Source organism: Pan paniscus, chromosome 5, assembly GCF_029289425.2.
Source record: "Pan paniscus chromosome 5, NHGRI_mPanPan1-v2.0_pri, whole genome shotgun sequence".
NCBI lineage: Eukaryota > Metazoa > Chordata > Mammalia > Primates > Hominidae > Pan > Pan paniscus.
In genome coordinates this window covers 115,467,146-115,589,041 of record NC_073254.2, presented here as the reverse complement: position 1 = coordinate 115,589,041, position 121,896 = coordinate 115,467,146, and the positions used below count along the sequence as shown (strand labels likewise).

The window sequence follows — 121,896 nt, the reverse complement described above, 5'->3', positions numbered from 1 at the left end:
CTGAAATTTTACAACTTACAAAAAAACCTTATGAACTTTGGGGAGGTTTTATTCAGTATTTATTTTACCATTTGCAAATTTTAAAACATTTACTGATCACACAGGTTAGCAATATATTCATATGTATGTGACAAAATTAATTAGTATGTATCAATTTCTTAATGTGAACAAAGGTCCTGCAAATATTAGATTAAATATTTAAAAAATACCTTGACAGTGCATTGCTCTATAAAAGAAAATGTCTTGGCTATGTCCCAGTGAAGCACTTGACTCTTACAGATATGGGCAAGAAATGAGATCATATTAAACTTCTCTTCCAGTGTTATAAGTATTCTACTGAGATATAATAGCTTCTCTGTTTCCAAAGGGATACTGGGTTTTCTCAATGATTTATTTCCAATTTAGCAGCTAATTCAATTGCCATTATACAGTTTCTTCTGCCCAAGACTCTTGAGAGTGTTTGCCTCCTGAAGCTACTGATTCTTACAACATCACAGAATATGAATTACTAACAATTCATCACATATTTAATAACAATAGTACTTTCATCTTGTGTAACTTAAAAAGATTTTTTTTTCAGTAGTGCAAAAAGCACCCTTGTGAAATAAAGATGTTTTCCAGTATTGTGTCTATTTCAGAAATGAATGAGCACTGGCCCAGAGGTTCTATTAAGGTCACAGAAGCCACTGGTGCACTAAGGCATGGAATTCCCAAACTGGCAACTTCAAGAACCTTGTTCTAAACATTCAGTCATATGAGTTATATTATATGTGTTTGAAGGGAAAAAAGATGGTAGAGAATACAGATATTTTCCTCCTATCAGAAGATTGTTATTTTTTTAAACTTTAAGCTTTATTCCAACAATCTTATGGGCATTAGGAGGAGGGAAATGGTATTTGACAGCTGTCTTATTTGTGCTAGTCAGTATATTAGATGTTTTACAATAATATGTTGTTAGATTTAGCCAAAGATTGTGTAAGATGGCTATCATTGTTTTCATTTTACAAGACAGAAGAAGGTTACCATCTACTGAAGGTCACACAGTTATTATGCGGCAGATTTGGGTCAGGGTGATTTCTGAAGCCCATACTCTCCCTAACTAAAAATATTTCCTTCTGCATGTTGCTGTATATAAGAATTGAGGAGGGTGTAAAATTATGTGATATACCTACTTTTAAGAAAATGACATACTAAAACCTAAAACTACAATCATTAATCCTAAAATTTTTTAAAAAATAAATTTAACTAAAATGCTTAATGTGACCCACCTTGCAGTTGACCTAAACTGGCTTAATGTTCCTCTCAGCTTGACTAAACTTTAGACAGGTTTCATACTGACTATAGGCCTCCATCTTCTCTTTTGTTAGAGCATTGACAAGAAAATTTGCAAGTATGTATTTTTTCTCTGCCAATTTTAAATGTATGTAAATCGCTCTCAGCCTCTTGCAATTTTACAACCTAGGAGTGCTTTTCCAGAGGGCCTGGTAACCAGCCCTTTGAAATGTAATCATTAAGGAAGAGAGTGCTTCTATCTCTCAGTATCTGTGGGAGGGAAGAAGTGGACACCAATTAGCAAACACAGATAGCCTAAGCCCAGAGAAAACCATTTGTAAACTCAAGAATAACTCAATGTACTCAACACATTTCATTGATCAACTACCCCATTAATGTCTTCCAGAACTTTTTTGCTAGGTCACTCCAGTGCTTAAAAACCCTTTAGCCCTTTATCTTGGTATGGAGCTGGATCTGGGTATCCAGAATTGCTCTGTGCTCTCTCACTTATTGCTGTCAATAATATCGGAATAAAATCAACTTTGGTCTGCTGATCTTGTCCACTGCAACTTTTTTGCTTTAACACAGTAATGCCATTTCCAGGAAGTTATTCGAGAAATGTGCCTGTTGATGAAAACTCATATTAAATAACACTGAATTATATTTTGCATTTCTTTGTGCCTAGTAAACATGCTTGTAAACAAGTGTATTTATTTCTATTTTCTTGAAAATGGTATTTGATAGGTTTAAATAAAATACTGTTTAAGTATTATTGTACACATTTTTTCTACTACCATTTTAAGAACCTTACATTTAGTCACAGCAGCATTTTCTTTTTGGCTATTCTTATGCGTTGCTGATTTGAATGAATTGATACCAGATTGAAATCCATATGTAAATCCATCCATTGTGTATTTATGACCATTCCTTTATACTGATGTAAATTATTTGAAGTTACTAGAGTTCTAATGTGCTGAATTCAATATAAACAAAACTAAAATATTCTAACATAGACCCCAATTTTTGTATTTTAGTGAAGAGACTTTTTAGGTTCAAATAAAAATGTAATAAAGAAAGAAAAGATTTTTTGAAGACTTGTTATCACATTTTGAAAAACTTTATTTGTGAGAATACACTTGATTTCAATCAATGTTGAATTCTTTTTTCAGAGTAAGATACATTATTATAGTATTTTAATAGTATAACAATTAATTTACTTTATAAAATATAAATTAAGTTCACATTAAACTCCAAATAAAATATTACTTTCAGTAAAATTCTTTAATATCAATATTCTCAAGCCTCTCTTTTAATAAAACTACCCAGATTCTGTTAATTATCCTAAAATCACAATGTGACAAGGTATGTTTATAATTTCAAAATTGGGATTTTTTTTATTTTTATGCCTTTTTGCATATAAAAATACTTCTCTCTCCTTCATTTCTCTCTCAATCATTTCCAAGGTTACTACTATTTTGGGCTCTCACAAGCGTCAAAGCTAAGTCCAGAGACTGATGATGTGCCTTTGAGATGGAGGCCATGCTCACATTAGTTGTGGTGTGAAGGCTGTTATTAGAGTATACTCTCTTCCATGAAATGTCCTACCCACCTGTTGGGACGTCTTTGAAAAGAAATTCAATAATCTCATTTCCTCCTGAATACTATCCAATAATTTCCCATCTATCTCAAAATTAAAGCCAAATACTAACCCAAGGCCCCACTTCATCTAACTCTTGACTACTTCCTCAACCTTGCATTAGTTTGCTAGGGCTACCGTAAACAATTACAGCAGAGAGAGTAGCTTAAACAACATAAGCTTACCACAGGTCTACAGACTAGAAGTATGAGATCAAAATGTCAGCAGGTTTATTTTTTTCTGAAGCCTCCCCTTGGCTTGTAAATTACTGTCTTTCTCTTGTGCCTTTTTGTGTACAAATCTCCTCCTATAAGGACACCAGTCATATTGCATTATGGCCCACTCTAATGACCTTATTTTACCTTAGTTACTTTTAAACATCCTGTTGCCAAAAACAGTCACATTCTGAGAGACTAGGAGTTAGGATTTCAACATATGAATTTTGAGGGGTCACAATTAGCCCATAATACACCATGTTCCCTAAGCTTTCTCTTCTTAGATCACTATTCTCTGGCTGGACAGCAGTTCTTGTTATTGAAAAATGCCATCTCAAGGCTTTTGCTTTTTCTTGTCTCGCCTGGAATGGTATTCCCCACTTCTTTGCTAATTTACACTTTCACTTCATTCAGAGATGTCCCCCCCAGATATCCTCTCTGAAGTAATCCTCCTCACATGAACACAAACTCTCTGTTATCCTTACTTTCTCAAGATTTCTTCACAACACTACCTGACACACTGTTGTATATGTGTTAGTCTGTTAGTTGTCTGTCTACCATGCTCCCACACCTTAGAATATAAGATCTGTTTTATACTGTCTGCCATGTTTACTGCTACTGCGTTTTGTATCTTTTAGGTGGTCTTAATATGCTGTTGCTGAAAGAATGAATTTCTTCTAGGTGTGCATGAAACTGAGTAGGGCTGAAGATCACCGAAGAATGCAGACACAGAAAGGGTGAATCCTGGATGGTCTGGATTTAGAACATTCAAATAAAATCTTATGGTGATTGAGATTGATTTACTTAACGATCATCTAAAGAACTATGAAATAAACCTATAGTGACTTTTTTTTAGCATTTTGGAGGCCCCAATCTTTCTTTAATGAGAACTACCATTCTAAGGACACTGGATATTCTTCTGATTGTAAAATCATTTTGCTATGGGCAGAACACACATCTGTGTAATTTTTAAATTCTAAGATAAGTACTCAATTTTCTTATTTTAACAAAGATTCAGAATGTGTCTCTTTAACCAAAAAGAGTTATATCATAAAACTTTTAAAAATGTGTGCTTTTACATTGGTTTTGTCCTGTGACTGATTTGATGCCCAAAAATTGTAAAGTACAGCTAAATTTGGGAGCCAAGTTATTAATAATTAAAGGCTGATTTATCTTTGACAAAGAGTCAAAGATGGACTGACTTAATTACTGTGAAATCTGGGGTTTTATGTAGTTATTTCACAAAACTTAGTATATTTAATGACAGATTTAAATAAATGAAATCATTTCCTCACTAAAATACTTACCTTAGTTCAGCATATTTTCTGCCAGCTCCTTCTAAGTGAATTTGAAAACTTGGAGTCTCATGTGGACTATGATTCATATTTTTAAATCATGAAATACATTTTCTTCATTTCAGAATGCAATTTTCCTACAGGTAAGTTGGATTCCTTCTAATAGAAGAATATAATTGCCGACTGATAAGATTGTAAATTTGCAGATAAAAGATTCAGGATATATTTAATGAAACAGAGGAAGAATAACAACATAATAGAAACCCATCTTAGTTGAAGTAGGATATTCCAAGTATACTGTGAATTTTTTTAGAAAGGTTATATATGAAATAAAATACCTCAGAACATGAAACAGTTTGGAGCCTTTTAGATATACAAGAGAAAAACTGTCTGAGAAGCATGTGGTATAGAGCAATTGTAACAGTTAAAAAAGTCTTCATTAAAAGTATTTTAAAAGTATATCATATTTTAATATGATAAAGTTACTTTAGTAGAATTTAAAGACAAAAGTTTTATGTAAATATAGCCCACGTGTATCCACAGTAATGTTCTTTGGCTTCAAATAAAAGACCAACAAATGAGAAAAATACTCGTTTTGATTTAGAGCAGACATCTTGTCAGTGGGTGATTTTAAAGTTAGCTTTTCAGTAAACAAGCTAGTGAGTAAAATGCGTACTTTTAGTGCAGCAGTGACTTTTTTCCCCAAGGCCTAGATTTCTCTGTTTACAGCTCCATGACTGATTCCTAAGGTTTAGTTCTCTTATCATGCTACATATTTTTAAAAGCTTGAGATATAATTCACATATTATACAATTCAAAGTGATTTTAGCATATTCACGGATATATACAACCATCACCACAGACAATTTTACAACATTTTCATCACCTCAAAAAGAAATTTCTTTGTGTTTTAATGATACCTGGGCCTTTCTCCTGCAGTTGTCCTAAAGTGTGGATGAAGAAAGAACGTTTACAGTTTGATAAACCCTTTACTCCTGTTACTTACCTTCTCCCCAATCTGAGACAAAGTGGGTTTACAACGGAAAAAAAAACAAAACAGAAAATAAAAATAACCCTGTGTCATAACTACAGTACAACAATGACAAATAGTGAGTCTGGATATATGAGAAATTTGAGAACCAATGTACTTACATTCACTTCCAGAACACATCGTTCTCTGCATCTATTTAAATGTGAAATATCTTATGTTTTCTCTCTGGGAGGGACGGAAACTGTGTTGAATTCTACACCTCTTGAATCTAAAGAAATATTGATTGATCTTCATTACAATTCATTGAATCTTTGTGTGAAATCCAAATTACCTTGGCACTAAAACAACATTCCTATTCTTTCACATAACTTGAGTCTTGCCTTACAAGCCCTCATCATTTCTTTTTCCAACATAAAATGAATTACAAGCAATTTCCACAGAATTAGTTGTTCTTCACATATACCATCGTTTAATGGCCTATGGGTAAAATTTTTTAGTAAACATCCCTCTTGGGAACTCCTAATTTATATGAGTATAAAATGTCCCAAGAAGGTTTAGAGTGAAGACTCCTGTGTTAAAAAATCTTTTAAATATTCTTGGGCATAGAGCACTTTATTCGTACAATCTATGTTAGCATACAATGGAACACAGTTTGGAAAAAATACTGTTTAATTATTCTCCTGTTTCATTACCTATACATTGCCTGGGAAGAATGAATTTTTTTGTATGCAGTACTTTCATGCTTTGGGTTATATTATAAAGATAGATTTCTTATGCCTGAAGTAACAGATCAATATCATATACACTCTTAGACGTTTTGTATAGGAGTTGCTCAATTTCTTCCAAAGGATTTCTTCTAGTTATATTTCAGTTTCCTCCTTTGCACTTTTGTTTACATTTGTATCATCATATTTTAAATGTTTGTTAACATGAGAGAAGGAATGGGGTACTTTATTTCATTTGAAATTATTTTATGAAATGTTTGAAGAAAACTATATAACTCATGTCTTTTATTAACTCTAACATTTATTATTTCCATATATACTTTTATTCAACTTGAAAACAATTCTTTCTATAAACCCTCATTTTAGTTAAAATAGTTCTCATTTAGTTTTGCTCTTTGCAACCAAACAAGAGTATTAATATCAAGTTCAAATGGAGTTCTCAATTAAACATTTTATGACCTTTAAAAATAACTAAAATTTATTAGGAAGTAAAAAAGATGTACAGAAAATTTTAATGTAGCACAACTAAAAATCAGTATTTTTAGGCCATAGTAAAACTTAAACAGATGTTATAATACTTTCCAAATTGAATAAAACTACATGAATTTCAGAATTTGATTTTGGGACAATTAGCCAAACATGTCAAAAAGCTCAAAATGCTTGATCAAAACAGAGTCATAGGTCACTGCTGTGTCTGGAATTGGTGGGTTCTTGGTCTGACTTCAAGAATTAAGCCACGGACCCTCATGGTGAGTGCTACAGTTCTTAAAGATGGTGTGTACAGAGTTTGTTCCTTCCGATGTTCCGACGTGCCCAGAGTTTCTTCCCTCTGGTGGGTTCTTTGTCTGACTTCAATAATGAAGCCACGGACCCTCATGGTGAGTGTTACAGTTCTTAAAGATGGTGTGTCCAGAGTTTGTTCCTTCCAATGTTCAGACGTGTCCAGAGATTCTTCCTTCCGGTGGGTTGGTGGTCTCGCTGACTTCAGGAGCGAATCCACTTTTGCAGGGAGTATTACAGCTCTTAAAGGTGGTGCGGACCCAAAGAGTTAGCAGCAACAAGATTTATTGGGAAGAGCAAGAGAACAAAACCTCCAGCCTGATGAAGCGGACCTGAGCGACTTGCTTTTGCTGGCTGGGGGTGGCCAGCTTTTATTCCCTTATTTGGCCCCACCCACATCCTGCTGATTGGTCCAATTTACAGAGAGCTGACTGACCCGTTTTACAGAGTGCTGAATGGTCTGTTTTACGGAGTGCTGATTGGTTTGTTTTGACAGAGTGCTGATTGGTGTGTTTGCAAACCTTTAGCTAGACACAGAGCATTGATTGGTGCGTTTACAATCCTTTAGCTAGACAGAAAAGTTCTCCAAATCCCCACCCTACCCAGAAGCCCAGCTGGCTTCACCTCTCATTGTAGTATTATATAATATTCATTTAACTAGAGTAATAATCAGAAGACTTCAAAAGCAATGTAGAAATTTACATGGATTACAAACCTTAATCCTTCAAAAGCTAAGTTTTCCTAAGTAACCCAAAACCCAAGAAAGACAATGTAGCAATTACCTTGATAAAATTTATTATCTTTCTTTAAGTTAGTTACTAGAAAGGAAAGAAAAACCTATGCAGTCATTGTTTCCCCTTACAGGAAGCTCATTTAGGTAACCTGGAAGTCAAACTTGATGAAAAAGTTCCTTGAATTATACTAGACACAGAAAGAATGTGTCTAAGGTTATGAGAGTACACTATATTATAGAGGAATGTAAACAAGAAAACTAGTATCTTGTGCTCTTAATAACAGCATGGGAAGTTTTCTGGTTACATGGAACAATTTAGAAACATAAAGAAAAGCCAAGTGTATAGAATCTAATTATATTGGAGGAAAGCATTGCTTTTCTAGGTCTTTAAAATAAACATTTTAGCATCAGGCCACTAACACAAGAGTTAGAAGTGGAGAAATAAGTTACAAGAGTTGACAAAAAAAAAAAAAAAAAAAGGTTGAGAGAGTTATCACCTCAGCCAAAGGAAAAAGATATAGCTTTTTAAGAGGAGAAAGACTAGAATGCCATTCTGTTGTGTATGGCCATGATTATGTAAAACGTGCAAATCACGTGCACTGAGATACAGCAAAATTTGAACGTCTGAGCTATAAATCTGAGAAATTGCAAAAGGAAAACTTTATCTCAAGAAATGAAATTATTATTGTAAAAGAAAAGGGCAGCATTTTAAATTTGAAACTAGAAAAATTAAATACATCTCAGCAAGAAATGTGGCAGAAATAGAAACTGTCTGCAGTTTAGAAGATGGCATTAAAGAAACAGATTTTAAAATAAAAAATAAAACCTGTTGGCAAATTTATTAAGAGCAGGTCAATACTTCAAGAAAACTTTGTTTGCAGTATATACGAACAGGCCCTGGTACTATAACAGTGCTTCCTTGCCACCAATGTTTAACTTTTAGAAAAACACATAAACAATTTCTTTTTAGTCTCAGCTTATCGAGGCACACATTAAACTTCCTTTATAAGGCCCATCATTTACAAATCCTCTTTGACTTGTTTAGACGGTTTATATTTTCTTAACCTCTAAGTCATTCATTAAAAAAAAATTATTATTAATTTTATCTTAGTACAAAAATTCACTATATAAGATTATTTATCATACAAAATTATTTTTTCTTAAATGTATATTTCGATTAGTAGAGCTAAATATATTTTTATCTTGTTTGGACATGACTAAGAAATTTAATTAATATCTGTTTGTTAATTTAACATAATTTTAAGATTTTAAATTACATAAAAACTTCATTTATAAACATTTATTCCATTTACAATTACCCATTTTATTTAGCTTTTTAACAATTACACCTAGATTACCTATGAAAATTGAGTATTTACACAGAAGTAATCATTATTTTAAGTTGCCCTTCTATAAATAAATTTTATAACCTATAAACAGAAGCCAATTAATGCAAGTGCTGAATATGCAAAAATCAAATAAACACAAACATGGATGGAAAACAAAGTACATACTAAGAAGAACGATAAGTCACCTTCTCCAACAAAGGAAAAAAAATCGCTTCACTGACGCCCCGACCCAAAGGGAAAAATCCCTTCATGCAGACCTGAAGCTGAGGTATGCCATGAGGAAAAAGAGTCCTCCCCAACAGATCTCTCAACCAAAGAGGAATATCAAGTGTTTTCCTAAGTAATAATTTTAAAGTTAAATGGATAGGTATGTTGTTAGTAACTCAGAAGATACAGCTATTTTTATTAAATCAACAATATTAAATTAATTGTTTTTATCAAATAATTGCTTAAACAAAGGTCATTTTCTTTTAGTCTGGTTATACAGCTTCATGAGCTTAAAACATCTAGCAGAGGCAAATACAAAACTGTTTAATCAGTAAATTAAGCCAGGCAAAAATGTACATTCATTATTGAAAACATTTCTAACTTTGTGAAATGTGAAAACATTTCTAATTTTATCAACAATTTAATTTATCAACAATTTTTAAACCAGTTAATTTATCAAAGACGTACTTAAGTAAACTAAAAAAAATATTTGAATTAATTACTATACATTTGACATGAGTACTCATTTATTTAAATGTATTCCTTAAAAGATTTCTGGCTGACTATGCCAGATTTATTATGTAGTCACAACATACAACATAATACATGTACATGTGGATAAATATAATAAACATATATACATACCCATAAATAAAGATCTTACAGCTTTTACTTTAGAATTGTAGTCATGAGATAGTAAAACATACAAACTCATTGGTTTATAAAAGACAGTTGGATCCAAATTATTTTTCTGACAAAATGAAATAAGGCTAAACTTGAAGATTTTTAAAAACAGATAATCATATAAAGGCTGTGAACCAAATTTGGGGTATAGCAGTTTGAATTGGTTACCAATACAATGGATTGGACAAAGAATAGTTAACTGTGAAAATGTGACTGCATGACAAAAAGATAAGAGGTATTCTAACAAGGTCTGTATGGTATTTTCTTGGTCTCGAGTTTTAGTCCTTGAAGATAAGAATGTTGCCATTTCTTTTAGTATAGGGAGAGTATCTTTTGCATGGAAATATTTTCTTTTGCTTTTAGGAAACAGCATGAATGTCAATTTTTTTTTATATCTGCTGGTTTTCAATTGTTTTTACTTAAATAGTCAGTATGCCAAAATAGCTTAAGAATTTTGGAAACAGAGAGTTTAGCTTAAGAAGGATAAAGAGGAGGAACTGTAGAAAGAGGAGGGGGAAATTCCAGATAGGAAGCACATACTATCTCACCTAGCTTTGAGATAGTATTTAGTAGCAAGGCAAACTTCGAGTCCTGAATCTTGTTTGTTTTTCCTTTTTTGTAAGTATCAGTATTATCAATTGAGCTGTCAGTCTTATTTGGAGTGTATGAGCTTTTAGCCATGGCCTTTTAGTATAGTTTTAAGGACGACAGACTGTTTTAATGAACATGTTACCAACTGGAGTCCCAGAAAATATTTTGTTATGTCTTTGTACTTTGGGAGCCCAATTCTAACTAAATTTATCTAGGTGATTTGGTTTAATGTCAAATAAACAAAAGCCAATTAAATGCAAGTGCTGAATATGCAAAAATCAAATAAACACAAACACGAATGGAAAACAAAGTACATTACTAAGAAGGATGATAAGCCACCTTCTCCAACTAAAGGAAAAAAAATCCCTTCACTGATGCCACGACCCAAAGGGAAAAATCCCTTCATGCAGACCTGCAGCTGAGATATGCCATGAGGAAAAGAGTCCTCCCCAACAGGAGATCTCTCAACCAAAGAGGAAGATACCTCTCTCAAACATGAAAGGTAAGCCACCTCCCCAACCAAATCCCAAATAAAACAGAACTCAAAAAACAAAAACAAAAACAGTTGGGGTAGTTTGGTCCAAGAGAGATTCACCAGGGGGAAAAAGGCAACCCAGGCAAACAGGAGGGGATCAAGGGGCCAAGTACAGGTACCTCATTTCATAGTTCTTCACAGTGATTCTCCCTGAGGTGATTCAGCTTTGAAACTATACTTCTGACACCAAGTATGTTTAAGTCAAATAAAATATAGAGACAAATTTTTAAATTTAAAATGTTTTGTCTGGGAAGCAAGAATTGTAATTTGGGGAATACACATAGATTGAGTAGTCTTCGGCATGTCTGAAGAACAAAGAGGTTAGAGGGATTATAGAAAAAAGAAGTGTTGCTTATTGTCTTGAAAGAAAGTTAATTGGCACCAGTTAAGTTTTGACGAGCTGGCAAGCTTCTACTGATGAGTGATAACAGTGGGTAAAATTAGTCTTAAGAGTCACAGCAGGCCAGGTGCAGCAGCTCATGCCTCTAATCGCAGAACTTTGGGAGGTGGAGGCGGGTGGATCACCTGAGGTCAGGAGTTCGAGACCAGCCTGGCCAAAATAGTGAAACCTCATCTCTGCTAAAAATACAAAAACCAACCAGGCGTGGTGGTGGGAGCCTGTAATTCCAGCTACTTGGGAGGCTGAGGCAGGAGAATCGCTTGAACCCGGAAGGCAGAGGTTGCCGTTAGCCGAGATCACGCAATTGAACTCCAGCCTGGGCAACAAGAGCGAAACTTGGTCCCCACCCTAACCCTCCCAACCTCGCCCACCCCCCAATAAAAATAAAAATAAAAAGAGTCACAGCAGATTGTTTCAGTAGGTATTAGATAAAACTGGTTTCAGGCAGTTGCAGCAGCTGGGCTTGTAGAACATTTAATTCTAGGAGCAGGTGCTATGTGCCCTAAGTGCTTTATTCCCCTGGGCTCCTTGATGGCAGTGGCGGCCACTGTGAGGACGCCAGCTGCAGCGGGGGAGGCATAGCCAGTGCTGTGCACTCCACAGAGCCAGTGGGGACTGGGAATAGGTGATTCCAGCAGAAGCTCCAAGCCCTACCGAGTTGTTGGGGCAGCAGCCCGCCCTCCTGGGCGCAGCTGCAGCTCGGAACCTGGGCATCCCTGCACTCTCGGGGCCCCAGGAAGCCCCCTTCTTCGACAGGCTCAGAAGTGCCTGCTTCCGCTCCCCGACCTCTCCCTGCTCCCTGGCACCCGACCTGGTGCAGAGCAAAATTGTGTCAGAGCCCAGGCACTGTAGCAACCCAGCAAGGTGTGCGCATGCTCAGGGCGGCACTGACAGGCCGGCCTCCTGCTGCCTTCGCTTCCTCCAGATTTTGGGTGCCAACAAGCGTGGGAAGGAAGTGGGGGAGCTGAAGGGCGGGGGAGCTGAAGGGCAGGGGAGCTGAAGGCAGCTCAGCACAGACCTACAGGTGCCCCACAGCACAGACAGCCTGAGCGTCATAAACCGCATGTTGATGGTAACAGGAGGCAGACAGGTTCCTGGGCGGGAAGGCGGGTCCCAGTGAAACCCCACCTTCAAGCGAGGGATGGCCTGAAGCCTGCAGGCCGGACTGTCAGTTCCATGTGGAGTCCAGGACCCAGAGTGAGAACGTCACTGATGCCTTTCGGCCAATCGGATGGTGCTTTTTCCAGGCCCACCCATGACCGCCCATGGACCAATCAGCATGCACTTCCTCTATTCTGAGTCCATAAAAATCCCTGGATTTGTACACGCTCTCTTCGGGATGACCTGCCTATGGTAAGGATTCGTTAGGGTGTCCTGAGAGCTGTTCTGTTACTCAGTAAAGCTCCTCTCTGCCTTGCTCACGCCCAATTGTACACGTAACTTCATTCTTCCAGGATGCAGGAAAAGAACTCAGGACCCACCAAACGGCCAGAGCAAAAGGAGCTGTAACACGTTCCTGGCCCGCTCACCAAGCTGCAGATGGTGACACACTCCTGGACTGCGGGAGTAAAGGGTGGTGACCCTCCTGGGGGTCCAGACCTTGGGATTCCCCTAGCCAGAGATACTGTAACACTATAGGTCTCCTGCTCTTTGCCTAGGCTGGGCAGCCGCCCCACATGACAGGAAGCAGTGGCAGGGCTGGGCCAGCCCAGGGGTGGCGGAATTGAAGGAGCTGTAATACAAACGGGCTGCACCATGCCCCACCTCCCCACCCGCCTCTCGCCACACTGGGCTACAAGGAGAGAAGAGCTGCGGCCCTACTGGGGGCCCAGAACTCGGGGCTCCCTAAGCCTAGGCTGTGACAAGCTGTAACACCCTCTTGGGGGGCTCTGCGGTTACTAGCGTCTCCAAGCTTTCAGGCACCGCCATGTTTCCCTCTGCCAGCAGCGGAAGCTGCTTTTGGTATGGCTGGTTCAGCCGCAGCCTCCCACACAGCCAGCGCCTGTGCTGGTGCCTGGAGCTTCTCCTCCAGCCCAGCTAGTGCGCCTGACTGTGCCCATTGACCGCACCCTGATCTTGCTGGCTCACGCACCCCTTGCCACTCAGCTTTCCTTTTAGTTTACATTTAACTAACCAGCTTTTGTCTATTTTTAAGATTATTTTATTTTTAGATATGTCTTTCTAAAGAGACATCATTGTATTGTGCTCTTTTAAAATTCAAACCCTTAGTATTTGTTTTTTTAATAGAGACATTTTAAAGCATTTATATTCACTTTTGTAAAGTTATCCTTGGCTTAGCCTTTGTCACTTAATTATCATAATTTCTCTAATGTTGCCTTCTTATGGTTTTGTTTGTTTTTCTCTTTTGCTGGTGGACTAGGATTTATTATCTATTGAAACAATCTGGTAGTTCAAAATTTCATTTTTGTTTATCCTCACTCCTTTTTAGAAACATTTTTATGCTTTCCTAATTATTATATTAAAATCTGTGTACTTATTTTAGCTGTACTTTATAGAAAAAATAATTTTACATTGAATCAAAATGAGGCTTTACACCTTTTTCATAAGACTACATTTGGGTTTCTTTTTTGCATTTTCATTTTAAGTTACCTTGTGTATATATATTTTTCAAAATTAATCATTTCTTTATTAATGAAGGCAGTGTAAGTGATTTTTTAAAAGTGTTTACACTAGGAACATAGTTACTGTGTATATTACTCGTGATTGTTGGGGCGCTTTTCTAATCAAAATTTGCAGCTATGCTTTCTCTTTAATATAAACGTGAATGTACTGTGTGAATAACACTTTAACCAATCAAGTTAATCAAGTGTAGAAGCTGTCCAATAGTGGCTTCTCCTTCCATCAGCTAAAAAAGGTTCCTAGTGCTATGTCAGGGAGTGAGGCCATTGCTCTGGGTGTTGGCTGCCTCTCTGAGAAACACTGTCAACATTTGACTTGGTAACTGCATGTCTTTCCCATGGTGAGTGGGAGTACAACAGATTCTCTAGCACAGCAGTCCCCAACCTTTTTGGCACTGGAGACTGGTTTTATGGAGGAAAATTTTTCACAAACCCAGGTGTCATGGGAGGGGATGATTTTGGGGTGATTCAAAGTGCATTACACTTATTTTGCACTTTATTTTTATTATATATAATAATTTGTATATATAATTTATATATAATGAAATAATTATACATTGTGCCATAATGTGGAATCAATGGAAGCCCTGATCTCATTTTCCTGCAACTAGACAGTCTCATCTGAAGGTGATGGGAGACAGTGACAGATCATCAAACATTAGATTTTCATAGGGAGCATGCAACCTAGATCCCTTATATGTGCAATTCACAATAGGGTTCATGCTTCTGTGAAAATCTAATGCTGCTGCTGATCTGACGAGAGGTGGGGCTCAGGTGGTAATGCAAGCGATGGGGAGAGGCTGTAAATACAGATGAGATAATGTAAATGATCAGGAGTGGCTGTAAATACAGATAAGCTTTGCTCAGTGGTCTGCCACTAGCCTCCTGCTATGTGGCCCAGTTCCTTAGAGTCCATGGACAGATACTGATCCATGGCCCAGGGGTTGGGGATGCCTGCTCTAGCAGACAGGTGAGTCTGGAGAAATGTGGTTACCATTGCTCTGGTAGATTACTGAATCATAAAATCCAGCAACTTTCAACTGTAAGAAATACCCTGACCTAAAAATAAGGGTGGGAAAGGGAATAATAGTGAAATTCATATTATCTTCTTTGATAATTTGCTCTCACTAACACAGTCTTCTGATTAAAGAAACTGGGTGTCAAAGGTGTTAAATTAATTGTCCACAGATGGGTTGTGGAGGATTGAAGTAATTATTCTTTCTGTTGGAGAGATCTGGCTTCACTATGGAATCTGTTGTTGACCTTAATATATCCCAGGGATACTAGAAGGATAGTAACCTTCAAAACTGAAAAACCTGACCAACATCAGGAGTGAAAGAAGGCATAGAAATCAATATTTCCAGAGTCTAGTATCGCTCCTATACACACTAGAACTAGCTTTGAGATAGGTAGGTATAAAAAGTATCCTGGCTGTCTGGCTTAACTTCCTCATGATGTTTGCTAAATTGTCCCAATATCTTTTAGTTACATCAGAATTATTGCAGAACACTATATGGTTTAAATCACACATGTCATTTTTTAAATCAAATTGCCTTGGATAATATCTCACTTAAATGCATGTTGCACCATTTCTTTTCTTTCTCCACAACCTTTACAGCTAAATTTTATCCATTCTTGCCTTATATTTATCTCATGGTAATTGTAAAAACAGTATAGAATAATTTTTTTCCTAAAAAAGTTATTGCTATTACATTTTCTGAAGCCTTAAATAAATTTTTATTAACACTTTGATCTGTTTTGCATTAATTTAATTATAAACTTTGCTCCTTGAGTGTTTAAGGCATTAACATTCTTATGCAATTGGTAACATTCTTATGTCATGTGTCACTATTTTTGTCTTTTCTTTCCTTATCTTTAACAAAGAGACACCTATGCAAATGCAATGTTGAAGAACAGGAAAAAAGGACCCTCATTTAATTTTGGCTAGGTGCTGTCAGGTTTTGCTTCACTCTTTTGAAGATGAAAGACAGGTAGTGAGTTAATGCCCAATACTGTGGATGACACAAACCAGATATTCAATAACTACTTTTTCTCCTTCTAAATGTGAGACGCCATTTAGAGCTTCCCATTTTTATATACAGAGATCTTTTCTGGGTTCTGCAGTGGAAACAAGAATTCCCTTTCCAAGGAGTTCTAATTTGGAAAATGGCAGTACAGAATAGGCTTAAAGTATCTTTGAGAATTCTAAGGCATAGAGGCAAAATAGAGGACTAGGGATTTAATTTTTCTTTGGAAAGCCTTTCTATATTTGTGTGTCCAAGGTTAATAATGGCTCCATTTTTCAGGTTGGCTTTTTTCCTATTTCCTTGAATTAGAAATTTTTGTTAAGCAAGTCAAAGACTCATCTTATTTACGTTCTTGTCCATTCTTATGGTGTAAGTCAAGGATAAGGATCCTAGTTACGTTATAATTGCCTAATTGACTTTTCTAATTATTGAGGATTTGGGAAAAAACTGATAAAATTCTGTATAATACTTTAATTCTATAAAATACTTTACTTAAGGTTTTTTTCCCCTTAGTATTTGGATATTCTCATGGAAATTTATAAAACAGTTAGGAGGTTGACGTCTCTAGCAATTTTAGTGCTTCATTGTCATGCTGGAAGTCAGCCTTTCCACTGTCTTAAGACCCCTGAAGCCTGAGTGATTTTCCTGAAGACTGACGGCTAAAGCAGAGTACGTAACCTGAAAACCCTAGACTAACTCCGACCTGCAGATATACTTTAATAGGTCCACATAAGGGTTTGTTTTTAATGGTAAAATAAGCATAGCGACATAAGCTTACCATTATAATAACTTTAAGTGTACTATTCAGTGACATTAAGTACATTCATATTGTTGTGTAACCACATCACTATCTAACTCCACAACCTTTTCATCATCCCAAATTAAAATTTACTCACCAAATAATAATTTCCATCTCTTCCTCCCCCCAGCTCCTGGTAACCACTATCTGCTTTTTGTCTCTATGAATTTGACTGCTCTGGGTACCTCAAATAAGTGGAATCATGCAACATTTGTTCTTTTGTGTCTGGCTTATTCTGCTTAGAATAATGCTTTCAAGGTTCATATATGTTGTAGTATATATCATAACTTCCTTCTTTTTTTAATGTTGCTGAATAATATTTCATTGTATGTACATGTCATATTTTGTTTATTCATCTGTTCATGGATATTTGGGTTGTTGCCACCTTGTGACTATTTTGTGAGTAATTCTGTTCTGAATATTGGTCTGCAAATATCTTTTCAAGTCCCTTCCTCTGCTTTCAATTCTTCTGAGTATGTACCTCGAAGCAAAATTGCTAGATCAATGGTAATTCTATGTTTAATTTGGAGGAGAATCTCCAAACTGTTTTCCACAGTGGTTTCACCCTTTTACATTTTTTTTTTTCCAGCAATGTATGAGGGTTCCTTGTTTCTTTTTCTTTTTCTTTTTTTTTTTTTTTTGAGACGGAGTTTCGCTCTTGTTGCTCAGGCTGGGGTGCAATGTTGCAATCTCGGCTCACTGCAACTTCCACTTCTCATGTTTAAGTGATTCTCCTGCCTCAGCTTCCCAAGTAGCTGGAATTACAAGCACCCGCCACCACACCCAACTAATTTTTGTATTTTTAGTAGAGACAGGTTTTTACCATGTTTAGCCAGACTGGTCTCGAACTTCTGACCTCAGGTGATCCGCTTGCCTCTGCCTCCCAAAGTGCTGGGATTACAGGAGTGAACCAGCACACCTTGCCTCATTGTGGTTTTAATTTGTATTTCTATATAGTGTTTTGATACATTTTGAAAAAGCCAATATTGAAATACCTAAAGATTTTACATAGAAACCTTGAATTCCAGCTTATCTTGAAAAACCAGAAGGTATGATAATATATATTTCTACCTTTCAGCCATGAAGCTGAGGATTGGTAGCCCTTTTAGAGGAACACGTGCTTCCAGACCAGGTATATGCTTCCTATTTTGTCCCAAGCCACCCTATATGGCCCACTCATTTATGTTATTTGCATATCCATATAAATAGTAAGTTTGCAGTCTCTGTCATTTAGTCATCCCAGACAACATATGTTTTCATCTGGGATTAGTCCATAAATATTCTGATACTTAGTTGCTATGGGGTGATATTTAGTTGCTATGCTGTGATGATAATTGACACAAGTCATAAAAAGTAACTTAGCAGGCTAAGTGAAATTATAATATTTCAGTTGTTATTGCCATTTTAGATCAATAAACATAAAGTTTGTGGGCAGGTTTTGACTCAGAATGTGTCTTAAATTCGAATTATCCCCAGGAGGGTTGCTATTTTGAATGTTTAAAAAATCTAATTAAATTAAAGAAACGTTTGGAAATTGCCTGTAGTACTTGAACAAGCAGTTTTTGTAAAAAATAAGAAAAAGTAAATAGCTATTTTAATGGGAAAAACATCCAGCCATGAAGTCTATTTTTCTTGTCTTTTACTGTAACAAAGCAGGTTAGGCTGGAGTCCATTCACTGCCACAAAAACCAGCACCTCCACAATGTCTGCTTGAATTCATTGAAACTTTTCCTTTCTGTTAAGAAACGGAGAGAGATGAGATAATAATAGCAGTGATATGATGCATTCTGTTTCCCTGCATGGCCTGTTTTTGAGCCCTGAATGAAGGAGGAGTTAAAGGCAGAAATGTGTAGAGTAATTTTTGGCAAAGTCAAAACTGCATTGGGAACAAGGAAAACATGTGTTGTACAGAACTAGGGATAGCATGTTTTGCCTCTCTGTGCAGAAAACAACAATGCAGCCAGAATCTTAAAAACATTTGTCAATGTTTGGTGATAGCCAACTTTGCGTGAATATTATTTATTTTTCTGATGAGCACCACCAATGTTGAGGCTTCTCTGAATAGTGGGAAGAGGAGTTGGATAATCAGAAGACAGAGCAAAAGAACAAGACTAGAGCAGAGACTGTGCAGTAGCTATAGTTGAAAGAGTGATGTGTGGATCCACATATGAAAAACCTATTTGGGAACAGTCAGAAACAGTAGGGACACTTCGGAGGGTCTTAATTTTCAAGAATATATTCCTGGGACTCTTGCCATTATGATTTTAAAAAGAAAGAAATCTACAAAGTTACTTGGAATTATTGGGTTACTAATTTGTATCAGTTAAAATGCCATCTATTGTACATAACAAACAAGATTCTTTTCTCAATGGGATTGAAACAGTGAGAAAAATGGTATATTGCATAACAGAAGTCCAGAGCAAGTGTAGAGTTCAGGCATAGTTCACATTTCTGCAGTCATTTTGGTTTTGCCCTTCTCCCTAAGTCTGGTAATGGGGAATATGCAGCCGTTCCAGGTACCATATTTAGCTGTGTTCTGAGAAAAATTAAGGGAAAGTATTGCCAGAGGCCCTCATAGACTCCTCTTTGCATGTCATTGGCCAGAAATAGGTGAAATACCCTATTGCGAGAACACAGTGGTTAAGGAAAGGAGAGTTCTGAGCTTAGCTTGGGATATATCAGATTACCCTTCTGGGGTAAGAAGCAAAAGTCACCTTCCCCTCAGTCACATGGGATAGAGAATGAACTTGAGCAGAAAAGGAATTCAAAGGTAGATGAAATAGAAGTTATTTAGACAATTAAGAGTGTCCATCCTTCTTTACATTTTTCCCACTCTACTTCGCCCATTATTTCTATATATTATTATTTTGGGAGGTGTATTAGCATTTGTAAGCTGTCCTTGTTACTATTTGGTATTAAAAATTATGGTGAGACTATGCATGCCAAAGTAAATAAAGGGGAGATTCTGAATGAGAGAGAGTTTGGGAGGTAGAAAAGAGTTACATGACCTTGCTGTAATGATTTAATATTTTATACAATTTTGCTATAAAATACTGCTTTAGATATTGGATTGGATATAGCTGAGAATTAGAAATCGATAATTATTTCATTCCTTATTTTTTCAATTCAATGCTTTCATATGAATAGCACTAATAATGTGTTAAGAATAGATCATATATCACCTACCTTTTCTTTGCATAACTCCTAACATGTTAAATTCAATATAAATTCATATTTATTGTCAATCTTATTTATGAGAGCACTATTTTTCTGAAATTTACTTTAAACATATTTACACATGTATAATGTATTTACTTTTTTATGTTCTTAATTATTAAGAGAGTAAGTCTACACTCATTAAAAAGTTTACAAGAGAATTACAAGCAACAATTTCTGAAATAATTGGCTTTCCTTTTATGCAAACAGAATTAAGAAAATGCATAAGGTGATAATTTTTATTTAACTTTCACAATTTGTTCCAATAACTGTTTGAGATATCTACAAAGTAACACAGTTTATATAGTACATGTTTCCAGAGGAAATAGATTTTGAGATCAGGGTTGCGAGGATATGTGTCAGGCCAGGATTTATGTTAAAGAACATGTGACAGGAAGGCCTCCTAATGGGTTCCACGCAAATATCAAGGCAAGGAAAATTGATTTTTCCTGTTAGAAGGAGTGCAAGAAAATTTGTTTGCTGCGTTATAGGAACTGTGGTTCTTGAGATGATGAGAAGGGGAACCTTAAATGTTTTGAACCTTTCAAAACCTTGTATTGAAAGCTTCAGAAACCACTGAGTGGCCACTTACATTTGCTTGGTAATGGCAGTTGTTTGGGGGGAAAGATACAATACAATTATTCTATTAACTCTAATCTGCTGTAAAAATTTTGCAGAAAGTAAAGAGTATCTATGTTAACTGATAGTGTTGGGATAAGAGCAAAGATATGCATTTTATTGCTAATTCATATTATGGTTGGTGCCTTAATTTCAAGGGGGCTTGATTTCACTTCACTGAAGTACTTGAAAAAAAAGTTTTCTGTAAATTATTCAAATTATACAGTTTAATATTTTCAATTGGCTATGCTTTATTGATTTCTAAGATTTTTGAAATCAGTGATGCACATTTTTATAACTTTATATTAATCATATTTCTAATTAGCTTGTAGTCCTATATAATTTCTTGATAACATGATAGACTCCTTTAAAATCCTGAAGATACATTTAACTAAATTTTCATCACAATTGACAAGCTGCAATTTTACCTGACAATGATATTTTTAAAGTACCTGAAAATATACTAATTTTATTTTCCTTAAAAAGATTTAAAGTGATCATTAATTAGTGCACTTGATGTTTTGTCTCTTGTCATTGCTAGTTATCCTGTCAAGATGGTAAATACAAACCTACAATTCTGTCCATTTATAATGAGCCACTAAGTTTGCAATACTTGATTTGAAATTTGAATTCCAGGTGGCAAAACCCCCATTAGAAATATCTGTAGAACCTGCAACTTATTTAAAAGTTCTATAGATTTAAAATGTGCTTAGCCATAAATATGTGATTATTATGAGATGTTTTACATAGAAGTGCAAATAGTCCATAAATGCCTTTACATTTTCCATGTTAATGTGGATGCTGCTATAAAATCGGAAAGTATGCTGTGGCAATTTTTATCCAATTTGTAGTTCTTTGCTTTTAACATTGGTAACACACTGATGCACATAAGACTCTCTTGCTCATTTGATTAATACATCACCATATCTAGGTCCCAAACTGCTCATTTCAAATATATGTCCTATCATTTTATAGTTAACTTGTTTCTTAGACCTAAAGGTATAGAAAAAAATTTGAAAATCCTTTTTACTCATAACCAACTTCAAATATTTTAAATCTATTTATTATAAAACAAAACTTTATTTCTCACTTACTAGATGACAAGTACTCTTCTACATGAATGATAAGATAATAAGACATAAATCTTACAATTAAGTTCCCTTGTAGATAAAGTACATGTTCCCTTGTGCTTTCTTAATATTATCAATACTTTAATCAATAATTTTCTTCTCTAGTCTCATGAAAATTATTTTTGTAAATAATTTTTGTGTTTGAAAATTGCAAGAAATGCAACAACCCCTGTGGTAGATTTCAATGGATATGGTATTTTGCAATTCATTACATCAAAAAGTGGAATCTATTCTCCCACCCATTGAATCTTGATTAGCCTTGGGGATTTGGATTGACCCATAAAATATCACGGAAGTAACAATTATATGAATTCTGGAACTTAGGGCATACGAAAACTTGCAGTTTCTGCTTTTGCCCTTGTGAAACATTGTCCTTATGATGCCATGTAAAAATGCTAGTTTGGTTTACTGGGGGACAGAGGGACACATAGAGTTGTACAAGACAGCACACACTATTGGACATGTGAGTGAGACCATCATACCCCATCCAGTCCAAATGGAGCCATCAGATGACTGCAACCACTTAAGGTGACCCCAGCTGAGACCAACATAACAACTAGCTACCTGAGCCCAGATCAAGTTGTTATACTGTAGACTCTCTAGCAAATAAATGGTTGTTCTAATTCACCAGGTTTTGAGGTGGCTTATTCTTTAGCAACAGATAACTGAAACTGACTCATACACTTGCTTTAAAGCAGACTCATTAGTCTCCACTGTCTTCATGAATCAGAATTTGTTCAAAGTTCTCTTGTTTCAGTCCTATGACATGCCTATAAAAATTGTCAGCAGTTCCTTTTCCCATATGTACACTATTTCTGTTCCCACGTGTAGACATTATTTTTTCATCTTTATGAAGAAAATTCCCAATCTTGTTTATTTACCACTAAACGTCATAAGGAAACCTAGAAAAAAATAGACATTAGAAAAACAGGAATAAATACATAGTATGTGTGCCACAAATTCCTCTCATTTAAAACTGACATCACTAGTTTATTATTTTTTTCTCATATAACGATGACATCGCTTAAGAATAAAAATTGATCTAAACTGGCACATAAGATACATTTTCTTATATCTAACCATTCTATTAGTGTGGCTTCTGCCACACTGAGACTATTCTAAATTCTTAGTTGAATGTTTCATCACTGCAACGTAAATTATCTTGCTTATGTAAAACTATTGCAATTTTGACCTCTTAACCCTTGTTTTAGGACAACATTATATTTAGTGCATTTCCACTGTTCTGTCATGTTTCTAAATTTCATTTTGCTTTCAAAGTGTTTGAGGAAAAAAATATCTCTTTTGCTTAATCCTTGATTTTGGTATACCAAGATTAGACCAAGATTTTCAGAGTTAACATAAAGAGCTGAGGATACTAAAAATCAAATCAACGTTTTATAAATATTCATCAGAAATCATTACATTTAGACTTTTAAAAAATTTGATTTTTCTTTTTATTTTATTCCTTTGAAAATGTGGCAAAACTGATAAAAATAATTACCTAACATAAAGTAAAAATGCCTGTGAAGAAAAGCTGAATGTAAACTATAACTGATGAGGAGCATACTCAATAATTTGATAACTCCATTTGGAGCATTAGTCATCTCCAGCCACATTCTGAAATCTCAGTTATTTCAATGGCAGTTTTGTTAAGTGGGGTGGAATCTTATTTGTCCTTCTTTTTTCGCTTGTGGTTTTGGGGTCATATCCAAAAAATCATTGCCCAAACCAACTTCAACAAACTATTTCCTTGTTTTCTTCCAGTAGTTTTATAGTTTCAGATATTATATTTAAGTCTGTATCCCATTTTGAGTTGATTTATTTATAAGGTATGAGATACAGATGCAATGCCATTCTTCTGCATGTGGACATCTGGTTTTCCTAGCACCATTTATTGAATAAACTATCCTTTTCTCATTGTGTGTTCTTGGTACCTTTGTCAAAATATAATTGTGCAAAAATACATGAGTTTATGACTTTTTTTCTGGGCTCATCTGCTTCATTGGCCAATGTGTCTGTTTTTATTCCAGTACTATGTTGTTTTAAGTAGCTTTATAATATATTTTGAAATAAGGAAGTGTGATGCCTCCAAATTTGTTCCTCTTGCTCAAGATTGTTTTGGCTATTTAGTATCTTTAGTGGTTCCATATAAATTCTAGGATTTTCTTCGATTTCTGTGAAAAATGACATTGAAGTTTTGATAAGGTTGTATTGAATCTGTAGATCACTTTGGGTAGTATGGACATTTATATAATATCAATTCTTTCAATTCATGAACACAGGATATATTTCCATTTATTTGTGTTTTCCTCCATTTCTTTCACCAGTGTTTTATAGTTCTCAGTGTATAGATTTTTCATTTTCCTTGTTAAATTTATGTCCAAATATTTTATATTTTGTTGCCATTGTAAATTGAATTGTTTTCTTAATTTTCTCTTTAGATAGTCTATTATTAGCTTATAGAAACACCTCTGATTTTTTTCTTGTTGACTTTGTATCCTGCATCTTTACTAAATTAATTTATTAGTTATAACAGTTGTGTGTGTATGTGTTTGTGTGTGTACATGTAATCTCTAGGGTTTCCTGTATATAAGATCATGTTGTCCGGAAACAGAGACAATTTCACTTTTTTCCTTCACTACTTGAATGTCTTTGATATCTTCCTCTTGCCTAACTCCTCTGTTTAGAGCTTCCATTACTAGGTTGAATAGAAGTGGTGAGACAGGGCATTCTTGTTTTATTCCTGATTTTAGAGAAAAATCTATCAACTTTTCACTGTTTAGAATGGCATTAGCTTTGGGCTTGTCATATATAGCCTTTATTGTGTTGAAGTACACTCCCTCTTACTTAATCTATTGAGATTTTTTGTGAAAGCCTATTGAATTTTGCTAAGTACTTTTTTTACAACTATAAAGATGATTATAAAATTTTAAATTTTCATTCTATTAATGTGGTGCACCACATTTACTGATCCACATATGTTGGAACCTTTTTGCATCTAAGGGTTAAATCCCAGTTGATCATGATGAATGTTTATTTTATTGTATTGTTGAATTCAGTTGCCAAGTATTTTGTCAAGAAATTTTACATCTATGCTCATCAGGGATATTGTCCTGTAATTTTCTTTTTTGTGGATTGTCCTGTCTGGCTTTGGTATCAGGGTAATGCTAGCTTCATAAATAAGTTTGGAAATATTCCCTTCACTTCAATTTTTTGAAAGAGTTTGAGAAAGATCGGTATTAAGACTCCTTTAAATGTGTGTATAGTTCAGCTGTGAAGCCAACAGGACCGGGACTTATTTTGATGGGAGGTTTTTAAAACTAATTCAGTTTCCTTGTTTGTAATTTATCTATTCAGATTTTCTATTTCTACTTGATTGGGTCTTAGTATATTGTATGTGTCTAGAAATTTATCTGTTTCTTCTAGGTAGGTAATACAATTTGTTGGTGTAGAATTGTTCAGAGTAGTGTCTTGTAATTCTTTGTATTTCTGTTACATCTTTTGCAATATTTCCTCTTTCATTTTATTTATTAGAGCCTTCTTCTTTTCTTAGTTTAGTTCAGTGTTTGTCAATTTCATCTTTTCAAAGAACCAAGTCTTTCTTTCACTGACTTTTTTTATATTGTTGTAGTCTCTAGTTCATTTATTTCTGCATAGATCTTTGTTATTTTCTCTTTTTTGCTATCGTTAGACTTAGTTCTTTTTCTAATTCTTTGAGGTCTATCTTTAGATTACTTTTTCTTTTTTTCTGATATAGGCATTTATTGATACATACTTTTCTCTTGAAACTGCTTTTGCTACATCTCATAAATGTGGTATATAATGTTTCCATTTTCATCAGTCTCAAGGTACTTTTTGCCGTCCCTTTTAATTCTTTAACCTATTTTTTTCAGAAGCCTGTTGTTTAATTTCCACATATGTGTGAATTTACCTAGATTTCTTCTTTTATTAATTTCTACTTTAATACCATTGTGATTGGGAAAGATATGAGATACTTTTTAATCTTAAATTTGTAAAGACTTGTTTTTTGGCCTAACATATTATCTATCATGGAGAAGGTTATATGTGGACTAGAAAAAATGTATTCTGTTGCTGTTGGATGTAATATACTGTTTATGTCTTTTAGGCCCATTTGATCTAAAGTAGAATTCAAGTTCAATGTTTCTTTAGTGATGTTCTGTGTAGATGATCTCTATTGTTCGAGGAGGGATACTGAAGTTTCCTATTACTTTATTGTAGTCTTTCTCTTTCTTCTGATTATTTAATAATTGCTTTATATATTAGGTTCTTTATATATTTTGTATGCATATACATATTTACAATTATGTTCTCGATAATATGTTCTCTTTATTATTAGATAATAATATTCTTTGTCTCTTTTTACAGTTTTTATCTTAAAAGTTTATTTTGTCTGTTATAAGTGTAGCTACTCCTGCTCTTTTTTGGTGCTCAATTTGCAGAATGTCTTTTTCCAACTCTTTACTTTCAACCTATGTGTACTCTTGTAGGGACATAAGTTGGATCTTCTTTTCTAAAAATACATTCAGTCACTCTATGTCTTAGGATTGGAGAATTTAATTCATTTATGTCCAGGGTAATTATTAATAGGTAAGGACATGCTACTGCCATTTGGTAATTTGCTTTTTGGTTATTTTGTAGATCCTTTGTTTCTTCCTATCTTCTTTTGAGGTTTGATGGTTTTCTATGCTGTTACGCTTTGGATTCTTTCTTTTAATGTTTATGCAACTATTACAGTGTTTGCTTTGTGGTTACCATGAGGCTTACATAAATCATTTTATACTTATAAGAGGCTGTGTAAGTTGATAATAGCTTAATTTTAATCACATAAAAACTCTATACTTTCATTGCTCCCTCTAACATTTTATGATTAGATATAAAAATTTACATCTTTGTATACTTTGTTTTTATCTGTAATTTTGTTTTTAATTGTCTTATGAGCACACATAATTTTTAAATTTGTGTATATCTCCTCTACTTTGATCCTTTTAATTTGGCAAAAGTACCATTCCCAGTCGTAAATACACAGCAGTTCTACAGTTTTATGTTTCTGAATGGCTGTTTAAAGACAGTCCTAAATTATAACTTAGTCTGACTTAGATAGTAAAGAATTCAAGAGTGACATTTACCTTGCTATTTTTTAAAGCATCTGACCTTACAGATGATCGATAAAATGTGAGAAGTGTTAAATAATCTTTATTTGATATTACACAGAAACCACACTAAAATGCCTTTCAATAAGTAAAAGGAACCATTTTAGATACAGGGAATTCTAATTACATTGGCACAGTTAAGACCAAAAACATAAAGTAGACATTTGCCACCTTATCTTTAGCCCTTGCCTTTAAGACACAAATGAACACAAAACAGTTGAATCTTGCTTCGCTCTGAGACAGTGAAGGAATTTCCCCAGTATTTAAATATATTCACATAGCCAGTTATATGTCTAAATATAAATATAAAATCAATCTCCAATAATTTGCCATCTTTGTAAAAAGTTGAACATTACTAATGAAGTCCAATTATGTCTTTAGAAGGAGTAAATAGTGACAGCATTTACAGAATCAGAATTACTATTAAAATTAAAAAAAAAAACCGATTCATTTAACCACAAGCCAGTCTTAGTTATATCAGGACTACCCAACAAAAAATATTCTGTTCAGTCATTTATGATCTGAATTCTGGTGTATGAGATCTATTAAATTATGGTACCTATAAAAAGGTCATGAGACATTTCTCTTTTCTAATAAATAAGTCAGTGACCATTTATTACTCATTAGTAGCTTTTTCCAAGATAAGTGATCAAGTCTGCCCTTTCTGCCTTCTTAGTGCCAGAAAATATCATCATTTTGTTCCAGGGATGTACTTCTTGAGATTCTCCAAATACTCTTTCAGTGTATCCTCTCCTCAGGTGATGCCTTTGTTCTTATTGGAGTCTGTGTAAGAGAATCCAATGACCTGACCTGTCTTCTGCCCAAAGAGACCATGGAGATTTAGCCCAGTCTCTGCTTGCCTTCCTTTTCCATGGTGTGCCACTGGACACACTTCTGAATAAAAATCTTTTTGCCTTTCTCAACATCACTCATATTTAATTCTGTCTTTTATTCCTTGCACTGCAAAGGTTCCCACTTGGAAGCCAGACATCCTGTTCTATCCTTTGTGTAATTTGTAGCACTTAACAATTCATTGTAGCTAAAGTTGTTTTTAGTAATTTTGTCTTATAACCCTCACATCATAGATAAAATTGCTTTATACACCACCTTTTAATATTAGAGAATTTCAACTATGACTCTTTATTATTTATTTTTTGAGTTATTTGCCTTCATGTGTTTTATGTTATTAATTAGTAGCCCTTCGTCTCAACTTAAATAAATCCCTTTAGCAGTTTCTCTAGGGCTGACCCAGTAGTGATGAAATCTCTTAGCTTTTGTTTGTCTGGAAAAGTATTTATTTATCTCTCATTTCTGAAAGATAGTTTTGCTAGGTAAAGTATTCTTGGTGGGCTGATTTTAAAATTTTTCTTCATCATTTTAAATATATCCTTCCACTCTCTTGTAGCCTGCAGGGTTTCTGTTTAGAAGTATGATGACAGTCATATTGAAACTCCTTTGTATGTTATATGTTTCTTTTCACTTACTGCCTTCAGAATTCCTTATTTTACTTGAATTTTGATAGTTTGAATATTGTGCATGTTGGTGAATTTCTCTTTGGATTAAATTTAATTAGAGATCTCTGATCTTCTCATATCTGAATTTATGCATCTTTTCTCAGATTTGGGAAATTTACAGCCATTAATTCCTTAAATATAGTTTCTAGAACTTTTAAAAATTCTTCTCTGGGCTTCCTTTCTGCAAAGGTTAGTTCTCTTGATGGTGTCCCATGATTCCCATATGCCTGCTTTATTATTTCAATTTTTTTTGATTTTCTCCTCTTTATAATTTCAAATGTTCAGTCTTCAAGTGTACTGATCTTCTTTTCCTGTTGGTAAAGTTTGCTGTTGAAGGTTTATGTTAAATTTGTCAGTTCAATTATTGTAGTCTTTATTTCTAAAATTTCTATATAAATTTTTTATATAGAAATTTTTATTTTTTGTCAAATTTTAAATTTTATTTATACATCTTATTCCAAAGAAATAGAAATATATATATTATATATATACATATATATAATATATATACACACACATATATATATATATATATATATATATATATATACATACACACATACATATTTACCTGTACTCCCTTAGGATGATTATTCTGAATTTTTTGTCAGTCATTTTATAGATGTCTATTTGTTTAGGGTTTATTATTAGAGCTGTATCAGTTTCTTCTGATGGTGTCATATGTCCCTGGTGCTTCTTAATTCTTGGGTATTTGTGTTGGTGTCAGCACATTTCAGATAATGGCCACATATTCCAGTCTTTGCAAGTATTTTTTGGCAGTGATAGACCTTTGTTATTTGGTCTGGCCTGGGATTCTGAATAGGCCAGCTGGTAGTAACCATGGATAGGCAGACCTTAATGTTAGGTTCTTTGTTTGGGCTGGGACACTGACTGTGCTCTGAAGTTGAGTCGAGCTGCTGGTTGTGCTTTGTGTCACAATGATACCACTGGCTGGATTCTATGGATTCTATGGTCAGGTGATCACCTCTAATTGGGCCTGGTTGCAGGCTGAATTCCCTGGGTGGGCAGTACTGCTGTTCATAATTTGTTGTTGGGCAAGACTGTAGGCTGGACTTTAAAACTGGGTAAGGCATTTGGGGGATTCTTACTTGGCCACTTGGAATGGCTGGGGCCAGATGCTCCACTCTTCAGATATTTGTAGATACGCACATTCCTTCAGTCAAAGGAAGTCTTATACAGAGCATCAGAGCTTTGCGTAGTCACCACCTGAGCACTGGAGTGAGTGGGGCCGCCAGACGTTCTCTTCCACAGATAGTCACAGATGTGCACTTGTGTTCCAGACTAGAGAAGTATTAATTAAAGCACCAAAGCTGGCTGGAGAAGCTGGCTGGACACTCTAACCTGGTAGACTTTTTGATACTGCTTCTTGCAGAGCGATGCTATTGGCTGGTTTCTCTGGTCGGGTGCCTTCACTGGACATAATTCAGAGCCACCACCAAGATGATCCAATCTTGACAGCTTCTATCACCCTCCTTGCATTTTGTATGTCTTGTAGTTTGTTGTTTGAAGTTTGCTGTTGTGTGTAGAACAGTGCAGACTGAAGTAAATTATGTTTATGCATTGAAATAGGGATCCCTCTTCTGCTAAGCCTTTATTGTGGTAATTGAGTCAATCTAGTTAGTTATTAATTTTTGTGTAGGTTTTGCTATGCTCTATCTTCACATTCTTCTTAGTTAACTTTGTGCTTAGAGTGTGATTTGGATTCCTAGGGGGTTTTTCTCGCTGTCCATGTTCCAATCTAAGCTTTAGTCTGTCCCTTTGATCTTGGACTTTCTTGCACTTACTCCTCCCCTGGAGATAAACTGTTGACACTTGATATTTTCTGCTTGCTGGCTTTTTAGTGAGGAGTGCAGGGCATTCCCTTTTGTCCTTTGCATTCTCAGTCTTAGGCAGGCTATGTGTACCTCTGTCTTGGTTTTGATGGAGAGCTTTTTCTATTATGTTTCCCTCTCCAGTGTAGAATATAGTTAATCTGGGTACAGAGCAACAGAACATTTTCCTGCTCCTCCCACAGAGTTTCTTTGTTTGTTTTTTCCTGTTCCCTTACTCTAACTATAGTGGCTCTTTTATTTTTACTTATTTATTTTTTTTAAGATGGAGTCTCTCTCTGTCACCAGGCTGGAGTGCACTGGTGCGATCTCAGCTCACTGCAACTTCCGTGTCCCTGGTTCAAGCAATTCTCCTGCCTCAGCCTCCGGAGTAGCTGGGACTACAGGCGCCCGCCACCACGCCCGGCTAATTTTTGTATTTTTAGTAGAGACGGCGTTTCACCATGTTGGCCAGGATGGTCTCGATCTCTTGACCTCATGATCCACCTGCCTCGGCCTCCCAAAGGGCTGGGATTACAGGTGTGAGCCACTGTGCCTGGCCCTACGGTGGTTCTTTACCTGTGTCCTGGGGGTGACAGGGTTTGCTGGCTTTCTTCCAGAGGATTGAGTCTTTTGTTCCATGTGAGAGAAGATTACAGCTAAGGCTTCCAGCCCTTTCTGAATCACTGAGAGAGTCTTTCTTTAGATTCCTGCATTTACCTCAGTCTTTTCTGTGTACAAATTGTGAGGTCCATGAAGTAGAACATACATGTAGGTGCAAACTCTCCTGATGTCCGAGGCTTTGTGGGGTGGGGGTATACTCACATTTGGCCTACACTTGACTGAATACTTTAGTTTGGCAGCCTTATCTTCCACTTGTCCTCTGCCCCAGATAAGCCGCTGTCTTGTTACTCATGGAGACAGTTGACTTTCCTTAGATTTCAGGCTGGTCGATGATGACTCTGTGACCTAAGTTATCTGATAGATTTAGCAAAAGGTATAATTTGTTATTTTTTTCTTATTTTCTAATAAGAATAACAATTCTTCCAACTTTCTATGTTTTAAACGGAAGCTGAAAATCAGACATCTTAAACAGAATCTGCATATAATTTGAAGATCAAGCCAAAAGTATTTGTTATTATGTTGGATGAAGGTTTGAAGACACATATGAGCCAAGAATGTATAAATATTTTCTAATTATTGCCAATTAGTTCATTATCAGATTAAGTATATTTTATATTTTAGCATAGAAAAAGAATTGAGAAGATGGTTATATGAGAGGAAGGATAAGAAGTTTAAAATGTAGATGATAAGGATGGATAAAAAGCAAAATATGCTAAACTCTCCAGAATTGAAACACTTACGTTACAATATCATTCCATTATTGCAGTGTATTTATAAGGATTTATAATGATTGAGAAATAGTTGAGGCTTTGTTTTAAATGAGAAGGCAAGACAAAAGTGTAGAAGACATCAAAGAAGGTAGACATAGGCATGGAGAATTTATGTAACTCGGAATAATCAACATGGATCACACTAGCTAGAATAGAGGACTTTTGTTAGACAACATAAGAGATGAGCCTGGAGAAATACAATGAGAAAAAATTGTGGAAGACACCAACAGCTTTGAGAGCATATTAAGTCTTTTTCTGTAGCTAATGTGAAGTCATTTAAAGCTCATGATCAGAGCAATGTCTACTGTTTACAAAGGCCATAGGAGCATGATGCTTGAAGAGTTAAGTGGAAAATATAATAAAACATTAAATGAAAGTTTTATCTGAGGCTTATTGCTAAGTGGGTGCTAGGCAACATGCAAATATTTTTAAAGCACGTTACCAAGAAACAGCTAGAGTAACTTTCATCTTTTAGCTTTTGGGGGAACATGTAAAAGACCATGCTATTATTTATAATCAAACACTTTCCACGTTTTAAAATTTATAATGGTTACTTTATTCTGATTATTCAATAAATGGACTAAATTATGGTATGTGGAAAATTATTATAATTATATGAACAATGGAATACACTGTACAGCGTAAATCTTTTAACAGATGGATCCTAAAACAAACAAGAAATAACTAATAAGAGATCAATAAATCAAATTGGAAGTTAAACAAAATAATAACAATAGACTTTTGGATAACTAACAGTTATTGTATGGTAATGTGTCCGAAATTGGTGGGCTCTTGGTCTCACTGACTTCAAGAGTGAAGCCGTGGACCCTCATGGTGAGTGTTGCAGTTCTTAAAGATGGTGTATCTGGAGTTTGTTCCTTCTGATGTTCACACGTGTTCTGAGTTTCTTCCTTCTGGTGGGTTTGTGGTCTCGCTGGCTTCAGGAGTGAAGCTGCAGACCTTCGTGGTGAGTGTTACAGCTCTTAAGGCGGCGCGTCTGGAGTTGTTTGTTCCTTCCGTCCAGAGTTGTTCATTCCTCTTGGTGGGTTTGTGGTCTCGCTGGCCTCAGGAGTGAAGCTGCAGACCTTCGCAGTGAGTGTTACAACTCGTAAAGGCAGTGCGGACCCAAAGAGTGAGCAGCAGCAGGATTTATTGCAAAGGGTGAAAAAAATGAAGCTTCCACACTGTGCAAGGGGACCTAAGTGGATTGCCGCTGCTGGTGCGGGCAGCCTGCTTTTATTCTTTTATTTAGCCCCACCCACATCCTGCTGGTTGGTCCATTTTACAGAGAGCTGATTGGTCCATTTTACGGAGAGCTGATTGGTCCGTTTTGACAGGGTGCTGATTGGTGCATTTACAATCTATGAGCTAGACACCGAGTGCTGATTGGTGCGTTTACAATCCTCTAGCTAGACATAAAAGTTCTCCAAGTCCTCACCAGATTAACTAGACACAGAGCACTGATTGGTGCATTTACAAACTTTGAGCTAGACACAGGATGCTGATTGGTGCATTTACAAACCTTGAGCTAGATACAGGGTGCTGATTGGTGTGTTTACAAACCTTGAGCTAGACACAGAGTGGTGATTGGTGTATTTACAATCCTTTAGCTAGACATAAAGGTTCTCCAAGTCCTCACCAGATTAGCTAGATACAGAGTGCTGATTGGTGCATCCACAAACCTCAAGCTAGACACAGAGTGCTGATTGCTGCATTTACAATCCTTGAGCTAGACAAGAAGTGCTGATTGGTGCATTTACAAACCTTTAGCTACACATAAAAGTTCTCCAAGTCCCCAACTGACTCAGGAGCTCAGCTGGCTTTGCCTAGTGGATCCCGCGCCGGGGCCATGGATGGAGCTGCCCGCCAGTCCCGCACCATGTGCCCGCATTCCTCAGCCCTTGGGCGGTCGATGGGACCAGGTGCCATGGAGCAAGGGGCGGTGCCCGCTGGGGAGGCTCAGGACGCACAGGAGCCCACTGCGGGGCAGGGGCTTGGGCATGGCGGGATGCAGGTCCTGAGCCCTGCCCCTCAGGGAGACAGCTAAGGCCCGGCGAGAATTCAAGCATGGCGCAGGTGGGCCAGCACTGCTGGGGAACCCAGCGCACCCTCCGCAGCTGCTGGCCCGGGTGCTAAGCCCCTCATTGCCCAGGGCTGGTGGCACCAGCTGGCCACTCTGAGTGTGAGGCCTGCTGATCCCATGCCCACCCGAAACTTGCGCTGGTCCATGAGCACCGGGTGCAGCCCCGGTTCCTGCCCATGCCTCTCCCTCCACACCTCCCTGCAAGCAGTGGGAGCAGGCTCTGGCCTCGGCCGGCCCAGAGAGGGGCTCCCACAGTGCAGCGGCGGGCTGAAGGGCTCCTGAAGCATGGCCAGAGTGGATGCTGAGGCCAAGGAGGTGCTGAGAGGCAGCGAGGGCTGCTAGCACATTGTCACCTCTCAGTAATATGGCATTTTAAATCATGCAGAAATTAAGAATTATATAATAATTATTTGCATATTTATAAAAAGGTAATACTACATTACATAAAAAATTCTCAATTAAAAATAAAGTAAAACAAGCAAAAGCTATAAAAATTGTAAATTATTTGTATTTTTCATTGTTATGCACATGAAATGATGATTATTATATCAGTGAAATGCAGTGAATAAAATGTTAGCTTCAAGAAGGCAAGGCTTTGTGTGTCTTTTCCAATAAATTATTACCTATACCTAGAACAGTTATTGACATAAACTAGAGGCTTAGTGTATGTTTTTTTAATGTCAGAGGGATGTTGAGGAAACCATAAAAGACTGAGAGATTTAAGTACAATAAAAATGAAAGCTATAAATCAAATTGTATATGATGAATGATGTACAACAAATCATACATAAAAAAATTAAAGGCCAAATAAAAAAAGAGAAACAATTTTATGAGTTGATATCATAATTAAAAAGCACATTAAATCCCTGAGAAATAATTGCATCCCATTAAAATAAAATATAGTAGACTATAAACAAACTTTAATAAAGAGAAAAACTTACTGATAAAAACAATTAAAAAGAAGTACGTGTATAACACTGGTATTCAATGGTACAACTGTGAAAAACAGATTTTTACTTCTTAAATATTCAAAGATTTAAAAATTATTATTCATTGTAATAAAGGTATGTAGGAAAATTAATTTAATTTTAAAATTTGCAGTCACAAGTATAAAATATAGGGACAACAGGACAATGTGTGTTAATCATCTTATAATTTTTATCATTATATACTATAATTTAACTTTTAATAATTTAAAACAAACTTTTTTTTTTTTTTGAGACGGAGTCTCGCTCTGTCACCCAGGCTGGAGTCCATTGGTGCGACCTTGGCTCACTGCAAGCTCCGCTTCCCGGGTTCATGCCATTCTCCTGCCTCGGCTTCCCTAGTAGCTGGGACTACAGGCGCCTGCCGCCAGGCCCAGCTAATTTTTTTTTTTTTTGTATTAGTAGAGATGGGGTTTCACCGTGTTAGCCAGGATGGTCTCGATCTCCTGACCTCGTGATCCGCCTGCCTCGGTAAAACAAACAGTTTTTATATAACTATTTAGCCATAGGAAAATGTTTATTTTGGTAGTAGTTAAAATTGTGGCGTATTACAGACAGTCTAAGAATCATTAAAATAAAGACTTGGCTAAATAAATTGTGACACATCTGTGAAGAAAAACTGCAGCAAATGTATGTTGGTGTAAACAATAATTTGATTAATGCATTCACACACAACAAGACTCTTAGATATTCATAAATAAAATCAAATCTTATTTTGCCTACGGGACCCATGTGTTTCAAATAATCTCATGAATCTAATATACTCCTTGTTTGATTTCCACAGATACAGAATCTGCTGCTTAGTCTAACTTTTTCTTATGTTATCTTGACAGAATAATCTAAAAATGAATGATATTACAGAGGAACATTGGATAACCATAATCACAATCGGAATACAATACTTTAAATACCTCTTTCAATATTCAATAGACAAAGCAAGGAAAAATAATGCTATAGAATATTTAATTGATGCTATTAGTAATGCTCGTTAACATTCATTGAATAGTGCTCGTTAACATTGAGCTAATAGACAAATAAAACCTGACAACAAAAGATTCGTGCATTATTTTTTTGCTTTCTTTGTAATTAAGGTCTGCTCTTTTCTGTATTATTCCTTTTGTCACTTTCTTGAGTTTATTCTGATGTATATTCTCAATTCCTAATTTGTATATTTCCTTAATTTCAATAATTTTTCTTGTTAAAAATGGAATTTGCTTACTAGTGTTGGATAATGAATTGATTTAGCTACCTTGGAAAATAATTTGCTATATTGAATACTGTTTTAGCTGCACATATTTAAGACTCGGCACTTCTACTTTATCCTAGGAATATACTCCAGGGAATCTTGTACAGGGAATACATACAAGGATATATGCTCAAGGATGTTTATTGTAATTTTGTTTATAATAGGGAAAAGTGAGGAAAAAAACCCAAAATACATCAAAAATGGCAAAATATATTGTATAATTATCACATATTACAAAACTACATAGCAGTAAAAATTAATGACCTAGATTGTCATATGTAGTTTATAAACATGGATTAAAAAGTAAGCAAAATGTTAGGTGAAAAAAGGAAATTCCTGAAAGATGTACAGTATGGTAGGTTATGTGATTTATATACATGTATACAATTATATATAATATATACATATCAAATATATGTCCTATATTTAATACATTATCTGCATGTGTGTGTTGGTGTGTGTATGGTCATACCTGTACAGTAAAACTATTAAAAATTGCTTTGGGTTAATATATGCAAAATTTAGGATGGTTGTCATTTCGAAGTAGGAAATGAAGGAAAGGGATTGGGAACACTAGCAAAGGGGATTTAATACAAATCTGTAATGGTGTTTTATTTTTATTTTAAATAATCAAAATTTAAGATGCAAAAACGTTAATAATTAACCAAATTGAACTGGAGAAACATGAATGTTTCTTATATCATTCTATTTATTTAGACTTAAAATGGTTCATAATTTTTTAAAAGAAGTAAACAAGGGATCATTGAACATCCTCTTATCCTCTCATATTCTCATTTTTTTGCATTTGAATCATAAGGGAATTGTGATTTTTTTTTTACTAGCAATAGAAGTTTTTTCTTTTTTCAATGTTATGCCTTGAAATTTGTGTAGTTGAGATATGCAAGTTAACTTTTAAAATGTGTCTCACCAATGAGAAAGTACCTTGATTGTAATGCTTGTCTGAGCTGTAAGCCTTATTTCTAAACCTCAAAAATGGAATTTTAAAAATATTCTGAAGCCTATATTTTCCTTTCAATAATTTAGGAAAATATCTCTTTTAGAGGATCGTTTATGCTGAACAGAGTATCGATGTAAGTTCTAATACACCAACTTGAACTTACTTGGAAAATATCTTTGAAACAATTGATTATTATCATACCTGAGAAATATCAAAAGTTTTAAAAATATTTTATTATTTGAGAAAAAAGTTCTGTCATCTGTGATAGTTGTGCAATTCAACACAGTTTATAATGATATTTAATTAGCAGAATTTTATATTTGAGAGTTATATCTGAGTGAAAATGCAAAATGATACTTAAACAACAAGACGTTCAGAAATAAACCAAATAATTTGTAGGTACACATTAGGATATTTCCACTGTAACTGAAAAATCTAATGCAAATTGGCTTAAATGGTATTTTTAAATATAAAATATAAATCCAAAGGTAAACTCCAAGGGCGATATGAACTTATTTTTAAAATCCCCCAAATCTGGGTTCTTTAATATCCACTCAGTCAACATTAACTTCACCCTGCCCCATTTTCCCATGCTTGCAAGAGATGTTCTGTTTACATTTACTGTGAGGAAGGTAGAGAAACCTCTCCTAAACAAGTGTAAAATAGTAGTTCTCTTCACACTAATTGGGCTAGCTTAGGTCACATGCCCAAACTTAAGCCAGAATCTATCACCAGAGACAGAGGTAAATACATTAGTGTAAAGCTAATGAAGCTTTAGGCCAGAACTTGCATGAACTTTTACTAAGACCTGGAGAGGGTTCCTTAACAATGTGCTCACATGTTCACATTTTATTTCTTTTTGATGAAAATTGCAAAATGAGTCATTTTAAACTTCAAATAGTTAAGACCTCAGTGTCTCTGAACTCTGACTTACCTTTTCTCACACTATTCTTCATTGCAGATGATGTTCAAGCAGCTTTGAATATTTTGGGAGCTCTTGCTAAGGAGAATTTTGTTTGGGGTTCTCTTAGTTTGGGGTTAATGGGGCATATTTATGTGGTTTGCAGTCAACTTCCTGTTTAGTTGATACAGTGAAGTTTTTGCTAGACTTCTTCTGACTTACTGCCCATTTTGCATAGATTGAATTATGATATTAACATATTTTAACATGTTTGGCACTGGAAAGTTGTCATTAATGACGGGAAAAAAAGATTAAAAATACAAACATAAGGAACTAGTCTGTGGAATACTCTTCCACTATCAGATGAGTAAAATTGTGAGCTGAGGATTCAGTTCTCATCTATAACTTACTAAAATGGAAGATTTTTCTTATTTAGAATACATGTCATACCATAGAATATACAAGTATTATTGAATTATACATTTTTCCCTTTTAACTGGGAATTACATGAAACAAAATTTATCAGAATTCTTCTATTTGTAGGGCACAGGCCAGTAGCAGAAGTTAAAAACAAGTTATTAGCAATAATAAAAACTAAAGTTGAATTTAACTTTACTAGATAAAAAGCTGAAGTATTTTTTTTATCCTGCTATAGGCATTGAATCTATAAAACTATAAGAAGTGGTGATCAAGGGCTATGCGTTTTGAAAAGGAGGGAAAATGGGCCAGGCATGGTGGTTCACGCCTGTAATCCCAGCACTTTAGGGAGCTGAGGCAGGAGTATCACTTGAGCCCAGGAGTTTGACACAAACCTGGGACACATAGAGAGACCCTGTCTCTACAGAATTTTTTCAAAATTAGCCAGGCATAACAGTGTATGCGTATAGTCCCAGCTACTCAAGAGGCTGAGGTGGGAGGATTGCTTGCATCCAAGGTGTTGAGGCTGCAGAGAGATATGATTGTACCACCGAACTCCAGCCTGGGAAACAGTGACCCTGTCTAAAAACCAACAATAAAAAAAAAAAAGAAAGTAGGGAAAATATACTGTAGAAATGAACTTCTTGTAGTTCATTAAAGTTATATTATTTTTCTAAATTCTGTTATATTTATAGTACCTTTAGTCAGCTTTAAAATTTTTAATTTATTATTAATTTTATTTTAAATAAATATTTAGTTGTACCTATTCACAGTTTGTATTGTTTTTAAAGAGATCCCCCACATTTTATAGGCTTTTGAGCCCCAAAGAACCTTGCTCCACCTGAACAAAGGAATGAAATGCATAGGTAGACTACACAAACCGATCGAGATTTTTCTTTGGAAACAAAAATAGGATATATTACTGAACATGATTTGGATTATTCTGGAATGGGAGGAAATAGAGGCTGGGTGACCTAATAGGAGTTTTCAAGTCAGGATAAATGAAATAAAGTAGATTCAAATGAGTTAATTTACAGTTTTAAAAATACCAGTAAAGTGTAAAGAAGAGGAGAATCTTCCACATGTGTGCAAGAGCAAAGAAGATTCTACATGTTTTATGGCCATATTCCTTCTTCTTTTTTCCTCCAGACAAAAATATACATTAATGAGAAATGTATAATACATAAGTCTGAGTTTATAAAATAACTAAATAAAAGGAAGTGTTAAGTCAATAATGTAAACATTCTGATTTTAAAAAGAATGCATATCAAGATAATTGACAGAGATAATCTGTTTTCTTTAAAAATCTTGTCTCAACAGAAAACATATGGATCACTGCAAATAGAATAATTCTTGATGTGTTTAGTGACATAGACAAAAGGGAGACTATAAAGGCTACTAAAATAACCTGGAGTCGGCAGCAGCTGACCTGGTACCACCCTTAGACTTAAAGGAGGAAGAGATAGCATGGTTATTGGAACCCAGAAGAATAGAATGGGATTTGGGTGACGCTTATTGAAAGGATTAGCTAGTTTGACCTCATTTTGAAAGGGAAGGAAGAAGCCAGGTAATATTCTGACTGACCTTACTCTCTGCTCTTCCTCTTTCTTTCTTCCTCCAAACTGCTATGTTTCTCCACTGATTGGACTCAACTGGAAGCCAGATGAGTGAGAAACCATGACTGTGTGATTCATACAGATGAACCTCCTGGGTTAGAAAGAAGGACAGATAATAGATATTGAGGAGCAAAATAGCACTAGATGCTAATGAATGAATGATACCCAAACAATTTCAATTTAACTATGTGAGTGAAACAGATTATTTGTGGTAAATAAAAGGTTAAATTCGTTGTGTACTTCAGTTGATTGGCTATCTAATGACATGGAAAATGGATAGTCACATATATTCAGCTGTTCATAAGACAGTTATTTTTCTGAGTTGGGTCACCTGCTTCCAAGAAATATGTATCATCATTCAGATTTCTCTCATATTCATTATTTCTGATGTTATTCCTTTTTCCCATTGACACTTTCAATATTACACATAATTATATTTGAAGAATCTACACAGTTCATTTCACAATTGCATTCATATCAAAAAAAGATACGAGAAAATTCTTTTTAAAGAGAAAAAGAATAGTTTGTTACTTCTTTAGCTCAGTTCCTTAAAGAGATAATAAAAGGAGTACACTATAATTTAAATTTACAGAGTGATTATAAGGAATTTTTAATAAAATTATTACATTCACTTGTGCTGTTAAAATAGAACACATTTTAAGAAAAATGTTTAATCTATTTATTTGATTCTTCCCAAATGAAAAGCTCAATCTAGATCCTAAAGCGAGATTTCACATTTCCCCCGATAAGAGAAATGTACAATGAGCTTCAGTTCATTTTATCCAAAAATAATTAAGGAATTATAGATTATACGACAAATGAGATAAATGAGATTCAGTCTAAAGAGTTTCATGTATATGTTAACTGTGTGAGTGTGTGTGTGTATATGTGTGTGTGATATATATCTACCACATATGTGGTAGATATATGTGATATCACAAATACCACATATGGGATATCTATACATACATATGTGTATGTATGTGTATGTGTATAGATATATAAATACACATCAAAGGTGGTGTAATCACACATTTAAAAAATACAATGGACTGCTTTCTGTGTTCCTTCGTGAGCACTCATTGGAAGAAAGCTTTTTCAGAAGAAAAAGAAAAAAAACCTCTGCCAATTTGTTTATTAATTATCACTGGATTGCTTTTACAAACAGTTGTTTTCCTCCATCATTATTTCAGAAGGATTAAATTGTTTTAAGGATATTTTCATCTTCAGGCTTGAAAAAGCTGTAGCAAACAAAATCAGCCCTTTTGGTCCCACTTATATAACTTCCCTCACTTTGTGCCACAGCTGAGTCTGGGATCATGTGGCTTCTTGTTTTGGGGATTTCCAGCATTTTTGCCATTATTTAAATGAATGAGGCACTGCTTGTTCATTTCTACCTTCATTCTTACTCCCTTTTCCCTTCTTTCTCTACTTTTATTTTAAACAAATATTTATTGAGCACTGACCCAGGAATGGCTCTGGTGATATGATTGTGACATTATATAGAAGATCTCTTACTTCAAAGCATTTTTATGTCGTGAGGATACGGACAGGTAGAGAGGCAGGTTAATGAAACGTGACAAATACTGTGGTACAGGAAGTTCAGGGTGCTGGGTGCACACATAGCACTCTCCTAACCTAGATTTGGCTTCCTGGAAGAAGTGATATCCAAGTTGAGATTTCAGTGATCAATAATAAGTAAGAATAAGTAAGAATCATCCAAAAAGAAACAGCTGACAGGTCAGGGAGGGAATTCCAGGCAGGGAGATCCATATGAACACTAGTGGAGGGGCAGGAAAAGAGAGAGAACTTGAACTAGTTGAATGAGATTTTTAATCTCCTCATTTCATTTTGCAGTGTCAAAGATAACTCATATGATTATTCTATTTCCTGGAAACAGGTTGTGCCACATCTCTTGAAGTCTGTTTCAGGATCTTTAGAGCATATTTTTTTTTTCCCTCTAAAGAGTATCCCTTTACAAGCTTTCAGTCTGTAGTAAGCCAATTCTATATGTTTGGGGTGACTGATCATGGTTTGCCATTTTATAATTCCTAACACTGTTCCAAAATCCAGGGCAAAAGCATTGATTACTAAGTTAGTTCTCATCTGAATATTGATAAAACCATCACTCTATATTTTTGCTTTAAGTAGTGATGGGATGACATCTTCAAGTTTCAGCATCTCTTTTAGGTTTGGTGTCTCTAGCACGTGGTTTTCCTCGTAAGTAGATTCATATGAGCACTAACCCACATGGGATATCATAAAGCAGTTGAATTTAAGAGAAAACTGTTTCCCAAAGAAAATACATGTTCAGATGGTATGTACTGTCCTTCAGCTATGTGGTTACTATGTAGATAATCTATCGAATTTTAGATAGCAGAAAATGTGTATATAACACACAGAGACCTATTTTTACAGTGATAACTGGGGTGCTGTCTTTGACATATTCCACTGAACATGTTAACAATGTTTTCCTAAAAGTGAATTTCCCACATCAATTAGGTATTTTTACCGTTCTTTAAAATTCTAACATCTATTATTAACAATTATTTAGCACTTTCATTATGTCAGGCATTGCATCATCTAATTTAATTGTCAAAACCTTATGAAGTTATAATTATTATTCTATATTTGAGGAAACTCAGACCCAGGAGGTTAAGTACTTTGCCTGAAATCACAAACCTAGGCTGTAAATGCAAGTGGTTCGTCTCCAGAATCTGTACTTCTAACCAAGGACTCCCTCTATTACCTCTCAGAGAGGAAATAGGCAAAGTAAGTGATTCTGATGACAATCAAAATTGCAATCATGATACACATGAAAAAATTTTACATTATGATGACTGAGACTTGCTTATATGAAATTAAGCTTGATGAACAATTAAAACACTAATTTGCCTTTCCTGTGTGTATCAATATCATTAAATTGGAAACTTTCTTGTATTTTTGTATTTTTTGTTACACTCAGCATTTATTCCTCTTCAAAGATGTTAAGTCTTTTATTTTTCTCTATTAATGGAGCTGTGGGCATAGGTGACTCCACCTTTAAAGTACTCAGAAAGCTTGAGTGGCATCTAAATATAACCATCTGGTAAATGATTTTCTGGAATCCATTTATAGAATCAATTTAGAGCTGTGCACACTATAATTTTGAAATGTTTTCATTCTAGGAAATGATAATTTTATTTTGGATAGTTATGCATGAAATACTTCGTGATTGTATGGTTCCATTAGTAAATGTGCTGCTTCCATCTTGCCAACATTAATCACAAATAAAGATGCCTATCATATTGGCTTTCTTATTACACAGTATTTATTATCATTATTGCTATTGATTTTGTTAATGCAGAAACATTCTGCTTTTATATAATTTTTGAAATGCATTCTGAAAAATTGTTTAAAATATAAATAAGTAAAATTTACAAACACTTTTGAGTATTCCATTTTTTAGAGCAATATACATTTACTGAGAGGACTTTATTTGTGGATAATGCATTTGATGCATTGTATATAATTAGAGCAAGGAAAATTAGTTCAAGCAAAAGTAGAAGCTTGACTTTATTATTCTCACATCTCATTTTTCATGGCTTTCAGAATGCCCCATCTGAAGCCAATCATTCATCTCATGCTAATTTTGGGATTCCAGCACTATATCTATAAGGTTTAATCTCCTCTCTTGCTTGAGCAAGTTACTTCTCTCTGCTCCAATTAAAGCTTAGTTCTTCTCTGTCCTTTATCAATTAATTTTCATATTAGAAAATTTTCAAATAATACAAATTGCTAATGGTTTAATGAATTATGTGTCCTTACACATTGTATGAAAACTCTTCATTTTGAGGCCTGGCACGGTGGCTCACGCCTGTAATCCCAGCACTTTGGGAGGCCGAGGCGGCCAGATCACTAGGTCAGGAGATCGAGACCGTCCTGCCTAACACGGTGAAACCCCGTCTCTACTAAAAATACAAAAAAAAAAAAAAAAATTAGCCGGGCACGGTGGAGGATGGCCTGTAGTCCCAGCCACTCGGGAGGCTGAGGAAGGAGAATGGCGTGAACCCGAGAGGCGGAGCTTGCGTGAGCCCAGATCGCGCCACTGCACTCCAGCCTGGGCGACAGAGCGAGACTCCGTCTCAAAAAAAAAAAAACAAAAACAAGAAACTCTTCATTTTGATACAGGGCTGTTGGAAAGGGTAATACTTTAATCTTAAAAGACAAATATTTAAATGTGCTATATTGGCTCACATAGGAGGTATAGCCATATAAGTTTTGACTCCAGGTATTTTTACAGAATTATTTTTATATAGATATTTATTTATGGTTATATGATTATCCCTGAAGGAGGATATCGTATAATCAAGAGCTTTGAGAAACATGTCAAACAGGGTTGGAACAAGGTTGAGGTTAGTGAGAAACTTGGCTGGGGCACTATATATATATATATATATATACACACACATATATGCATATATACACATATATACATATGTGTATATGTATGTATATGTGTGTGTATATATACATATATGTGTGTATATATGGATAGATGTGTGTATATGTGTATATATGTATATATGCATATATATGCATGTGTGTATACATGCATATATATGCATATGTGTGTATACATGCATAATATGCATATGTGTGTATATATGCATAATATGCATATGTATGTGTCTATGCATAATATGCATATACGTGTGTGTCTATGCATAATATGCATATACGTGTGTGTCTATGCATAATATGCATATACGTGTGTGTCTATGCATAATATGCATATACGTGTGTGTCTATGCATAATATGCATATACGTGTGTGTCTATGCATAATATGCATATACGTGTGTGTCTATGCATAATATGCATATACGTGTGTGTCTATGCATAATATGCATATACGTGTGTGTCTATGCATATATGCATATGTGTATATGTGCATATATGTGCATATGTGTGTATATGTGCATATATATGCCTGTGTGTATGTGCACATATATGCCTATATGTGTTTATATGCATATATGCAGATATGTGTGTATATATGCATATTTTGCCTAGCATGAGTGCATTTTATTTTATTTTTTATGTTTTTTAATTTTAAATTTTTGTGGGTACATAGTAGGCATATATATTTATGGGTTACATGAGACATTTTGATACAGGCATAGGATGCATAATAATCACATCAGGGTAAATCATATCAGATTGTTTTGGGAAAAGAAGGAAATAAAAATAGAGCTACTATGTGATGCAGCAATCCTACGGTAGGTCTATTTTCAATTTTTATGAGGAACCTCCAAACTGTTCTCCATAGTGGTTGTACTACTTTACATTCTTACCAACAGTGTATGAGGGTTCCCTTTTTCCCACATCCTCATCAGCATTTGTTATTGCCTGTGTTTTGGACAAAAGCCATTTCAACTAGGGTGAGATGATATCTCATTGTAGTGATTTTTATTTATTTATTTATTTTTTAAGATAGACTCTCCCTCTGTTGCCCAGGTTGGAGTGCAGCAGCGTGGCCCCGGCTCACTGCGGTCTTAACCTTCCCTGGCTCAAGTGATTCTCCTGCTTCAGGTTCCCGAGTAGCTAGGACTACAGGTATGTACAGGCTAATTTTTGTATTTTTTGTAGAGAGAGGGTTTCATCATGTTTCTCAGGCTGTCTTGAACTCCTGAATTCAGGTGATCTACCCATCTCGGCTTCCCAAAGCACTGGGATTACAGAAAACAGCCACAGCACCCAGCCTTCAAAGTAGTTTTGATTTGAATTTCTCTGATGATCAATGATGTTGAGTACCTTTTCATATACTTGTTTTGTACTTGCATGTCTTCTTTTGAGAAATGTCTATACAGATATTTTGCCCGTTTTTAAATCAGATTACTAGATTTTTTCCTACAGAGTCGTTTGAGCTTTTAATATATTCTGGTTATTAATCCCTTGTAAGACAGATTGCAAATATTTTCTCTCATTCCATGGACTGTTGTTTCACTTTGTTGATTTTTTTTCCCTTAGCTGTGCAGAAACTTTTAAACTTGATGTGATCCCATTTGTTCATTTCTGCTTTAGCTGCATGTGCTTTTTGGGTATTCCTCAAGAAATCTTTGCCAGTTCAATGTCCTGGAGAGTTTCTCCAAAGTTTTCCTTTAGCAGTTTCATAGTTTGAAGTCTTATATTTAAGACTTTAATCTATTATGTTTGATTTTTGTATATGGTGAGAGATAGGAATCTAGTTTCATTCTTCTGCGTATGAATATTTAGTTTTCCAAGCACCATTTATTGAACCTTTCTAAAGGTATGCTTCTTTAGAGGGACAACTAGATTTTAATGCTGCAGCTGAAATTTCGTTTCAAAGAGTATAAGATGTTTACTTCACAAATTACATGACCTCTTTCTCTTATTTTTGTTTTTATCATTAGAAAACTGTGGAATCTGTTTTTTACTGGCACTTTCCAGGAAAAAAAAAAAATTGCATAGGTTTCTCATTTTCTGGTTGGTTTCTCATGTAAGTTTCAGTGTGAATTTGAGAACACAGCAGAGTTTTAAAGATAAATTCTTGGTGGGGAAACAAAGAATTTGGTTTAGCTGTGAGTCATCTTGTATCCAAATTATATGAAAAGGGGAAAATATATTTTGGGGGATATCTTTCACACATACAAAAAACTTGTATTGTGCAATCGATTTTGCTTATCAATGTGACTTAGAAGAAATGTCAGTACCTGAAAAAGAAATAATTGTGGTGAATAATTTTTTGATGTGAGGGGACAGGGTCTGACTCTTGCCCAGGCTAGAGCTTAGTGACACAGTCACAGTTCACTGCAGCCTTGGCCACCATGCCTGGCTAGTTTTTTGTAGAGATGGGGTTTGACCATGTTTGCTAGGCTGGTCTCAAATTCCTGGATTCAAGCAATCTTCCCGCCTCAGCCTCCCAAAGCACTGGGATTATAGGTGTGAGCCACCACACCCAGCCCAGGAATATTTTTAAGTTGACTTAAAACTTTACGTTTTGGTGAGAGAAAGCATTTATATTTAAATATACATTGTTAAAATTTTGAAACTTACGTATTTCCCTAAAAAGAAATAAAAGTATCTTAACTTATTTTTCAAATTCATGTCACAAGAAAATAATTTAGTAAACAGAAATCTGTCATATTCACTAGAAAAATTAGGTCTTATATTTAGTTTTCAAAATAAATAAGTGGAAACTCTAAAGCAAGGTTAAATTTTACCTTTCCTTTGTGTACAATAACATAGCTAATATTTATAGAACAGGACTATGGTGGAGGCATTATCTATCAATTTTTAGAGTTTAATATACAATTGTATAACTGAATAAGAGAATGTTTAAGAGAGGAAGCTTCTTAGTCATAATTTAATTGCTTTCCTCCAATTTAGACATAATACAATTGACATAAACATACACCTGCAATGTGTGATAAGTTTTATGTTGTGGTACTATTGAAGCAGAGGAATAGCTAACACAGGCTGAAGTGGTTTAGTAAAAAAAAAAAAAAAAACAACAACTTTAAAATACGCTGGCTCTTGCAGTCATCCAAGTAAAGAAAGAAAGAAATACATTCTGAATAGAAGAAATAGTACATTGATATTTATTGAGGTAAAAAGGTCTGTACCACATATGTAGCTAATAACAGAATCCAAAAGTCAACTGGCTTTAATCGTGAGTCCATATTTTATGTCACCTAATGGAAAGTAAAAAAAATAAATAGTGGCCTACCAGTTGTAGATTTGTCTCTGGCTCTGTTTCTTGACTCTTTACGTAGCTCTGGTTTCTTTCTTGAACAAAAAAAACGGCTACCAATAGCAGCTGGACAATGAGTTTACATGTTGAAATCTAATGAAAAAGAAAGGATACCTCTCACACAATATTGGAATGTAAATCTGTATTAGGTCATTCTTTCAATGAATACAAAGAAATACCTGAAATAATAATTTATAAAGAAAAGACGTTTAATTGGCTCCTGGTTTTGAAGGTACAGATGTCATAGCAGCATCTGTTTCTGGGGAGGCCTCAGGAAGCTTCCATTCATGACAGAAGGCAGAGGAGGAGCACGCACATCACTTGGCAAGAATGAGAGCAAGAGAGAGAGGTGGGGGGAGATGCCACACACTTTTAAATGACCAGATATCGTGAGAACTCACTATCACAAAGACGGCACCAAGCCATGAGGGATCTGCTTCCATGATCCAAACACCTGTTCCAGGTCCCAACTCCAGCAGTAGGATTTACAATTCAACATGAGATTTGGGCAGGGACAAATATCTAAACTTTATCAAAATTCTTGAGACTGATTGGGTCAATTTAGGCCATGTGTTCAGATCTGAATGCAACTCAATTGCCAGACAAACGTTTCAGTTAATTGGTTCTAGCCTGAGATACATTGCCTTTGGCAAGGCGGTTTGAGTTTATCATCACTGACTAAGACAAATAAGTGTCACCTTGAATCTAGCATTGGGGTTGGCTCCCATGAATCAGAAATTTAATGGAAAAAGTGCATAACTTGTTATTGCTGGTACTGTCAGTAGTTTCTACACACAGGTACTGCACTTCCTATTCCTCTTATTCTGTTTTATTTTATTTTTACATCACTATTTATGAAAAGTTATATATTATTTTATTTTTCTATTTATATTCTGTCTTTCTACAATGAAATGTAAACTCAACAAAAATGGATTTTTTGAAATCTTTTCTAACTGATAAATCCGTAATTGATAGTCAATAAAATGTACTTAAAAAAAATAATTTCAAGTTTTATTTTAGATTCAGAGGGTACATGTTTAGGTTTGTTACATGAGTATATTGCATGATGTTGAGATTTGGGGTAAAATTGAGCATGTCACCCAGGAAGTGAGCATAGTACCCATCAGTTTGTTTTTCAATCCTTGCCCTCCCCCTTTATCCCCCTTCTAGTAGTCCTCAGTGTCTACTGTTGCCATCTTTATGTCTGTGAATAACCAATGTTTAGCTCCCACTTATAAGTGAGAATAAAGGGTATTTGGTTTTCTCTTCCTGCATTAATTCACTTAAAATGATGGCAGCTAGCTACATCCATGTTGCTGCAAAGGGCATGATTTTGTTCTTTTTTATTTTATTTATTTATTTATTTATTTATTTATTTATTTATTTATTCATTTATTTATTGAGACAGAGTCTTGCTCTGTCGCCCAGGCTGGAGTGCAGTGGCGCAATCTCAGTTCACTGCAAGCTCCACCTCCCAGGTTCACGCCATTCTCCTGCCTCAGCCTCCTGAGTAGCTGGGACTACAGGCACCTGCCACCACCCCCAGCTAATTTTCAGTATTTTTAGTAGAGACGGGGTTTCACCGTGTTAGCCAGGATGATCTCGATCTCCTGACCTCATGATCTGCCCACCTCGGCCTCCCAAAGTGCTGGGACTACAGGCGTGAGTCACCGCGCCTGTCCCAATTTTGTTCTTTTTTATGGCTGCGTAGTATTCCATGGTGTATATGTACCACATTTTATTTATCCAGTCCACCATTGATGGCACCTAGGTAAATTCCATGTCTTTGCTATTGTGAATAGTGCTATGATGAACATATGAGCACATATGTCTTTTTGGTATAATAATAATAACCACCTGACTGTTGTGAGATGATATCTCATTGTGCTTTTGATTTGCATTTATCTGATGATTAGTGATATAGAGCATTTTTCGTATGTTCGTTGGCCACTTGTGTGTCTTCTTTTGAGAAGAATCTATTCATATATTTAAGCCCACTTTTTAATGGAGTTAGTTGGTTTTGGTTGTTCATTTGCTTAAGTTCCTTATGGATTCTGGATATTAGATCTTTGTTGGATGCATAGTTTGTGAATATATTCCCCTATTCTATAGGTTTTCTGTTTACTCTGTTGATAGTTTGTTAATGTGCAGAAGCGCTTTAGTTTAATTAGGTTGCACTCATTAATTGTTTTGTTGCAAATGCTTTTAAGGACTTGGTCATAAATTCTTTTACAAGGCCAATGTCTAAATGGTATTTTCTAGATTTTCTTCTAGGATTCTTATAGTTTGAGGTCTCATATTTAAATATTTAATCCATCCTGGGTTAATTTTTGTATATGGTAAAAGAGGCCAATTTCATTCTTCTGTGTATGGCTAGCCAGGTATCCCAGCAACATTTATTGAATAAAGAGTCCTTTCCCCACTGCAAAAAGAGCAAATCTGGAGGCATCACATTACCCAACTTCAAAATACTTTATATGGCTACAGTAACCAAAACAGCATGGAACTGGTACAACAGCAGACACATAGACCAACAGAACAGAACAAGGAACCTAGAAATGAATCTGCACACCAGTAGCCATCTGATCTTTGACAAAATTGACAATAAATATTCCTTGAATAAAGAAAATAGTAATTGCAAGTAGGAGGGAAAAGACTAAGGTTGCTTTCACAACATATATGTCTATGTGAATTTTGTGACCGCCAAAGATTTAGAAATTTAAGATAAGAGTAAATTTGAGACAAATATGATACAGTTAAGGTGGAGCATGTTAAGAGTTACCAGCTGTCTCAGTTTCCTGGACCTGAAGGATTTCCCAGAATGCAGGAATTTCAGTGACTAAACTGAGGCAGTTCCTGGACAACTGGGATAGTAGGTGCCCGTAACATAGAGATGCCTGGGAGAAATATGCCAGAGAGTCAGCAGGTTACTGAGTTGTAGAGTTTAGAAGAAAGACCTGCACTATAGAAATATATTTGTTGATTCATCAACATTGGGTATTATGTGATTTTATAAGGGTAGATGAGTTTTCTAAAGACTGTGTCGATGTTAAAAAAAGTTATCTTTAAGTTCAATGTTCAGAGTGTAGGCTTAAGGCTTGCTGTGCATTTTGCCTTTCAGGGGAGATATGAGTTCCAGAAGAATCTTCTGAAGATTCCATAGGTCTGGTTCTGTCCTTGGTTTACACATAAGAGTTAATCAAAGGTGTATGAAATTTCTACCCTATCAAGCTCAGCTAACTAAGAAAGATTCCAGGCATGTGCCTCGGTATAAAAGGGAATAAAGTATCATGGAGAAAGCATTGTGGAACCTAAAATAATTAGTTAATAAGCAAATTTTTTTTTTTTTTGGAAAGATGAGCAAACTTTTCAGAGCGAAGAAATTCTAACTTGCTCTTATTTTAAAACTCAAAGGAAACCACATGAAAGGTATTGTTTTCTCTGCTTTGTTGGCAGCAGAGCTGATTGTACTGATTCCTAGGTCTGTAAGTTACATTGTAGGCTTGCAAATGATAAAAAATATTAAATAATAATAGAGAATGAGATATTGAAGTTTATGAAATATTAGCAGTGACACTGAAAGGCTAATGGATATATGGATCTTAAGTACATCTCATGAAATGTAGTCTAGGCCGTTGGGAAGCATTAGTGGAAACTGTTACATTCTGAAACTTTGTCCTTGTCTACCTTTAAGCATTTCTGAAAATTACCTCATAAATCTTTTATTCATTTTCTATAATCCTGTTGGGCGTTGCACTCTCTTTAAATATGTCAGATCTGGCATTTTTCAGGTATACATATTTTCTTCCAGTTCTGGCACTGGAGGTTTGTAACCACCAATAGAATTTATGAGAGTTGGGAGAGTAATTTTAAAAACTCCGTGGAATTTCTTTCTGACCCATGGAAGAAGCAGAAACACTTATTCTAACCTGTGCCATCCAACTTGGCAGCTGCTAGCTACAGGTGGCTATTGAGCACAGGAAGTGTAGCTAATTCTAATTGAAATGGGCTCTAAGTGTGAAATACACTCTGGATTTTGAAGACTTCATATGAAACAAAGAATATAAAATACTTTATCATTAGTTTTATTTAATAATGATTTAAATAGTATAATAAATTTATTTAATGAATTAGATAAATGTAAAACATTTATTAACTATGATTAAATATCAAAATAATATTTTTGATATTATTTTTTGATTTTTGATTTGTTGTGTTCAATAAAATAGAATATTAAAATGAATTTCACCTGTTTATTTTTGCTTTTGTAATGTGGCCAATAGAAAATTAAAAATATACATATATATGTGTTGCATTTGTGGCTCACATTTAATTTCTATTGTGTGATGTTCTACACTTTACTTCTTAATCTCTTCCCATTCAAATACAAGTGCAAAATGAGAGAACACATTGTATGAGCATGTCTGTGTGTGCGTGTGTATGTTGATGGGGTAGTTGGAGTTAACAAGTTTGTAATCATGTTGTTTCTCTCAACTATCTATAGTTCTTGTCTGACCCTAAATGTAAAATTCTAAATACCAATGACATAGCCTAACAATGCCTTTTTATCTCTTTATACATAAAAAACAAATATTAAATGAGGACTTTATGGACTGGGCCTACTATTTCATCCTTAAACAGAGAAAATGTTTTATAGATGTACAGTTAAATCTAGGGATACTTCCCCCTAATCTTTTTCAAGCACTCTCTTGAGAGGAAGACATACTTTAAAGCATGCATTACAGGTATTACAGGTATTATTTTATGACAGCTTTCAAATGTTGATACCTTTTTTACTTATAAGCTTGTGAACCCTGAGATAATGCTGAAATTCTTTAAAAATATATTATTACAGTATTCAAGTTTAGCAATGTGGTATTTGCTGAATTTTATATGTAATTCTGAATTATAAATCATAAATGAAAACTGTCCTCAGTTGTATAATGATAACACATATTCACATTTTCTTTCCATGAAAGGAATTATTTGAAAATGCTTATTAAATGCTATTGTGTGCAAAGTATTTTTCTAAATCCTTACAACAAATCTATGAGTTGGTCACTATAAATACTCCTTTTTATAGATCAGGCAATGGATATGCTGAGAAATTAACTTACTTGAACGAAGTCACTCAAATAGCCAAAGAGCAGATTCGGCCCTGGCAGTCTGGTTCCACAGTTACAACCTAATCATCATGAGATACTGTTTCTCTTGATGCTATTTTAATCACATTTCATATTTCAACTATTTTTCCATATATATGTGTATATATATGTATATATATACACATACAGACATATATGTATATATACATACAGACATATATGTGTATATATAGGTTAACATTGATTAAGTACTAACGTATCAGATACAGTAAAAATAACTTTATATTTATTATCTTGCTAAATCTTACAACAATCCCTGTGGGACTTGTGGTTCCTAGTTTAAGGACAGCAAATTGAAGACCGCAGAGATTGTGAGCACAGCTGGGGCTGAAGCCCTGATCATGTCTGTGGCCAAAGTCCTGTTCTGTATTATGACACAACTGAGAGAGTTTGCAAGACAAAATCTTAGATCCTTGAAGGCAACCAAAATAGAGTGATTGTGTAGAGTTAAAATACAGGACCTGATGCAAAATTTAATGGGAAGTAAAGAAAGGACAAACCACTGGGTATAGAAGCAGATAATTAGATGGAGAAAATGAATGCAAAGGTTTAACAGGAGATACGCTACATTTTAATAATTTTTTAAGATTATACTTTAAGTTCTAGGGTACATGTGCACAATGTGCAGGTTTGTTACATATGTATACATGTGCCATGTTGGTGTGCTGTACCCATTAATTTGTCATTTACATTAGGTATTTCTCCTAATGCTATCCCTTCCCCAACCCCACAACAGGCCCCTGTGTGTGATGTTCCCCAGGCTGTGTCTAAGTGTTCTCACTGTTCAATTGCCACCTATGAATGAGAACATGCGGTGTCTGGTTTTCTGTCCTTGTGATAGTTTGCTCAGAATGATGGTTTCCAGCTTCATCCATGTCCCTGCAAAGGACATGAACTCATCCTTTTATATGGCTGCATAGCATTCCATGGTGTATATGTGCCACATTTTCTTAATCCAGTCTATCATTGATGGACATTTGGGTTGGTTCCAAGTTTTTGCTATTGTGAATAGTGCCACAATAAACATACATGTGCATATGTCTTTATAGTAGCATGATCTATAATCCTTTGGATATATACCCAGTAATGGGATTGCTGTGTCAAATGGTATTTCTAGTTCTAGATCCTTGAGGAATTGCCACACTGTCTTCCACAATGGTTGAACTAGTTTACACTCCCACCAACAGTGTAAAAGTATTCCTATTTCTCCACATCCTCTCCAGCACCTGTTGTTTCCTGACTTTTTAACGATTGCTATTCTAACTGGTGTGAGATGGTATCTCATTGTGGTTTTAATTTGCTTTTCTCTGATATCCAGTGATGATGAGCATTTCTTCATGTGTCTTTTGGCTGCATAAATATCTTCTTTTGAGAAGTGTCTGTTCATATCCTTCACCCACTTTTTGTTGGGGTTGTTTGATTTTTTCTTGTAAATTTGTTTAATTTCTTTGTAGATTCTGGATATTAGCCCCTTATCAGATGGGTAGATTGCAAAGATTTTCTCCCATTTTATAGGTTGCCTGTTCACTCTGATGGTAGTTTCTTTTGCTGTGCAGAAGCTCTTTAGTTTAATTAGATCACATTTGTCAATTTTGACTTTTGTTGCCATTGCTTTTGGTGTTTTAGACATGAAGTCCTTGCCCATGCCTATATCCTGAATGGTATTGCTAGGTTTTCTTCTAGGGTTTTTATGGTTTTAGGTCTAACATTTAAGTCTTTAATCCACCTTGAATTAATTTTTGTACAAGGTGTAAGGAAGGGATCCAGTTTCAGCTTTCTACATATGGCTAGCCAGTATTCCCAGCACCATTTATTGAATAGAGAATCCTTTCCCCATTTCTTGTTTTTGTCAGGTTTGTCAAAGATCAGATGGTTGTAGATATGTGGTATTATTTCTGAGGGCTCTGTTCTGTTCCATTGGTCTATGTCTCTATTTTGGTACCAGTACCATGCTGTTTTGGTTACTGTAGCCTTGTGATATAGTTTGAAGTCAGGTAGCGTGATGCCTCCAGCTTTGTTCTTTTGGCTTAGGATTGACTTGGCCTTGCGGGCTCTTTTTTGGTTCCAAATGAACTTTAAAGTAGTTTTTTCCAATTCTGTGAAGAAAGTCATTGGTAGCTTGATGGGGATGGCATTGAATCTATAAATTACCTTGGGCAATATGGCCATTTTCACGATATTGATTCTTCCTACCCATGAGCATGGAATGTTCTGCCATTTGTTTGTGTCCTCTTTTATTTCGTTCAGCAGTGGTTTGTAGTTCTCTCTGAACAGGTCCTTCACATCCCTTGTAAGTTGGATTCCTAGGTATTTTATTCTCTTTGAAGCAATTGTGAATGGGAGTTCACTCATGATTTGGCTCTCTGTCTGTTATTGGTGTATAGGAATGCTTGTGATTTTTGCACATTGATTTTGTATCCTGAGACTTTGCTGAAGTTGCTTCTCAGCTTAAGGAGATTTTGGGCTGAGACGATGGGGTTTTCTAAATACACAATCATGTCATCTGCAAACAGGGACATTTTGACTTCCACTTTTCCTAACTGAATACCCTTTGTTTCCTTCTCCTGCCTGATTGCCCTGGCTGGAACTTCCAACACTATGTTAAAAAGGAGTGGTGAGAGAGGGCATCCTTGTCTTGTGCCAGTTTTCCAAGGGAATGCTTCCAGTTTTTGCCCATTCATTATGATATTGGCTGTGGGTTTGTCATAAATAGCTCTTATTATTTTGAGATATGTCCCATCAATACCTAGTTTATTGAGAGTTTTTAGCATGAAGGGCTGTTGAATTTTGTCAAAGGGCTGTTGAATTTTTTCAAAGGCCTTTTCTGCATCTATTGAGATAATCATGTGATTTTTGTCTTTGGTTCTGTTTATAAGATGGATTACGTTTACTGATTTGTGTATGTTGAACCAGCCTTGCATCCCAGGGATGAAGCCAACTTGATCGTGGTGGATAAGCTTTTTGATGTGCTGCTGGATTCGGTTTGCCAGTATTTTATTGAGGATTTTTGCATCGATGTTCATCAGGGATATTGGTCTAAAATTCTCTTTTTTTGTTGTGTCTCTGCCAGGCTTTGGTATCAGGATGATGCTGGCCTCATAAAATGAGTTAGGGAGGATTCTCTCTTTTTCTATTGATTGGAATAGTTTCAGAAGGAATGGTACCAGGTTCTCTTTGTATCTCTGGTAGAATTTGACTGTGAATCCTTCTGGTCCTGGACTTTTTTTGGTTGTAGGCTATTAATTATTGCCTGAATTTCAGAGCCTGTCATTGGTCTATTCAGAGATTCAACTTCTTCCTGGTTTAGTCTTGGGAAGGTGTATGTGTCAAGGAATTTATCCATTTCTTGTAGATTTTCTAGTTTATTTGCACAGAGTTCTTTATAGTATTCTCTGATGGTAGCTTGTATTTCTGTGGGATCAGTGGTGATATCCTCTTTATCATTTTTTATTGTGTCTATTTGATTCTTCTGTGTTTTCTTCTTTATTAGTCTTGCTAGCTGTCTATTTTGTTAATCTTTTCAAAAAACCAGCTCCTGGATTCATTGATTTTTTGAATAGGTTTTTGTGTCTCTATCTCCTTCAGTTCTGCTCTGATCTCAGTTATTTCTTGCCTTCTGTTAGCTTTTGAATGCGTTTGCTCTTGCTTCTCTAGTTCTTTTAATTGTGATGTTAGGGTGTCGATTTTAGATCTTTCCTGCTTTCTTTTGTGAGCATTTAGTGCTATAAATTTCCCTCTACACACTGCTTTAAATGTGTCCCAGAGATTCTGGTATGTTGTGTCTTTGTTCTCGTTGGTTTCAAACAACACCTTTATTTCTGTCTTCATTTTGTTATTTAACCAGTAGCCATGCAGGAACAGGTTGTTCAGTTTCCATGTAGTTGTGCAGTTTTGAGTGAGTTTCTTAATCCTGAGTTCTAATTTGATTACATTGTGGTCTGAGAGACAGTTTGTTATGATTTCTGTTCTTTTACATTTGCTGAGGAGTGCTTTACTTCCAAATATGTGGTCAATTTTGGAATAAGTGTGATGTGGTGCTGAGAAAAATGTATATTCTGTTGATTTGGGGTGGAGAGTTCTGTAGATGTCTATTAGGTCCACTTGGTGAGGCGCTGGGTTCAAGTCCTGGATATGCTTGTTAACTTTCTGTCTTGTTGATCTGTCTAATGTTGACAGTGGGGTGTTAAAGTCTCCCATTATTATTGTGTGAGAGTTTAAGTCTCTTTGTAGGTCTCTAAGGACTTGCTTTATGAATCTGGGTGCTCCTGTATTGGGTGCATATATATTTAGGATAGTTAGCTCTTCTTGTTGAATTGATCCCTTTACCATATGTAATGGCCTTCTTTGTCTCTTTTGATTGCTATTGGCTTAAAGTCAGTTTTATCAGAGATTAGGATTGCAACCCCTGCCTTTTTTTGTTTTCCATTTGCTTGGTAGATCTTCCTCCATCCCTTTATTTTGAGCCTATGTGTGTCTCTGCACATGAGATGGGTCTCCTGAATACAGCACACTGATGGGTCTTGACTCTTTATCAAATTTGCCAGTCTGTGTCTTTTAATTGGGGCATTTAGCCCATTTATATTGAAGGTTAATATTGTTATGTGTGAATTTGATCCTGTCATTATGATGTTAGCTGATTATTTTGCTCGTTAGTTGATGCAGTTTCTTTCCAGCATCGATGGTCTTTACAATTTGGCATGTTTTTGCAGTGGCTGGTACCGGTTGTTCCTTTCCATGTTTAGTGCTTCCTTCAAGAGCTGTTGTAAGGCAGGCCTGGTGGTGATGAAATCTCTCGGCATTTGCTTGTCTGTAAAGGTTTTTATTTCTCCTTCACTCATGAAACTTAGTTTGGCTGGATATGAAATTCTGGGTTGAAAATTCTTTTCTTTAAGAATGTTGAATATTGGCCCCCACTCTCTTCTGGCTTGTAGAGTTTCTACCAAGAGATCAGCTGTTAGTCTGATGGGCTTCCCCTTGTGTGTAACCCGACCTTTCTCTCTGGCTACCCTTAACATTGTTTCCTTCATTTCAACCTTGGTGAATCTGACGATTATGTGTCTTGGGGTTGCTCTTCTTGAGGAGTATCTTTGTGGCATTCTCTGTATTTCCTGAATTTGAATGTTGGCCTGCCTTGCTAGATTGGGGAAATTCTCCTGGATAATATCCTGAAGAGTGTTTTCCAACTTGGTTCCATTCTCTCCATCACTTTCAGATACACCAGTGAAATGTAGACTTGGTCTTTTCACATAGTCCCATGTTTCTTGGAGGCTTTGTTTGTTTCTTTTTACTCTAAACTTCTCTTCTCACTTCATTTCATTTATTTGATCTTCAATCACTGATACCCTTTCTTCCACTTGATCAAATCGGCTACTGAAGCTTGTGCATGCGTCACGTAGTTCTCATGCCGTGGTTTTCAGCTCCATCAGGTCATTTAAGGTCTTCTCTATGCTGTTTATTCTAGTTAGCCATTCTTCTAATGTTTTTTCAAGGTTTTTAGCTTCCTTGCTATGGGTTCGAACATCCTCCTTTAGCTTGGAGAAGTTTGTTATTACTGATCTGCTGAAGCCTACTTCTGTCAACTCGTCAAAGTTTCTCTGTCCAGCTTTGTTCTGTTGCTGGTGATGAGCTGCAATCCTTTGGAGAAGAAGAGGTGCTCTGGGTTTTAGAATTTTCAGCTTTTTTGTTCTGGTTTCTCCCCATCTTTGTAGTTTTATCTACCTTTGGTCTTTGATGATGGTGACCTGCAGATGGGGTTTTGGTATGGATGTCCTTTTTGTTAATGTTGATGGTATTCCTTTCTGTTCGTTAGTTTTCCTTCTAACAGTCGGGACCCTCAGCCGCAGGTCTGTTGGAGTTTGCTGGTGGTCCACTCCATACTCTGTTTGCCTGGGTATCACCAGCAGAGGCTGCAGAACAGCAAATATTGTAGAACAGCAAATGTTGCTGCCTGATCCTTCCTCTGGAAGCCTTCATCTTAGAGGGGCACCCAGCCGTATGAGTTGTCAGTTGGCTACTGACTGGGAGTTATCTCCTGGTTAGGCTACTCGGGGGTCAGGGACCCACTTGAGGAGGCAGTCTGTCTGTTCTCAGATCTCAAACTCCGTGCTGGGAGAACCACTGCTCTCTTCAAAGCTGTCAGACAGACAGCTGCAGAAATTTCTGCTGCCTTTTGTTCAGCTATGCCCTGCCCCCAGAGGTGGAGCCTACAGAGGCAGGTAGGCGTTGTTGAGCTGCAGTGGGCTCCACTCAGTTCGAGCTTCCTGTCTGCTTTGTTTACCTAGTCAAGCCTCAGCAATGGCGGACACCCCTCCCCCAGCCTCGCTGCTGTCTTGCAGTTCGATCTTGGACTGCTCTGCTAGCAGCAAGCAAGGCTCCATGGGTATGGGACCCTCTGAGCCAGGCGCAGAATATAATCTCCTGGTGTGCCGTTTGCTAAGACCAATGGAAAAGCGCAGTATTAGGGCGGGAGTGTCCCCATTTTCCAGGTACCGCCTGTCATGGCTTCCCTTGGCTAGGAAAGGGTATTCCCTGACTCCTTGTGCCTCCAGGGTGAGGCGATGCCCCGCCCTGCTTCAGCTCACACTCCATGGTCTGCACCCGCTGTCCAACCAGTCCCAATGAGATGAACCCAGTACCTCAGCTGGAAATGCAGAAATCACCTGTCTTTTGCGTCGCTCATGCTGGGAGCTGTAGACTGGAGCTGTTCCTATTTGGCCATCTTGGAATGATCCCCTATTTCAATAATTTTTTTACTTAATTATATAATTAGGAGAAAAGAGAGCACCAAGACAAATCAGATGGTAAAGATATAGGAATATAGGTAAAATTCTCAGATATCATAGTATATGAGATACTTACTATAGAGTATCTTTATAAATGATACTAGTTTTACACATTCACATTTGGTTTCACTAGATCACCTTCACTGTATTATTAAATACAAACTGCTTTTGATTCTTTGAAATTTATGCCCTGAGGCCTCAGACAGGTTTTCAGAATAAATAGGGATTATTTTACTCTTGTTACTATTTGCTAACTTCCTGTGGGTTTCACTTAAAGGTTGGTTGATGTAAATTACCCATAGGTATCTCTAGCCCAGAAAAATATTTGGTTCATTTGGCAATTAGTGAGATAGGGATGTCCAAAGTTATACAGATCTGGCAGCAAAGATTTTTCATGGACTGTCCAATGTGGGAAAGTTATAAACACTGGATCGGATCTCTTTACCCCACTGTTTTTGTGTGTGGGCTTTAGGACATTGTGAAGTGAAATAAATGTTCAGTGTTGTGTGGCGTGTAAACTCATATTCAGAGCAGTGGGAGGCAGCTGTGTGTTGCTATGTTTTATATTTAGTTGAAAGATTAATAATGGCAGAAAAATGAAACAAATGCAATTTTTGAGACCCTCTTTGGGATTAGATACTGCATGTGTTATAATTTGATATCCTTACAGTGACTTTCTAAAGTAGGTATTATTGCCATTTTTACATTTAGAGAAACTAAGGCTCAGGGAGCTTATATAACTTGCCAGATATCACATAACAAATAATTGATGGGTTGAGGCTTTAATGCCAGCACTTTCAGTTTCAAAACCCAGCTGTTGCAGAGCAGAGAATCCCCAGGAGAGTAAAATTTAGCAGAAGACCTGGAGATTTCCACATCTTTAGTCTTTCAGAAAACACTTACGGTGTCCTTTTTGTGAAGGTCCATACTTGACACATAATGGATTAAAACTTTAAAAACAGTATTGTCCTCATAATCAAAAACATATTATTTGGACCTTGTCTCAGAATTACTAACCAATAAAAATTACTAGCTATGTCAAGGATAAATAGCATTGTGGCCAACAGGGCCATACGACTGAATGATTTTTATGACATTTTCTGATAATGCCATCCTGACATTACAATTTAGCAACTGTTAGAAGAAACACATTTCTCACTCTTCTGATATGTTTTTTTCCCAATAGAAAGAAGTCACATTAGTATCGCACACCTTCCACACTATTCGTCCAACTCACTCTGGCCCTGGGGCCTGGGGAAAAATGACAAAATAGGTGAATTTGGGAGGCATAATCTGTGCGTACAGGCTTGGCACTGTCCTTCTTTCCTTTTGGGAAATCAGTCTACCTTCAGAAAGTGAACTTTCTCTCATGCTTCTCTAGGGTCTGGCCTCCTGCATAGGGCCAACCTGGCTGTGACTGGAGACATAAGATTGTCCATTTCTGGGCTTAGGCACAAGGCCCATTTCAATCTCATATGAAGCTCGGTCCCCAAAATTAGACTTTATCAGCAATAACGTTGACATTTTAACATTTATCCTTTAGTACTTTTTCTTCTTCTCTTGTGGTTCAGTAATTGAAAAAGTAAAACAGAAAGTATTTATTTTACTTCTCAAAGCCTGAAACATTTGGTATATTTTCTGAGAAAACAGAAGAATAAAAGAGGCAGTGGATTTGCAGACTCAGCATGTGGAGAGGTTTTGTTGTGTGTGACTTTGAGCTTCCTTAAGTGGGCAGCAAACTGGGATCTTGGCAACCTTTTAAGACTGACCATAGGCCCGTTTTTGTCTTTTTAAAATTAAAAATAAGTATTTTTACATATTTATGGGGTACCTGTGATATTTTGATACATACATGCAACGTGTAATGATCAAACAGGGTATTTAGTCTGTCTATCACCTGGGCTTTTATAATTGTGACATTTAAGATGTCCATCGGGTATTAAATCTTGGAGGATAGAAATAAGCACTGTCCTATGGACTATGTAACATGGGCTCCCTCTCTTGAGAGGCCGAAATACACTCCAGGATGACACAGGAGTAATGATTAGGCCCAATGGGTTAAGGAAATTAAAAGCTGGGACTATTGTAAATGTCTTCCCTAGTTCTAACATTTTCTTCCTTGTTTAAGTAGCCCCATTTGTATAACACATGGTCTCTCCCCACACATTTGTTCAACCCATTTCCTGGCAGGTGGAGTGATTTATCTGAATGTTATATTTGGGAAGAATAAATGGGTGTGTTTGGCTCAATGTCAGCCTTCTATCCTCTTTTGGATTCTGTCTGCTCACAGACAGCAGGTCTCCGTTTCTTTCCAGGACAAGTTCTACTGATATGTCAGGGATGCCCGCCTTATTCCAGCATTATTGTAATTTGGTAGATACGTCTGATTAATTCTTGCATTCAGTTTGCATACCTATTGGTCTTATTTCTTAATTTAGTCAAATATTCAGTGGGAATGAAGGACGTTATTTATTTGGTCTTCTTAGAGATGACAGAAGCAGTGAGGGCAAGGAAGAAGCTTGATCAGTGATTTAAATCAGTGTTTTCTAAACTATGCTCCATGCAGCATCTATGTTTTACCTGACACATTTTTGAGATAGTTTCAGAAAATTTGTTCTATAGGCAAATATATTTGGAAAACATTGAGTTAAACAAAGATAAACAAGGAATTTGTTTCATTTTGCTTTTCCTACCATGTGATTTTGCAAAGGCTTTAAACTGACACCTCTATAAAAAAAAACACTAAGATACATAGAGTTTAAACATTTTGTTTTCTCATATTCTTTTTTACATAAATCATTTTTTATCTCTTTGTTATTTTTAAAATATTGATTACAATTATTTGGAAACTTGATTGCATATTTTTATTTATATTCAAATGAAACTTCCTCGGTGACTTTTAAAAAATCATACCAACTTCCAATCCCATACTCCAAATATTTTTTTGAATTTCTAGGTATACAGAATAACTACAATAGCTAGTAAAGACTATGATTGTGCAAAAATACAGAACTATAGTTTCTGCACTAATGAAAGCACTAAAAAAACAATTTTTAAAAATCTTATATTAAGTTTGTAAAATGTGATGAAGACTTGGTTAATAAACTACCCAGTACATTTAATCTCACACGTCACAAAACTCCAAATGAGAAAATGCACACTACATTTAACCTCATGAGCTAAAAAACTCCAAATGAGTTTCTGTGCATTGGCAATGACATGAGGAAAAAAATGCTTTGTTGTGTATTTGCTAACTGTGGGAGGTTACATCTTGTTTTATAATGAGGATAGATAATGTAGTCTTTTTTTTTTTCGCATTTGGGTTTCTTTAACAAAAAGTGTCAAAGAGTTAGGAAAAGCAAACCGTGGGTAACCCTGAAACAAGAGCATCAAAAATAACAAAGATAATAATAGAAATAAATATAACCGAAAAGGATCATCAAATAGATAAAGACGTCAAATTAAAAAGTTGGTTCTTTAAAAGACAACAAATTGATAAAAGATAAACAAATTGAATTCAATATTAGTAAAGAAAAAAGAAAAGTCAGAATTAACATAAACAATAAAAAGGGAAATAAAACATGTAAAGTAAGACTAAATATTACAAGTGAGCATAATAAACAACTCCGTGTCACTGTTTGAAAGCTTAGTTGAAAAGGTTAGTTTTCTGAAAGATTAATTGAAAATACTGTCTCAAAAATTTTAAAATGGACAATGATAAGTTGTTAAACATTTCTCCAACCAAAATTTGAAACCCAGTTGTTTTTATAGTTAAGCTTCGATCAAGAAAGATAGGAATTGTTACGGTTTGGCTCTGTGTCCCCATCCAAATCTCTTTTTTTTTTTCTGGCAATAAATATTTTAATTTTTGTTTCATTTTTATGTTGATAAATAATTTTCAAGTTTATTTCCTTGTTTGTTTAAATACAAAGCTAAATCACAAACACGTACAATCAAGACAATCTCACATTTACACCCCTGTTGGATCCTTTCTGATTTGCTGACCACTGACCACACTAGCGGGGAATGGGGGGAAGACTTTCTTAGGTAGCACCATCGTGAGGCCATGGGTGGGGTTCGGGGAAATCAAAGAGGAGGACAGGCTCTCTTGCCTGCCTCCATTCACATTTACTTGGGATCAAGGTGGTCAGGAGACCCCAGGTCAGGGCTCCTGATCCCCGGTGCCCTGGACTGAAGGGACAGTGAGTGAGAATCAGTCCTGTGTAGGGAGGGAGGAGGCGGTCACCTATTCCTCCTGCCATCACAGTCAAGGTGAAAACCTTAGCCTTATCCTTGATTCCTAGGGGCCGCTGGGCTCTGCACACTCCCCTGCATACCTGGATGCCTTTCTCTGAGGCTGGCAGTGACAACTGGGGTCAAGAGTCCTGGGTTTGTAGGTTTACACCTCAGCTCATGGCTGCATCCTCACAGGAGGGACACCAGTGTCTGACAAACACAAGGCTCAACCTTTTAACCCCCAGCAGGATGGGGGAAAAATAAGCCGGAGGACAGAGGGAATGTTAGGTAAGTAATTCTGGTCCCACTGCAACCAAATCTCATGTTGAATTGTGATCCCCAGTGTTGGAGGTGGGGCCTGGTAAGAGGTAATTGAATCATGGGGATGATTTCTGAAGGTTTAGCACCATCCCCTTAATGCTGCCTCCTGAGAGAGTTCTCACAAGATCTGGTTGTTTGAAAGTATGTAGCACCTTCCTCTTCATTCTCTCTTCCTCCTGCTCCAGCCATGTAGGACATGCCAGATTTCCCTTTGCCTTCAATCATGATTGTAAGTTTCCTGAGGCCTCCTCAGCCATGCTTCTGGTACATCCTGAAGAACCATGAGCCAATTAAACCTCTTTTTAAATAAATTACCCAGTTTCATGCAGTTCTCTATAGCAATGTGAGAACTAACTAATACGATAGTGTTAACTTTTGCAAACTCTCTAGCTAATAGATAAAGCCATAGATTTACAATTCATTTACTGAGTGTAATATGACTTTGAAACTACAAGTGATCAAGCCATAAAAAGAAAATTACAGACTAATATCATCTGGATATAATTCAAAATTCTACATACTTATTTACAAAAAATTCTGGAATATTTAAAAAAATTTTAGTAAGACTAAGCTAACTTGTAAGCAACAGAAAATTTATTAGTATAAATCTTCACATTAAAAGAAAATAATCAGATGATCAATTTTATTGCAGTGATTCTCTCTTCCTGCCCTCTGTCTGTCTCTGTGCTATCTATATCTCATTCAATATCATAATCAATGAAATGCTAGAAACAATTCATTTCATTTTGTAACAAAAAATTCTTAATAATGTCACTTTTATTAACATTTCCCTGGGGACAGTGAAATAAATAAAGAGAAATAGATAAAATAAGAAAAACTAAAAAAGAAAAACTCTTAGGTAAATGATTGAAGAAGTTATACTGCACACTTTACTATCTAATTAAGAAATTCAAAAAGTTTGAAGGACAAAAGACCCATACTTAGTAATAAATTGTATTTCTTAAATTAGGACTACCTTGTTAGAATATAAAGTTTTTTAAAAGAAAAAATTAATAATAGCAAACATACTGTCTAGTTTTTTTTTTTTGTTTTTTTTGGGGATGGAGTCTCACTCTGTCACTAGGCTGGAGTGCAATGGCACAATCCTGGCTTACTGAACCCTCTGCTTCCCAGGTTCAAGCGATTCTCCTGCCTCAGCCTCCCAAGTAACTGGGACTACAGGTGCCACCATGCCCAGCTAATTTTTGTATTTTTTAGTAGAGACGGGGTTTCGCCATGTTGGCCAGGATGGTCTCAATCCCTTCACCTCGTGATCAGCTGGCCTCGGCCTCCCAAAGTGCTGGGATTACAGGCATGAGCCACCGCACCCAGCCTATCTAGAAATAATTTTTGTAAAACTGTGTACATCTTTCGGGAGGCAAAATTCTAATTTTATTTGTTTCTTTATAATTAACCACCTTTCATTGTATCTTTTATTGGAGTCATTCATTTCTTGACAGTCTAATAATACTGCTTTTCATATATCCCAATGAAACTTAGTCCTAAAAAATAAAAAAGGCCTAAATATTAAAAAGAAAACCTAGCTAAATAGGGATGTAATATGTCTAAAGGTAGGATGGTTTGATGATAGAAAATGGCTGTTCTCTCTCAAAATAATTTATAAGTTCAATGTAATAATAACAAAAATTCAATAAGGTTTTTAAAAGAAATTGAAATGCAGTCTCCAAAATGTATGTGGTAGGGCAAAGGCCATGAAATATCAAAGCGATATTGAAAAAATATAATGATTAATGATTTACCCTGTTAAGTATCAAGACTTACCAAAAAACAGTAGTCATTTTATTGGTATTATAGTTGCACATTGATTAGCAATTAAACAATGGAATTAAATAGATAAAGAATAGACTCATATGTATTTAGTAGTTCAGTATACAAAACAGTGTACAAAGCAAATTTAAAATTCTATAAACATATTTACAAAAAAATGCTGGAAGTAAATGCTGTTTTGAAAAAAGATATTTTGTTCATATGGAAACAAATATAATTGGAAATATAATTCATAAATTGTATGAAAAAATTGTAAATAATTAGATACTTAATTTGAAAGTTGTAAGTTTTTTAGAAATAAATAGGAAATCATCAGTATGATACTAGATTATGGAAGGATTTGTTATATGAGATGTCTAAAACACTAACTGTACAAAATATATTGATAAACTTGATTACATTAAAATTCAAAATTTCTGTAGGACAGGAATGTAATAAGGAATAAAAAATTAATCCATGGATTGAAAAAAGACCTGTAAATTTAAATTTATAATATCTGAAATGCACAGATGAGTGGATGAAAAATCCAATTGAAAAGTTGTCTAAAAGTATAAGCAAAAAATTAATAGTAGAAAACACCTGAATGTCTAATGAATACATAGAAAGACTTTTCAACCTCAGCCAGTAAATACATTAAAACAACCTTTACTTTAATACAACAACAACAAAACCTAATATAAAAGTAGTCAAATAATTTGAACAGATATTTCTTCAAAGAAGATATACAGATGATCAAGAAGAATATGGAAACATGCTCAACATCACTAATTATTAGGGAGATGCAAATCAAAACCATAATAAGATACCACTTTGCACACATTAGGATGGCTGTTATAAGTCAAAAACCAAATAGCAAGTATTGATGAGGATGTGGAGAAATTGCAACCCTTGTGCATTGTTGGTGGAAGTATAAAATTGTACAGCCACTTTCAGAAACCATATGGCAGTTCCTAAAGTAATTAAACATAGCATTACTATGATCCAGCAATTCCACTTCTTTGTATATAACCAAAAGAAGAAGTGCAACCAGAGATTCAAACAGATATTTAATGTCAATATTCATAGCAACATTGCCCAAAATGGAAACAACCCAAATGTCCATTGTCTGACAAATGGATACACAAAATGTGGTATATACATGTAATAGAATGTACGGTTGACCCATGAACAACACAGGGGTTTAGAGGTCCTATTCTTCTGCACAGTTGAAAATCTGATCATAACTTTTTGCCTCCTCAAAACGTAACTACTAATAGACTACTGTTGACCAGAAGCCTTACCAATAACATAAAGTCATTTAGCATATATTTTGTATGTAATATATATTATATACTGTAATCTTACAATAAAGTATGCTTAAAAATATTATTAAGGAAATCATAGGAGGAAGAAGAAGAAGATGAGATTGGTCTTCTTGTCTCAGGGATGGCAGGGGCAGAAGAAAATTTGAATGTAAGTGGATTCATGCAGTTAAAATCTGTGTTGTTCAGGAGTCAACTGTATTCAGTCTTAAAAAGAAATAAAATCCTGACATATGTCACCATGTGGATGAACTTTGGAAACATTGTGCTAAGTGAAATAAGGCTAGATACAAAAGAACAAGTATTATTGTACTGTATTATTACACTTATATGAGGATCTAGAGTAGACAGATTCACAGAGACAGGAAGTAATAGCTGGAGGGAAGAGGGGAATGGAGAGATATTGTTTAATGATTATACAGTTTTATTTTGGGAAGCTAAAATGTTCTGAATATGGATAGTAATTATGGTTGCACGACGTTGTGAATATACTTAATGCAACTAAATTATTCTATATAAAGAAAAAGGGTCAAAATGGTAAATTTTATGATATACATATATATTCCTACTGATATGAATAAAATAACACTGATATAGCACTTCCTGCACATCAAAATGTGGAAAATAAAGTCTTCTGTTACCAGTCATTGGGGAGAATATGGAATAACAGGGGGCTAATCTATTTGGAATGAGTGTATACATTGATATAACCATTTTGGAGAGGGATTTTTGCAGGTGCCAGTAAAGTTGAAGATGGACATACCCAATACCCAGAAATTCCTTATCTTGTTTGTTGTTCAAGAGTTAGTCTGTGCTAGTGTTTAGTTATCTGTCCCCTTTAAAACTCATGTTGAAGTTTCATTCCCAATGTAGTAGTATTGAGGGGTAGGCCTTTAAATGTGATTGGATCATGAGGGCAGGGCCCTCATGGATGAATTAATCTATTCATGGATTAGGATTAATGCATTAAAGGATTACTGAGTTTTGGGAGAGGGGAACTGGTGACTTTTTAAGAGTAAGAGTTCTGAGCTAGCACACCACCACGCTCAGCCCCCTCACCTTGTGATGCCACATGTTGTCTCAGAAATGTGCTGAGTCCCCACCAACAAGAAAGCTCTCACCAGATGTGGTCCCCGGAATTTGGACTTTTCAGCAACCATAATTACAATAAATAAATTCCTATCTTTACATATTACCAAATCCAGCTATTCTGTTTTAAGCAACAGAACATAGATGAAAAAGTCTGGTATGTGCTAAAGGGACACACTAACTTGTGTACCAGGATGTTCATTGCAAGTCTGTTTGTAATTGTGAAAAATAGGAAAATATGTAAATAAGCTGGAATTTTTGTCATACAATATCATGTTATACAGAGTTAATTTTTTAAAAACCTCAGCAATATAATGATTAGTGAAAAAGTTGCAAAAAGAAACAGAATAATTTTGTATCCAACACTAAATAATATTACTCATATATATTGCTATAGTTTGAATATGGTTTGTAACCACCAAATCTTATATTGGGGTTTGGTCCTCAATGTGGCAGTGTTGAAAGTTGGTGCCTTTAAGAAGTGATTAGTCATTAAGATGCATTAATATCTTTCTTGAGAGACTGAGTTAGTCCTCAAAAGACTGAATTATTTCTCTAGAAATCAGGTGGTTATAAAGCAAGGCTGCTTCTCATGGTTGGTCTCTTTGCCCAAGCCCTCTTCCCCTTCTGCTTCTCTGCCATGTTATGATGCAGCACCAGTCCCTTGCTGGAAGCCGACCAGATAGAGCCACCTGATTTTGCACTTCCCATCCTCCAGAATCATGAGCCAAATAAACTTATTTGCTTTATAAATTACTTAGTCTCAGGTATTATGTTATAGCAATAGAAAATTAAGGAAGATACATATGCAATAAAAGCAAAACTCAAATGATATACATCAACTTCGGAATGGTGGTTATTTCTAAAGAAAGAGCATATAGGATGAAGGGGGAACTTTCAGTGACTATGTAAGTTTTAAAACACTTTCGATGAGATCTGATTTATTTTTAAAATAATTTTTTAAACAGATCCGTACTTTCATATGTTACCATGAAGAATTTTATCTATCTTTTTTTCAATTGGTTTAAAGTATCTTTCTGGAAAACATCACTTCATCATATGTGAAAAAAAGAATATAGTGCTTTGCTTTCTATTTTCACCATGGCAAGACACAACTGTGGAATATTTCTTTTCAAGAAGTTTAAACTGATCAAATCCTAAAGTCTCTTCAAGACTCCAGCCATAATTAGACAAGGTGACATTTGTAATGTGAAACATAAAATATCTAACTAGTGTAACTTGAGATCAATTTATTGATCTTGTGATTACTGGGATAATGTTCAAATCAATATGGATGGTAAACTTTGATTTTGTAATAACTCTTTCTCGTATATTCTATTTTCTATAATGCAATATTTCAAATATTTTACAAATATTATACAGCACCCTAAAATAACCCTGAGTGCAGATGGCTATGCCCATTTATGGACTTCCATTTATGGACTTCATCAGTCTGTTGCCTGGATGTGCTTCATAATAGAAGAAGTGTACAATTCCTATGAGTTATGATCTCAATTACATTTTTGCATCAACTGCATGAAGCTCATTTCAATTTTACAGTGAAGAAATGAGTCTAATAAAGCCTAAGTAACTTTCTCAAATGTGCATAGGCAATTTTTAAAAATGTCTCAGAAATTGTAGGAAGGAGTTAAACCCAGATTTGTCTGACTCTAAATTCTGGGCTGATTCCAACATATATTATTAGAACACACTTATGTTGGGTTATGATGACTTAAGGTGGGTATTGAGCTGTTTTATTTTAAACAGTGTCATTATGGGGAACAATTGATAAATGACAAAGTACATTCCAGCCTACTCTTGGGAGATGCTATGGTCTCCTGCTGTTTTACCTACTGTACATTGTTTTATTTTATAATTTATTTTATCTAAAAATTTAAGTTGGTATTATTTAATATCATTTTGATTAATAAATCATAGTTTTATACATATATGGAGTACAGTATGGTGTTTTAATATATGTATACAATGTGGAATTATGAAACCAAGCTAATTAACATATTTATCACCTTACTTTCCTACAATTTTTGTGGTAAGATTTGAGATTTCATCTTTTATTTTGAAATATACCATACATATATTGTTGTCTATAGTCACCCTGCTGTCCAATAGATTTCAAAACCTATTCATCCTGTCTATCTAAAATGATGTTCCCTTTGATCAAAAACTCCCCACACCTCCCTTCTCAACACCCCTAGACCTTAGTAACTATCATTCTATTTTCTACTTCTGTGGTTCCACTTTTTTGATTCCATGTATAAGTGATATCATGGACTATTTGTCTTTCAGTGCCTGGATTATTTGACTTAGCAAAATGTCTTTCAAATTAATACATTGCTGATGACATAATCTTATATATAGAAAACTCTAAAGACTTTACCAAAAAATTGTTAGAATTGATAAAAGAATTCATTAAAGTTACAGGATACAGTTGGCACATAAATATCAGTAGCATTTGTATATACTAATAATGAATTATCCCAAAAGAAAATTAAGAAAACAATACCATTTAAAATATCAACTGCAACAAAAAATACCTAGGAATAACTTTTGGTTAAAAGACATGTATACTTAAAACTATAAAACACTGCTGAAAGAAATCGAAAGAAACAAAAATAAATGAAAATATACCTCATGTTCATGGACATTAAAAATTAATATTGTAATTAATTATTCATATGTCTTCAACATATTGATTTCAGTTCCTTTAAATGTATACCCAAAATATATGTGGGTATAAATTTTGTCCATACTACCCCTAATCATCTACAGATTCAATGTCATCCTTATCAAAATACCAATGCCATTTTTCACAGAAATAGAAAAAAAATCTTAAAATTTGTGTGGAACTACAAAAGACCTTGAATAGTCAAAACAATCTTGAAAAAAAAATTCTCCCTGAAAAACAAACAAACAGACAAACAAACAAACAAGCAAAGAAGAGAAAGCTGAAGACATCACACTTTCTGATTTCAAAACATATTATAAAGCGATTGTAATCAAAACAACATAGTACTGTCATAAAAACAGACATTTCAACCTGTGCAATGGGATAGAAAGTCCAAATATCAATCCAGGCGTTTATAGTTAATTAAATTTTGACAAAGTTACCAAAAACACACAATGAGAAAGCAAAATAAATAATAAACAAAGTGAAGTGACAACTCACAGAATGAGAGAAAATATTTGCAAATTATATTTCTTATAAAGGGTTAATATCCAAAGTATATAAGGAAGTTAAACAATTCAATAGCAGGAAAACAAATAATCTGATTTAAAAAATGGGCAAAGGAGTTAAAGAGACATTTCTCAAAAGAGGACATACAAATGGCCAACAGGTATATGAAAAAATGCTCAGCATTACTAATCATTAGAGAAATGCAAATTAAAACTACAATGATATATCACTTCAGATCTGTTATAATGACTTTCATCAAAAAAATTAAAGATAAGTGCAGGTGAGGATAAGGAGAAAAGAAAACTCCTGTACTTTGTTGGTAGGCAGATAAATTAGTATGGCCATCATGATAAACAGTATAGAGCTTCCTTAAAAAAACAAGAATAGAACTCCCAGATGATCCGTCAATCCCACTACTGGGTATATATTTGAAAGAACTGAAATCAATATATTGAAGAAATATCTGCATTTCCATGTTCATTGTGGCAGTATTCACAATGGCCAAGATATGCAACTTACCTAAGGTCCATCGTCAGATGAATAGATAGATAAAATTTGATACACACACACACACACACACACACACACACACACTATACTAATTAGCCCTAAAGAAGAAGGAAATGCTGCTCACAGCTCTTGATCCATCAAATTCTTCTGGAGAGATGACCTTGGCAATAGAAGGACTATTTGGGCTAATATACTCTGAGCTATAAGAGTAGAAGGTATGGCTGCACATGGGTGGCTCTATAGGCTTAATGCATCAAAATGTTTCTTCACCTTATGATTTTCTTTAATGCAGTCTAAGATTTGCTTGCTCTTTCTGTGTCTCTACCTTTAGCTTTCGTTTTGTTCTGTTTCTCATACACGATCTATGGCATAGATTCTCCCTGAGGATAAATTTTGATAGAATTTAGTTTTCGTAATCAGATTTTCAGAAAAATATACCTTTTAAAATTCAACTGTCTTCAGTGACGCTTTAAACACTGCAAAAATTGACAAGATTAGGGAGGTCACTCTAGGTTTCAATGTTTTTTTATTTTTTTATTTTTATTATTATTATATTTTAAGTTTTAGGGTACATGTGCACAAGGTGCAGTTAGTTACATATGTATACATGTGCCATGCTGGTGTGCTGCACCCATTAACTCGTCATTTAGCATTAGGTATATCTCCTAATGCTATCCCTTCCCCCTCCCCCCACCCCACAACAGTCCCCAGAGCATGATGTTCCCCTTCCTGTGTCGATATGTTCTCATTGTTCAGTTCCCATCTATGAGTGAGAACATGCAGTGTTTGGTTTTTTTGTCCTTGCGATAGTTTACTGAGAATGATGATTTCCAATTTCATCCATGTCCCTACAAAGGACATGAACTCATCATTTTTTATGGCTGCATAGTATTCCATTGTGTATATGTGCCACATTTTCTTAATCCAGTGTATCATTGTTGGACATTTGGGTTGGTTCCAAGTCTTTGCTATTGTGAATAGTGCCACAATAAACATACGTGTGCATGTGTCTTTATAGCAGCATGATTTATAGTCCTTTGGGTATATACCCAGTAATGGGATGGCTGGATCAAATGGAATTTCTAGTTGTAGATCCCTGAGGAATCGCCACACTGACTTCCACAATGGTTGAACTAGTTTACAGTCCCGGCAACAATGTAAACGTGTTCCTATTTCTCCACATCCTCTCCAGCACCTGTTGTTTCCTGACTTTTTAATGATTGCCATTCTAACTGGTGTGAGATAGTATCTCATTGTGGTTTTGATTTGCATTTCTCTGATGGCCAGTGATGGTGAGCATTTTTTCATGTGTCTTTTGGCTGCATAAATATCTTCTTTTGAGAAGTGTCTGTTCATGTCCTTTGCCCACTTTTTGATGGGGTTGTTTGTTTTTTTCTTGTAAATTTGTTTGAGTTCATTGTAGATTCTGGATATTAGCCCTTTGTCAGATAAGTAGATTGTGAAAATTCTCTCCCATTTTGTAGGTTGCCTGTTCACTCTGATGGTAGTTTCTTTTGCTGTGCAGAAGCTCTTTAGTTTAATTAGATCCCATTTGTCAATTTTGGCTTTTGTTGCCATTGCATACTGAATGGGCAAAAACTGGAAGCATTCCCTTTGAAAACTGGCACAAGACAGGGATGCCCTCTCTCACCACTCCTATTCAACATAGTGTTGGAAGTTCTGGCCAGGGCAATTAGGCAGGAGAAGGAAATAAAGGGTATTCAATTAGGAAAAGAGGAAGTCAAATTTTTCCTGTTTGCAGATGACATGATTGTATATCTAGAAAACCCCATTGTCTCAGCCCAAAATCTCCTTAAGCTGATAAGCAACTTCAGCAAAGTCTCAGGATATAAAATCAATGTGCAAAAATCACAAGCATTCTTATTCACCAATAACAGACAAACAGAGAGCCAAATCATGAGTGAACTCCCATTCACAATTGCTTCAAAGAGAATAAAATACTTAGGAATCCAACTTACAAGGGATGTGAAGGACCTCTTCAAGGAGAACTACAAACCACTGCTCAATGAAATAAAAGAGGATATAAACAAATGGAAGAACATTCCATGCTCATGGGTAGGAAGAATCAATATCGTGAAAATGGCCATACTGCCCAAGGTAATTTACAGATTCAATGCCATCCCCATCAAGCTACCAATGACTTTCTTCACAGAATTGGAAAAAACTACTTTAAAGTTCATATGGAACCAAAAAAGAGCCCGCAAGGCCAAGTCAATCCTAAGCCAAAAGAACAAAGCTGGAGGCATCACACTACCTGACTTCAAACTATACTACAAGGCTACAGTAAGCAAAACAGCACAGTACTGGTACCAAAACAGAGCTATAGATCAATGGAACAGAACAGAGCCCTCAGAAATAACGCCGCATATCTACAACTATCTGATCTTTGACAAACCTGAGAAAAACAAGCAATGGGGAAAGGATTCCCTATTTAATAAATGGTGCTGGGAAAACTGGCTAGCCATATGTAGAAAGCTGGAACTGGATCCCTTCCTTACACCTTATACAATAATTAATTCAAGATGGATTAAAGACTTAAACATTAGACCTAAAACCATAAAAACCCTAGAAGAAAACCTAGGCATTACCATTCAGGACATAGGCATGGGCAAGGACTTCATGTCTAAAACACCAAAAGCAATGGTTTCAATGTTACTTTAAAAAAGTTAATGCTTGCAGGAGTAAGGTGGTATTGCATTGTGGTTTTCATTTGCATTTCCCTGATCTTTAGTGGTGTTGAGCATTGTTTCATATGTTTGCTGACCATTTGTAAATCTTTTGAGAATCATCTATTCATGTCATTAGCCCACTTTTAGGTGGGGTTGTTTGTTTTTTCTTGCTAATTTGTTTGAGTTCCTTGTAGATTCTGGATATTAGTCATTTGTTGGATGTATAGATTGTGAAGATTTTCTCCCAGTCTGTGGGTTGTCTGTTTACTCTGATGACTGTTCCTTTTGCTGTGCAGAAGCTCTTTAGTTTAACTAAGTCCCACCTATTTATCTCTGTTTCTGTTGCGTTTGGTTTTGGATTCATGGTGATGAAATCTTTGCCTAAGTCAATGTCTAGAAGAGTGTTTTCGATGTTATCTTCTAGAATTTTTATAGTTTCAGGTCTTAGATTGAAGTCCTTGATCCATCTTGAGTTGATTTTTGTATAAGGTGAGAGGTGAGAATCCAGTTTCATTCTCCAGCACGTGGCTTGCCAGTTATCCCCATACCATTTGTTGAATAGGGTGTCCTTTCCCCACTTTATGTTTTTGTTTGCTATGTTGAAGATCAGTTGGCTGTAAGTAGTTGGGTTTACTTCTGGGTTCTTTATTCTATTTCATTGTTCTATGTGCCTGTTTTTATAATAGCACCATGCAGTATTGGTAACTATGACCTTATAGTATAGTTTAAAGTCAGGTAACGTGATGCCTCCAGATTTGTTCTTTTGCTTAGTCTGTCTTTGGCTACATGGGCTCTTTTTGGCTTCTATATGAATTTTAGGTTTACTCCTGCAAGAATGGCCATAGTCAAAAAAAAAAAAAAAAGTAGATGTTAGCATGGATGCAGTGAAAAGGGAACACTTCTACACTGCTAGCGGGAATGTAAACTAGTACAACCACTATGGAAAACAATATGGAAAGTCCTTAAAGAACTAAAGGTAGAACTACCATTTGATCCAGCAATCCCATTACTGGGTATCTACCCAGAGGAAAAGAAGTCATTATATGAAAAAGATACTTGCACACTAATATATATGTGTGTATATGTATATTTCTTTACCCACTCATTGATTGATGGGCATTTGGGCTGGTTCCACATTTTTGCAATTTTGAATTGTGCTGCTATAAATATGCATGTGCAAGTATCTTTTTCATATAATGACTGGAGGTTCACTCCAGACCCTGTTTGCCTGGATATCACCAGCGGAGGCTGCAGAACAGCAAAGATATTTATGATGGAATTGTGATATATATTATATATATATATAATATACATATTTATGATGGAATACTACTCAGCTATTAAAAGGAATTAATTAATGGTAATGGCATTCACAGCAACCTGGATGGAACTGGAGACTATTATTCTAAGTTAAGTAATTCAGGAATGGAAAACCAAACATCATATGTTCTCACTCATAAGTGGGAGCTAAGCTATGAGGATGCAAAGTCATAAGAATAATACAATGGAGACGGCTGGCAAGATGGCTGAATAGGAATAGCTCTGGTCTGCAGCTCCCAGCGAGACCAACACAGAAGGTGGATGATTTCTGCATTTCCAACTGAGGTACCCAGTTCATCTCATTGGGACTGGTTAGACAGTGGGTGCAGCCCATAGAAGGCCAGCAGAAGCAGGGTGGGGTGTCACCTCACATGGGTAGTGCAAGGGGTCAGGTAACCCTCCTGTAGCCAAGGGAAGCTGTGAGGGACTGTGCCCTGAGGGATGGTGCTACCTGGCCCAGACACTACACTTTTCCCACAGTCTTCACAACCTGCAGAGCAGGAGATTCCCTTGAGTGCCTACATCACTAGGGCCCCGGGTTCCAAGCACAAAACTGGGCAGCCATTTAGGCAGACACTGAGCTAGCTGCAGATTTTTTTTGTACCCTAGTGGCAGCTGGAATGCCAGCAAGACAGAACCATTCACTCCCCTGGAAAGGGGGTTGAAGCCAAGGAGTCAAGTGGTCTTGCTCAGTGGATCCCATGCCCACAGAGCCCAGCAAGCAAAGATCCACTGGCTTGAAATTCTCACTGCCAGCACAGCAGTCTGAAGTTGACCTGGGAGGCTCAAGCTTGGTAGAGGGAGGGGTGTCCACCATTACTGAGGCTTGAATAGGTGGTTTTCCCCTCACAGTGTATGCAAAGCCTCCGGGAAGTTCAAACTCGGTGGAACCCATTGCAGCACAGCAAAGCCACTCTAGCCAGACTGCCTCTCTAGATTCCTCCTCTCTGGGCAGGGCATCTATGAAAGAAAGGCAGCAGCCCCGGTCAGGGGCTTATAGATAAAACTCCCATCTCCCTGGGACAGAGCACCTGGGGGAAGGGGCAGCTGTGGGCACAGCTTAAGCAGACTTAAACTTTCCTGCCTACCAGCTCTGAAGAGAGCAGTGGATCTCCCAGCACAGTGCTTGAGCTCTGCTAAGGGACAGACTGCCTCCTCAAGTGGGTCCTTGACCCCCATGCCTACAGACACCTTATATAGGAGGGCTTCTGCTGGCATCTGGTGGGTGCCCCTCTGGGACGAAGCTTCCAGAGGAAGGAGCAGGCAGCAATCTTTGCTGTTCTGCAGCCTCTGCTGGTGATATCCAGGCAAACAGGGTCTGGAGTGGACCCCCAGCAAACTCCAGCAGACCTGTAGAAGAGGGGCCTGACTGTTAGAAGGAAAACTAACTAACAGAAAGCAATAACATCAACATCAACAAAAAGGATGCCCGTGCAAAAAACCCCATCCAAAGATCACCAACGTCAAAGATCAAAGGTAGATAAATCCATGAAGACGAGGAAAAAACAGTGCAAAAATGCTGAAAATTCCAAAACCCAGAATGCCCCTTCTCCTCCAAAGGATCACAACTCCTCGCCAGCGAGGGAACAAAACTGGACAGAAAATGAGTTTGACGAATTGACAGAAGTAGGCTTTAGAAAGTAATAACAAATGTATATGTTTATTGCAGCACTACTCACAATAGCAAAGACTTTGAACCAACCCAAATGCCCATCAATGATAGACTAAATAGAGAAAATGTGACACATATACACCATGGAATACTATGCAGCCATAAAAAAGAATGAGTTCATGTCCTTTGCAGGGACACGGATGAGGCTGGAAACCATAATTCCCAGCAATTTAACACAAGAACAGAAAAACCAAACACCACATGTTGTCACTCATAATTGGGAGTTGAACAATGAGAACACATGGATACAGACAGGGAGGGGAACATTAAAAACCAGGGCCTGTTGGAGGGTGAGAGGCAAGGGGAGGGGTAACATTAGGAGAAATACCCTTGCACATGTATACCTATGTAACAAATCTGCATGTTCTGCACATGTATCCCAGAACTTAAAGTATTAAAAAAAAAAAAAAGAATGATAATATGAACTTCGGGGACTTGGGGGTAAGGGTGGGAGGGAGTAGGGATAAAAGACTACAAATTGGATTCAGTGTATACTGCTCAGGTGATAAGTGCACCAAAATCTCACAAATCACCTCTAAATAACTTACTCATGTAACCCAATGCCACTTGTTCCCCAAAAACCTATGGAAATATTTTTTTTAAAAAAGTTAATGATTACATTTAAAATAAAATTTGATTGCTATCTGTGGCTTCAGATTGATCTTCAAAGTGTATTTCATCAACGTGACTGAAGATATTTTGGGATTACAGAGAAAGCATCAGAATGCAAAGAGGTTTATTCAGGGTCTTGATCATTTTAAGTGATCTGCGAAACTGGATATGTAGTGTACAAAGTTGGTAGAGAAAATTTACATATAAAGTTTCACTAGTATATAATCTTGTGAAATAATGCCAAGTCTGCAATCTAAAATGAAAGTTAAATCAAGCAAACCTAGTGTGATTCTGAAGATGTGCCATGAAAATTCCACATCTTCCCTTCTGTTATCAATTTTTTAAGAAAGGGTAATATTAAAAATAAGCTTCCATTAAGTTGGATTTTTTCTTTTTTTCCTTTTTGTTTCAGCAGAATCACTGTTGTCCTAAGAATAAGTAAAAAGGAAGTGAGATGGAATTGATAAAGAGTATATGTTTAATTTTTTTCTGAGGTAAATTGGGATAATTCAAGTATACCATAATATTCAATTGAAGTAATGAGAATTTCTGATTGAGGACCCTCTATGACTAACTCTCTCATTTAATTTCAATTAATCTTCACAGTAAAACAGTGAGTTCAGTAGTACTGCTATCACCATTTTTTAGGAATCTATAGAAGTTACTTGCCTAATGGAAGGCAGGTAATAAATGGTTCAGTCCTAATATAGACTCAGTCATCTTGAACTAGAGTCTGCACTGGCAATTATGCTATAATTATTATATGTAATGATAATTGTTATAGTTTATATAATTATAGCTGTGACAGGTTCTAAAAGACATTTTGAAGGCTACATTATGATTTTATACATATAACGAGGACTGTTTTTTAGTTTTAAAGACATTGAGACAAAAGCCAACATAATAATCAGAAAGAAGTCACAGAGCCATGTGTATTAGTCCGTTTTCACACTGCTGATTAAGACATACCCGAGACTGGGTAATTTATAAAGAAAAAAGGGTTTAATGGACTCACAATTCCACATGGCTGGGAGGCCTCACAATCATGGTGAAAGGCAGAAGGCACATCTTACATGGCAGCAGACAAGAGAAAAATGAGAAACAAGTGAAAGGGGTTTCCCTTTATAAAACCATCAGATCTTGTGAGACTTATTCACTACCAGCAGAACAGTATGTGGGAAACGGCTCCCATGATTCATTTATCTCCCACCATGTCCCTCCCACAACATGTGGGAATTATGGGAGCTACAATTCAAGATGAGTTTTGGGTGGGGACACAGCCAAACCGTATCACCTTGATATGTGCATGCATCAGAACCAAGTTAAAAGATAACTAGGGGGAGGCATGATTATTTGTTGTTTTAATATAAACATAAAGATAATAAGATATGATTTGAGTAACATCCAATACAATACAAATAAAATTATTATTAAATCAGCATCCTTGTGGTTTGTAGATGGAAGAAACTGGTAAAGAGAACTGTATCATAACAAGCATTCACCTAAAGATCATGCATTTTCTCATATTTAAATTTATATTAAAAATATGATCTTTTATTTTATTAGTGTCATCAAAACCATTCCCAAATCTTGTATTTTCACCAAAATTGTCCTAGCTTTTCAAAAACAACTGCTTTTTAATATGAAAGAGATATGAGTAATTTGCTATTTTTCTTGGTGTGCCAGCTGTGAGTTTACCTTCATTTCAGATACAGAAACAGGATAGACATGAGTCCAAAAGTATGGATATAAATCACCCAGGCATTTAAAGGGTTAGGCTTTCTTCTTTTATAGTCAGCCCTTTTTTTTCATTAAGACAGTAACAATGGAAGGGAAAGTAATTTATATTCCAAGTCAAAGAAAAATGGAGATCATAGACCTGTTTGAATGGGAGAGAAGCCTGGAACAAGAAGATAACGATTTTACCTTCAAGTGTCTGAATTATTTCTTGTATTGTGGAGGTTGAGAGGCTTAGTCCTAGTTAGAGAGATGAATAAGCAAGCTGCTGTCAGTGTTCAGATCCTCAGGTGCTCAAGTGTGGAATGGGCCCAGCAGAATGCACATGAGCTGGAAACTGGCACAGAGTAAGGAGCTGGACGAAAGTGAATAGAAGGACTAGGTTTGTAGTGTATTTGGTCTATAGGTGCAGTGGTAGGATTCTCTGATTTTTTTAAAGGTTGTATAGGAGGTATACTGGTAAGTGTGAAGATATTAATGGCCTTTAAGTAACCAAATTAAAGTAAGTGAAAAAGGCGATAAAACTATCAAAATGGGATTTCAGACTTTAAAAATTGGACAGATTTTTAATAATATATTTAACAAATTATTGGATTCATCTATTGATGCATCCATTTGTCCATTTAACAAAAACTCTTTGTGAGATGGTAAGATGCTAGAGATTCCATATGAATAAAGCAGATATGCTCCCTGTCTTACAATCTGTAGTGGAATAATCTTACAGGTTGTAGAGCAATAAATTAAATAAATAGTTTTATGTAGTTTTATGTACTTAATAGTTGTAATTGAAATATGTGCTGTAAATGCCAAAGACAGGATGCTGTGAAAAATAATTAATAGTGAAATGTAATCTATCCTGAGGTTTTGGAGGTCAGTAAAGTGTCATCCTGAAATTGAAGAAAAGTTGCTTAACTTTAAAACAATTTTACTTAACCTGAGAGTGAAGGAGATAGCCAGGTGATAGGACTCAAGAAGTGAGCTTTACTGCAAAGGCCATGCTTATTTGAAAAAGAGAGAGAAGGTCATTGTAGCAGAAAATGTAAGCAGTGAGTGATTGGATCATCCAGGGAATTTTAGAACATTTTGGAATTATTGAACTTTGTTAGTCAAAAAATTCCTAATTCAAAAATTGACATTAATTTACAGATAGAAAAATAACACAGCATTTTAGAAAAATAAATGTTTCAAAAAGCTGAACTCAGAAATATTCTGGCTAAATTAATGAATATCAAGATAGAAAAACTAATTCTGCCTATTTGTAGGTAGAAAAAAGAGCCCCTTCCACTTAAAAGTTGGAACAACCAACCTGGCCTTAGACTTCTACCCAGCAACATTCAATGTTAGAAATAAAACTAGGAACATACTCATATGGTTTCGCTGTGTCCCCACCCAAATCTCATCTTGAATTGTAGTTCTCATAATCTCCACGTGTCGTGGGTGGGGCCCAGTGTGAGGTAATTTAATCATGGGGGGCAGTTACCCTCATGCTGCTCTCATGATAGTGAGTTCTCATGAGATCTGATGGCTTTATAAGGGGCTCTTCCTCCTTCTGCTCGACACTTCTTCTCGCTGCTACCATGTGAGGAAGGACATGTTAGCTACCCCTTCCACCATGTTTGTAAGTTTCCTGAAGCCTCCCCAGCCATGGTAAACTGTGAGTTAATTAAAACTCTTTCCTTTATAAATTACTCAGTCTTGGGGAAGTCTTTATTAGCAGCATGAGAACTGACTAATACATATACACATATTTTCAAGTTATAGGACATATCAGCAAGAAATGTCAACCCAGCCTCAAAGTAATTCAAGAATAAAAATAAAATTGGTAGAGAAAATGCACTCAGTTAAGTACCACACTGAAAGACATTTGAGTTGCTCCAATCTGTTTCTATTACCAATAATGCTATAAACATAATTATGAAGGTCCACAAATAAATCTCTAGGATGAGTCCTCCATGATGGAATTACTTCTAGAATATTTTAAGATTTGAATTTAATATCTACATTTTAAGCTTCATAGAAGCTTTAGCATTATAGTGACCTTCTTTCACCTAACAGTTTTTTAACCTAGGTTTCAAATTTGTCATTTATATATACAGGTTAAACATCCCTTATCCAATAATCTGAAACTCGAAATGGTAAAAAAAAACCTGAAACTTTTTGAACATTGACATGAAGCCACAGTTGGAAAATTCCACACCTGACTTCATATGACAGGTTGCAGTCAATAGAATGAATGATTGAAGGATTAGATAGTGCAGGTGCACAACACACAGCTTATTCAGTGCCTCAAGGGGAAAAAAGACCCTCCTAACACCCATCAGCTATGATATATCTTTTCTGCACATGCCCAGATTCCCTCATGCAAGCACACTCACAAAAGGTAATAAAATGGCACATGTGTAGGCTGGATGCACCAAGGCAATTTCCTTACAATGGCCCACAAAGGGGTCAAGACCAACAGACATTACTCATTGTACTTTTTTTGCTTACTGTGCTTTTTGATGTAAAGATATTGTTAAAAATGTCAAAAAGGCCTGCAGATATCCCAATGGGTAACAGCGATGAGAAAATGAGGAAACATTTTGTTTATAGTACAGAAAGTCAAGCTGTTAAGAGAAACTGGACAGCAGCGTCTCAGTGTGAAATGTCTTCCAGAAGAGTATGGTGTTGGAATGAAGACCGTATACCACCTGAAGAAACAGAAGGAAAAACTGTTGAAGTTCTATGCTGAAAGTGATAAACAAAAGTTACTAAAAACTAGAAAATCCCTGCATACATTGCCCAATTGTGAAAGAGACAAAATGGTTCTGAATCAAGGTGATTGTGATAATAGCAACAATGAAGATGATATTAACAGTGCAGAGAAATGTGTCTGTAGACTAACATGGCAAAAATGTGTGATGGGCTTATAGAAGAACTAAAGCAGTGGGCAGTGATAACAGAACAAGAATTCATGTCAGTTTATAAAATCAAAGAGAAACTTCGAAGACAAAAACATAAATGAGGCAGCATTAACGAGGAAATATTTTTTTAAAGCCAACAGCAGAATGCTTCTTTCTCCCTAGAGAACCCATTTCCTAGTCCCCCGACTGCTTCTGATGTTTCTTCTCACCGAAGGAAATAAAATACAGTGTATTTTAATCAAAACACAGCATTGCAGGTGGGGACTAAGTGCTTGCAGTTGTTTGCTGCTGCTCTTTCACAGCTGATAGAGGTATTCTGGTGATGCCACTGTGCTGCTTAGTTACCCTAAACCCATTATTTTTTCACTATATTAATGGTATGCCATATTGTTCACTTTTAAGCACTTTTGTGTGAATAAGTGTAAGAAAATGATTACTTATTGTTAGGATATAAATTCAGAGTCAGGAATGATGGCAATGCCAAACAACCAGAGATTGTCCACATAGGTGGCTGAGAGAGTGACACCTTTACTTTCTGATAGTTTAATGTACATGAACTTCATTTCATGCACGAAATAACTAAAAAAAAATTTTATAAAATTACCTTCAGGCTATGTGTATAAAGTGTATATGAAACTTAAATGAATTTTGGGTTTAGACCTTGTTCCCATTTCCAAGATATCTCATTATGTGTATGCAAATATTCTAAAATCAGAAAAAAAAACTGAAATTCTAAACACTTCTGGTCCCAAACATTACAGATAAAGGATATTCAACCTGTATGTGTCATAATATGCTTTCCTTTTGCTTCCATTTGCATTTTTGCTTTTTGAAGAAGCAAAGTATACAACAGTCAAGAGCACAATTTCTGGAGTCAGACTGCTTGGGTTCAAAATGCAGTTCTGCCCCTTTCAATGGAAACCTGAGAAAGATACATATCTCTTTATCATTCTTGATTCTTGAAATATGGATAAATAATACCTACCTCATAGATCAGGGTGAGGCTTAATAAATTATTTTGTATCCAGTGATTTACATACTGTTAATCTGAGGTAGATATTGTTATTACATAGTAAGACCTGTATATAATTCACTTTACTTCCTAGTCTCTGGAATTCTTTGGTTCCAAATGTACCTCTTGCCCCTTAAACTTAAAAAGGAAAATCTCTGCAATGCATGTATATTTGACTCTTAGATTAGAGAACAAATATAGCTAAATGTGAAATAAAAATTTTGGGATAATACCACTTTTACTTATGCATTGATTTGAAGCTTTATGATATTGCTAATATTCGATAATTTTGATCTGCAAAAATGGCAACTAAATATGCTTCAATCTAATACATGAATAAGAAGGGCCTTTTCATGACAGGTTAGCTGATTCATAACATAGGAATTACTTAATATTAAAAATGTCATCCTTTAAGATCCAGCTCTAATGTTATTTCTTTTCTAAAGAATTTCTCACCTTATGCAAAAAGATTTGTCATTTGCACAAACGGACTTTCATGACACTTTATGATGGTTTTACCTTCATCTTTACATTCTTACTCTGTAAATATGACTTTCGCTAATAGTAGACCAATTTTGTCACTTTATCTTTTAATGATCAGCACTGAGTTTTATATCTCTCATATAGTAGGTACTCAATATACATTTATGTAGTTAAAAAATAGATGCACTGATGTATGCATGGGGCAGGCATAAATAGAACTATCTTTATGTGTTGGTCTGCACAATTAATACATTATCAAAAGCTTTCTCCCCCAATTAATCTCCACTTCTGATTTATTAATTTAAAAAGTTAAACAATTAGATTTTCTGCCCCTTGGTTTAAACCAGTGAATAGTTTGAACAAATGCCATAAGAAATTTTTTTTCAGTAGCTGTTATGAATGGGCCTTGTTGAGCCATTCCTTAGAACAGGTTTTAATTTATATATAAAAGTATTAACTAGATGGGAGATTTAGTAATATTAGAAGTGGGAGCCTAATAGGTAATGAGCAAACAATGAAAAATTGTATCAATTTGTTAGATCTGCTTCTGGTAGGCAGAAGAAGATCTTGTCTTCTTTCTCAGATTAGAAAACCAGAGAGCTTTATTAGTAATGCCATATTATAAAAAAATAGCCAAAATTTCTTAAATGTCTGCCATGTGATAGACATGTCCTAAGCATTTTATATATGTTCCCACATTTATTTCTTATTGAAGCTCACAAAATAACCAACACTATTACCTGCTCTTTTGAATAGAGTAACTGAGACATAGGGAGGTTAGATGTTTTTCCTAAGGTCATATAGCCAGTTAGTAGAAGAGCTAAAGTTCATACCCAGACATCTACTCAAGAGCTGTGTGGTTAAGCATTATTCAGAGCAGCTTTTCTGGGATGGGTATCTTCTGTTTGACTTCTTTGCAGATACACTTTTCCTCCTTCTCAATCCTGCTTTCCTGGAGGCTGACCAAGCTGCTATTAATGGGCTCACTTGCCTTCCAGCCACAGGTAGGGTTTGGTCTATATGGCATAATAGCAGAAGACAAAATGAGAAGAGAATGAGGTCAGGACTCTGATTAAGCCATGAAATTTTATTTTAAATGTGAACATCAACAGAATAATTATATTGAAACTTACATTGACCTCCCTAATCTTGAAGATTTTTGAGTAATTTAACATTCCACTGCAGATAGTTGAGTTTTAGAAGATACAACTTTCTGAAAAATCAATGACAAAATTGGTTGCCCTGCTTCTCTCCCTGTTACATTACTGAGAATTGGCTGTGTCTCTATATAAAGACCAGAGTTCCTTTAGGTGATCTCTGCACATCATCACACCCTCCATATTCCAATAACTTTTGTCCCTTCAGGTATAGAGGTAGGAAAATCCCCCAGTGTTACTAGCCCTATGGGGTCTGCACTATCCCTTTTTGGATTATTTAAACCCTGCACATAACTTTTAAAAAGTGTCTCTAGTTCTTATCAAATTATCCTGTTTGTGTGTTCCAGTTATTTCCTACCCAAAATCATGACTGAATAATTGTCTAATAAAGCATTCAATTATATTTTTGAAAACATTATGCCATGATGTCATATGTTTATGCTTTTTTGCTCAATATATGGCAAGCACATTAGTGCTGAGCACATGTGAACTGCTTAATTAATTAAGTGCTTATTTACTGTAAAATTTTGAGGCTTTTAAATTAATTAAGATGCTAAAATAACATATGATTGTATTTAGAATTTATCATAATTTTGTTATTAAATGAAAATGATAAACCTTTCAGAAGGAATACTGGGAGATATACTTTTCAAAAGAATAATGGTTAATCACTGTGGCATTATTTCATAAAGTATTATGTCTAGAAGGCTTTAAAGTCAAAACAGAGAGGCATACGAAAGAGGTGTATACTTTTGCCCAATAAGAGTGAAAGAAATTTTTATCAGCAATTGATTTTAGTGATAGCTTATCTTCACTTCATATTATACAACACCCTAATAAAGATATATGATAGAGGACTCATCATTGTGGAAAAAAATAAATGTTAATTGCAGGACAGTTCAAATGGTGGCCTTGGACTAACTCGGTTCTCCCTTTCTCGCTTGCAGTTCTCAAGAATAAGTGTAGAATGTTCTGGGAATGCAACATCCTGAAATACAGAGAAACAGGTTAGAATAGCCCAGTCTCCGCCTTTGTCCTTCCTGGGACAAGATATTCTACAAAACTTTAACCCATTGATTTGTGTTGCTTGGGGTTATAAAACCCAGGGCAGGTGTTTTTTGTAGTCACTTAGCAATGATATGAGGTGGGGTACCCGTAGATGAGTCCATTTGCCCTGGGCAGCTTTCCTGAGCCTTGGGAAATGGACCCACTATGAATCTCAGGCTTCTACTGTCCCTTTCTGCCTATCTGTAAGTAATAAAGTTGCTTTACTCAACTTGTGTGAGTATTCTATCCCGGTATACTCATACAAATTGTAGAAATTACAGCCCGAGTTGCAGTGGGCTGAAGTGGTAACCACTGTGTAGTGAACCTGCTTTGCACTTATTTAACAAGTGATTGAAGGAATTAAGTATTATTTACTTAAAGATTCTCTAATCCCAAACTGTTATTTCCTGAACTCCTGAGAAATAGAATAAGAACATAGCTTTCTGGATTCCAAAATTACTATTCTTTCCAGTGCATCCCGCCACTTTAATGACAGTATACTAATGAACATGCACACCTCTGTAGAATTATTTATAATGACATTTCTGAAAAAGTTTTATGCATTTATGTTTTAGACAGATGCTAAACCCCATTGAACAATGGTTTCTTAAAGAGTAAACCCATTTTATCCAAAAGAGGTCACATGGCTGTGTGGTATCTTGACTGATGAAAGCCACAAATGACATTTCTAGACTTGGACCCAGGACCTCCTATGTGATATCCTACATTCCCTCTTTCTTTGCTTGCTGTCTGTCAGCCAAATATAAAGAATCCAGGAAAAGACTCCTAAGACCTAGGGAATGTACATAAGTGGATACACGGTAAAGAGTTATTTATTCCAACCAGCTTAAACTATGAAATGAGCAAGCAATGTATTGTGTTAAGATTCTGAGATTCGTGGTTTTGTTTTATACTTAGATTTCCCTGATTGATACAGAAATTGAAGGTAACTTTCTTCACATGATAAAAGCTCTCTACGAAATAATAACATTATTATTATTTGCATAGCAATTGTAAAATACTAAAAGTATTTTTATTGAAATGCAAAATAAATGTTACCATTACTTCTTTTTTTCAAAATTGTATTAATACTCAACAATGCATCCAATCAAGAAAAATAAACAATAATTAAAAAAAGAAAGAGTAAAATAAAAAAGTAATTAATGACAAAACATTATTAAAATTAATATGAAGATTTAGCACAATTGCTAGACATAAAATCAGTCATAATTATCAGTTGCATTTCTATCCTACAGTAACAAGCATGTTTGTTGTTTACAAGATAACAATGACATACATACAGTTTGAATATAACAAAGAATAACTGAAGAAATAAGTTGAACAAAAATATATAAGACCTTTATGTTGAAAAAATACAGTGAAAGAACTTCAAAAAACCTGAAATAACTGTAGATATACAATGCTCATGGATAAGACGTCTCAGAATTCTAAAATTACTTTTGGTCCTGAATTGCTCTCTAGATTCACTACATTTTTAACAAAATGTTAACATGGTCTTAATGGATCATGTCAAGCTGATTTTAAGATGTACATTAAAGGCCGGGTGTGGTGGCTCATGCCTGTAATCCCACCACTTTGGGAGGCCAAGTTAGGTGGATCACCTCAGGTCAGGAGTTCGAGACCAGCCTGGCCAACATGGTGAAACCCTGTCTCTACTGAAAATACAAAAAATTAGCCGGACATGGTGGTGGCTGCCTGTAATCCCACATACTCAGGAGGCTGAGGCAGGAGAATCACTGGAACCCAGAAAGTGGAGGTTGCAGTGAGCTGAGATTGCGCCACTGCACTCCAGCCTGGGTGACAAGAGCAAAACTCCATTTCAAAAAAATTTCAAAAAAAAAAAATATATATATATATAAAAGTTCAAATGCCAAAAATTATCAACACTCTTTAAAAAGATTATCTCTTTGAGGAAAGAGGGTAGGCCAACTACTTATCAAGATTTGTTAAAAGAAAATTAAGAAAATGTTTATTAAGAAAGTATAGCAAAGTTTATTGTCATAGGAATATGAGATTAGGCTAATAAAACAGAAACATGATATGACAGCCAACACTGAAGATCTGTGGGGAAAATTCACTATTCTATAAGTTGTACTGGGACATCTGGGTACTTGAAAAAATACAATGTGATCTCTCCTCTATGACAAATAATTTGGGAAGACATATTTAAAAAGAAAACATAGGAGAATATCTTTACATCCCTAGGGTAAGGACTCATGATATTTAAAGAGTGAAAACCATAAAGAAAAATATTGAAAATTTTGATACTTTAAAAAAAAACTTCTATTTGTCAAAAGTCATTAGGAAATGTGAAAAGATAAACCATAATCTGGGAAGTAGCATTTTAATGTAAATAGTTCTAAATAGAATAGCGTAGCATATAGAATATATGCAAAACGCCTATTTATTTTAAACCTAATGATTTAATAGAAAAATGAGCAAAAGTCTTGAACAAGTATTACAGAGGAAAGGAAACATAAATGTTCAATAAAATATGAATCAACATTCAACCATATTAATGCTTAGAAAAATGCAAATTAAAATTCTTATGAAATGATTCACACCTAGTAGATTTATAAAAATGTAAAACGTGTTACAATACTAAATGTTGGCAGTGTTGTGCAACAGCAGAAATTATATCCTATGGTTGGGGAGTGTTAACTGATTGAGGCATTATGAAAGATAACCTGTCATTACTAAGTAAGGTTTAACATATATGTACTTGATGACCCAAAAATTTCATTTTCATGTGCAAATCTTAGAGAATAGTTTATCTTGTTTTGAATATCTGAGACAGAATATTCGTAATAACATATATATTTCTGTTTGTTTGTTTTGAGACGAAGTCTCGCTCTTGTCCCCCAGACTAGAGTGCAATGGTGCTATCTCGGCTCACTGAAACCTCTGCCTTCTGGTTTCAAGTGATTCTCCTGCCTCAGCCTCCTGAGTAGCTGGGATTACAGGCACCTACCACCACGCCTGACTAATTTTTGTATTTTTGGTAGAGACGGGGTTTCACCATGTTGGCCAGGCTTGTCTTGAACTCCTGACCTCAGGTGATCCGCCCACCTCAGCCTCCCAAAGTGCTGGGATTACAGGTGTGAGCCACTGCCACCGCGCCCGGACTTCATAATGTTAGTGTCAGTAATAACAAAAAAAGAAACCTTGAAACTACCAAAAGGTATGTGAACAGTAGAATGAACAAAAACAAAATTATAAGATATCAAACAATGGAATTTTCTACAGCAGTATAACTCAATGAATTGTGGATAAATACACCCACAGATTTCAACTTTACAATTATATATTGAGACAATATGCAAAGAATAGAGAATCATACATGTGGTAGGATTACAGTTATAAATGAGTATAGTAAAAAATAAGAGAAAATGCTCTTAGTAGGAATATACGTGTTTGCTAAAACTATCAAAGAATAGCAAGGAGATAAGTATCTCAAAATTTTACAAATGGCTTCCTACGGGTTTAAGTAGAAAAGTGACACAAGATGACTTCAAAGGGCCGGGTATTATAATATTTCTTACATTCCATGTATAGAGGCATTCTCTTATTATGAAAACCTATATAGATAGATAGATAGATAGATAGATAGATAGATAGATAGATAGATAGATAGACAGACAGACAGACAGACAGATAGATAGAGACATGTATAAAATAAACACTTTTATATGTGTAATCTTTCACAATTAAAAAAGAGAAAAAAATTATAAAGTACCGTTTTTCCACATTTACGGAAAGAGAGAGTACAACAACGTTGTGAGAAGTTTTATGAAAGTGAGATAATTGAACTTGTTTACAGACTGGAAGGAAGGTACATAAGTGATGATGAAATTTATAATATTGGATCAAATTAAATTATGGATGAAGCAGGGTCTTTAAAGAAATGGAGTGAAAGTAAACTTCAGTGCCTGTAGAGGAATATCTTTTCCCAGGAGACGGGGCATCCCTTTGAGACCAGAATAAAGCGGCTGAAGATGAGTGGAGTTACAGTAATTTAGTTACTCTGGAGTAAGGCATCTGAGAGAATTCATACTTTGTAGTTTTAGTTTTTCCTTGTGAAAAAAGAAGAGGCAAGTTCTTGCTCAGAAAGTGTGAGATGGCAGTAGAGGAGAGAAAAGAAGAAAAATATTTACATGGTCAACATACAATGATCAGGTTCATTGATACCTGATTCTCATCTCCTTCTGGGCACCATGAAGCACCAAATTCCTGCGCTTTTGTGGTTTAATGGGACCAGACTTCTAATTCTGGTCAATGAGTTTTGGGCAGAAGTGGTGTGTGTCACCTCCAAGCTGGAGTACTCCTCCTGAATGCCAGCTGTACTTTGACCTTCCTCAGTAACTGTGGAAGAATGCGTCAACATGGATGCTACATCGGCCTTGATGCCTGAGTGATAATGAGGAACACAGCCCCTGGCCACTCTATTCAGAAAAGTAGAGTGAGTGAAAAGCAAACATTTGGTTTTCAATATTATGAACACTTCAAAATTGTTTGTTATCTAATGTAATATACCTGATACAGTTTAGAATATTTTTTGGCTTTTGTTTGCTTTATTTTTGTGAGGTTTTTTGGATTTTTTTTTTTTTTTTTTAATAAGGAGAATAGGAGAGTAACCTCAGGAGCAAGTAACATTCTTGCTTACTGGCACTTGGGATCTAGTTTTAGTTCCTGCAAAACAGATTATTTGGGTTTTTTAATTTGTTTCCTTGTTTCTAATTTTAGTTTTACTTTTCAATGTTGGCTTTTGAGGTATGCTTCTTTGATGCCTAGTTTGTTGAGGTTTCTATCATGAAGGGGTGTTGAATTTTATCAAAGCCTTTTCTGAATTTATTGAGATCATCACACAGTTTTTGTTTTTAATTCTGTTTATGTGATGAATCACATTTCCTAATTTGTATATGTTAAACCAGCCTTGCATCCCAGCAATAAAGCCTACTTTATCATGGTGGATTATTTTTTTAATGTGCTGCTGGATTTGGTTTGCTAGTATTTTCTTGAGGATTTTTTATGTCTATGTTCATCAGGACTACTGGCCTGAAACTTTCTTTTTCACTGTGTCTCTCAGGTTTTGGTATCAGAATGATGCTGGCCTGATAGAATGAGTTAGGGAGGAGTACCTCCATCTCCATTTTTTTGAATAATTTCAGTAGGATTGCTACCAGCTCACCTTTGTGCATCTGGTAGAATTAAGCTGTGAATCCAACTGGTTTAGGGCTTTTTCTGGATGGTAGGGTTTTTTTAAAATTACTGATTCAATTTCAGAACTCATTATCAGTAAGTTCAAGATTTTGGTTTCTCTCTGGTTCAATCTTGGGAGGCTGTATGTTTCCAGGAATTTATCCATTCCTTTCATGTTTGTAGTTTATAACAGGGTTTATTGTATTTCTCTGGGGTCCATGGTAATGTGTCCTCTATCATTTCTGATTGTGTTTATTTGGATCTTCTCTTTTTTTCTGTATTAATCTATTAATCTGGCTAGCGGTCTATCAATCCTATTTATACTTTTGAAGAACAAATGTTTGGTCTTGTTGGTATTTTGTATGGGTTTTCATATCTCCGTTGTTCAGTTCAGCTCTGATTTTGGTTATTTATTTTCTTTTGCTACCTTTGTGGTTGGTTATCTCTTGTTTTTCTTGTTCCTCTAGGTGTGATGTTAGGTTGTTAATTTGAGATCTTACTAACTTCTTCATGTAGGCATTTAGTGTTATAAACTTTCCTCTTGACACTGCTTTAGCTATATCCCAGAGATTCTGTTATGTTGTGTATTTGTTTACATTCATTTCAAAAAATATTTTGATTTCTGCCTTAATATTGGTCTTTATCCAAAATTTGTTCAGGAGTAGGTCATTTAATTTGCATGTAAATTTATGGTTTTGAGACATCTTTTTGGTATTGATTGAAAGTGATTTCTATACCAGAAACAACTGGCTGAAGAATTGGAGTCATCAAACCAAGGAAAGGATTTTCCTAAAAAAATCTATACTAGTTGGACAATAAAAAGGAACATTGTTTATGAATAAATTTAGGAGGGTACTCAAAACTGAGAAGTAGAATCGATTTTAGAGTTTCAAGTAGAGATCACATGGATAGTTAAGTTAATAGCATTCAAAACATGTAAATAATTTCTTAGTCACACAAATATAAAAATACCACTGTTGCCTTAAGAAATCGTCCTGTCACCCTGTCAAATTTCTATAAAAAGGCAAACTAATATATTTTTAAAACAAATCTCCACCAAATATTATCAACATTTGAATTATTTTCTTCATGCTAAAAATTTTAAGCCAGATCACTTTATTCTTGAAGTAAGAAGACAAATGTCTTTAAAGAAGCTTCCAATTTATTCTAACATATATTTTCTGAAATTAGTTTCATAAATTTATAAATTATTAAGTGATGCAACGTTTCTAGATATTCAAAATTAAATGTTATGCTGTATGTTTAGTTACACTTATATATAAAGTTCAAATAAAATAAAACAGGATATAATTCTCTAGAATATTCAGCATTTTTAAACCTTTTCTTTGTACCATTATCTAATATCTTTGCATAGGTAAATCCTATAAATTCCATCTCAGAATAATATTTTAATACATTAAACATATAATTACAATGAAAAGTAATAATAACAAATATATTACTAAAACATAGCCTTTGAAGGAATGATGTAATGGCTCTAGATTAAGAATCTAGAAAATATATATTTCATTAAAATGATTATTTTCACCTGAATATAAACATCTTTAAAAGTTTTTAATCACGGATTAATGGTATGCAGAACTGTTGATTTCTATATGTTCATCTTGTATGTGGTCACTTAATTATCTTCTTAGTTATAATAGTATTTCTGTTAACTCTCTTTTCTAGATACACAATACAGTAATAACATCTGCAAAAAAACTTGTTTCAGTATTTAATGTTTATAAATAATATTTTTTGATTATGTAAGTAATATAAGCTTACTGCAAAAAAATGAAAAAACACAGAAAAATATGTAGAAATGTCTTGTCAATATTTAATGTACACATTTCCAGAAAGTTGGTATTGTTTCATTTTAATAAAATCCTGTTATTTCCAACAACGTTGATGAATTGGAGGATATTATGTTAAGTGAAATAAGCCAGGCACTGAAAGACATTCTCACTAATATGTGGGAGCTAAAAAAAAAAATATTGAACTCCTGGAGATAAAGAATAGAATGATGTAGAATGCCAGAGGCTAGGAAGGGTAGCTTGGGGGAAGGACAAAGAGGGGATGATTAATGCGTACATACATACAGTTGGAAAGAAGAAATAAGATTGAGTGTTCTGTAGTACAATAGAACAACAACAGATAACAATAATTTATCGTACACTTAAAAATAACTAAAAGGATGGCACTGGAATGTTCCTGACACAAAGGAACATTGTGTTGAAGTGATGAATATCCCAGTTACCCTGATTTGATCATTACACATTTTTTGCTGTGTCAAAATATCAGGTGTACCCCATAAATATTTACAACTATTATGTATACATAGTAAATACAAATTTAAAAAATAAAAATAAATCTCTAACATATCCAAAGCTGGTAAAGAAAGGGAGTGAAAGCCATTTCATTTGCCTTAGGCAAAAGGATCTTTACTGCATTGCTAATATTCCCTATTGACAGCTTAGTAATAGCTATCAAAAATTTTATGACTATACCTTTGACTCCGCTATTTTACCTTTAAGATTTCTTCTGAGCAAAAACCTCATAAATTTGCAGAAAAATTATCTACAACTATGTTTATGGTAATATTTTGAATAAAATTGGCTACCGTTCACTCAGTGCTTACTGTGTGCCAAGTATTATGCTAAAACTTTTATGTACATCACCTCATTTCAACATTGTAAAAACCTCATTGCCCCTTTCTTTTTAATTTCCATTAACAGGGAAGACTATTTAGGCTTAGATCTTAGGTGAGTGAGTCAAGAATACACAAACAATAAGTGTGTAAGTTAAAGTCATCCATCTCCAGAACCTGATAAAACAACAAAAGGGAAAAGGAAAAACAGCAACTTAAACCATTTTTTAAAGGTACATTATAGCATATTAAACAATAGATTGTTATGAAGACATCTGCAAGTGATAATGCAAAGAAAAAATTAAGACATTGTAAAAATGTTCCCTAAAAGTTTGATCATATATACTTTGTAATCTAAGTGTTCATAAAATATACAATAAAATATTAATAGGCAGAAAGTAAAATTGGGCCAATACTAAATATTTTATACATTTATATTTTCTGAATTATATATTGTAATACTTTCCATTTCATTCAATGATTACTTAGTATGTATGGATAATAAACTATACTTGATATTATTTGAACCTTTAGGCTTTCTAATATTTCTCGTGATAAACAGTGCTGTAATGAGCATCTTTAAAAATACTATTTGATCACATTAGTCTTGTATATTATTTTTATACAAATGAATTTTAAAATACTCTAAAACACCTCTATATAATTAACTCAGTTTGAGGCTTTCATAGATGTTTCATTATCTATTTGTACATTTTAGTACCAGAATAACATTAGTTACATTATAGCTTCTCTATGATAAATTTTAGCATGTTTGTAACACAAGATCCTCATTATTATTTTTATTTTAATATGTACTATGCTTTCTCATCAATTTATGGTTTAATAAAATATTTAGAAATAGTTTTCAAAAATTTTAATGGTGATGTTAATTGGCATGTCTACTTCATAAATGTATCATGTATTTTTATTTCACTTGTTGACATGATAATTTTCATTTATCAGTGCTTTTTAATGTCAAAGTTTCATGTTAGGTTAATTCATCAAAAGTTGACATATTTATTGCTATCATTAAAGTGTCTAATTTTAAATTTTATCTAATTTATTTTGAAATACTGGAAAAATGCTTATTAAATTTTTAATAGTTTATTGGTTGATTCTTCTGGGTTTGTTAGGAAATGTCAAATCATCTGTTAATATTAATGATGTTTTGTTCCAAGTCTTTTCTTGACTAGCACATAAAAAACACCGCTAAATGATGCAAAGCTTTGGCTGTCTTGTTCTTGACTAAAATGGAAATGTATTTGATGTTTGAGCTGATGCAATTTGTTGCCTTTAATTTACTATAGAATTTTAACATTTTATTATGTTAATAGATTTCTAAATATTAAACCGGTTTGCATTTCTAGATAAAAATGCTACTTTTCTTCAGTGTATTTAATATATTTTGCTAAACTCCACTTACCAATGTTTTTTGAATAACATTTTCATCATTTGTTTGTATTCAGATTTCTTTTTTTTTTTTTTTGAGACGGAGTTTTGCTCTTGTTGCTCAGGCTGGAGTACAATGGCACGATCTCGGCTCACGGCAATCTCCGCCTCCCGAGTTCAAGCCATTCTCCAGCCTCAGCCTCCTGAGTAACCGGGATTACAGGTGCCCGCCGCCATGCCTGGCTAATTCTTCTATTTTTAGTAGATACGGAGTTTCACCATGTTGGCCAGGCTGGTCTTGAACTCCTGACCTCGTGATCCACCCGTCTTGGCCTCCCAAAGTGCTGGGATTACAGGCTTGAGCCACAGCACCCGGCCCTTTTCAGTACATTTTTTTTTCTTTATTTTTTTGAGACGGAGTTTCTCTCTTGCTGTCCAGGCTGGAGTGCAATGGCACGATCTCAGCTCACCACAATCTCCGCCCCTCTCCCCCTACCCGGGTTCAAGCAATTCTCCTGCCTCAGCCACCTGAGTAGCTGGGATTACGGGCGTCCAGCACCACGCCTAGCTAATTTTTTGTATTTTTAGTAGAGGTGGGGTTTCACCATGTTAGCCAGGCTGGTCTCGAACTCCAGACCTCAGGTGATCCACCCGACTCGGCCTCCCCAAGTGCTGGGATTACAGGCGTGAGCCACCGTGCCCGGCCCTTTCAATACATTCTTTATCCATTCTCCTTTTTGTCTTTGTTATTAGATACGTTTCAGCTTCATAAAAGCAGCTCATTCATTAAGGAATGTTGTACATATTTAAAAACACGAGAAGGCTAGAAGCGGTGGCTCATGCCTGTAATCCCAACACTTTGGGAGGCCAAGGCAGGTGGATCACGAGGTTAGAAGATAGAGACCATCCTGGCCAACATGGTGAAACCTCGTCTCTACTAAAAATACAAAAAAAATTAATTGGGCATGGTGGCAGGTGACTGTAGTCCCAGCTACCCGGGAGGCTAAGGCAGGAGAATTTGAACCCTGGAGACTGAGGTTGCAGTGACTGAGATCGCACCACTGCACTACAGCCTGGCGAAAGAGCAAGTCTCTGTAAAAAAAAAAAAAAAAAAAAAAAAAAAAAAAATACGAAATACAAAAAGAAACATCAGAAATATAATGGATATAATGGACCCCATGTTGGATTGTTGGATTGGCCAGAAGGGCAGATGTATAGAAACCAGGGTAGGTCAGCTGTGGAAGAAGGAAAGGGTAGTAGGAGGACATGAATTGTTGTAGAATCAGTTCTGGGAGTAAGATGGACTGAAACTAGCAACTTAGATGATTACCATAGATAAGAGTTATAGGTGTAGCTAGATAAAATAGAGAGGAATATTGAGAGGCAGAAAGGTGTAGACAGCCACTATTAAACTGTGTTAAACCAGAAGTGGATTTGAAGAGTGCAAATCACTCAGAAGAGTCTCAAAACGAATACCATATATAACGGGTTTTGAACAGCCCTTGACAATGTCTAAAACCAATTTGTTAAGGTTATAATTAACATACAAAACCTTATATATATTTAATATATACTGCTTCTTGAGTTTGGAGATACATATACACCTGTGAAACCATCACTGCAATCTATGCCATAAACCTATCCATCTCTTCCAGAAGTTTTCTTCTATCATCTTTGTTAATTATGATGATGAAGTGATGATGATGATGATGATGATGATGATAAAGAACACTTAAGGTATATCCTCTTAGCAAACGTTTAGGTATTTAATACAGTATTGTTTATTATAGACATTATGCTGTACAGTAGATATCTAGGACTTACCTTGTGAAATTAAAACTTCTAACCCTTGGCAAATACCTTCCCATTTCCCCCTGCCCCCAGCCCCTGGAAACCACCGTTCTAATATTTGCTTCTATGAATTTGACTATTGCAGATTCCTCATATAAATGGGATCACGCAATATTTGTCCTTTGGTGTTTGCTTTATTTCACCTAGCATTTTATTCTCCATGTTCATCTATGTTGTGGCAAATGGCAGTATTTCCTTCCTTTTTTAATGTTCAATGGTTCCTTCCTTTTTAAATATTCAATTGTGTGTATATATCATGTTTTCTGTATCCATTCATTCATCCATCCATGAACATTTAGGCTACTTCTACTTTTTGAATATTATAAATAGTGGTGCAGTGATTGGGAGGGCAGGTATCTCTTTGAGATACTGATTTCAATTCCTTTGGGTGTATACCTAGAAGTGCGATTGCTGGATCATATGGTAGTTCTGTTTTTAAATTTTTTTGGAACCTAAGATAACAAGTGCTGGCAAGAATGTGGAGAAAAGGGAAACAAGGGAAACCTTGTACACTGCTGGTGAGAAAGTAAGGTGGGGTAGCCAATGTAGAGAACACTCATGCTTAGTAAGCACTAAGTGGTTCGTAAACTCTATTTCTCTCCCTTGCCATATGTATATATATAATATATCTTTAAATAAAATAGTAAATAATATTATTTATTATTATAGGGAATAGACTTTCCTCTGAAAGAAATTATTCCTGAATTTGATTAGGGCTCCTTAATTATATCTTAGAGTACAGCAAAGGGCTTTTATATGTTTGAAGACACTTGATTCAATGACATGCTAAGATTTGTCTATGTTATTTATAATGGGTGATACTTTTATTTACAAAATTTCGTTATCAAGTAAAGAACAATTACACAAATATACATCATTAAAAAGCAAATACATTTTGAAAAGTTTTAAACACCCAAGAAAAATTTTAAACAACTTTTTTTCTCCCCATTATTTGATAATATTTTTGATTTAGGATTTTCTACAATTTCTTTATATTGATTACCAAATTTGTTTGCTGATAAGAAGTGACAGGTGTTGTTTACATCAGGTGCAAAATGTTTAAAATTTCACATTTATGAAAAAAACATTCAGTTGGGAAAAAGATAAAAACAGAACACATTTACAATATAGAAATATTTCTCGGGTCCTGTTGTGATTTTTTAAAGTCCAATTATGAGGGCACTATGTTGCGTTAACCATTTTAGTATAAGTTAGTTATATCTAGATGTTTAACCCTCCCTTTCCCCACCTGACACAAACTGTGATGATCACATTATATAGAACAGTCTGTGTTACCACTTCACCACACGTAGAATTTTATTTAGGATACGATTTTAATTTTCCTGTAGAGTGCTGCCCCACTGTGGACAGATTAGGAATCACTGAAGCCTGACAAGTAATTACTTTTTGCAAATACTGTCTTTATTAAATCTCCCGTACAAATATTCCTTACATGTAATACCTGCATAAAGAAATATCCACCCAATGGTTACAAAAAATGTTGTAAAATTTGATATCTTCTCAGAGAACTACTTAAATATAAATAGGCCTTTTCTGAGTTACAAAATCTAAAAACTTTGCTTCATAAAATGTTTCTAAGGCATCAAACTGGAGTAGTAGAAAGACAAATTAACTTTTAAAGTCATAATCTCTTCTCAAACCATTAAGCACATTTAATCTGTGCCACTGCAAATTTTGGATATTGCCTATTGTTATCACAAACTAATATTTTCACATTCAGTTTTGTTTTTACATTATCTTGATTGATTTTAAGGCAGCCAGTATTGAACCTAAATACTGAAGATGATGAATTTAGTTAAACTATTATGGCTGATTTCATCAGAGTTCATTGTGTAAAAATTTGACACTAGTGATAGAAGTTATGATAATTGAATAAATTACAATGAGGTCATTAATTCATTTTATTTTTAATACATCTATGTGTTTATTCGTAGCATCAACATAATTTTCCTCAGATTATAAAAGCATGTGCAACTAGTCTGTCTAAATCACCTCTTCTTTGAAAGTTAAAGCCATATTATAGAATTGTGACTTTTAGTCTTCACAATCTATTCTTCATCCAACATAGCTCTGCAACCTTTAGTTATAGATGTAAAAATTATTTTCCTCTTCACTCACCTTTTTTTATTATTATTATTATCTATATTTGTAGGTCACAAAGATCTTATATAGTGTGGCATAGTGAAGGTAAGTTTGGGCAGAAAGTTAGAAAACTAGAACTTGGTCCTATGTGTGCCACCAATTAGGCGTGCATGCTCTTGAATTTCATTTAAAAGTGTGTTGTAATCTTCATCTCTCATCAGAGGATATTAGACTATGTAATTTTCTAGACTCTTTTTCAAATTACCTAAATTAGAAATTGTTTCTCTTGCAGTTTTGGTTCATTTAATTTGATTCAAATCAATTCAACTCACATCCATTCAATTTAGTTGTATTCGAATCGAAGAGTATTTATTACAACTTTCTATAGGCACAGTCCTGCTATGAGCGCTGTACAGCCAGGGAACTCCTCTGTGAGGTGGGGGAATGAAAAAAGATTTGTAATGGCTGATTTGTGATTTCAAAGTCCTCACTTTTCTCCCATTGATTTTTACTATAATTAGTGAAGTTAACCTCAAGAAATCATAAAGTCAGAAAAAGTCATCTTTGGCATGTCTTCTTTCTTCTGACTAGGTTCTCAAATAGATAAGTGTGTCCTCATTTTGAACCCAGGCCTCCTAGCACCTTTTTTTTTCTAAGCAAAGCTCTGTGCTGTTCTAATACGTGTCTTTCTTCACCTTCTCTCTGTTACACCAGCCACATTCTTTCATTTTCTTTGTGTCTCAGCTAACTTTGTTGTTGGGTGTGACACTAATAAAATTCTAAATCAGAAATACGTAATAAATCACCAACTTACTTAAGACTTTCTCCCACACTCTTTGTCCTAATAAATGTTCCATCTCTGGTAACTGCAATGACTTGCTCATTGCCTGCACTGTACTTTTTTTCATGGTTCACAAAGAAGCCAAGAGGGCAGAGAATGGCATACGCTAAACTCATATACTTCAACTCTAAGTCTTGCGTTTGCTTCCATTCTAGTTTCTTTTAATGAGCTAATTTGTTCCTTACTTTTTAGTAATCCTGCTTTTGCAAAGATGCTGCCTTCAAGATACTCTCTTACAGTAACTAATACACACTTCTCTCATAAAAATATTCTGTGGAAAATATGCAGCAAACAAATAAAAAATTCTAAAATAAACTTAATGCACTCTGTTTTCTTCCTCCTCAGCTCAACAAGACTGCAGCTCACTGCTTGAGTTCCACCTTCCTAAGCCAGGGTGGAAAATGTTCCTAAGAAGGTGGCCAGGGTGAGAGTGCTGCTCACTTCATTTGTTTCCTTAAGTTCAAGGATCAGAGTCTGGTTTTTTTTTTTTGTCCAATAAGTGAACAAAAAGGTTTTTTATGTTCACATATTTGGTTCAGTTTTAAAATTGTTTACAGTGGAAAAGCAAGTGTCTTCAGTCATTTTCCCTCATGAATGGAAATCCATAGTATTTACATGAGAGTTTGTTTACAGGTGAATTTAGTAAAGGTAGCTGTATTAGTCTGTTCTCACACTACTAATGAAGACATACCTGAGACTGTGTAATTTATAAAGGAAGGAGGTTTAATTGACTCACAGTTCCACAGGGATGAGAAGGCCTCAGGAAGCTTGTAATCATGGTGGAAGGGGATGCAAACACATCCTTCTTCATATAGCAGCACCAAGGAGAAGTACAGAGCAAAAGGGGGAAAAGGCTCTTATACAACCATCAGATCTTGTGAGAACTCACTATCATGAGAACAGCATGGAGGTACATGGAGGTAATGGACTCCCATGATTCAATTACCTCCCACTGGTCCCTCCCATTACACATGGGGATTATGGGAACTACAATTCAAGGTGAGATTTTATGAGATTTGAATGGGGACACAGCCAAACCGTATCATTCCTCTACTGACCCCTCCCAAATCTCTTGTCCTCACAGTTCAAAACATAATCATGCCCTCCAACAATCCCCTAAAGTCTTAACTCATTCCAGCATTAACTCAAAAGTCCAAGTCCAAAGTCTTATCTGAGACAAGGCAAGTCCCTTCCACCTATGAGTCTATAAAATCAAAAGCAAGTTAGTCACTTCCTAGATACGATGAAGGTACAGGCATTGGGTGAATACATCTGTACTAAATGGGAGAAATCGGACAAAACAAAGAGGCTACAGGACCCATGCAAGTTCAAAATCCAATAGGATGGTCCTTAAACTTTAAATTTCCAAAATGATCTCCTTTAACTCCATGTCTTATATCCAGGACATGCTGATGCAAGAGTTAGGCTCCCACAGCCTTGGGCAGCTTTGTCCTTGTGGCTTTCCAGGGCACAGGCCCCCTCCTGTCTGCTTTCATGGGCTGGTGTTGAGTGTCTGGCTTTTCCAGGTGCACAGTGGCCCACTCTTGCAGCAAACTTCTGCCTGGACATCTAGGAGTTCCATACATCCTCTGCTATCTAGGTGTAGGTTCCCAAACCTCAATTATTGATTTCTGTGCACCTGCAGGCTGAACACCATGGGAAGCTGCCAAGGCTTGGGGCTTGCACCCTCTGAAGCCAAGGCTTGAACTGTACCCAGGCCACTTTTAGCAGTGGCTGGAGCAGCTGGGATACAAGGCACCAAGTTCCTAGGCTGCACACAGGAGAGTGAGCTCAGCCCACAAAACCATTTTTTCCTCCTAGGCCTTGAGCTTATGATGGGAGGGGCTTCCATGAAGGTCTGTGACCTACTCTGGAGACATTTTTCCCATTGCCTTGGTAATTAACATTTCACTTCTTGTTATGCAAATTTCATAGCAGGCTTGAATTTCTCCCCAGAAAAATGGGTTTTTCTTTTCTATTCTATTGTCAGGCTGCACATTTTTCAAACTTTTATATTCTGCTTCCTCTTGAATGCTTTGCTGCTTAGAAATTTATTCTGCCAGATACCCTAAATCATCTCTCTCAAGTTTAAAGTTTCACAGATGACTAGGGAAGGACAAAATGCTGCCAGTCTCTTTGCTAAAGCATAGCAAGAGTCACCTTTGCTCCAGTTGCCAACAAGTTCCTCATCTCCATCTGAGACCACCTCAGCCTGGACTTCACTGTCCATATCACTATCAGAATTTTGGTCAAAGCCATTCAACAAGTTTCTAGGAAGTTCCAAACTTTCCCACATCTTCTTGTCTTCTTCTGAGCCCTCCAAACTGTTCCAGCCTCTGCCTGTTACCCAGTTCCAAAGTCACTTCCACATTTTTGGGTATCTTTATAGCAGCATCCCACTCTACCAGTACCAATTTACTATATTAGTCCATTCTCACACTGCTAATAAAGACATACCTAAGACTGGGTAATTTATAAAGGAAAGAGTTTTAATTGACTCACAGTTCTGCAGGGTTGGAGAGGCCTCAGGAAACTTAAAATCATACAGAAAAGGAAGCAAACACATCCCTCTTCACAAGGCGGCAGCAAGGAGAAGTGCAGATCAAAGTAGGGGGAAAACCCCTCATATAACCATCAGATCTTGTGAGAACTCACTCACTATTATGAGAACAGCGTGGACATAACCACCCCTGTCATTCAATTACCTCCCACTGTGCCCCTTCCATGACACGTGGGGATTGTGGGAACTATAATTCAAGATGAGATTTGGGTGGGAAAACAGCCACACCATACCATTAGCCATATGGACAATAACTGTACAATGTTAGAGTAATTCCCCCAAAAAATAGTTTCAAATATATTTTCTTTTTGAAAACCAAAAAAAAAAAATTCTAAATTAAGTCGTTAAGACATCTTGATGTTTCACTGTTATTTGCATTTTGAACTCTTCATTTGGCTAAACCATACTAGAATCCCAACTCTTTGACTGTAAGGATAGGTTCCCTCACCAGTAAAATGGGGACAGTCATGCCAACCTAACAATTTTGTTTTAGTGACTAAATCATCAAATAAAGTAATTTAAAAAAATTTTCAGTGCCTGACACTTAGCAGTAACTCAAGAAATACAGAATTGGTTATGGTTATGATTATTACTATCATTTCAGGTTAGGCTATTAGATACATAAGAAGTTTGAGTTTTACAGGCTTCTAAGTGCCTCTCAATGTATGCACCTTTGATGTATATTCCTCCACTTTATTTTATTATTTTATTGCACAAATATGTATTTTAACTGTGTATATTAGCATGTCTCAACTCTAGTCCCAAAATAATCTGACCTGATGAAAGAAAAAGAAATGTTATAGTAAGTTTGGGAAAACATTGTGATCAATAGGCTCATTTTGAAGGTTCAGGTTTCCATTAATATATCAAAGGCACTGAAAAAACCTCCAGTAAAAAAAAAAATATATATATATATATATAAACATATCTATATATTTATACAAATGCTATTATACATGCTATTATACAACATCTTTTAATAGTGCATTTTATTAAACATGCATTGGGAGAGGCCAGTATATAAAATACCCTGGTTTTTGTTGAAACCATTAAACGAATAAATATTTACATTTTTATTATAGTAGAGATTGGCATCTTTTATAACAGAATCCTTTTCTTTTGTAAATTTATGCATTGTTTATTTTGAAATATTCACTTATCAAAAAGACTCATTTGTAGAGATTATGAAAATAAGCAGCACCTACAATTTTAGAGTGAGATACTTCAAAGGTATCTGTATAATAGTTTAACAATTACTTGGCAGAGATTACCTGAATATATGAGTTTTTAATATTTTTAAGCAAGAAGTAGAAATACAATTTGATGTAGTTTGACCCACCATTGAAATACTTGTATAAATTAGAATCAAGAGAGTTAAGCACTAAGATTTGAGAAAAGCAGAGAGAATGCTAAACCCAGGAATGACTGAAGGTAGGCCAGGACCTTCAGGCCATCATGACTTTCCTGTCCCCTTTTCTCTGTTTCTTTCAAGACATTGGCTTTGCTCAATGTCAGTGTGAAGCATCTTGTTCTATAGACCAGAACACATCCCACTGAGAGCTCTTGATTTTAGCAGTTTATAATTTTAGTTAAGAATGGCCAGGTGCAGTGGCTCACGCCTGTAATCCCAGCGCTTTGGGAGGCCGACATGGGCGGATCATGAGGTCAGGAGTTCGAGACTAGCTTGGCCAACATGGTGAAACCCCGTGTCTACTAAAAATACAAAAAATTAACCGGGTGTGGTGGCAGGCATCTGTAATCCCAGCTACACAGGAGGCTGAGGCAGGAGAATCGTTTGAACCTCAGGAGGCAGAGGTTGCAGTGAGTTGAGACCACACCACTGCACTCCAGCCTGGGCAATAGAGTGAGACTCCATCTCAAAAATAATAATAATAATAATTTTAGTCAAGAACAGAGATCCTCATAAATTTGGTTCTAGAAACTTTGGAGAAAGGCCCTTAAGGTCCAGGTTAGGTTGAGTGTCTCAGAAGTCAGAGAACATATCCACAGTTTACTGATGTCATTATGTCCAGAAAACTCACCATGAGCAGTGCCCAGAAGAAAATATGGGCTGCCTGTGTGGCAGAACGAGACCCTATCACAAATTAAAAAAAAAAAAAGAGTTAATAGGGAGGGAATTCATAGAGATTCACTGTACCAGGATTAGATATTATTCATTGAGAAAAGGAACATACACTCTTTTTCAATAAACATCCTTAAAGGCCAATATCACCTACGGATCCTTCCCTTTGAAATTTAGGTTGCTTCACTTAAATCTGCTAATTTTGTTGATTGGTAAAAGTCCAGAGCTTCTTCATAATTTTCTGAGTTCTGGCAGCTTATGCACTCCTGGTTCCCTCTAGCTCTGTCTTGGTGCTTTTTTATCCATCCGCTCTTGTTGGGTCTTCACAAGAAGCCCAGGCTTTTCACATTTTGTTGGGGAAAGGAGAATGGAAATATACTGGCACAAAGTTGCGTGTGTGGCAGGGTGGGAAGAAAGGGAATTAAGCTTTTACAAGAGTTTGTAGTGCAGATGGAAAGGAAGACTCAGACTGCTGAGTGTAAGCACACTGACCCTGTGTCAACACCCACAACTCTGTCCTCTCTTTTCCCCTTGGTTCGGTTAGAAGAAATCTTATTCTGCTCAAATGAAGTACATTCTATGTCCAACAACCCTTATGTCCTCCAATCCTTGAAGTCTTATTTTCTACCACAACCACTCATTTACTAATTTATTTTCCCAGCAAAATCAATTTTTCTTTCCAAAAATGAATTCTGATGGCTAAAGTGTTCTCAATCTTTTTAGCTTACAGCAGTCATCCATTTCAATGATTTCTGATGTGTTGTTTGAGTGATCTGAGTTCCAAGCTGAGGCTTCCAATCCACTTGTTTAGTTACATATATTTTTATTAACTATGTAATGTGAATCTCTGTGGGAACTGTTTTGAAGTTAGTGGAGGTGGGTATAATTGAACTTTAGCAGAATACACTGCTAGTATTCAAGAAGTGATACAATAATAATAGTACTAATAATAATAACAACTGGCCGTTATGTAACCTCTACTATTAACTAGTCACAGTTCTGAGTACTTTACATACATTAAATATCTTAATCGCTACAATCACCCTCTGAAGTAGGTATTATTATTATCTGTATTTCACAGATGGGGAAACTGAGAAGCAGAGAAGTTAAATACTTTGTTCAGGTTTCTCAGCTTATGAGATTTAAGCCTTGGCAATCTAACACCTATGTGTCTGTTCTTAAAGAGACATTGGGATAAATATAAGAAGATGCAGAAAATGCTAATCACTGGAGTCCTTGAAGAGATGATAAAGGGAGGTAGCTTAGCAGGGCTACTCACTAGAATTGAAGATGCCACTCTAGGAGGCTGCAGTGCATTTCTTGGGGGTAGTGGCTGGGATAGAGAAGGTTTATATGGCAGGACTGGAGGTTTTCAAAAGGGACACAGAGCATGGCAGATAGATTAAAATAATGAAGGACCCTGAGTAGTGTAACATGTGCCATTCCATAGTGCTTCACTGCAGGTATGAAAGACACATCTTTAAAACAAGAATTAGTAATTTATTTTGGAAAATATCAAGGTGGCCACATTCAGCATAATGGCCAGTGTGGGACTAAAGCATAGCTTACTTGAATTAGGTGTGAGGATAGAGGAAATCATGATAAAATATCTTTAGGAATTCACAGATATCATTGATATTTAAATATATGTATATCAAAACTTGGAACATATATTAAGGAAAAGGATAATATATTTCCTGTACATGTGTTAAAAATTGAGAATTGTTTGCAAGAAGCTATGCCAAAAAAATCTTGTGAAACAGATTTGTACATCAAGTCTATAAGGATTAAGAAAATACATATTGTACTTCCTGCAAAGCCTAATTAAAAAGCTTTAGACTTCAGAAAGGACCAGTCACCCTTCAAACTTCTGATGTCAATGAAATTAATTGGGAATGATTGGGAAAAAATAAACAAGATATTGAGGAATCTGTTTGTATTTAGAAAGCTGGGGATGCTGTGGTAGCCTTGCCCTTTAGAAATCAGATCTCGATGACTAAGGACATGATATGTGGAGTTAAGCAGATCATCTCTTTTTAGTGAGAAGTCTCCCTAAAATAAGCCATTGCTCCCAGGGGAGACCCTGACTTGCCTTTGCTTAATGAGGCTTCACATAATAAAACATGAGTGATGACCCAGAAGCTCTAAGTAATAGGTAGTTACAAGGCTGGGACATAATTTTTGAAATGCCATAGGAATTCATGGGAAAGAGAGGTATCTCCCAAAAGTCAAAGAAGACTTCATGGGAAAGGAGTGTTTCACTTGAGTTTTGAAAAATAGGTATGATTTGAACAGAGATATGTAGAGGTTTTTTTTTTTTTATTTAAGGGAACAACTACAAATAAAATATAGAGGAAAGAGAAAAGTTGGGGGTGGTGATATGTTGAAAGAGATGTTGAAATTAGCTAAAACATCAGCTACAAATTAGGAAGTTGTGAGTGATAAACAGGAAAAAGAAACATTCAAGTGATTTTATGGAGAATTTAAATATTGGCATATTAAATAAAGTTGATTCTTATAAATTATATAATAAAGTAGGATGAAACATTTCAAGCAGGGGAATAACATGATTGAACTATAATAGAATGCCTGGAATTTAACTTGCTCCTAAAGTGGTTCATTAAGTGTTGAAAATAATCATTGTAAAATATTTTCAGAACTCACAGCATGGATTATAAATTAGCTGACTAAATGTACTTTTAAAATCCTCTTATTTTGTTGAATAAAAGACTGGTTCTTTTAGAACCAAAGCTGTAATACTAAAAAGGCTATATATAAAAAACTTATTTTTTTGTAATAATCACATTCATCCTCTTTTAAGTAATCCTTTCACTTGCTTTTTTTTTAATCAGATGTCTTGCACTGGGATCATTCATCAAGTCTGTATTTGGAGTTTGTGCTTCATAATTCAAATTGCAAACAATCTTACATTTTCTTTCATAAGTACAAAGGGGCTCTGTTACACACATGCATTTATATAATGGCACAATTGTATCACTTGTTTATAAATCTTAACTTGGTTATTTTTAGGATAACTTATAGTATAAGATACGTGTAGCATAAGATAACAATAGTGAGATATACATTTTAATATAGCATAAATTAACTATAGTACCTATGCTTACAAAGACCTAAGTATACAGCTCGATGAATTTTTTGCAAAGTGAATACAGCTATGCAACCACCACCTGGGTCAAGATGTAATGTCTACATCTTGAAATGTAGCCCAGATACCTCCTCATTTCTTCTCTCAATCTTTAACCTTGACCCACAAATGTAAACATTACTCTCATTTCTATCACAATAGATTTTTTTGAGCTCCATATATATGTGAAATCATATCAAATATATTATGTTTGAGTTCTTCATTCAACATAAGCATATGTTTCACCCATGTTTTTGCAGATAGGAGTAGTTAATTTAATTCCTTTTTTTTGTTTTTTTCTTTTTTTCTGTATGTTGTGGTACTATATGACTACAATAATGTCTATGTAACTATATGTAACATATGTAACTATATGATATGGCTAGGCTCTGTGTCCCCACCCAAATCTGGTCTCAAATTGTAATCCCCAATGTTGGGGTGGAGGACCTTGTAGGAGGAGGTGATTGGATCATGGGGGTCGATTTTCCCCTTGCTCTTCTTGTGATAGTGACTGAGTTCCCATGAGATCTTGTTGTTTGAAAGTGTGTAGCACTTCCTCCTTCAATCTCTCTCCGGCTGGCCATGTGAAGATATGCTTGCTTCCTCTTTGCCTTCAGTCATGATTGTAAGTTTCCTGAGGCCTGCCCAGAAGCAGAAGTCTGTACAGCCTGCAGAATCATGAACCAATTAAACCTCTTTTCTTTATAAATTACCCAGTCTCAGTTATGTCTTTATAGCGGTGTGAGAATGGACTAATACAGAAAAATTGGTACCAGAGAAGGGGGGCAGTGCTATAAGGATACCTGAAAATGTAGAAGCAGTTTTGAAACTGGTTACTGGACAGAGGTTGGAACAGTTTGGAGGGCTCAGAAGAAGAAAGGAGAATGAGGGAAAGTTTGGAACTTCTTGGATACTTATTGAATGGTTGTAACCAAAATGCTGATAGTGATATGAAAAATGAAGTCCAACGCTAAGGAGATCTCAGATGAACATGAGGAACTTATTGGGAACCAGTGTAAAGGTCACTCTTGCTATGCTTTAACAAAGAGACTGGTGGCATTGTGCTCCTGTTTTAGAGACATGTGAAACTTTGAACTTGAAAGACATGATTTAGGGTATCTAGCATAAGAAATTTCTAAGCATCATTCTTCAAGATGTGGCCTGGCTGCTTCTAAGAGGATATGCTCACATGTGTGAACAAAGAGATGGTCTGAAATTGGAACTTATATTTAAAAGGGAAGCAGACCATAAACATTTGAAAAATTTGCAGCCTGGCCATGTGGTAGAAAAGAAAAACCCATTTTCAGGGCAGAAATTCAAGTTGACTGCAGAAATTTCTGTAAGTAGGGAGGAGCTGAATGTTAATAGTCAATACAATGGGGAAGATGCCTCCAAGGCATTTAAGAGACCTTCAAGTAGTCCCTCCCTTCACAGGCCTGCAGGCCTAGGAGGGCAGAATGGTTCTGTGAGCTGGGCCCAGGGCCCCACTGCTCTATGCAGCCTTGGGACACAGTACCCTACATCCCAGCTGTTCCAGCTCCAGCTTTGGATAGAAGGGACCCAGAAATTTCTCAGGCTACTGCTCCAGAAGGTACAAACTGAAAGCCTTGGCTACTTCCACATGGTATTAAGACTGTGGGTGTGCAGAGGGCAAGAGTTGGGGTTTGCAAGCCTCCACCTAGCTTTCAGAGGATATATAGAAACACCTGGATGTCCAGGCAAAAGTCTGCTGCAGGGGCAGATCCCTCATGGAGAACCTCTACTAGGGCAATGCTGAGGGGAAATGGGCTGGAGTCCCCTAACAGAGTCTCCACTTTGGCACTGCCCAGTGGAGCTGTGAGAAGAGTGCCACAGTCCTCTAGACTCCAGAATGGTAGATTCACCAACAGCTTACACCATGTACTTAGAAAAGTTGCAGGCACTCAACACCAGCCCATAAAAGCAGTTGTGGGGGTTACACCCTGCAGAGCCACAAGAGCAGAGATGTCCACAGCATTAGGAGCCCAACTCTTGCATTAGTGTGGCATGGATGTGAGACATGAAATCAAAGGAGATTATTTTGGTGCTTTAAGATTGACTGCCCTGCTAGATTTCTGACTTGCATGGCACCTGTAGCCCATTTGTTTTGGCCAATATTGCCCATTTGGAGTAAGAGCGTTTACACAATGCCTATACCCTCATTGTATCTTGGAAGTAACTAACTTGTTTTTTATTTTACAGGCTCATTTGTAGAAGGGACTTACCTTGTCTCTGATGATATTTTGGACTTGGACTTTTGAGTTAATGCTGGAATGAGTTGCAACTTTGGAGACTGTTGGGAAGGCATGATTGTGTTTTGAAATGTGAGGATATGATATTTGGGAGGGGTCAGGGGAAGAATGACATGGTTTGGCTCTGTGTCCCCACTCAAATCTCATATCAAATTGTAATCCACCATGTGTTGAGGGAGGGAGCCTGTGGGAGGTGATTGGATCATTGGGGCAGATTTCCCCCTTGCTCTTCTCATGATAGTGAGTGAGGTCTCATGAGATCTGGTTGTTTGAAAGTGTGTAACACTTCCCCCTTTGCTCTCTTTCCTGATGGCCATGTGAAGACATACTTGCTTCCCCTTCACCTTCTGCCATGATTGTAGTTTCCTGAGGCCTGCCCCGAAGCAGAAGCCTGTACAACCCACAGAACTATGAGCCAATTAATCATCTTTTCTTTATAAATTACCCAGTCTCAGGTATGTCTTTATAGCAGTGTGAGAACAGACTGATACACCATAATACTATTAATTGTCTTTAATATTGTTTTTCAATTTATAATATAAGTAAAGTTGTAAAGGACAGTCTTATATGTGTCTCCTCATGCATAGCTATACTCATTTATGTTAGATATAGCTGGGAATGTAATTATTGGAACATAGGGTAAGCATATGTTCAGCTTTAGTTTAACTTTATTCTTTTTATCTACCCTGTTTAGAGGTTATTAGAGGATGCATTATCATCATTCTGGTAGAACATAAATGGCTTCCTTCTTTCTTTTAAAACATCACTGATACTGATGTATTCAGCACTTCTTTTTAGGACACTACAGAAATTTTATATATACATGTAGAAATCAAGCCAACAAAATATAAGATGATTTTATTGAAGTCATGCATAAAGTAAATAAGAGATTTGGAAATATAGCTCAGAATATGCAAACCCTCAAGTCATTATAAAATGCCACTTTAAAAAATTGAAACAAAAGTCAAAATATTCTGGTAAAGAATCATCCTTGAGTGGATGAAGGCAATATGCTATTCAATGTAGTCTTTCTCACCACCAAAGGAATTGACTTTTGAAAGGAGTGATAAGTCTGGCATATACAGTGATAGACTCTGATCAGAAACATAAAGTCATTTACATTGTGCTCAGACTATGATGATGGATGTGATGCTATTTCTAGTGCAATGATAGGTCCAGGTAGCAATGGTGGCATTCTGGCTGGTGTAGACTCATTCAGCAGCTTGATTCCAGTTGGTTTCTTCAGAGAATAGGCCCCTCTAGTAAGCATCTGCATGAGTGAACTAGATGGTTTGATAGAAGCAGCAATTTATTTCCACAATTTGCAGCCCCAAAGGGGTTGCATTTAATTGTCCAGTAATTTTTCAAATAGGAGAAAAAAATAGACTGGCCATTGGCAACAGCCCAAGAGCCAGAAGATAAATTCAACAGGGTTATGAATGGGGGTATGGGCCAAAGCTATAAGGATGATCTTGAGTTTTCTCCACTGAACAAAGTGACCAGATCCATTTTTACAGAGTGGCCCCAGCCTCAGTTGCCAACCACTGGATCTCAGCATAGCCAAAATTTCAGTGAACCAGGACCAGCTATTCAGAGTACAGTGGCTATACTTCAGATTATGGAGAGGGGAATAAAATTTTCCACAGATGTACAATGAGTAATCACATTACACATTTATGCCTACAACAAAATATCCTATATTTCCCATAAATATATATACCAACTGTGTACCCACAAAAATTAAAAATTAAAAGTTTTAAATGAAAAAAAAATTCCCCCAAGAGTCAGCTGCTGCATTTCATATAAAATTGAGGGTTGCTGGGACCTAATCACATGTTTTCTTTTATATGCTATTTCCTTGTAACAAACACGGATTTTTGGGCCTTTCCCACATTGTTAGTGGGTGAGTTTCAGTTGCCTCACTTTAAAATGGGAACACTGAAATAAAGCATCCCAAGGGTCATATGGGTCAGGACCCAATAGCAAGCTAATGGCTGTCTCTCTAAAGTGTTTTACTTGATAGCTGCTTCTGAGTGGTGACAAATACCCAAAGAGGCATCTTCCTTTGTCAGAGACTATAATTAGCATAATCACAAATACATGGAGCTTAAAGGGCTCATTAGGGCTGTGGGGCCTGGAAGATAGAAAGAATGCCACAGCTTGCTAGACAGCTTTCAACTCAGACTTCCTAAAAATGCTGGTTTTCAAGATGACTGACATAAAGGCTCAAGTAGAGTTCCCCAGTTAGGTATGTTGTGTCTCCAAAGCCCAATGGTTCAGTAAGGTGCTGGATCTCCCTTTTCTTGCTTAGGGGCTGAGCACAAAGCAGTTTTTCATTGATTATAGAAATCTAAAGGAATTGTAGAGAATTGTTTCCCTACACTTAGGAGTTGTAAAATTTAATAAACTTTTCAAATATTTCTGGCTTTCAACTTTCTTCTACAGAAAATAGACATATTGTAAATTTGGAGCAGGGATGTATAAAATGTATAAAGTCCCTATTATACAGTAGGTATTCGGTAAAGTAGTAGAAAAATTCTTCAGGAAAGAGAAAATTGAGTGAACACATTTTATAATAAAATATAACCAATATGGATTTAATATTATATAACATTCAATTAGAATTCAGTATTTCTATAAGGCAACTGATAACATTATTTCTAGCAATGTAAATTTATTATATCATTCATGACTTAGAGCTAATCATGAAAATGTCATTCTATTAAGTTCCAAACCTCAAAGTGTTATCTTAAAGAGCAGCATTTATTTCCCTACTTGTACATATATTTTTAGTTTAAATGTGCCTACACGTACATGTGTTGTATTAGTCTGTTTTGTGTTGCTATAAAGGAATAACTGAGATCGGGTAATTTATAAAGAAAGGAGTTTTATTTGGTACATTGTTCTGCAGGCTGTACAAGCATGGCACCAGCATCTGCTTAGCTTCCAGTGAGGCCTCAGGAAGCTTTCACTCATGGTGGAAGGCAAAGGAGTAGCACGTGTGTCATTTGGTAAGAGAGGGAGTGAGAGAGAGAGAGAGAGAGAGTCTGAGCCTCTTTAATAACCAGATCTCACTTGGACTAATTACTGGAAGGAAGGCACTAACTCATTCATGAGTGATCTGCCCCCATGACCCAAACACCTCCCTTCAGGCCCGACTTCCAACACTGGGGATCATATATCAACATGAGATTTGGAGGGGACAAATACTCAAACTACATCACACACACATATTAATAAATCCAGGCAGCACTCAAGGTAATTAAAATTAAAAATCAGGTCTGTACTGTCTAAGTTCACTTGGCTTGGCAGGAAATTATTGTAAGTGTATACGTATATGTGTGTATATTTCTCCTTATTAAAATCAACATGCTGTTCAGAAATAATTTTATAGACTTTTTTAACTGTTAAGCTGTTAGAACTGTCTTTATGTCTTCATATTTGTTTATTAAATTCATTCATTCAATTCACTCATGAATGCATTGACTTAGTATACTAATGTATCATCCACACAGCCAGAAAATTGAAAGGCTAATAGGAGATATAAGTAATAATTTTCACTGACCATAAATTAGTAATATGATCATGGAAACAAATCTTAGTGAATGAAGATAAAGGTTAGGTGTAAAATAACATTAAAGAGAGAAATGATGGATTGATATAAACTAGAGAGGTTCAAGAATGCTACAAACAGAAGGTCAGATTTAAGGAAAAGTGTAATTCACAAAAGACAAGTTTAAGCTGTCCAAATAAAGATAATGCAGAACACAGAGAGCATGTAAAAAGAAAAGTACTGTGATCTGTGAGGAGGCTATCTTGGCCTTAGGAAAGCTGTTGTCATTAATATTGGTGTAGGTTTAAATTCTTTGGATTATTGGGGAAACCATAGTTGAGCCAGATATGAATTTAGGGAAGGCCATGAAACAGATATTTAATAAAGTTAAAATAAATATTTTGTTATAAAATTATTATGTATGGAGTAATTATTAGCTATTTAATATTTGTGGCCCCTTTCCATTAAGTACTTTTGCCCTAGGAAGTGGCTAGCCAGCCCAAAACTGTATATTTTCAGCTCCCACCCAGCCCCCTTACATCTAAGTGGAGATATGCGATTAGTTCCTGCCAATAGAATGTGAGGGTAAGTGATGTATGCTACTTTTAGACCCTTCAGAAATGGCTAAGAAGTGAGTATAGATGTATGTGTTTCCAGTAGTCTCTTTCTCCATCTATTAATTTAACAGAATATTTCAAGACCCTTCAAAAAGACAGAGGAACAAGATGGGAACCTGAGTTTCTGAATGAATATGTGGAATGATCTAGGGCAGCGAGAAATAAATACTATTATATTACATCACTGAGTTTATTTCGGAGTTTATTTTTACAGCAGACAGCTAATATATCCGTCTATTTGTCTCCATTTATTAGACAACTAGATATGAATCATCATAATATCAAAGCACCATTTTCAATTCTTCATTAGAAAGAGAACAACCAAAATTTGCCTCAATATGATTCACTATAGAAATTTATTTTGATATCTTATATTCTGAAAGACAAGGTTCTAAAGCACAAAAACAACCTTTTTGAGAAAGAAATAAATTTATATGTAGAGGCAAAAAAAAAATTTAAAAGAGCATGTAGACTAGGAAAGCCAAACACTAGCCTTAGGATCTGAAGAATGGTATGCTGAAAATGTAAGGATAGATAATGCAGGGGAACTTTGCAGAAAATGTTTATTTCAAACTGCTGCAAGGTGATTTGGAATGCATTTCCGTTTTATAACCTCATTTTAGGTAGTTTCCAGTGTCTCTTAGCAGATAGTTTAGCTGCTTCAGTGGATTTTATTGCTTCTTTCTAAATTTGTCAAGTCCTCCTTTGCCAATAGCATGAGGTTAAATGGATGTCAAGAGATTGCCTCTAGTTGTGATTGCTCTGTTTCCTATGATAGCACTAGTGCTCAGTGTTGAGGCTGCTCCCAAGTGCTGTTTCAACACCCAGGTTCAAATATTAGTCTGTTTTGTTATTACTTGGCTGATACATGATACAAAAAGTTCATCATGTCAGGCAGCTGATCCTTTGTCATTGTGTCCTTATGTCCTTTTTTCGCAAATTTCCACTTATGTCCTAAACACTTACAGCATTATTTATATTATAGGTTGACTATTCCTTATCAAAATGCTTGGGACCAGAAGTATTCAGGTTGGATTTTTTTTTTTTTCATTTTGGAATATGTGTATTTACATAATGTGATATCTTGGGAATAGGACCCAAGTCTAAACACAAAAGGTATTTCTTTCTCATATACACCTCATACACATAGCCTTAAGGTAATTTTCTACAATATTTTAATAATTTTGTGCATGAAACAAAATTTTGATGCATTTTGACTGCAACTCATTACATGAGGTCAGGTATGGAATTTTCCACTTGTGGCAACATGTTGAGACTCATATTTAGGAGCACTTTAGATTTTGATTTTTGTGTTAAATATATGTAGACTATACTGGCAAATATGGCTAATTTAAAAATATGTGGTTCTGTTTCTGTCTCTCTCTTTTTCTATATCTCTGTCTCTCTCTCTGGCAATTACCAGTGATAGCTACATTGTTTTAGGATCTGAAAAGGCATAGATACTTTTAGCTAACCTGTCTTATTAGATGTAGACTTGTAAATTTTAAAATCTGCAATATTTTCTTTAATTTAGAAAAGTAACAAATGTATTTAAGATGGAAATACTGTGTAGGTGTAAAGCACAAATTTTAAAAAATAAGCATATCTTAGTTTATAGAGATCTGATAAATAATGACTACTTACTGATTAAGAAGATCAAACTAGGATTTGCTACACTAACTTAATCCTAGGTGACCTTATGTAAAGATAATGTATCCTTGCTATACAATTTTAAATTACAAACACATATGTGGGAGTTTACAAGTATTTTATTTTTAAAATACGTATATTATGCTCCTTTTTATAAACAATTTGAAGAAACTTAAATAAAAAGACCGATTTAACATACCTAACCAAACAAAAACACAAAGGGAATTTAAGATCAAGGTAAAGGAGCAAGCAACTCTTCTCAGTATAGCTACTCTAGTGTTAAAAAGATGAAAGTGCAGTTTGTTTCTGGGCTACCACAAAGCCAAGCCAAGTTAGCCATGTTATCACAAAAGCACCAGTCCAAACATCAGGAGGCTCATGTTCAAGTTCTAGCTTCTGCAGGCAGGAAACCTTGAGCAAATCACATTACTTCTCCCAGCCTCAGTTCCTTCATATGTAAATAATGGGCTAAAGCTAAGTCATTTCTAAGGTGTCTTCTTTAGACAGAAGATTGATCCTGCCCACACAAACCTGTAAATCTTAAAAAATGAATTCATGAGGATACCGGTTCAGGAATTTGCTGTTTGTTTTCGTAGCTGTCATGCTTATGCTCCCAGTCTTCCTCCCCTCCTCCCACACACATAATAGAGAGAATTGTACTAATAAATCCCAGAATATGGATACTTATTATGGAAATAAATATTTTTGTTTTAACTAACTTTTCTGTGTCTAGTATTTATTAGAGTGAACTTAGAAAAACCAGATCTTTTAAGATTGGCAATGGAGGCAAATAAGGAACAGTCCTCCACCTGGCTAAGTAAAAACGCTAACATTCTGTATATATGGAAGAAAATATCATTTAATTGATTCTCATCAATCCGAAATGGAAGAACCCTTGAAGAGAGGATGATATTTTTCCCTTTGAATTATCTTTGTACAAAAAGACTACTTGAGCAAAAATGGTTTGGAAAAATTTAGTATGCATTTCCTAAACCGAAGTGTGGAGGAAATACCTTTCAGCATTTTAGAACCAACTATTATTACCTATAAATAAATTATACCAAATACAAAGGACACTAAACTCATGAATAGGTTTTTTCCAAATTGCCTCTTAGATAGAAACAAAGTAATAATATCCATATCCCTAGATACTTTCTCAAAATTCTACTTTAATTCCAGCTTTTTAAAAAGACTACTTTGTTTGACACAGCTTGGGGTTTGATCTTCATGAATATTTTGTCTAGCTACCACAACATCTTTGATTGTAGGATCCTCTTATTGACAAATAATTTTTATATTCTGTGAAATGGGCCTCTATTTACAATTTTATTATTTGGTAATCTTTTTGCATTGGTACCTGACTCTTCTTGTGTTCTCTCAATAAATCAACAAACCGTTCTTTATACCATTAAACTATATGCTTTTACTCTGTTGTTCAGCTGTTTTGTACTTTCACATCAATAAGCAACAATTGGTCTATCAATATCTATTCTTTGAGTTTCTTAACTGTATTAGCGCACTGAATAGATTTGATTGTTGCAGAAATTGATTTTTCTGTGAAATTATCACATGGTTTAGATGCCTTTGTGGAAGGTTAAGTATGCTAAATCATATTTTATTTTATTTTTGGTAACATTAATAATTTTAACAATTGTTATCAAAGTAAAATTAGATGTACTAGGTGTTAAATTACAGAAATGACCGCATTTATAAGGAGTGGTATCAGTTAGCAATGTTTTTGGTTGTTAGTGACAGAAAATCTAATTAATAGTAGCTGGCGTAACGCAGGAATTTATGTATTTCTTCCAGCAAGACCTGTAAGTGCAATGCTTTGTTGTGGCTCTATAATGTCATCAAGCCCCTATGTACATTCGACCTTTCTGCTGCCCTGTCCTAAGTGGATAGTTCTCATGCTTAGGGTAAGGAAGCACATAGTACTGTATTTTCAAGTATAAAGAAAGCTGAAAAGGGGAAAGGACCAAAGATGCATAGTCTATCAATAGCTAGCCAAAGCTGTCTACTGAAAACTCTAATTACATCTTCTTGTGTAGGGGTAGAGCCCAGGCCAATCTCAGTTATAAGCAGATGGGTGTTTTAATATTCCATGCTCTGTAGAAGGATGTAAGGGAGAAAGATTATAAATACCTTTGTGGTTAACCAATTTGCAGGATTTTCTCAGAGAATGTTCACATTTTTATTTTTCTAAAGAACAGCCATTTGTGCCAAAACACTGTGTGCCAGAGTGTCTCTCTCCTCCTGCCTCTCCCCTAGTATGTTAGTCTGATTTCTTCAGATAGACAGAATCAAGAGCTCTTGTCCCATGATCTGAAGTCAGGAAGCTGGAGATTCAGGAGAGCCAAAGGTATAGTTTTAGTCTGAGTCTGAAGGACTGAGAACCAGGGAAGATGATGGTGTAAGCTCCAGTCCAAGTCCAAGTAGAAGGCAGGAGAAGACTGATGTCCTGGCTTACAGAGAGAGAGAGAGAGAGAGAGAGAGAGAGAGAGAGAATTCTCCCTTACTCCACCTTTTTGTTTTATTCAGGTTTCCAATGTACTTGATAAGGTGCACCCACAATGAGGACAATCTGCTTTACTCAGTCTACCAGTAGAAATGTTAGTGTAAACCAGAAACACTCCTACAGTCACAAAATATCTGGGCACCTCATAGTCCAGTCAAATTGACTCATAAAATTAACCATCATGCCCACTTACTCTGTATGCTTGAGGGACATCTCTTAAGCTCTTCAACTTCCACATGATGGAGAGGTCAATCTCTTAGCTACAAGATTATAGCCTAAAGTAGAAGTTTTGACTTCATTGAGTTTGATATTAATGGAAGGCATGGTACCATTATCTGAGAAGTTTAGAGTGAAGGATTCTAGAGCAAGGAAAGTAATGTATGCCCAAAATTGACAGACTTAGTTGAGGGCTTCTGAGTAGAGTAGCTGGCCCAAAGAAAATATACGTGTACCTTGGAAATCTATAATCAGAGATTGCCGTTAAGTGCAGTGTAAGCGGGGACTAATATTTCCTAAGCTGTGGCTGTATCCATCCACTAATAACTGTCTAGTGCTATAACATGACATGACATTGATTCTGTCTAACCTGGATGTGAGGAAGAAGGGTTTTTCTTGGCCATTTAGGGATGCCCTGCTAAATTGGATTTCCTTTCTTCTTCAAGTCTCAGTCCCAGAATCAAACTCTCAATGATAACTTTTCAATTCACTATTTTTTAGAAGCTCTATTAGGTTCTTGTGAAAATATAATTCCCTGGGGTCTCATGAAATATTTAATAATTCCATATTAACTGTGTTTCTCAGGTCTCTTTGGTTACCCTAGCTAAATAGAATTGTACAATTATTTTTCTCCTTGTACCATGGATAAAGTTTCTCAGAAGGAGCTGAAATTACTTATTTATTTTAAATATATTGAATGTTCCTCTAATATATCATGTGAATTTTTACTCAGGATATTCAATTTTATAAATACTAGCAGGGTGATATGAAATAATTTGTGCATAATCAGAATATTTAAAATAAGATTGCTGGTTTTGAGATGTTAGATGTACACTTTGCTGTAAATTTTCAACTGTGATGACCAAGGAACTGTTCATAAGATAAAATAAATGGTGCATCTAGAATGGATAATATTTAGGTTTGTGATAGGCTTAGAATCAAAGTTCCATATTTCAATAAATTCAGTACCACCCCCAATAACAACAAATCAGTCATAGATATTTAGTGAGCATTTTATTTCTGTGTAAGTATTAGGAGGAAATGTTTTCACTTTGAAATCCCAGTTTCATACAATTTCTTGTTATTTATTTAAGTTATAGTAAACAATCTGTGAGAATAACCATATGTAGGTAGGCATATATTGCCATGGTTGGTAGTGTTGGGAATGAAACCCATGGCCTTGCTGACCTAGCCTAATGAGCTTCAGGGAGGATGTGAAACAGAAAATGATTATTTCTGAATATTGGTGACGATCTTGAGAGGCATCTGATTTTGACTACTGGACATATTCAACATGACTGCTCTTTCCAACCCTGTTTATTAGGCAAAGGGCAAAAGATTAGTTCTTGTATCCCACTGAGTAACTTTATATGTATGTAATTGTAAAATAAGAATAAATAAGGCCTCAAAGACAACTATAAATGATCATAATTGTCTGAATAATTCAAGGGCAAACGAAACAGGATGCTAAGTTTTTTTTACATAATTTAGATAATTGAAAAAAATCACAACAAGAGTGTTTTAGTACATGAATCTCTTGAAAGTTGTCAAGTCTTTTATGCAGTTCAAGCCATAGAGTGCTGGTGGTTTTCAGATTGTCACAACAGGAAAATAAATGTATGATTTCTGCTATTACTAATCAATATCCCATAATAAATGCTTAGCTATTAAATCTACACAAAATGCTTTCAGCCATTTAACGCCATTGAAATAGCAGATCTCAAAATTGAACAAACTCTATCTTACTCTCCACATTAATTTTCCTCTGTTACATTATCTCCAGATCAAAAGGATATCACAGCTAAATACAAGAATTTAGGTTCTTAAATTATATCTACCATTTGTAATCAATTCTTTATACATAAAGTATATTATAATTATAATTATAAAATGAAAGGAAAAAGTGCCTAGTGACATGAGTACCAAAGATCTTTGCCTGTTTATACTTTATAATGTGTTTCTATAGGAACATTTTGTTGTGGCTGTGTCTAATATTCTGGGAAGTTGCTATACTTTGAATATAATAATAAAATCACGATGTGAAATTGATTTTTAGAAGGATCTAGGAAGCTATTTACTTTTGTCCACCATCTCCCTTGTTTAGTGATAATACCATACTCCTAAATTGATGTTGATTGGACCAATAATGACTGTTTATACCTATTTAAACACTCTCTTAGAGATGACTGGGGTTCCCTTGCAGACTCCCAGTTGGACTGCCACTCACCACTCTGGGTGGAACCAACTCTGTCATAGCCAGAAAACAACTTAAAAGAAGGCTAGTACAATTTCTCCCGCCCTAATACTGTTTATACAAGAATCAAGAGAATGAGCCTCAGCCATCTGTCTTGGAATTTTCTTCCAGAAAGTGGATAGAATAAGCAAGAAAACATCTTTTTCATTAGCTACCTTGACATGACCATTTAGCAGGAGTGATAACATGTCTATGGTACCCCAAAAGTTCTTTTGAATTCGAAAACTTGAGTCAATTCTTTCAACT

General features: G+C 35.6%; 1 long non-coding RNA gene across 1 annotated transcript; it reads left to right on the top strand.

The window, feature by feature from the left end:
* The first annotated feature begins 12,367 nt into the window (after nt 1–12,367).
* On the top strand, nt 12,368–47,888 carry LOC129398021 (uncharacterized). Its single transcript, XR_008625718.2, has 3 exons — nt 12,368–12,766; nt 17,957–18,010; nt 45,456–47,888. It is a non-coding gene; the product is annotated as an uncharacterized LOC129398021 (long non-coding RNA).
* Nucleotides 47,889–121,896: the final 74,008 nt, after the last annotated feature.